At 34.9% G+C, this 144,179-nt stretch overlaps 1 long non-coding RNA gene across 1 annotated transcript; it reads right to left on the bottom strand.

Moving 5' to 3' along the window:
* Positions 1-52,402: 52,402 nt before the first annotated feature.
* On the bottom strand, positions 52,403-93,892 carry LOC125170998 (uncharacterized). Its single transcript, XR_007154161.1, has 4 exons — positions 93,655-93,892; positions 90,690-90,795; positions 55,320-55,398; positions 52,403-52,557 (listed from the first exon to the last, which is right to left on the bottom strand). It is a non-coding gene; the product is annotated as an uncharacterized LOC125170998 (long non-coding RNA).
* Positions 93,893-144,179: the final 50,287 nt, after the last annotated feature.

The following is a 144,179-nucleotide window of genomic DNA, read 5'->3' as shown; positions in this document are numbered from 1 at the left end:
TTTGTTATGTGCATTTTCCACTTTCAAGTTCTTGCAGTCAATATTTGTGTTAAATGTTCTGCTGCTACATCACATTGATTGACCTTTCTCTAGCCTCCAACAGGCCCTTTTGCCATTGTCCCTGTCTTTGCTTACAGATTTCTCACTCCTTTTCCAGGTTGTACCTGCTGTCTAGGCTCAAAGTCAATGACACAGTTATTTTAAAGTTATATTAGAGTAGCTCCCAACTTTCGGATACTAGTTTCTGTACCGGTTAACTATTGGTACAAAACAAACCACACCACAACTCAGTGGGTTAAATGGCCTACATCACAAATATTTATCATTTCTCTTCATCCTGTAGGTTGGCAGGTGATCCCTCTACTGTTTTACGTGTTTTACCTGTCTACCCTTAATGTCTGCTAGAGGACAGATTGGGCTATGTGGGAAGAAAAAATAAGTTTTCTTTTACCTCTGTGAATTCTTGCTGAGGACCCCATAATAAAAGATAAACAATAAATAAATAAATAAATAAATAAATAAATAAATAAATAAATAAATAAATTTTATTACCTGTGTGCCTCATATATAACATGGGAGATAACAGGGAAAAATCAGTAACTCAAAGAAGTGGCTTAGAGTACAGACTTAAATAGGGGGAAAAGAGATCTAGACTTCTTAGAGGAGAGTACATGACTTTTAGGAAATATGAATGGGCCCTTAAAAGAATAGATGAGAGCTATATCTAGTTTCTGACAGTTTGTCTGGGTGTGGCGTGGACTTAGTTTTCTTTCCCTATAATAAGATACCATCTTTCCTGATCGGTAAAACGCTTAGGGAAGGAAATTATGACAATTGATCTTTTGGAGGTTCTGTCTTTAAGCAAATAAAGGGAATCTGTAGAAAGCTTCTCCCTGTGTTTGCTGTTTTTCAAGTGCTTCTAGTTCAAAATAATCAATATGCCAAAGTGGCCTGTTTAGAGATGGCATGTTTTGCTACCCTTAGCTATATAATGTAAAACACGGCCTCACTCACCTATCTGAAAATTGATGCTATGTCCTTTTTGTGACAACACAGTTCTCCAAGTTGTCTCTTACCTTTCAGTGGGCTAGACCACCTTTCTTAGAGTAGCAATTTAATAGAGCAAAGGCAAATACTGGTAAGCCTCTTCAGGCCATAGCTTCTGAACTCACACAACAGAATTTCCAGTGCATTATTGTTTACAGGATGTTACAAAGCCAGCCAAGATTCAAGACATAAGGAATTAAACTTTAACTCTTCACACTAGTTGCTATGAAGAACTGGGGGCCTTATTTACTGTATCACAAAGATTAATACAGTGATAAAGGTGTTTGGAAACATTGTACTCTCAATGATACTAATTTAAAAACACAAATACTAAAGAGAAATAATAATCATTTTTCCTAGTTTTTATAGAAATTAAAATAAATAGTAAACTTCGGAAGAAGAAAACAGCTAGTCCCTCCACATAAGTAACAGTTTTCTTTATTTGTTTTTTCTGTGAATGGCTTGACTTAATATTTTGGTTTTAATCTTCTTGAACAACATAGGTGTTCCAATAATGGAAACCACCATAATAAAAATTTCCTGGCATGGAGAATCCTACTTTTCATAATAAAAGAGGGAGAACAAAAAACACGGATTCTTCATAAAGCAGCTTCCTTTGGTGTCACTGAAACACAGGATGTGACTTACAGGTGTCACAAAAAGTATTTGGTCTGTATGTCTGTAATTGAACTTACATAGAGAGACTTAAAATCAAATTAACATTCTACCATATACACTATTGGAAAGTAGTCTCATGTCTCTTCTGCACACAATCATCATTTTTACATATTCTACTTAGGGTAATCTTTTTTATAAAATTTGGCTTTGTTTATTCAATATTATTCTTGCCAAATTTATATACATTGACAGGATGACATTAGTTAATTTGTGTAACTGTTTTAATTAAAGTGTTTCATCTTACATGATATATTTGAAACGGTTTATCCATTTCTGTACTGATAGTATTTCAAAATGTGCTATTATAATCAACCCTGTTATAAATATTTTGTTTATATCTCCTTGTATACATTTGCAAAATTTTGTCAAGGAATGGAATGCTGAGTTGTGAGATAGGAACATCTTCAAGTACTCTAGATATGCCGGATTCTTCTCCCAGTGATTGTAACAAAATACATCACTACCCACCCAAAGCGTACAGCTGTTCCACGATGTCCACATCATCTCCCAACACTTGGAATTGCTGGATATTTTGATTTTTCATTTCAACATGTGGACTGTCTCATGGTTTTTAATGGGAATTTCCCTAATAACCAATGGTCTTGGGTTGTTTGGCTTTTTCTTATTGATTTATAATTCTTTATAAATTCTACTTGCCAAGTCACCATCAGTTACATATGTTACATTAGTCTCTCAGGCTGTGACTTGAATTTTAACATCAGCCTTCGGTAATGCTAAGTAGGTGTCCTATGGATCACACTTTGAGAAAAAATATTCATAGCTTAGAGTGAAAGATAATGTCCTCAAAGTATTAAGATTCACCAGGAAATTAAAAAATAGAGGAATGATATAAATCTCTCCTTTGTATTCCAATTATCCTCATAAAAGTATATTTATGACATAGTAACAATAAATGATTGATTGACTTGTTGGTAATGTTACACCTTAATGGGCATTATACTCTTATGCCAACTCAGTAATATATGTATAGACACTGTTTTCAGACTTTTTTTTCACTATTTTCAAAGTATTCCTAATGTAAATAAAGAATATTTATTTTAAACTCATTCACTTATTGAACAAACATCAATCCAGGCTTCTGCGTGTGTGACACTGTACTTACCACTCAGGATAAAGAGTGAAGAAAATACTGAACTTGCTCACTAGCAACTTTTTGTCTGGAAGAAATAAAAAACTAAAATATGAATACTTTGATTACAGTTTGTGGCATATAAATGCTGTTATTGAAAACATAATAGGATCATTTAAGGAAAATTATGAGGTCAACTAATGTTCATGGGAGATAGCCTTAAAGACGAAAGTGACTTTAATTGGTCAAGTGTTTCAAAATCAGCCTGATTATCTCAATCTCTTGGGGGTCTTTTGTAAATATAAGATTTACAGGTACCACGAGGGATCTTCTAAATCCAAATCCTTGAGGTTGGGTACTTGGAATATGTATTTTGAAACTCAGGTGATTTAAAAAATCAGCCCTTTTGTTGGAACCATTAAGCTAGACAAATGAGAGGGAAAAGCCATTCCTAGCATAGATACAGGACAGGGAAGGTATGAAAGTATGCTGAACCTGAGCATGTACTGGGGATTGCAGGTCGGTCAGGATGACTGTCATGAAGAGTGTCATGGTAGGAGAAAAGCCTACAAGCTAAGCAGAAACCAAATGGGCAATGCAACTAGTAAAGGACATGACATATAATAGATGTTCAATAAATATTTACTAGATAATGGATAAATCAATAAATGAATGAGTCATTCTGGCTTCATATACCTTAGTTAGAGTTATATGTTTATCTTGAAGTTTATGAGGGATCAATGGCAGGCTTCAAGGAGTGGGGTGGAAATAAAGATTAAATAAACACAAATGAAATATTGTAAAATGACAAAAAAGCCCCTATGTTGTTTTAGTTTCTTAAAGACTCTCTGGAGCTATGATCACCATTCATAAGTGATTGTTTTCTTAATTTCTATTAATCTTCTACTGAGAGTACTTAGTAGAACTGATAATCAAATTTCACTAAACCCATTGATATAAGAAACAATTGAAACCTGACACAGAAAGGACTGACTGTCCTATTTTTCACCAATATGAGAAATATGCCATGCATAATCATCTTAATTTCCTGTCATTGTAGTGAATAATTTATTTTTTTTAACGTTTATTTATTTTTGAGACAGAGAGAGACAGAGCATGAACAGGGGAGGGGCAGAGAGAGAGGGAGACACAGAATCTGAAACAGGCTCCAGGCTCTGAGCTGTCAGCACAGAACCCGACGCAGGGCTTCAACTCAGGAACTGCGAGATCATGACCTGAGCCGAAGTCGAAAGCTTAACCGACCGAGCCACCCAGGCGCCCCATGTAGTGAATAATTTAAACATATAAATGATACTCTGAATATTTTATTTATAATGGAGCATGTCATTTCTTTTGGTTTTGATAGCATGCCTCCTCCCAACCCACCCAATTCAATGTTTAAAATGCTGTACTTTGGAAGAGCACTTAGCTTATTAACAAAAGTAGGAAGAAAACATCCTCCTAGCCCTGCATAAATAGTAGGTAGAAGAAGAAAATAAGAACAAAACATAGAGGAAGGGAAAGAACAGATGACAACTGGAACCACAGTTGCCTTGAACTTTAAGTAATGTACTTTATAACACGTCTCCAGAGCTTTGGTATGAAGGAGCAGCTTAGAGGCCAAGGTATGTGATTTAGTCATTTGGAGTGACTCCCCTCCTTCGAGATGGATGCCACTTTAAGAATAAATCATTCTAAGTAGCCAGAGAAAGCAGCCCCAGAGAGCAGATGCCCAGGATGAGTGTGAAATTAACTCAGGACCCAAGTTAAGTAAGGACTAGGGGAATTTGGTCCTGCAAACCAAATAGGATTGGGCCCAGAAGAGTAGACACTTTTAAACATTTATCTTCAATTTAGATGTCACCTGGATAATATGAGTCACCATTAGTATTAACATTCTATTTTTAAGATGAATCTCAGACTTCTTGTTGAAGTATAGAAGGCCTTTATCTGGCTTCAGACTCTCTCCTTCAGACATCTCCTCATTTTTTGCCTCTATTCTCATAGAACTTTACTTGGTGCTCATCTATAACACATGATCTTGCTCTAGTTGCCATGTCTTCATATGTATTCTTTCTGTTGCCTGGGAAACTTTTTTTTTTTAATTCTCTTTTATACTGGGATAACGGTCACGAGTTTTTCAAATTTATGTCTTCATTTACACCAAGATGGGTTGTATGATTCTCTGCATTTTCCCACAGTGCCCAGTGCTCTTTGCAGATCAATTAATTGAATTTGTTTAATTAAAGAGCTCAAAAATAGGGGTGCCTGGGTGGCTCAGTTGGTTAAGCATCTGCCTTTGGCTCAGGTCATGATCTCACAGTTTGTGGGTTCGAGCCCCACATAGGGCTCTGTGCTGACAGCTCAGAGCCTGGAGCCTGCTTCAGATTGTGTGTCTCCCTCTCTGTCTGCCCCTACCCTACTCATGCTCTCTCTCTCTCTCTCTCTCTCTCTCTCTCTCAAAAATGAATAAATGTTAAAAAAAAAAGAGCTCAAAAATAAAGATGCTCCACTTTATTCTACACTCAGGATCATTGTTTCAACACCTTTAGGAGGCAGGTGGGGGATACAACTAGCAAAGGACCAGATATAATAAATAGAGAATGGCAGAGAGTTATGGGTTTAGATATGGCATGTCCTCCAGAAAAGAACAGCAATACTCAGTTTTTCGTATGGCTTTCTTTGACAAACAATATACAAGCATAAGTCAATGCAATTTGTTTTATAGCTGCTACTTTCTTGAAGTCACATACCATATTTTTGTGTGTGTGTTTTCATTTTACAATATAAAGTTGGCACAAAAGGATTCAAAATATGAATTGATAGAAAAAAAATAACTAAATGAATGGACGGGATTATGCCTGATCTCTAGGAGTCCCAACTTTCTTGGTTCTACTTATAGAGACTTCAGTTAGTTGACAAACTAGTAAGTGCTGCAGAAAAATGAAGAAAGTATGTGAGAATGACTTTCAAATATTTAGTACCAGATAGATACAAGGTTAGGAGCTTGAGTATGCAAGTTCAAATCTTGAGGTTCTTAACAAGAATTGGTCTTTAAAAAATACTCATTTCTAGCCTTTAAAAATAATATAATATAGTATTTCTAGCAATGAAATAATTAGTATTGGTTAAGATAGTTTCTTTTTTATCTTTACTTATTAAATTATAGTTTTTAAAAGTAATTCTAACAAAGTCAGGATACTATCTATATTTCATGTCTCATATCCTCAAAGTCAGCATTTTGGGAAGAGTCAATTTGGTTTTGACTTTTTAGCCAACTCATCTGTATCCAACTTTATTTTGAAGAAAATAACTAAAATTTTTAAAAGTATTAAATTCTAACTGGATACTGTTGCTGTTGATGATTCTGAGCTGAGCTCTGTTCTCATCATAAAGGACAATTAACAAATATTAAAGAGGTAATAACTATGTATTCCAAAAGTAATACAGACACATATACATGCAAAGACTATTTATGAGGTCAACAAAAGGATTAAGAGAGTAGAAAATTGAATATTCTTCACCATGTGAATCAATGTCATTTAATGCCATAACTTTTGTTACAACTCAAACAGTTTCAGATACAACCTGAGATATGTATTCCACATTTTGAAAATATAGGGGCTAGATGAAAACCATGGACCTGGCATGACTAAATTAAATTCTTGGACTCAAATCCAATGTGTGTGCATGAAGGTTTCCCCCCACTGACAAGGAAACTCTTGGACACTACCTGGGTGTCCTGAAATTCAACTCCATTCTGATACTATTTACCTAGACATAGCATCAGATTCTACAGGTTAAGGGTTCAGTCCTTCAAGACTGCATCCCCTGCCTCTTCACCTCCCTCCCCAAGACACCAATCTCAAGTTCAGGCTGCTATAATTCTGACTAACTGGCTATAAATCAAAGGTTCCCATGACACCCTGGTCGGGTTTTATTACTTTGCTAGAGTAGTTCACAGAACTAAGAGAAACATTTTATTTACTAGACCACCACTTTATTATAAAAGAATATGACTGGAACAGTGAGATGGAAGAAATGCACAAGGCAAGATATGGGGAAAGTGCACAAAATTTCCATGCCCTCTCCAGGTGTGCCACTCTCCCAGCACCTCCACATGTTTCCCAACCCAGAAGCTCTCTGGACCTGCTCTTCTTCGGTTTTTACAGGGACTTAATTGCATAATCATGATTAATTACATCTCTGGTCGTTGGCCATTGATAAAACTCTCTCCCCACCCTGGAGATAGTGGGTGGGACCAAAAGTTCCAAGCTTCCAGTCATGTGGTTTGTTCTCCTAGCCACCAGCCCCCATCCTCCAGCTTTCCAAAACTCACCTCATCAATATGACAAAAGACTTTTTTTTTTTAAATCACTTTCAACACTCAAGCTATTCCAAGGCTTTTGGGAGCTGTGAGTAAGGAACTGTGGTGAAGACCAAATACAAGTGAAAATATATTTTGGTCGTCTAAGTGACCATATATATATTTCTTATAAATCACAATATCTTAATGACATTTGCCATTTTGTAGTTTTATTATGTTGGTTCTTAGTTTCTTTTTCCTGAGAAAAGTGTTCCACTGGGCAGACAGATAGTAAGAGTGGTGTAACCAGAGCACAGTGCCCAAGAGCACCTGGCTCCGAGGGTCTCAACCAGACCAGATTTGACCACTCACCACTAGCAAAATCCAAAGGCAGTGGGACGAGTGGTGATGAAACCAGAAAGGCATTTATTTCAGTGAGGCCAGCATTGGAAAGACAGCAGACTAATGTCTCAAAGACTGTCCCTAAAGTGCTGAAAATACTAGGTTTGTATAGGGAAAATGTGGGACAAAAGTCAGTAGGGAACTGGAACTGGGTGGCAAAAGTCAGGTAGATCAGGTCTTGGAATCAACCATGTAGGGTGTGGGATGCTTTGTCCACTAGGTCTTTTGCCTGAGTTAAGAGATAAGCTGGAAAGAAGAACTTAATCAATTAAAAAGTACAGACTGAGGTCAAAATGGCAGTAGTTGAAGTCCTCTTTCATTGGGATGCTATCTCTTTCTACTGTGTATGTAGGCACCAGAAACAGACAGGCTTACGGACTTGTGTCACTGGTACTTAAGAAAGGAGAAGGGTTCTAGGAGAGAATTTATACTTCCCTTATCCTCACTTGATTACTTCATAATGTCGCTACAATTTAGTTTCTTTTTTTTTTTTTACTTAATTTTTTTTTGAAACTATAGAGGTGGTCTTCCATAAGCGAACATTTTGCTGGAAGCATATTATGCATTTGCCTGTCCATTAGTCCATGATCACCTTAGACATTTCCAGGGCCTGGAGACTGAATTAATTAAAGGACTCAGTGAAATAAACAAAGCAGATCTGTTGTTAGTTGTACTGATTAGCTCTACAAGAATGAATGGTTTATGAAGGTAATCAGTTCCAAGGGAATGAGGTTGATTTACCCAGAAATACTTCCATCAGACCACTTACTTCCTTTTGGTTGTTTGATGGAAACTGGCTATTCACGTCCATTTTAACCAGGTTTTAGAGGTAAGAAAACGTTGTGGGTAGAGGGAGACTGGGTTAAATAGGATTAAGCTTGAAAAAAAGCTGGATAGACACGCCTTATAAATCCCAACAGGGATAAATGCAGCCACCAAGATGTGGCATTAATTTATTTACACACAACAATTTGCCATTAGAGGACAACAAAACCACTACAGCAGAACATGACACGCTCCTTCATCTCTAGGTGTTTGATAGACACAGAAGGTTTGAGCATATTTGAGCTCTGTGATTTAGCCCTTATTCATACAGCCACCACATATGCATTGCTGTGATTGCAGCAAGCGCTTTACATCATAATTTTTTTCTTACAAATCTCTGTAAACAATAGTTTTTTAATGCTTATTTATTTTGAGAGACAGAGAGTATGGGTGTTTTGCACATGGTGGGGAGGAGCAGAGGCAGAAGGAGAGAGAGAATCCCAAGCAATCTCTGCATTCTCAGTGCAGAGCCCAACACAAGGGTCGATCTCACAAACACCTGATATCAAGACCTGAGCTGAGATCAAGAGTCTGATGCTTAACTGACTGGCCACATAGATGCCTCCAGAATAGATTTTAATAAAGATGTATCATTCATAATGCAGAGCAGACTTCTAGGCAAGAGTTGTGAGTTTAGCTTCTGAACAGAATACTTCAACTCTGTCATCCACTAATTCCCCCATTATTTTCATAAAATAAAATATTTAGGATTTCCATGTATATCATGAAATATTTCATTTGATGGCCACAGTTTATCATACCATTTTCAAAAGGATTTGTGATGTTTTCTGCTAAGTATTCCAATGACAAAATGATTAACCATTCTTGTAGTACTCATTATCATTACTTGAAAATTTGGGTAAAATTCAGGGAGAAGCTTCAAACTTGAATTATAGAATACAACCTAACCTTAAACAATTGAAGAGGAAATAAGAGGCAGAAAAGATTTTTTATAATTATCTCTTAAATATAAGCCCACATCACTATTTCCTTTAAAAAAGATGGTTTCATAATTTTCTTAGAATATCCTCTCACTTTCACTACATATGGGATAGTTCAGTCTAAAGCTATATTTTGGACAGAGTAATTTTCCACATGTAAAGCTAAAATAATTTTATAAATTATCTAAGAAATCATACCAAAGATGCAATTCATCAAGACAGCTGACTGATAAAACATAAAGCTGTTGCAAAAGTCTTTATCTTCAAGTCTACCTTCAAATTTAGGAGACTTTAGATCTCTCAACTTCACACAGAATTTCAAGAGGACTGAGATTCCACCGTGAATGCTAAAATGTTAAGACCAAGACCATAATTTACATTTCTATAATTTAAATAACATTAAATTTTTTTTTCAACGTTTATTTATTTTCGGGACAGAGAGAGACAGAGCATGAACGGGGGAGGGGCAGAGAGAGAGGGAGACACAGAATCGGAAACAGGCTCCAGGCTCTGAGCCATCAGCCCAGAGCCTGACGCGGGGCTCGAACTCACATACCGCGAGATCGTGACCTGGCTGAAGTCGGACACTTAACTGACTGCGCCACCCAGGCGCCCCATTAATTTAAATAACATTAAAAGAGCTCAAAACCTTATACCTACCCACAATAACTATTTTAGCAGTTTATCCTCAAATCTCTCAAAAGTTACCTATTCATTTTTTTTTAGGATGGTATGTCATGTATGGATGGTAGAAACAAACTAAAGTCAGAGACTGTGAATATTTTTTCAAAATATATCTTTATTCTCTCCTTATAGGCAAAAAGCATGGTCCAGTTATTTCTTGGATTGCAGTTAAAAGTGTGTGTGTGTGTGTGTGTGTGTGTGTGTGTGCATTTGAGTACATGTATGCAACTCTCTGTTTTGTTGTTCCCAAGGGGAAACATTTCCTCTCTGGGATTTTTGCTTGTAGCTGCATATAGTATTTTTAGGACATTTGCCTCCACTCATCTTTAAATCTTCTATCCTCAACTCTTGGGAAATGATATTTGATATGAATACTTTTAGCCAAACAGGACAATATGTCAAAGCATAATGATTTTTTGGCAGTAACTTATGTGAATGTAAGCTAATGTTATTTAGACTATTGGAAGTATTTTCAGATTTCTTTTCATGTTTTAATATATGCTGAATAAATTCTTGATAAATGTATGCTCAAAGACCTTCGGGAAGCTTTACCATTTTCACTATCAAAGGCACCGGTATAACAGTGTCAGTGAGCCTCTTTCCTAAATAGGTTGCTTCTCCTTCTCTGTATTATGCCACTGAAGAGATTCTTAAAAACAATGTATTCTAAAAAGCAATTTCTCCATATTTTTAACATTTATATTTCACGTTAGATTTCAGCAGTGAGAATAATTAGAAAATATCTACTAAAAAATTACCCACCTCGAAATTTATATTTTGAATTGAGTACAATGCCACAGATGTTGGCAGTGAGTTATTACCAAAGAAATTAATAAGGGTGAGTTTCTACCCAACATTTCAAGAAAGCTCAAATTATATAATGCCACAGACCTGATAGACAGAATGATTTGCTTTCAATATTCACAGATTCCATCCTTGAAGATTGATTTGTCACTATATTTACTGCTGATGTCAGTCCTCCTCTTTTAGATTTGGCTGGTCTACCTTGTATAGGGAATAGAGTGTGTTTCCATGAGGTGAGAGTCACTTTTGAACAAGGACTGATGGTCTCAAAATAATGAATATGTATAACGGAAGTAAGAAATGAAGTACTTCAGAGGAGAATAACACAACTAAGACTTGGATACTACGATATCTACCTATTTTACAGGTATTCAAGCATATAAATCCTTTGTTTTTATTAGTGAGATGAAAGGATCCATAAAAGTTACTGGACTCACTCAAAATCACAAAGCCAGCTGTGGTAGGCCGGATTAGAAGTGGGGTATCTTGGCTAACAGGAATCTTTTTTAAATTAAGTCAGTAAATGATCATTTGTTTATGATGGTCATCTACCAAAAATATAGCAACTTATCCACACAACCAATCATCCAATGACATTCTGAATCCTTTTTACACAAGGCTAAGTCAGATAAATAAAAATGTACAAGATATTTGGTTAGCCTCAGGGAGAGTTTACAGGATTAAGACATTCAGGTAGAACTCGTTATTCATGTAGAAGGAGGCCAAATTCACCCAGGAGTTTAAAAATAAATAAGTCTCCAAAGAAAAACACCAACTGTGAGTGATTTAATCAAAGACTGGTTTCTTCCATTTAAAACCAAATTTTAATAAACTTAGTTTTCTTTTAGGGTTTTCATAATAATGAATCAAAAGGTATATATTTTTCCATGTATTTTAATGTTATTTCAGCTATTTCTAATCAAACAGTAGAGATCTGTAGGGAATCATCTCAAAATAGGCATACACCCATTGTTTAGCTCACATGACCTTGTTCTAACTGACTTCTCTGCATTCATATTTTTTAAATGCCATGTGAGATAGAAACAGCATAAATGTCTTGTTTGTGGCATTTAAGATTTCTGTATCTTTCAGACTTTCCAAGTCTACAGTGAATAAATAGTACATGTTCTACTTACTTTCAGTGGACTATAAGATGTAAAAGGCGCTGGAGAGGAAAGCACTTTGCAATCTGCGAAGAGTTAAAAAGAAGTTAGTTGCCATTACGATAAAGGTCATGATGGTGAAGACGATGCTAGTTGCTTTAACACGTTTTCTTTCTGTTATCTTACACAGCCGAATATGCAATTAAAGTTATTAAAGCTGTGTTGCCGTTGATTGGTCCCTTATAGCAATGTAGTAAATCAGTGGAGTTCTGAATTTTGATCAGGACTTTCATAAATTATGTGAATGTTGGTAAGTTCCAAATCCACATCTGAATATTCTTTGCTACACCTAGACAAAAATTTAAAAAGAAAGAAAATCGCATTTTATTGGATCTCAGGATAGTGTGTGACTCATTTTAATTTTGATATTAAATATTTTTTAAAAATCCTAGAATATTTTTGGCTAATTGGGAGATTAGAGGCCCTTTATAAAAGATCATAATGTATATGAATTAAAAAAAATAACACTTCTACTACTTTTAATATGTATTTATATTTTAATTCTTATCCTCAGAGGCTCTGATATTATTTTTTAAGTTTATATATTTATTTTGAGAGAAAGTGAGAATGAGCAGGGGAAGGGCAGAGAGACAATGAGAGAGAGAATTTCAAGAAGCTCCACGCTGTCCGTACACAGCCGAGCATGGGGCTTGATCTCATGAATCATGAGATCATGACTTGAGCTGAAATCAGGAGTTAAACGCTTAACTGACTGAGCCACCCCAGTTGTCTTCTGCTACCAATTTCAGTTTTTTTTTCATACTTTAATTTATGGGAATATTCTAAGCTACCTAAAGTGTATTCTCAAGGAAAGAAGATGAAAGTTTTCTCTCCATCCATTTCATGCATTCCCCCATTTTCTTTCCAAATAACCATAATTCCTTTATGGATTCAAACTGTAATAAGAGCTATTCTACAATGATGCAGTGATACTATTGTGACAATCCACTTTCATCACCCTCAGTGCTACCCTACTTGATAGAATATAATATGAAGAAGAGCCCAAATATGTATATTTCACAGTGAAATCATTTATTTCTAAATTTAAAAGCAGTAAGAGGATTATTATTAAAATTCATATTTTTAATGCATGAATTTATACTAGGTAACAAATATAACTTAATTAATGGAGATGAAATGAAGTCAAAACAGTAAGACAGTATCAAAGTTAGATTGCTCAACCCACAATTAGCTCCCAGAAGTGAGTAGGATTTTTTTAAAGCCTAAATTAAATAACTGAGTGATTCAGTTCAGAATATAATAGTTACTCCCTACAAGTTTGAAAAAAAGTTAAAAGAACTTGTTCTTACTTTGCAATCCTATAATTCCTTTCTTTTAAGCACATTTTTTGAATCCACAACCATATGGTCAATTAATCTTCAACAAAGCAGGAAAGAATATATGATGGGAAAAAGAGTCTTTTCAACAAGTGATGTTGGGAAAACGGGACAGCAACATGCAAAAGAATGAAATTGAACCACTTTCTTTAACCATAAACAAAAATAAATTCAAAATGGATTAAAGACCTAAATGTGAGACTTGAAACCATAAAAATCCTAGCAGAGAACACAGGGAGTAACCTCTTTGACACTGGCTGTAAGAGCTTCTTTCTAGATAAGCCTCTGGAGGCAAGGGAAATAAAAGCAAACATAAACTATTGGGACTTCAAAATAAAAAGCTTCTGCACAGCAAAGGAAACAATCAACAAAACTAAAAGGCAACTGACAGAACGGGAGAAGATATTTGCAAATGACACATCTGATAGTATCCAACATACAAAAAGAACCTATAAAACTCAACATCCATAAAACAAATTGATCCAATTAAAAATGGACAGAAGACATAAACAGACATTTTTCCAAAGAAGACATACAGATGGCCAACAGACACATGAAAAGATGTTCAACATCACCTATCATCAGGGAAATAAACATCAAAACCACAATGAGATGTCACCTCAAACCTGTCGAAATGGCTAAAATCAACAACACAAGAAACATCAGGTGTTGGCATAAATGTGGAGAAAGGGGAATCCTCTTGCACTGTTGGTGGGAATGCAAACTGGTGCAGCTGCTGTGGAAAAAGTATGGAGGCTCTTCAAAAAGTTAAAAATAGAAGTACCCTGGGATGCTTGGATGGCTCAGTCCATTGAGCGTCCAACTCTTGATTTCTACTCAGGTCATAATCTCAGGGTCATGGGATCATGTCCCACATCAGGCTCCATGCTGTGTGTGTAACCTGCTTACAACTCTCTCTCTCTCTCTCCCTCTGCCCCCCGTCTCCAGGCCACGCTCTCTCCCTTTCTCTCTCTCAAAAAGAAATAAAAAACAAAACATTGAACTATCCTGTGATCCAGCAATTCCACTATTAGATATTTACCCAAAGAATACAAAACTACGAACTAATTCAAAGGGATACATGCACCCTGATGTTTACAGCAGCATTATCCACAATAGCCAACTTATGGAGACAGCCCAAATGTCCATCAACCAGTGAATGGATAAAGAAGATGTAGTGGATATATATATATATATATATATATATATATATATATATATATGGTGGCATATATATATATGTATGTACACACACATATGAAATATATATATGGAATATAACTCAGCCATTAAAAACAATGAAATCTTGCCATTTGCTATGACATGGATGAAGCTAGGGAGTATAATGTTAAGCAAAATAAGTCACTCAGAGAAAGACAAATACCATATGATTTTACCTATGTGTGGAATTTAAGAAACAAAACAAATAAACAAAGAAAAAAGAGAGACAGAGGCAAATCAAGAAACAGACTTTAACTATAGAGAACAAACTGATGGCTATCAGAGGGGAGGTGGGTAAGGCGGATGAATTACATTGGAGTGGGATTAAGGAGTACACTTGTGATGAGCACTGTGTGATGTATGGAAGTTCTGAATCACTGTATTGTACACTGAAACTAATATAACACTGTATGTCAACTAACTAGAATTAAAATACTTTTCAAAAAGTAATAAAATAAATATATTTTTAAATATCTTAATTAAAATATTTTAATGGACAAAAATTACAGATATAACATTTTTAAATATATTACTATATTTTTATATTTGCATCTCATCTTTAAAAACTAAATATAGCTAACAACAAAAGCCTTGGCCACCATGTCAGTGTTTTGCCTCCCCAGAACTATTGCCTAATATCAGCAATATATTTCTGTGAATGTTTTTACACCTTTACCACATATGTCTATACCATTGACAATCATGCTGTTTAGTGTGCTTTAAGGTTTACATTATGATTTTTATATCGTACATAGCACTCCATTGTCTTAGTTCCCCCAAATCATAAGTAAAATCACAATAAGGTCAAATAAAATTTTAACTGTTTCTATTCATTGAATGTGTCTTTTAATTTTTTGTAATGTTTATTTATTTTGGGGCGAGACAGAGTGTGAGGGGGGAAGGGGCAGAGACAGAGACAGAATCTGAAGTAGTCATCAGGCTCTGAGCGGTCAGCACAGAGCCGATGCGGGGCTGAACTCACAAATGGTGAGATCATGACCTGAGCTGAAGTCAGACCCTTAACCAACTGAGCCACTCAGGCACCCCAAATGTGTCTTTTAAAAAGCTCCCTTTCTGTCACCTTTTCATCAAAAGATATTTAAGAATGCAAAACAAGAAAGGTCAATAATAACATTCACCATTTGCAAGGGTGCCTGGGTGGTTCAGTTGGGTAAGTGTCCAACTCTTGATTTCGGCTCAGGTCATGATCTTGAGGTTTGTGAATTCCAGCTCCCGACAGGCTCTGCACTAACAGCATGGAGCCTGCTTGGGATTCCCTCCCTCCCTCTCTGCTCCTCCCCCCCCCTCAAAATAATAAATAAATAAACATTTTAAAAAATTCACCATTTGCAGTACCTACCTATAGCCAGATCTGTAGCTTTCACATTCTAGTAAGCAAATACTCCTTAGTTCTGTCTCCTCTTAACCAACATGATGTTGACACAGGAATGAATTAGTGTGAGACACTATTAGGAACTGATATAATACATTTAGCTAAGACAGTGACTTGGCATCATGAAATTCATTTCTTCATTTTCTGAACTGGTAAAATAAGTGTATAGAGAGATGTAGATCTGACACCTGCTTCATTCAACTTCATTATATAACTGAAAAAAAGAAAGCAGGGAAATGAGCTTACCAATTACAAATTGATGCAATGCAAATGTTCTTTGGAAGTCAATTATTTGGAATTTCACAGATATGTCTTCACAGATACAATGTTATACACAGTGATTATTATCCATTCAGCACAGGGAAGTCTAGTGATTTTGCACAATGAGTACAAGGTTTAGAACTCTATGCAAATTAAAAAGTGCTACCAATATTTATATGAAGAAATGCTATATGATAGAAAATGTGAGTTTCTAGGCATATTTACATTCCTACTGCAATGAGTCAGGAAGTTCTGTCCACAGCTCCCCATCTCTACCAAGCATCAGGAATAAGATATTTCCACAGACAAATACTGTCTCTATTTGACAGCACTTGAGGCCAAGGATCCAGTTGGTGTCTCAAGAGTTAGCAGTTGCAGTGGGCCACTCTTTAATGAAAGACAATCTGAGGAAAAACATCAAGGAAGGGGACTCCACAAGAAAAGGCCTAAGGACTTATGGGTGTCAGTGGTCCCTGATACCATCTGCCTCCATCTTGAAACAGTTTATCAGTCACCTCCTTTCTCTTATTCCACTTACTTTAGACATTGGCCTAATATTCCCTATTTCATTGCTTCACTCTTCCTTTTGACAAGTGTTTCCCATTATGTCCTCCATGGGAGGAAATCAGTCTGATTATGTGGCCTATTTTCAGAGTCAAATTCAATGGACCATTTGGCCAAATCTCCATGAATGAAAGACTTCAAAATTTTGACTTCTACTTTTTTTTTCAAGTGTATTTATTTGAGAGAGAGACAGAGAGAGAGAGAGAGAGAGAGAGAGAGAGAGAGTCTCAAGCAGGCTCCATACTGTCAGCACGGAGCCTGATGCGGGAAACTCATGAACCACGAGATCATGACCTGAGCCGAAACCAAGAGTCAAATGCTTAACTGACAGAGCCACGCAGGTGCCCCTTGACTTCTACTTTTATCACCAAATAAGCTTATGTATACAGTCATGAGAATATATCAAAAGGAATGAAAGATGATATTCATAAGTCTTTAATTATTAAATTTAAGGAATAAAATATTTTACCATATTTATAATATTGTCTTGTACTTCTTTGGTTTTTAATATAGTTAGATCTCAAAAGTATGTATGAAGACTGATCTCTTCTGAACTCTGAGAAGGCAAACCTACACCATTCCTAAAGACAAAAAAGACCTGCTCATTTGAACTTTCCTTTTGTAGTGAAAACTCTCATCATCCTCATTTTATTTTTTTGAAAGAGCACCAGGGTACAACCACCTGGCCTGAATGCCATTGCTTCTCCTCCTGCAACTGAGAAAGACGTCCCTAACTGATGAGGGTGTTCTTTCTTGCTGAGACAACACACCAGACGCAAGCCTTTCTAAACATAGCATTCCAAGAAATCACTAAAGATTTATCAGTTAGCAAGTGAGATGAACTATACGTATGACCTGTAACTTAGATGGTATAGGAAAAATCAAATTATAGTGATTTGCTAAAATGAGTCTCTGAGTATAAAAGGACTGAAGATTTAATTACCTCAGAAGAGGGAGAAAAAGAGACTCTGCCTCTCTAAGGCATCAGATTAGCTGAATGTGAAGGAATGAGGGATGTAGAATAATGTTGGGGCAATGTGAGTGACCTGAGAAAAATAGCATAAGGAACTGAAGATGCTACCCTGAAACCTTAGAGGTGGAAAGGAGAAGTTTGAAAAAAAAAATTAAGTTTATTTTTATTCTCCCATATACCCTCTCTTCCACATCATTCCTGTTCTTCCCAAAGTCCCTTCTGGACCAACCTTGTATAATATAATATTAGAGTTGATATGAAGGTAGGGGCTACTTAGAAGTAGTTGACAGAGGAGAAGGAAAAGAAAATCCCCAAAAGCAATAGTGAAGAGGGAAGCATAATCATTGCGCTCTTGGGAGAAATTTCTTGTAAATAATTTTTCATACATAATGACATGTAGATGATGATGTAGTGTGTTGGAGTATGGCACAAATTGTACAGTATCCTTTATTCCAATAAATTTCCTCGTAAAAAAGTTTATTTATTTATTTTGAGAGAGAGAGAGAGCACATGCGTGTGGTGGAGGGGGCAGAGAGAGAGAGAGAGAGAGAGAGAGAGAGAGAGAAAATCCCTAGCAGGCTCCCTACTGTCAATACAGAGCCTGAACGGAGCTTGAACCCACAAACAGTGAGATCATGACCTGAGCCGAAATCAAGAGTCGGATGCTCAACGGACTGAGCCACCCAGGCACCCCTATTCCAATCAATTTCCTAATTAAGTTCCACTATGTGTATGTGTCCTACTGTCCCTAAAAGGGGAAGGAGAGAAACACTGGGATCATGTAGCATGGTGCCTGGTGGCAGGTGATCTTCTTTAAAGGATTGGATACTCCCCCCAACACAGGTTTTTATTGTTGCCACAGGAATCTCCAAAATGCTCATGGTATCTTATGAACATTGAAATTCCCGGTGGTTTCCACAATTGATAAAATAGAATATGAAAACAGACAGATAAGCATAGAAAAAAATCTTTCAAATGTTACCAAATAAAAACTAATTGCACAACAAACAAACATAAGGTACTAGCTGCTGTAATAACTACACCCCAAATCATAGTTGCTTAACACAAATATTTGTGTTTATGGGTGGGTGGCATTCCATATTATCATTCAGGAACCCTGGTTTATTCTAGCTTGTGTAATTTTCATGTTCAACATATGGATCCCAAGGAGGCTTTGTAGGTCATCTCACTTAGCCTGCCAGAAGGGGAAACAATTGTATAGTTTGACTGTGGAGGTCTTTTCAATCCAAACCTAAAAGTGGTTCACATTCCTTCTGCTGCATTCCATTGGCCTGGTTTTAGTCACATCAACTCAACTGGCCACACGATGTACTGAGAAATGCATTCTAGCTGTGTGTCCAGAAATAAAAGAAAATGGATTTGGGTGAACATATAACCGTCTCTTCCTCACCCTACCATAGAGACACTGTTCTCTCTGAACTGTGCTAGACAGTCTCCTTGTGTTTTTCATGTAGTCCTCAGAACAAATTAATGTAGATATTCTCTTCATTTTATAGATGTGGGAAATTCAAGATTATTTGGACTGGATCAGGACTTGCTGTATAGACAGCATCAGAACTAGAAATTTACTTATTTCAAAATTTAGTAAATGGATTCCAAAGGCCAGTCCATGGGCAGCTGCAATACAATTCTTTAGAGAACATGTTTAAATATAGCTTGATGGGAAAAAGCCCTGGAGATTCTCATTCAGTAACTTTGGGTTAAAGCCAAGTAACATATATTTTTAAAAAGCTCCCTAGGTGGTTCTATGTATGTCCAGAATTGGGACCAGCTGCTCTGAGTTTTCTTGAAGTCAATCACCAAATGGACCCTACAGGGGCATGAAAATTAGCTGTAATCAATTGCTCTCACAGGACATAAACAACATCAGACCATTCCCTCATTCTATCAATCTTTCATTAAATATGAAGAGAGGACATTGAAGTATTCAGTAGCTTCTCAGGACAAACTGGTAACATGATGATGATATTTGAATGGTAGCATTTGTCCATATGGGAGTGAACTGAAGGATATAGTAATTCCAAGTGACATTAATCACCAAGCAGACATGAAATAATAAGTTTGGTAACAACAACCAGATCATTACTCAGCTGGGTGGCATTTGAATTGGTATCCTAAAAAGCTCCCACTGTTTTGTTTCCAAAGCTGAGTCTCTATCTTAAAACACTGTGAGAATTGGTGTTACTGGAAATGATAATGGTTAGACAAAATTTTCCTCATTTGTCCAAATTAAAAGTGTACACTATACTTTGCATCTTCCCCTAAATGACTGTCTGAAAATCTTGGAGACATGGAGAAACTTTGCTAAAGGACATTTCCTGTTTTGAGCTCTTTGATATTAGTGTAATCTCCCACTGTTAACCTTAAGAGTACATCTGAGTTTTTAATCTAACATTGTTCTGTGTCAATTCAGATAACAACACATCATTCTTTAGAACATATTCTGTTAGTCTTTGTGACACTTTTGCAGCTCTAGCTGGAAACATAAAAAGATGCATTCTACAGTTTGAAGTTAGGATGCAAACTACAGTTTGTAGTTATATATATGTATATATGTATGTATGTATATATATATGTATATATGTATATATACAATGATATATATTGTATACAATATATAATATACATATATATGTATTGTATACAATATATAATATACATTATAATATCAAATATATGATATATATTGTATATACAATATACAAATATATATATACACAATATATAGTATAATATATACATTCTCATTATACTAGTATATATATCCTTAGTGTACACATATACTAAATTACCAAACACATGAATACACTAGTGGAGAGCATACACATATTGAAATTACCAGCTATTACTTAAATCCAAATTTACAAGACTATAAAACACCAGATTAAAAATAACTTGCATAGTCCCCTCCACTTAATTTCAAAAGGGTTCAGGAAACTGATGTTTGCTAAAGCACTCAGTCACACAACATTTGCACATTTGGACAATATTTAATATAAGCCATTATTTGAAATTACATATAGCTCACTTAATAAAAAGGTAAAATCTGCTGTTCTCTTTGTCTTTTAAAAATTATTTCCATGTGTTGTAATTTAGCATGGTATAATTTGTTTCGAAAATTAAAGTAATAAAACCTTAGTTTGTTGTGTGTCTGAATGGTGGCAATGATTGTCTCAGTGGGTGGCTGCAAATGTGGGGAGAAGTCATTGTCAAGATATGCAGACAGAATAAATACTATTTACTAAGGGCTAATGTATAAGAACTAATAATAGACATATTGTTGCATGAAAAAATTACCTCCCTAGGACAACTAGAACAGTTAGCTTCACTGCAGTTAGCATGCATATGTTTTCCTTCTAAATCACTAAAATAACCTTCTGGGAAAAAAAATAAGGAATCTAGAGCAATCTTCTCTTTGTCATCTTTTTGTGTTGCATTTTCTGGGATTGTGTGGTAGCCTATGAAGTTAGTAGTAATTAATGATGATTATAATCATTGGATTATTAATATTTTAGAAGCATGTTAAAATGATTATTGTACTCATGTGAAGCACCATGAACACATGTAATTGTGATAATGCTGCCTATTACTTTAGTAATTCAAGCAATGAGTGCATAATAAGAGACCAATGAAGGACAATTTCAAAATGAGTGTATGTGTATTCATGTAAGAGGAAAATTATTAAAATGCAAAGCTAATCAGCTGGACAAGAAACTTTCTAGAACTGTTCATTCTCAGACCTTCTTCTGCAGAGAGTTTTGAATTTTCCCAAAGCAACACCCTCTACAAAGAGTGAAATTTTGAAAAGTTTTCTTGGATCTATAAAGTTCCAAGTGCCAAAGCACAGAAACTTTCTGTCAAGATCTAACGTGCTCAGATATGAAAATACCAACATAGATTAAAAACGAAGATGTGGCTCTCACATACTTTTTTTCTCTGATGAATTCTTTCAAAACTACAAATGAGTTTGTCTCTGCTTTACAAGAATTTGGTCATGGCTGGTAATTTTGAGCCTATTAAATGGAAAATAGAAGGAAATGTCAGACTCCTCTGTGAAGCACCTTTTGTTGAACTTCTAAATTAATTTCACAACAGCTGTATGGGATCAATAATATTATTAAACCCATTTTACTAAAAAGGAAAGACAGACATAGAGATATTAAGTTGCTAGTCTGAAGATGCACAGTTCTCTAGCAGCAAAGATATCAAACCCTGGCAGGCTGTCTCCAGAATTTAAGCCCAAGGCTACTTCTCTACACTACGGTACACAGAATTTAAAAACTACGTGGGCAGAAAAGCATTTCTACCCAAAGGCTTACAGCTTAGTTGAGGAGATAGAACATAAATACCAAAAACGCATTTTCCGAGTTGTAAGTAGACGTCAACTTGTTAAATTCAGACGCAAGAGTAGTTAGATCTCTTCCTTTGCATATACACTGACCGAGGTAGAATTCAGTGAAATACTTAGCTCATGCAACTGGATTTAAGAGGACTGAGTAGTACCTTTCTTCTGCTAAAATTCATTTGTCCACTATTTCAAAGGATATAGTGAAATCTGAGGTTCTATTTTTATAATTTTTATATAAATTCACAATTGTTCTCTTTGCACAATAAAACAAGCTATGTTCTTTTTAAATACATTAATCATCTGTAATTTGTTCATATGAATTTAATGAGTGGTTTCTATTCATTTGCTAATAGTTTGCCTGTGTAATATAATATTACAAATTTCAATGAGCGGAGTGAAAGTATTCCCTCTTTTTATAATATTTATTTTTTATATAGAAAAAGGAATTCGGGGTGCCAGGGTGGCTCAGTCGTTTAAATGTCCGACTCCGTCTCAGGTCATGATCTCGCGGCCGTGAGTTCAAGCCCCCTGTCGTGCTCTGTGCTAACACAGAGTCTGCAGCCTGTTTCGGATTCTGTGTCTCCCTCTCTCTCTGACCCTCCCCTGCTCATGCTCTGTCTCTCTCTGTCTCAAAAATAAATAAACGTTAAAAAATTTTTTTAAAAAAAGGAATTCAAGTTGAACAAAAGATGCAAATGCCCCTCAACAATAAAATAAATAAATATAATTTTACTAAAAAGATTCTTTTAAAAAATGACATGTAGGGGTGCCTGGGTGGCTCAGTTGGTTGAGCGTCCAGATTAGGCTCAGGTCATGATCTCACCGTTGGTGAGTTCGAACCCCACGTCGGGATCTGTGCTGACAGCTAGGAGCCTGGAGTCTGTTTTAGATTCTGTGTCCCCCTCTCTCTGCCCCACCCCTGCTTGTGCTCTTTCTCTGTCTTTCAAAAATGAATAAACATAAAAAAATGACATGTAAAATGCTTTAAGTTTCATTAAAATAGAAGGTTAAAATAATGGGAATATTCAATAAGTATTTTTCAGAGATTAGTAAAATGATTTGAGGAATATTAAAATCAAATTGAAGCTAAGATAGTATAGAAAATAATCCAATAGTCATCAGGTTAAATCCCACAGACAGGTTCACTTTACATCTTCAAAATGAGGGAAAAAAATCTATTTTAACATGTTTTCCTTTAAATTACAGTTAATTTGATTGAAGACAAAAATCAGAAACAGAACATACAGTAAATACTGGCAATGAGAATATTACACATTGACATTAAAGGAATTTGAATAAAGCCATATATTTGAAGTTATGGTCATAACTTGAAATTTTTCAATTATTTAGGAAGAATGAGAATAAAGAAACTAAGCCAAATGTGTTGTATGTGAGAATTATCTGTGGAGCTCTCTTCTGTAAAATGAAAAAATCCACAAAAGTTCTGATTATTCACATTTGATGTTGGGGAAGAAAATTCTCCTGAAATTCTTTTCTTTTTTTTAATGTTTACTTATTTTTTTGAGGGGGATGGGCACAGAGAGAGAGAGAGAGAGAGAGAGAGAGAGAGAGAGAGAGAATCCCAAGCAGGTTCCACGCTCAGTGCAAGCCCCACACAGGGCTCAATCTCATCACCACGAGATCACAACCTGACCCAATATTAAGAGTTAGAGGCTGGGGCACCTGGGTGGCTTGGTCGGTTAAGCGTCTGACTTCGGCTCGGGTCATGATCTCACAGTCCGTGAGTACGAGCCCCGCGTCGGGCTCTGTGCTGACAGCTCAGAGCCTGGAGCCTGTTCCAGATTCTGTGTCTCCCTCTCTCTCTGCCCCTCCCCTGTTCATGCTCTGTCTCTCTCTGTCTCAAAAATAAATAAATGTTAAAAAATAAAATTAAAAAAAAAGAGTTAGAGGCTTAACCAAGTGAGTCACCCAGGCACCCCATAAAGTCTCCTGAAATTCTAATGCAGGTGATTTTTGGCCCACTTTGAAAAACAGTAACTGAACATTAAACTCAAGATTCTGCTTTACAAATGGAAAAGGGAATATCTAGTTTTAGGCAAAGCTTTTTAAATACTCACTTGTCACAAGCATCCAACATAGCACAATTAAATCTTACTTATATTACTAGGAGGTAAAACAACAAAACTGTACAGGAGGAAGAATAAATCTTTTACTTTCTTCCCTACACATTCTTTGATCTTGATCTCTGCCTTAGAATTTAATTCACAGACATGGAGTCATTAAAGAAAATTGCTAATGCCAATGTTTCTGTTTTCTTTGAACTAAGACTCTCTGAAGGTGTGTGCCTCAATAGGGTGGCAAGTTAGAACCCCAGAAAATTAGAGTCCAGTACTGGATTCTCCTATAACAGAAATGCCCAAAGGTCTTTAAGAAAATGTTCCCTTATATTTGACTTTAAATTACTCAGTGCTTTCTGTAACTGTCTATTGTATCCAAAAAAATTGAGCTTTAGGAAGAGAAGGAGCTTATTCTCAAATTTTTGTTATCAAAAGAGAACCAAGAAATGGGAGAATTGTATGGCATATGAATTACATCATAATAAAGCTATTTGGAAAAAAAAAGATGAGAGAATCAAGATATCTGGAACAACTCACAAATCCAATTACAAGGCAGTCTGAATAATGAATGACTAAAGAGCAATATATGGGAGGAAATATCTCCCTAGTATCCATGGGAATACTGGAAAGGATGTTGGACTTGTCACAGTATTAAGTGAGAGACTTCACAAGTTATTTTAAATAATAAAAGGAAGGATAGCTCTAGAATGCTAGATATTTTGAAGACACAACAATTATGCTTGGATAACCACCAAAGAAGAAGAAGAAGAAGGAGAAGGAGAAGAAGGAGAAGGAGAAGGAGAAGGAGAAGAAGGGAAAAAGAAAGGAAGAAAAAGAAAAGAAAAAACTAAAACTAAAAAAGCTAAAACTTTTTATAATATTTAAATTTTGTAATACCGCTTGATTGATAAACTTTCCTTGGAACACAGTGCATATTGTGGCTCATGGGGTTCTAGAAGAGAAAACAGCTCATATAAAAGGGATCACATTTGTGCTAACATTAATATTGAGTAAATCAATAACCAAACGTATATTAATTAATTTCTGGCTTTTACTTTCTATATATTCACCTAAATACACGAGAAAAATATGAACTGACCAAATTGTCAAGCAATTATGTACCAAAATTCTTTTTACATTGAAGTTTTTTTCTTGAGTTTGAAGAAAAACTATCACAGGAATCAGAATATGAGTAAACATAATGAAACAATGGAGAACAGTCAGCAATCTTAAATCCTTTGCAGAACTCTATGGAGAATGAACAAATGGATGAACTAATAAGTTAAGGAAAGATTAGCAAATTTGAAATATATTTTTCCTTTTGTGGAATTTGTGTCCTACTTTATCATTTACAGCTTAGGATGTAAATAAATTCAGGATTTATATATAAATGAAAATTAAGAAGATATTCATAAGTCACTCTTTCAAAAAAGGGGGGGAAAGCCATGTAAGTTCTATATATGTGAACAGAATAGAAAACTGTCATCTTTCGTTAGAAAAACAAGTGTTTTTTAGTGGTCATGCCCTCTTTTTAGTATCAATTATGCTGGCCATTGTTATTCTCAGATAGAAAGAACAGATTTTCTGCTTATTTCCCTTCTATGCTTTAATTGTTTTGAATACTGCTACTTAGTTAAGGTTTCCACAGAGAAACTGTTGTTAACAGTCATTTTTTCTTATACGTTAGTTCCAGCTCTGCAAGTTCTATCTCTGAATATACTAAAACACGTCTAAGAAAATGAATAAGGACAAAAGAAATTTATATAAGACATTAAGCACATTGACCCATATCATGGTTGTCCAACAGACCTAGTACTCTGAGTTGTATTAATTTAAGGCTTTATTGTGAAATCAGTCTTTTCTAAGACATAAGCAGAAGAGAACATGGGCCAGAGAGAATTACTTTACTAAAGACTTAGTGATATTTAAAGATCATACTGGCAAGATTTTAATTAGGATAAATATTTGTTAATTTAAGTGTACCAAAAAATATATATCTTAATTTTAAAATTCTTTCATCTTAAAGCAAACAAAGCTTGTTATTCTTTCCATAAGATGTTAATAAGATGCTGACAAATTCTTGGTATTTTTAACATAATTAACAGTAGATTATTTAGGATCTTTCAAGCTACTTTGCAATGTGGTTTTTGTTTTTAACCTCCTTATAATTAGGCCAAAGATAACAGTTTAAAATTAAAATTAAAATCGCTAAATTTTGATGGATTTTTTGAGGTATCCTATTGCCCAATGTGATAACTCTCCCAGTAAATTTAGTATGTCATGATTGTAACAAAATGACAAAGAGTTTTGTGGTTGTAAACCTTAAAGACCTCTGAAGACAATGACTTTTATCAACTTAAGTTAGAGAGTATAATCAGAATGAGAAAAAAAAATCAAACTGGATCAAACTATTAAATAAGTGATTTTTTTTTTTTGCCTTGGAGGTAATTTATATACATAATTTGATCAGGTAGGATGGAAAGATCACTGATCACTGAGTCAGAATCCTTGGAGACTTGTCTTATTCAATACAGTTATGACCTGTTTCCACATCTATAGAAAGAAGGTATTGGACTGAGTTCTTAATGATCCTTTCCCGCCAGATTTCACACTTCATTATTACAACCAAAATATACATTTCCTCTAGAGATTTTCATTTCCCTACATTACAAAAATTACATAGTTATTGGGTATTCATGTTCTTGGAATCATGAAACATACTCTGTTTACTGTTAACTTGAAAACCTATGGAAAACATTGGAATTATTCTGTAGCTGTCTTCTAATCCGATTTGATAAATGTTTATCAAATATTTATACACTGAGAAGGAATTGTAATGGTAGAAATATGAAAACATAAAATTCCAGGCCAATGCTGGGAGATAAAGTATTACATGGTGAAGTGTCATCCATGTTGTTATGTGTTACATTAGCTTATAAAACAACTAAAAAAGGAGTGCTCTCTTTTGTCATGAAAGGAAAGTGTTGTGGAAGAAATAGCTTTGAGGCAATACTTAGATTGTTTGAATTTCAAAATGAAAGATTTTTGAGTGATATAAAGAGGAATGGAATAGAGGAAACAACAGACTTACACAGAAATAGTTGTAAAATCACAGAGTTCAGGTTATGGTGAATTGTAAATCATACTGATTAAACCAACTTGCTAGCTCTCCTAATCTAAGAGTCTGGCTTTCAGTGGAATGTGCTCTTCTCTTTTTTTCCTTTATGATTGATGGCCCTGGTCCAGCCACATTCTTCTTCTCAGGCCCCACTGTAACCAACAATACAATTTTCAGAAAAGAAAAAAAAATATGTATCTCCAATCATTAAAGAATTGTTCATACCAAAATTAATTAATTGCACTTAAAGGACCCTTGCTTGGTCCATCTGCCTTCTGTGACACTCTAGTGTGACTTGTTGGATTTTTCTAAGAAAGAACTAAAGTATTCTTCATCTTTGGTTCTCTTATTTGCTCATTCACCTAATAAAAAATCAAAGCGAACGAATTACATGTAATATTTGTTTTAGCCAATAGACATACAATTATGATAAAAAAGAAGGTACTCTTAACTACAGAGAATAAACCAATGGTTACTAGAGGGGAGGTAGATGGGGAAAGAGTTAAATAGGTGATGGGAATTAAAAAATACACCTGTGATGAGCACAGGGTGATGTGTGGAAGTGTTAAATTACTACATTCTACACCTGAAACTAACATAACATTATATGTTAACTGGAATTAAAATAAAAACAAACAAACAAAAAAAAGACAGGTGCTAGCTTATATTCTAGTTGGGGAAAATGGTAAATTACAAATAAAGAAATTAGTTTCACATAAGTTCTCTCAAATATATAAAAAGAGAAAAATGAATTGGAATGAATTAGGGGGAACAAATGTGAGAAGAGTTAAATTATGAGAAAGAGGAAGTCATAATAATATTGAAGGAAGGACTCCCTAGACCTGACTACATGACTACCTGACCTGTCTCACTCCCCTCTTTATCAGGCTTACTTCAACACCATTCAAGGCTCAGTTCAGATGTCATTTCACCAGGAAAATTTTTTTTGATGACAAGATTGGATTAAGTGCCCAATCTCTACTCCAAAGTTAGCACTTATCCTAGTGAATTGCAATTTCCTGTTTCCTTGTCCCTTACCCCACTGGATATATTGAACGTAGACTAATGTAAAAATGATAAACTCTGGCATTCTATAAAATTGCATCTTGACTTATCTCTTGAGGTACTGGTAATTCATGTCTGATCTCCTGAGATACAGGGCTTCATGTCTAGGCCAAACTTTTTGGCAAATTCTTGAGTGTGACCTTTCTTTAATATAAGCTTCATGTTTCCTTTTTAAAAATAAACTATCAACAAGGATTTTTTTTATCAGATGAGGTTCTAGAGACAGAAAAAAATTGTTTTAATTAATTTTTTTTTACATTTATTTATTTTTGAGAGACAGAGAGAGACAGAGCATGAGCAGGGGAGGGGCAGACAGAGAGGGAGACACAGAATCCAAAGCAGGCTCCAGGCTCCGAGCTCTCAGCACAGAGCCCAACACAGCGCTCAAACCCACAAACCACGAGATCATTACCTGAGCCAAAGTCAGATGCTCAACGGACTGAGCCTCCTAGGCACCCCTAGAGACAGAAAACTTTAACAGAACAAAAGAAAAAGTTAAGCTGCCATTACATTTAACTTAAAAGCTGCCAAAAGTGGCAAGTTTCCAGTTCCTTTCCAAAGATTTATAGTAAAAACAATGTCTTGATTCTGCAAAGCTAGAAAAGTGGCTCAAATCCTTAGATTTTTGAGCCCTTTACCATTCTTTACACATGACAAGCAGCCCCCCACTTCAGACTTTATGTACACTATTTTTTCTTCACGAAACATTTTTCTTTCAGATGTCCATATAGCCTTCTCTGTAAGGTGTAGAATGTAGGGAACTTAGAGTAGTTCCCTGCACTTAGGGAGGCTCCCCACATCTGTATTTAAAAAAAAAAATAGAAGTAATCTTAGAAATTATCACCCTGCTACCCTGCACAATAACATTTAATATAGATGAGAACGCATCCCTGTACTTTTACTTTGAAGTATAACCTTTTTGTGTATTAATTACGTCACCATTCACTTCTCAGAGCATTTTTGTTTTACAGAAAAAAAAATCACCAGAGTATACCTTTTCAAACAATGTCACATGACTGATTGATGTATGTAACTTTTCACAAGTATGTGTGTCTAAAAATGTATGTGAATGTGTATTATGCCTTTTGTTTTTCTGATTTGTCTTATTCCTAGCCCACTAAGACTTATTTCCATTAGTTCTTGTTGAATTGTCTTCTACAAAAATATCAAACCTCATAATTTCTTCCTTACTCATCCTCAGCGGCCTGGGTTCCATGATGCTCCCTAGAACTTACGGTAAGCACCTGCAATTCATGGATTTCCCAAGTATTAGTACATCCTCAATATGTGTTTATTTCAAAAACCTATTTCTTACATTTTCTGGAAATATAAATTTCAAACGTGGGACTATTCCTTATATACATTCTAATTTTTGTTAGTGAGGCAATTTGTTGTTGCCCTGCAAACTGCAATTCAAAATTATTCTCACCCCTGGTTGGAAAGGGTAGGAGCTTTTTGTTGTTTATTAGCCCCTTAGCAAAGTCTCTTCCTGGATAAAAAAGAAGGCTCAAACCTGACTTGCCAAAAACCAAAACTTTGATTTATTTTTCAAAAAACTATTTCTTTACAGTCCTCCGTCCATTCTCCTAGTTGTTATATTCAAAATCCTTGGACCCATCCTGTCTCTCTCTTTTGCTCATATCCCACATCCAATCCATCAATAAATGCTGATAGCTCTAATTTCAAAATGTATCCAGAATCTTTACCTTTACTACTGCCAGATAAAACTTTGACTATAATAATCTACTTAAACTGATCTACCTTTTTCCACCCTTGTCTTCCTACTCTTACCACCTAGACTGCACAAAGCAGTGGGAGTAGGCATTTAAAATCACGAGTCAGATCATGTCACTCAAAGCTCCCCAAGGTTCTCCCATCTCAGTCAGACTAAAAAAGAATTTTCCATGCGATGTAAGGCCCTGCATAAGCTGCTTCAATTCCTCTCTCTTTTCTCCTACCCTACCAATTCCTCTTTCTTTCTTCCTTTCTTCCTTCCTTTTGTACTCAATCCATCTCAAATTGAGCCCTTTACCATTCTTTACACATGACAAGCAGCCCCCCACTTCAGACTTTATGTACACTATTTTTTCTTCACGAAACATTTTTCTTTCAGATGTCCATATAGCCTTCTCTGTAATTTATTTAGATCTCTGCTCAGAGGTGTGTTTCTCAGGGACAGTTTTCCTAATCACCCTTTCTAACACAGCCATTCACTCTCTTCACCCAGTCCATGTCCATTCTCAATCTCCCTACACATTTTTTTTTAAACCTGACTTCATATCATATATGTGGTCATTTTTAATACTAGCCTCTACCACTGGAATATAAGCTCCATGAAATAAAACTTCATTTTGTTCAGGGCTGCCTGAGAATTGTTTCTTAATCAGAGTAATGAAGGTAGTGCTTCCCTCTGGAGCAAATCTTGAACAGTTTGGTAGCATCCCCCCTCATAAGAAGGGGGTTTCTTAAACTTGGGGTTCTTTGGCTGTGACCCACTCTGTGCACAGGATCAACCTGAGTTATTTCTCATTATCCCTGTGGGTTGAGAGAACATGGAGCTCTTGTTGCTTGTTGTGCTATAAGTTGTAAACTCCTCTCTCTCTGACTCAGGATTCTGCAAGCATCTATGTAACTGTGGAAGGCTACTTTATTTGTGGCAAGTAGGGCAAAAATCTCAGATCCTTTACAGACCTCACCACATAGGACCCGGCACTCTCTACTAATGCTGTGTACTCCATAATCCTCAATTTACACGGTCATAACTAATACAGTTTGGGACCCAGAAAAATGCTTCTCCATGCCTCTTGCCATATGCTCTTGAGAAGACAAAGACAACTGCCTCTCAGTTCTTGAAGATGTGTGGGTTTTGCTGCTCCCCTGGGTGATAGACATTGCTTTGGAATGCAGGGCAGTTTTGAGGGATGAAATCTTAAGGTAGAGAATGATTAACTCATAATTAATCAGAGTAATTAACTCAAAATTCTTCTCGGATTACATGAATGCAATATGTTTTTGCATAAAGTATCATTTCATAGTAGTATTGATGATTCTTGCTTCTTTCTCTTTTCGTTTGTAGATCTAGATGTACTCAAGAATTAATGTGATGCTATCAACAGTTGCACATGGTACTTGAAGACTAGTTTACAATATTTAAACAATTCACACTATTCTTTTCTTTAATGTTGATTTGTTTATTTTGAGGGGGGTGGGAAGGAGAGAGAGGGAGAAAAGAATCCCAAGTAGGCTGTGAGCTGTCAGCGCAGAGCCTGACTTGAAGCTCGATCCCACGAACTGTGTGTGAGATCATGGCCTGAACCGAAATCAAGAGTTGGACACTTAACCAAGGGAGCCATCCAGGTGCCCCCAATTCGGATGATTCTTAAAATAGAATGTACGTTATTCCAGATACAGCATGCGTGGGACATGATACCTATGCTTTGAACTGGTTTTTAGATCTAGATGCTGCTTTATGAGTCAGTAAAAATTGTTTCTATAAGTGATAATAGTTTATGCGATAAAATTAACATTTCTGTAACATATGCTCCAATAAAAATAATTTAAGCAACTTCATTTCAATGTTTAAAAATAGTATGTGAAATTCATGGTTTATGTCCAAGTTTTCTTTGAGAATTTTATTCACAATTTCAGTTGCCTCTACTTCAGTAGTCCAAAGTTTCTCTAAATTAAAAAATTATCAAGAACTACAAAGTTAGGAAAAGTTAATTTGGCATTATTATCAATAAAACACAGATTATATTAAAATTGGTAACAAGAATATACTTAATGATTCTGTTATAATACAAACAAGAAAATGAATGTCATAGAATAAATGTATAATAATTTATGAATTATGTAAGTCAAATGTCACTGACTCAAACACACAACACCAAAATATTGATAAGAATAATTAAGTTCCATTATATCTTATATTTTGCTGATTTTCAGTCATATAAAAATTTAATTTATCACATATTTTTGAATTTTAGTATGAAGGTATATTTTTCAAAGTAATTCACTTTATAAATTTTATAAGTTAGACATTTGGAGTCTAGGGCTCCAGTTTTACCCTGTCCCTTGTATACACGTTGCTAGGAATGAAACCAAATGCTTTATTTGGGGTATGCAGATCAGAGCAGGTTATTTGACATATTTCTTTTTTTATTTTTAATGATTTATTTATTTTTGAGAGAGACAGAGTGCAAGTGGGAGAGGGGCAGAGAGAGAGGGAGGCAGAGAATCAGAAGCAGGCTCCAGGCTCTGAGCTGTCAGCACAGAGCCTGGCGCAGGGCTCTAACTCATGGACCGCGAGATCATGACCTGAGCCCGAAGTTGGATGCTCACGAACTGAGACACCTAGGCACCCCAACATATTTCTATTGAATAAACAAGTGAAGGGTCACATCTGACTTTATCAATATCGGCAGTTTCTCACTTGTATATATACTTTCAGCAATTTGTCTTTTCATGTGTAATATTTTCCACATTCACTATCAGTCCTTTTTTTCTACAATTAGCCTAATCCAAGCTTTCTAATTTTTAAAGAAAGATAATGTGTAGCTATAGTTACTAGGTTACATTATTTTCTCCTTTAAAGCTCTATACACATCATTTCTCTGTCTTAGGAAATTTATTGTTTTACTGAAGTCTCTTACTAACCTGATTTTAGTTCTTTGGGGGATAATTTATTTTCTTTGCTTGGATACATTCAGAATTCTTTCCTTGTTTTTGAAATTTAAAATATTCAGACATGCTTCAAGGTAGATGCTCCTTTTATTCACTTGTCCTAAAAATATATTAAGGCTTTTAGTTTCCAGACCCAAAATCTTTTCCTTTTTATTTTTTCCCCCAATGCTCTGGAAAGCTTTCTTCTGAAAAATGTTTGATTGTTGGCTCTATTTACTTTTTTCTGTTTGCTTCTAAATATTTATCAATGTATAATAATTTATTTGTGATGAAAGAGGTAATGCAAGTTATTTGAGGAATTAATCAGTTTATATCCTCACTAAATTCCATACCAGTAATGTATTTGTAGGTTAAAAGATACTATTATAAGGGGCACCCAGGTGGCTCAGTTGGTTAGGTGACCAACTTCGGCTCAGGTCATGATCTCCCAGTTTGGGAGTTTGAGCCCCGTGTCAGGCTCTGTGCTGACAGCTCAGAGTCTGGAGCCTAGTTCAGATTCTGTGTCTCCATCTCCCTCTACCCATCCCCCATTCACTCGCTCACTCTCTCTCCCTCTCTCAAAAATAAATAAACATTAAAAAATAAAAATAAATAAAACAAAAGGAATATGAATCTGAGTTTTATTTCATAATACAACTTGGTTTTCTCCCTGAAATTTAGTATCAATCTTTAAAACCATGATGCACAGAAACAAAACAAATAGTAAACAGGCATGTTAGCTCATATTAAAAGTTTTGATGTCAAAAGAGGGAGATATATAAATTCAACTCTGGAGAAAGCTGTTCTCCTATGTTGTTAAAATCATCTTAATGTAGCTTTTAGTTATAAAGCTGCAAACATTTTGAAATGGCAGTGTTTGTAAAAATGTGGCACTGAGGAGTTAATGCATTCTTGGCAACATAAGGGAAGAAACAATTTTCTTTGCAGTCAGAGGTATGTCCCTGTAGATTATGTTCTCCCAGTTTCAAAAAAATGTTTTTAAATTTTATACTTAGATTTTATTTGTCTGAAAATTATGCTTTTACTTGTATAAAATCCTGTGTGTAGGCATGTCGGTTCTTAAGTAGTTACTTAGACTGTGAGGTAAAAATTGGAGACTGTAAAAAGGATGTTAGGCATGATCCTCACCTCACCTTGACAGAAGGATGATAAATGAGAGTGAACTATTGACTTGGCAAGTTCAACTCCACTGGCCTAGACATTTGATGTTCTCCACATGATGTTATTTTTTGCATACACTGTTGTCTTACTCAACACTCAATCCCAATACTCTTTTCTCTTTACTGTGATTTCCCATTTCCTGCAACAAGAGATGGTCATGTGGCCCATTTTGGGACAACAGGACACAAGTAGAGGTGTGCTGGGTAGGTCTTCTGGAGACGTGTTTGCTCTCCTAATAGAAGAAACAGAGGTCCCCATTCCCCACATCTTCCTGCTTTAAATGTAGGTATGTTTCTGCATCTGAGCCAGATATCAAGCTATTACAAAAAGCAACTAAAAAAAATTACAGAAATGATGAGCTTGACATTGTTGGGCCATTGGCACATTAACAACATCCTCTTACTTCCTGATTATATAAGAAATATCAAGCTCTACTCTCATTCATGGACACTGGGACATGATAACGACTATAACTCTGTCAAATATTCCAAGACACTGTATACTTTGCATAAAAGTTAAGGCAGGGGTGTTAGATTTTATTCTGGAAAAATATTCTGGAAAAGCTTTATTTTGCTTTTTTTTTTCTCAGTGTCTTGTGGCCCTTACATCTGGAAACAAAAGACCAAATATCTTTGATGCATCCTCAGTGGTAAAAGAGCTGGTCCCTGGTCCACAGGAGCATATGGAGAGATTCAGAAGAGTATTATCCTGTAAGGGATGCTGAGAATGAGCCCATATTCATTGAGCATAGCTTCAATATAGGTGGGAAATTTTCCTGAGTGCTCTTCTCTTCCCTTACCCATTACCCCTGAAAATTTAGTAAAGTATTACTGAATGTTGAGTCTGGAGTTAACTGGATCATGAAGAGATAAGTAAACCATTTCCATTTAGAATGATAAAGCAGGGGGAGTGGGGTGCAGTTGATTCCTTAGTCCACAGTGTTCACAAAGGATAATAGTGGTGTATACTTGAATGGTCTCATTAGTATTAGAGGAAATGACATGTGTGCTTAAAGGAGAATTCAGAGGAGAATGGTATATGGGACATATTCCTGAGTATCTGTGACACGACACTCAGGAACTCTCAGAAGCAACAGATGACACTGAGATATGCTCAGCACATCAAAGACCCTACATCATCATACATTGGATGCTGAAGAAAATGCAATTAAAACAACATCAGAAGTTAGTAAGTCTAAAAAATCATTAGTAAATCTAGGAAACAATTGAGTTAAATGAGTTTATATTAATATAAAATATTATATTTGCAAAACCAAACAACATACTCCTCTCTCTCTCTCTCTCTCTCTCTCTCTCTCTGTTTGCATTCAATGTGATGCTATGATTTCCAGTGTATTCATTCTGGGGAAAGAAAAAAATTCTGGAGAAAGAAAAAACTCATAGTCTTGAAGGTCGTTCCATGTATTCAACCATCCAACTTTATTTCATTGCCACATTTTTGTGAAGCACAATAAAAATATACACATTCTTTCTTGTAGTTGTTGATAAAGGATGATAACAAATTAAATAAATTAATTGCTCATGTAATTTAGATAAACAATGAACTAATTCTCATATCTAGTTCTTTACATTTGCTTTGAAGAAATGTTTTCTTCATTAAAGGAAAGTGACAATATATATAACACTAATTTTGAAAACTATGACCATGATCTTTTTCATGAGCATATTTGTGTATTGGAAAGTAAATCAAGTTTTAAAATTCCTGCTCTATGTCCTTACAAATATGCCTAGAAAAGATGTATATTCAAACAATTGCTTTTATGAAATCTATCATTTTATAATCTAATTGGCACTTTGAGATTCCAGGGAATGATGAAGTCACTTGCAATGCCTCTAAAGTTGGCCAGATGAAAGGCTGCACAGGCTAACATTTCCTCCATTTTGATTGTCATTTATTTGGTCCCTTGTGACCATTTATCCATATATTTTTCCTAATTTATTCAAGTTACTGATAAATTTAAGTGTTAAATTTTAACACTTTTATTTGCTAGGTACTATGCTTACAATTTCATCTGTTTTACCTCATTTAACACTGTCTCCCCAACATATATACAAAAACAAACAAACAAAAAAAACCACTTTACAATCTAATTAGATGTCAGGAAATTTATCATTTTCCACAAAATGGTTAAGTAATGTTTCCACCTTTCATTGGCTAATATATTGCAGAGCCAGAACTTGAACCCCATAAATCTAACTCCAGAGAACCTTTTTGAACCTCTCGTTTGTCCAGCAAGGGACTGAGTATAGGTTTATCTTCATAGAAAATATTCTTCTAAATACAGCAATCAATGATCAGTAATGCTGTCAAAGCTCTACAATCTTTTTCTAACTATTCCAAAGCCCTATTTTCTTCTTCTAACTGTTTGATGGAAACCTTGGGAGCTTCTTTGGGTGAAATCTGAAACTGGCCCCCAGACAAGAGGGCAAGGGGAGACTGAAGAAAGAGGCTGACCACTCCAGGTTAGTAGGTGGCTGGTTTAATTAGAGAACTTAAATATTCAAGGATTCTCTTGAATGTCTGCAGGATGACTAAATTTCCCCAGGTGCCCACTAGAATCTTAAAAGTTTATAAAGAATCCTTACCTGAGTTTAATCACATATGCCAAAAACAATACATTGCTCTCTCAAGGCTGCATCCTTAAAGATAGCTTCCACTGTGGGAATGGTGGGCAGAATCTACATTCCATGGACAGGAGAGGGGGTGAGGAGCCTCCCATTGACTGGGTCCAGTTCATGGGTCAACTGGAGGTCATATCTCCTCTATGACCTCCAACAAAAGGCATAGATCAAATTGTAACTATCAACATATTGTAAAATAGATTGCTTACATCATAAGTAGAACCTATTATTTAATTATGTCAGTTGAGAAAAGAATATTTTACACTGGCCTCATTTTTCAACCTAATATTTAATTGATCCTTTATCCTCACCTCCTCTAATTTTGAGTTTTATCTTCTAAGTTACTGTGTTTTTTTTAATTTTTTATGGCTTATTTATTTTTGAGAGAGAGAGACAGACACAGAGCATGAACGGGAGAGGGGCAGAGAGAGGGAGACAGAATCAGAATCTGAATCTTAGGCTCCAGCACTGTCAGCACAGAGTCCCACGCACGGCTTGAACCCACAAGCCTTGAGATCATGACCTGAGCTGAAGTTCGACGTTTACCCCATTGAGCCACCATGCGGCCTCTCTAAGGTACTTCTTAAACAGAATTTGGAGGAAACTTCTGGCAACATTCTTATGGTTTTATTTTGTTTTGTTTTGTTTTTGCCTGTTTGTTTTTTGTTCCTTGCCCAAAGTGTTGTGTAGTTTTCAACTGAACACAATCTAGTAGTTTTCCTTAATTATTTGCATAATTAATTTTTGAGCATATCATTCAATTGTCAAAAAAGAAAAAAAAAGTGTTTAGGTCCATTTTCTTTCCCACAATAATACAGACTATATTTTAAGGAAGCATCAAAAACTGTCTGTGCTTTCATAGACTGACTACTGCAGCTTACTTCTAATTGACTAGTTGTGGTATTATTTTCACTGTGAACAATGTCATTACTTTAATAACCACCAATGATTTGGGGTTATTACAAATATCCCTCATTATCTTGAGCATTTTTGTCAGATCGCAGACTAACAGTTCAAATTTTTGCTTTTAATAATTCATCCACTTTCTCAATTGAAAATGTAATTTTTAAAAGCTAACACTTGGAAAGCATATAAGTAGAATGTCATTTACTGGATGGTTGCTAATTATTAGCTGTCTACCATCAATTCCCTGCTCTTCAGTGAAGCCTAATTTCCTTAAGGGACAATCTAGACACCTACCTCCTACTAGCAAATTTGATGCTCATGATAACTGCCTCTTCTCTATTCATCGTCCTATGGAGTAAACCCATGAGCTGAGCTTGGAATCAGGCTGAAAAAGGACAAACATCTCAACAATTTAAACTGATAGCCTTAGCCAGCTTCTGAGGATCTCTACAAACTTCCCTCATAATTTCTCTATAAATATATCTCCAATAAAGCTTGACATAATCTTCATGTATGTTAACACAATCCATTCTTCTTTAAGCCTCCAAAATGTCTCCCTGATTTCTCACTCTCATGATACTCTCTTATGTCTTTGAACTTCTATAGCACTTATATTTGTAGCTTTGGGTATTAAATTATATACTATAGATTAATGCCCTTGGGCATTAGATAATATATTCTCTTTTGCAATGCTACAAAGGCATTTTCTGAAGCCACATTTGTCAATGAATTTATAGAGACAAAGGCCTCTTTCAGCAACCAGGAAATTGTAGCTGATATAAAATAACTGTTCAAATTGTTAACTTGAATATTACAATGTTTTTAGTCATTTCTGAAAATCTGTAGAGAGATATTTTAATTACTTAACTTGTATAGCTAATGACTTTTGGAAGTTCAATATACCCAGTTTTTCTGGCCCATAAGAAAGGTTATGAAACAAGTTTGAATCCTGTACATAATGCATTTAAATCAAAGTTTGTCTTAGTTTCTTAACCTGAAAATGTACAAATATCTAAGTCAATTCATGAACATCATTCATTTTATGTAACAAGAAGGTAATTCATTAGACTCAAAAGAAAAGTCAAGATTATTCCTTAGTCTTTCAATTCAATGAACCAGACTTTGAGTTTGTGTCATCTATGCCTATGCCACACACACACACACACACACACACACACACACACACACACTTATGCATAAGTGAAAGCAGTGTTAAAGCAGTGTTAAAAGTTATGGGGAAAAATTAGGAGTAAGTTGTTATTCTACTGCCTGTGACATGGTATAATCTTATTTGAAAGTGAACCTAGTTTAATTGTAACTGTATATCACAAAACCCACATAAAATGCCATAGATAATTTGAATAGGCCTATATCTGCTAGAGAAATTGAGGCAATAACTAACACAAAATAGAAAGCACTGAGCCCAGAAGATATGTTCACTGGTGAATTCTACCAAACATTTAAGAAAACACTGTACCAATTCTCTACAATTTCTTCCAGAAGATGAAATACTTGATAACTCATTTTATGAAACCCACATTAACATAATACCAAAACCAGAAAAAGATATAACAAGAAAAGAAAAGTATGGATCACCATTGCTCATGACATAGATACAAAAATTATCAACAAAATATTAGAAAATTGAATCTGACAATGTATAAAATACACTATAACCAAATGAGATCTATCTCATATATATAAGTGGTTCAACACTTGAAAATCAATTAATGTAATCCATCACATCAACATGTAAAGAAGAGAAATCACATGATCATATCAAAAGATGCAGAGAAAGCATCTGACAAAATCCAATAGCCATTCATGATAAAAATTCTGAGCAAACTAGGAATACAGGAGAACTACCTCAACTTAACAAAGAACATCTACAAAACACTTATAACTAACATCATATTTAATGATAAGAAACTCAAACTTTTCCTGCCAAGATCAAGAATAATGCAAAGATGTCCCCCTCTTACCACAGCTTTTCAATGTTGTACTGGAAGTTCTAGCTTATGCAGTAAAAAAATAAATATAAGATATACAGACTGGAAAGGAAAAAATAAAACTTTTTTTCACAGATGATATAATCTTCGATGTAGAAAATCTGAAAGAATTGACCAAAAAAACCCCTCCTGGAACTAAATAATTACAACAAGGCTGCAGAACGCAAGGTTAATATTCAAGAGTCAATTGCTTTCATATATACCAGCAAAAAACAAATGGAATTTAAAACTAAAAACACAATACCATTTACACATTAGCGCTGCCCAAAATTAAATACATAGATATAAATCTAGTAAAATATGCACACAATATATTTAAAAACTAAAAAACGCTGGCAAAAGAAATCAAAGAACTAAATAAAGAGACATCCTGGGGCACCTGGGTGGCTCAGTCAGTTAAAAGTCAGACTCTTGATTTCAGCTCAGTTCATGATCTCATGGTTTCGGGAGTTCGAGCCTGGCTTTTGGGCTTTGTGCTGACAGTGTGGAGCCTGCTTGGAATTCTCTCTCTCCCTCTCTGCCCCTCCCTTGCTTGTGTGCTTTCTCTCTCTCTCTCTCTCCCCCTCAAAATAAATAAATAAACTTAAAAAAGATAGACATCCCATGCTTATCAACAGGAAGGCTCGATATTGTAAAGATGCCAGTTTCTACAAACTTCATCTATAGATTCAATGCATCCCCAATAAAACCTCAGCAAGTAATTTTAGATATTGACAAACTGAATCTAAAGTTTACATAGAGAGGAAAAGACTCAGAATAGCCAACTTAATATTTGAGGAGAACAAAGGCAGTTGATTTATACTACACGACTTCAAGACTTTACTATAATTAATAATATAAGCTACAGTAATGAAGACAATATGGTATTGGTGAAAGAATAGACAAATAGATCAATAAAACCGAATGGAGAGCCCAGGAATAGATCTTTATATAGTCAACTGATCTTTGACAGAGGAACAAAGACAATACAATGGAGAAATAATAATTTCCTTAACAAATAGTGATTCAACAACTGGGTATCCACATGCAAAAAAATGAATCTAGATGCAGGCCTTACATTCCTCACAAAAATTAACTCAAAATGAGTCATAGTAGATAACACAGGAGAAAACCCAGTGATCTTGGGTATGATGATGCCTTTTTAGACACAATGCAAAAGGTAAGATCCATGAAAAAAACAATTTTAAAGCTGGACTTCATTGAAATTTAAAACACCTTCTCTGTGAAAGGCATTGTGAAGAGTCCAAGAAGAATACAATCCACAGACAGGCACAGAATATTTGCAAAGGACACATTATACAAAAGACTGTTATCCAAAATATACAAAGATATTTTAAAACTCAACAATAAGAAAGTTGAACAAACTGATTAGAAAATAGGCAAAATATCTGAACAGATATCTCACCAAAGAAGATATGCAGATGGCAAGATGGTCAATATCATAAGTCCTTAGGGAATTGCAAATTAAAACAACAATGAGATACCACTATACACTTATTAGAAAGGCCAAAATCCAGAACATGGACAACACCAAATGCTGGTTAGGATGTGGAGCAACAGGAACTCTCATTCACTGCTGATGGGACTGCAAATGGTACAGCCACTTTGGAAGACAGTTTGGTGGTTTCTTAAAAAACTAAATGTACCCTTACCATATGATCCAGCAATTGAATTCTTTGATATTTACCCAAAAGAGTTGAAAACTTATGTCCACATAAAACTTCCACATGAATGTTTATAGCAGCTTTATTCATAATCGCCAAAACTTAGAAGTAACCCAGATGGAATGGATAAACTGTGGTATGTCTAAATAATGTAGTAGTATTTAACACTAAAAAGAAATAAGCTATCAAGCTATGAAAAGATATAGAGGAAAATTAAATGCATATTACTACATGGAAGAATCTGAAAAGGCTATATTCTGCATAAGCTTAACTACGGTACATCTGAAAAAGACAGAACTACGGAGCCAGTAAAAAGATCAGTGGTTTATAGGGATTGAAGAGATGTATGACTAGGTAGAGTATACAAAAATTTAGGGCAGTGAAACTATTCTGTGTGATATCATACATATCATTATACATTTGTCAATATTTATGGAATGTACAACATCAAGAGTGAAGCCCATGTAAACTACGGACTTTAGGTGATAATAATATGTCAACATAGGTTCATCAACTGTTTTTTTCAGTTTATTTATTTATTTTGAGACAGGGAGCACAAGCGGAGGTGGAGAGAGAGAGGGGGAGAGAGAGGGAATCCCAATGTGGGGCTCAAACCCACAAACTGTGAGATCATGACCTCAGCCAAAGTTAGACGCTGAACTGACTGAGCCACCCAAGTGCCCCACATATGTTCATCAACTGCAACACAAGTACCACTCTGATAGTGGCGGTGGTTTTGGGACCGGTGGTATATAGGAACCCTCTGCACATTCTACCCAATTTTGCTGTGAACCTAAAACTGTCCTAAAAAATAAAGTCTATTAAAACGTTGTCAATTTCATAAAAACTACAATGATATATTAGCTCACACCTGTTACACTGGCTAAAATCAACAACACAAGAAACAACAGGTGTTGGCAAGGATGTGGAGAAAGGGGAACCCTCTTGCACTGTTGATGGGAATGCAAACTGGTACAGCCACTCTGGAAAACAGTATGGAGGTGCCTCAAAAAATTAAAAATAGAACCATCTTACAATCCAGCAATCACACTATTGGGTGTTTACTCAAAGAATACAACAACACTAATTCACAGGGATACATGAACCCCTATGTTTATAGCAGCATTATTTACAATAGCCAGGATATGGAAACAGCCCAACTATCTATCAATAGATGAATAATAAAGAAGATGTGGTATGTGTATATTCAGCCATAAGAAAGAATGAAATCTGGCCATTTGCAACAACATGGATAAAGCTAGAGAGGACAATGCTAAGCAAAACAAGTCAGAGAAAGACAAATACACATGATTTTACTCATACGTGGAGTTTAAGAAACAAAACAAATGAGCAAAGGGAAAAAAGAGAGAGAGAAATCAAGAAAGAGACTCTTAATTACACAGAACAAACTGATGGTTACCAGAAAGGAGGTGGACAGGGGACGGGTTAAATAGGTGACACGGATTAAGTAGTGTGCTTAGTGCGATGAGTACTGGGTGATGTATGCAAGTGTTGAACTACTATATTGTACACATGAAACTAATATAACACTACATGTTAACTAACTGAAATTTACATGAAAACTTGAAACACAAAAAAAGACAAAAAATTCAAAAAGAAAAAAATGGTGAATTTCAAATGTTCTTTTTATTTTGTCTTAAGTTTCTTTTCCTCAGGACTACCTTAGTAAGGAGTTTTTATTTGTAAATACATAATAAATAAACATATACTGTATATACTATGCTAATGTATTAGTAACAAATAAACTTTAGATGACTTCATGGTCTGAATTAGTCTTTTCCATTTATTTAATGTCATTTCTCAGTTAACAGAACCCGATAATAGGTGGTTACGAATATGGTCCCAAATATATTTCTTTTAGGTTTACAGGTTACTTGGGGATTTAAAATTTTCCTATGATATAAACTTTCCTTTTTTATTCTTTTTCTTTTCTCTTCTTTCTTTCTTTTTTAGAATTGGCTAATGTTTGTAAATAGATTGTTTCAGTGGTATAGCTGCAGGATGTTTAAAGGACATATATGTGGCAGTGGAAATGAAATGGAACTCAAAAGGCTTAGGTTCATTTCTTAGTTGTGATCTTCACAATTTGGGAAGTTGTGAAAACTTGGGAAAGCCCTTAATTTCCTTAGCTTCAATTTCCCCATCTCTATAATAGAAATAAGGAGGTTCATCGTACATCTTTAGGATGGTAATCACTGTAAAAGCAGGTGAGTGAGGGAGAGGGGAGCCAAGCCCAGTGACTGACAAACAGGAAGTGTTCCAAAATTGTTACCATACATTGAGCTCTTAATATATGGCAGGCACTGCTAAATATTTTGTGAATTTTAACCATAGCACCAACATGATAAATATATTTTATCCCCATTTTATGAATAAGAAAATGGAGGTTCAAAAAATTTAAACAGTTTTCCCAAGGTCACATGGCTAGAAATCAACATGGTGCTCAAAATCCTATCAGTCTGATTCACCAGCATCCAGACCTTCCTGGGATTCCTAGCATTGATTGATGGATGGGGATTCATTTATATTGACAAGAAGTAAAATATTATTATTTACTCTTCTCCATTAGAGTCTGACTGACATGACAGAAACACAGTAAAAATCAGAAACGAATGGCATGGGAGATGTGCTGTGAATACGAGGTGAATAGCAACATAAATAGCAAAAAACGAATTTTTCTAGTCAACGGAGAAGAAACGTGAATGGAAACCATGGAGGTTCTGCCCATAGCTTCATCTTTATCTTTCTATATTTTTTCCCTTAACATGCATTAAAGAATGAGAAAGAGCCAAAAAAACATTAACATTTCTAAGCAAAAATTACTGAGGAAAGTGGTTGCCTAGCAGCAAAAATATACTGTTTTGACATTATAGTGAGGGTTGGATGAAACCTTAAAATAGTTCATTTTAAAAGCTTAGGGTTGCTTTGGAAATGTAAGGACATCTGGTCTTTTTGTAGAAGTTTTTTGTAAGAAGCTTTGTATTAGTTTTATATGCTGTGTAACAAATTACCAAAAACTTAGTAGCTTAAAATAACACTTTACTATTTCACAGTGTCTGTAGATCAGAAGTCTGGGCCCAGCTTAATGTGCTCCTTGGCCCAGGGCCTCTCAAGGTCTCAGCTGGGCTGTGCTCATATCAGGGGGCTGGAGTAGGAAGGATCAGGTTCCAGGCCGCCTCAGGTTTGGGCAGAACTCATTACCTTGAGACTGGAAAATTCCTGACAGCTTACTTCTTCAAAACCACAAATAGAGAAAGTCTCTCCCGTTTGGAGTCTCTGCTTTCAAGGCAAGTCTGGGCCTGCTTTTATAGGACTCACCTGATTAGGTGAGGCCCACTTATGTTAATCTCTTTCATTACTCAAAGACAACTGGTTAAAGACCATAGTTATATTTGGAAAAATTCCTTCACCTACAGTGTAACTTAATTACAAGAGTGATATCCAATTAACTTGGCATATTCTATTGGTTAAAAACACATCACAGTTTCTACCAACATGCCAGGAGCAGGTACTAGGTTACAAAATCATGGGGACCACCCTATGGTGTGGCTACTATAGGCACAATCTGCTAGCTCCATTTTTATCTTCCTATAACCACTGAGATGAAGATATAAAAGAGCAGCATTAAAATTGTTTCCCATGGATCAGCATTCTTTTACTAGACAAACTGTCTTTATAGTAATTAAAAAAAACATTATTCACTAATTGCATAAAAATAATTCTTTCATTCTTTAAGTACAGCTGTCAGTGAATTATCCATGATACATGTAAGTAAGAAATAAGCAATGATTCTTAAAAAGGGGAAAAAATAGACGTAGGGAAGTTTCTAATACCAAACTAAAGTAAAGCTATTTTACTAATTTTAACATATTTTACCTCTAATCAGTCCGTGTTATTAAAAAGAGCTTATTGGGTTTTCTAGTATGTTTTATGTGTCAGGATGTGAAAAGAAAATTAATGCATAGGTATAAACTAAAAGTACGCTTATACAACAACAAATATATCAACTTTGACAGTGATCTAAAAATTATTTTCAAGTGACAAGATCAAGTGTTGATCTTAACAAAATAATTTTACGCTAATGTCCACATAAATGTTTTTCATATTGCATTAATTTTTGGACACAAACTATTTTAATGAGTTTGGCATACTGCATTATTTCTTGAGCAAAATCAATTTATAATTCTGTATATTTTTTTCCCTATAGATGAATCTTGAATACTTTGGTAAATGAGGTTCATCTGAACAGATACAAATGTCAAAAATAATTTTCCCTCTAGTTTTAAATGGGGTAAAATGAAATTAAGAAAAAAATCACAGAATCTGGTTGAATCAGTATAATTGCTTCACTTCAATTTGTTTTTGATTCACCATAGAGCTTCCTTCTGATTTCTAGATATCTTGGCTTCATTTGAAAAAAATGAACAATGGAAAGTTTAATTACACTTTGAATTTTTCACAAATCACTTCAATTGATTTTTTAAAAAGTCATCTAACTCAGATGACTTATATTTATTAAAATCATGTATGTTGATATAGAAATGTACCACCTATAGCTTTCTGAGATTACTGTTCTTTTATAAATAGATAAAGTGAGCTGAATTCTCATTCCCTATGGAATACCATTTTTCAACATTATGAGGTTAACCAAGGATAGGTCTTACTTTTTCTTGTTTTTTTTTACCTGTTACCTCTTGGGCTGATTTGCTACTTCACTCCTCAGGGCTCACCCTCTGGCTCTCTCACTTTTAAAATGTTTATTTGTATATTTAGCAAAGTTAGTTATGCACATAGTTCAATGAGGCCAAGTATTTTATAAGATATTTATGTTAAATATAGTAACTCTTATACACTCAAATCCAATGATCTCTCTCCCATGACAACTTTCAAAACTTCCTGCTTATACTTTAGGTATTTATCTGTGTATCAGTTGAAAGCATCAGCCCAATGCAGAAAGCACCACTGTAATTCCAGCAGGCAGGAATTCTAGAAGGCAGATTATAAACATAAATTAAGAAATGGTTGGTAAGGAAAGTGTAATTCTTTCATTTAAAATCCATCTCATTGTTTTTATATATGTTCTATTACCTACTGACCAGAACTCTATTAGAGAATCATTGCTTGCATTCTAGTCATTTTTATCACCTGCCTTCCCATTTAGAGTGCGGAGGTCCTTACATGCCCTTAATATTCATATTTAAAGCTACATTTTCTAAGAGAAAATCTGCTATATACTGGGTTCCTAAAATAGACTTACCAAATCAAATTTTAACTATTTTTGGATGTCTACGTGGCATATGTTGTATGCTGACTTGCTATTATATTAGATTCTTTGGGGACCTATACTTCTTTAGGTTTTAAGAGTTATGAAGCACCTTCTGGAGAGTCATCACCCTCAAGTACTTCCCTATCTTATCGCTAGAACCCTAGTGTGCTAAAGATACCTCTTCAACTTCATACACTGCAAAGGGAAATATATAAAATAAAACAATGATCATCCTTGTCTCACAAAATCCCTTAGCAGAAGCATAATACTGAGAGAAAGACCTATCACCCAAGATGAGAAGGGTAATCGAGGAAAACTGGCTATGTTGCCACACTTCCCTACAGGTATTTTAATGCCAATTTTAAGGTATCATAGAATCTCTGGCAAACGGTAGTCTGTTTTATCACTGGTAATTTTAGGGCAGACATCCAGACACAAGTCTAGTCTACCTTTAATGTTTTTCACAAAATAGTTTTAAAGTATCCTATTACACATTCTAAAATACAGACCATAACAGTTGTAAGAAAGAATATCTACCATGTGCAAAACACTGCTCTAACATTTTAATGATTTCTAATCCTTTTAAAAACCGACACAGAGAATATATTAGGACTGGCTACAAGAAACAGAAGGCAAGTTGATCTAGGTTAAGAAAAATGGGGGGACTATTATAAGGATACAGGGGTGGGTAATAGAACCCAGTGACAGACATAAGCAGAACTAGGAAAAATTGAAAGCAGAAACTTGACATTTGCCAGAAATGTTATGTTTCTTCTTTTATCTCGTTTTTTTTTTCCCCTTTACACTGCCTGGCTTTAATTCATAAGCCTAGCCGACACTAAGGACTTGAGGTGTTGGTGCAGGTCAGTTTAGGAATTCTCCAATGTAAGCTGACAATGGCATATATTAGAATAATATATGTTATAATTGACTATAAAACCTTATTGGCCTTGATATCCAAACAAAAGTCATAGAAAACAATTTATGGTATAGAAATATCAGTATAGGAGATCATCAGTATTGTAATTTAGAGCACTGTTCAATAATCAGTGCAACTTCAGTTCAGAGAGAAGCACTTATTACTGTTATTATTATAGCCAATATGGCTGTAGATGTTCAGCCAAACCCAATCATGTTTTTTTTTTCTTTTCCCCTGGCAGTAAAAATAATAGATTGTAGCCATTGTAAAATTAGTCTAGATCTTGCATTTAATTTGTTCCCTGAAGGCCTAAATAGAAAAAGAAATGGCCATTTTCAATACCATTTCTTGAGTTTGTGATATTTTTGCTCTTTCTAATTTGCAGAACAATCATAGTTATTGCATCTCTTATAATTCCATTTATGTTGGAGCACAGACAATCCTCTGGGCACTGTTGTTTGTAATTTGAAAACGATATTGTGTTACGTTAGAGACTATTTTAAACTGTATTAATTACAAAATCAAACAATATACCACTTCATGAAGTCAAATCAAAATATTGTAGCATTGGGGGACAATATGTGTTTGGAAAAAATAATATATGGATAAATTTAAGAATATACTTTTCATAAGTTTTGAGAGATTTTAGAGTTGATATTTGGGGAACAGGTAAACTTAATGTGAAAGCCATATTTTTACTGCCCTAAATGTTTGCAGGTTATAAAAAGTATTTGTAATTAATAGAAATATACATTCTAAAGTAATCCTAATATAAATGAATCTAGGACTTGTCAATAAAATATTTTGACTACTTTCATCATGGCATGTATCAATATGTATTGATATTTTTATTGGACAAATTAATTTTGTTCATTCTTTAACTGAATAATAATTTCTTAAATACCTGCTATGTGTCAAATAAAAAATTAAACAGATGTGAGATATAAATTTTCTTCACAATGTATCCAGTGAAGTCAGAAAAATAAATGTTTTTAAAATACATATGTAACAAGAACTTTAGGAGAGATTTTGAATAAAACTTTAGATACAGAAGAGAACAATTTTTTCTCACTGAAGCACATTTCCGAAAACTATGTTTTTGTTTTTAAGTATCCATTTTACATATAAGAAAACTGGATTTCAGATTGCATAAAGAATCCATCTTCCAAGAGTCAATCACATAGATACAGAGTCTGAAATTAAAACCCAAGTCATCTAATTTTTACTTCATTGTTCCTGTCATTTGCTGCCCTAAAACACTCTTCCATTAGGAAATACCATAAACATAACATTAAGGGGTGAGAAGTATTTGTCCAAGAGTCTCTTATGTCTTGCCCTCCCCTCTGTTTTTATATTTACTTTTGCTTCCCTTCCCTTATGTTCATCTGTTTTGTATCTTAAAGTCCTCATATGAGTGCAGTCATATATTTGTCTTTCTCTGACTAATTTCACTTAGTATAATACTCTCTAATCCCATCCACGTAGTTGCAAATGGCAAGATTTCATTCTTTTTGATTGCTGAGTAATACTTTATTGTGTGTGTGTGTGTGTGTATGTATATATATATATATATATATATATATATATATATATATATATACCACATCTTCTTTATCCATTCATCCAATGATGGACATTGGGCTTTTTCCATACTTTGGCTATTGTTGATAGTGCTACTATAAACATGGGGGTGCATGTGCCCACATCTTCTTTATCTGTTCATTGGTAGATGGACATTTGGGCTCTTTCCATACTTGGGCTATTGTTGATAGCACTGCTATAAACATTGGGGTGCATGTGCCCCTTCGAAACAGCACACCTGTATCCCTTGGATAAATACCTAGTAGTGCAATTGCTGGGTCGTAGGGTAGTTATATTTTTAATTTTTTGAGGAACCTCCATACAGTTTTCCAAAGTGGCTGTACCAGTTTGCATTCCCACCAGCAGTGCAAAAGAGATCCTTTTTCCCCACATCCTCGCCAACATCTGTTGTTGTCTGTGTTGTTAACGTTAGCCATTCTGACGGGTGTGAGGTGGTATCTCAATGTGGTTTTGAGTTGTATTTCCCAGATGATGAGTGATGTGGAGCATTTTTTCATGTGTCTGTTAGCCACTAGTGTCTTCTTTGGAAAAGTGTCTATTCATGTCTTTTGCCCAGTTCTTCACTGGAAGAAGAAATGTTGTTTCTTGGGTGTTGAGTTTGATAAGTTCTTTATAGATTTTGGATACTAACCCTTTACCTGATATGTCGTTTGCAAATTTCTTCTCCCATTTCATCGCTTGCCTTTTAGTTTTGCTGATTATTTCCTTTGCTGTGCAGAAGCTTCTTATTTTGGTGAAGTCCCAATAGTTCATTTTTGCTCTGGTTTCCCTTGCCTCTGGAGATGTGTTGAGTAAGAAGTTGTGCAGCCGAAGTCAAAGAAGTTTTTGCCTGCTTTCATCTCTAGGATTTTGATGGCTTCCTGTCTTATGTCTCCATCTTTTATCCATTTTGAGTCTAGTTTTGTGTATGGTGTAAGAAAGTGGTCCAGGTTCATTCTTCTGCATGTTGCTGTCCAGTTTTCCTAGCACTGCTTGCTGAAGAGACTGTCTTTATTCCATTGCATATTCTTTCCTGCTTTGTCAAAGATTAGTTGGCCATACACTTGTGGTTCCATTTCTGGGTTCTACATTCTGTTCCATTTATCTGAATGACTGTTTTTGTGCCAGTACCATACTGTCTTGACGATTACAGCTTTGTAATACATCTTGAAGTCCAGGATTGTGATGCCTCCGGCTTCAGTTTTCTTTTTCAAGATCGCTTTGGCTATTTGGGGTCTTTTCTGGTTCCATACAAATTTTAGGATTGTTTGTTCTAGCTCTGTGAAGAATGCTGGTGTTATTTTGATAGGTATTGCATTGATTATGTAGATTGCTTTGGGTAGTATTGACATATTTTAACAATATTTGTTCTTTCTATCCAGGAGCATGGAATATTTTTCCATTTTTTGTGTGTCATCTTCAATTTTTTTCATAAGCTTTCTATAGTTTATATAGTTTCTACAGTGTATAGATTTTTCACCCCTTTGGTTAGATTTATTCCTAGGTATTTTATGGTTTTTTGTGCAACTGTAAATGGGATCGATTCCTTGATTTCTCTTTCTGTTGCTTCATTATTGCTGTATAGGAATGTAACTGATTTTTTGTACATTGATTTTATATCCTGTGACTTTGCTGAATTCATGGATCAGTTCTAGCAGTTTTCTGGTGGAATCTTTTGGGTTTTCCCATGTCATCTGCAAAGAGTGAAAATTTGACCTCTTCTTGGCCGATTTGGGTGCCTTTTATTTCTTTGTGTTGTATGAAAAGTTGCTCTTGTTTTGAGTCCAGATTAGAAATAAAGTAATCTGGAAGGCAGGAGATGGGTGGGTTAAAGAGATAATGAAGATTAAATCAACCCAGTGAGTCAGTGAGGGAAGAGATAAAATGGAAGGTGAAAAGGAAAGGATGAAGTGAAGAACTAGTTTTATTTATCTGTAAACTATTAAGTTGATAGATTTATTTTATAATACATCCATCCAGCATTTATCTATGCCTGGTATTAAGGAAACAAGAAAATTATAATTTTAAATGTTAGAAAATTATTTACCATAGCTTTGTAAGGTAAAGAATACATCAATTACTTCAGATTGTTTTTGCACAAAAGATTGTTTTCATTTACTCTTTCACTGCTTCATGCACCCAAAATTTGGGGGGTATTTATTTTATATTAAGCTGTATGGTAGGCGGTGTGTGTTCAATACATAGTGGTTGTCTTCAGAAGCTTAGTTTAGTGAGTGAAACAATTTTCATTCAAGTAATTACATAAGCAACGAAGGAAATGCCAGGAAAAAGGAGGAGATCATTCTGTAAGACATTTTTTAGAGAAAGTTAAGCTAGTTGGGGAAGAGTAAACCTTCAGAACAGTTCATGATAAAAAATCTGAAGATGATAAAGGTTTATTTGGGTGAAGTGAGAGGAAGAGAGCACCTCAGGCAAAAATATTTCTTCTCTTAACTTTCTACTTTTTAAATTTGTTTTTAAGTTTATTAATTTTTGGGAGACAGAGAGAGCACGAGTGAGGGAGAGGCAGAGAGAGAGGGAGACCCAGAATCTGAAGCAGGCTCCAGGCTCTGAGCTGTAGGCGTGGAGACTGACGGAGGGCTCGAACTCACGAGCCGTGAGACCGTGACCAGAGTCAAAGTCATACACCAAATCGACTGAGCCATCCAGGCAACCCTCTTCTGTTCACTTTCAATGGTCGTACTATACCATTGCAGTGGTGAACTGAGACTCCTGTTGGTTGCTACATATTTCCTATGCTTAATTACATTTGGCATGTCCCTGAAAATATGTTAGGCATTTGACTTGAATTTACCATTAATTAACAGTGAAAAATAAAAGGAAGAAGTACAAAATAAATAAATAAAACTAAACAATTTATAGTTACTTTTTTAAAAGCCGTTTAAAATACAAACATGTGTGCATGCGTAAACACACACACACACACACACACACACACACACACACACACACAGAAACCATGCCAGAACAAAGAGGCTATAAATATGGATAGTAATTTTCACTTAATATACTTTATATTTTTCATTTTAAATTATAATAAAGGTTAATCACGTATTACACATGTGCTTTTTTATATGTCATTCTAAGTGTGGTTAATCAGATTTAGTTCTTCTGGAAACTGGGGCAAAATTATGAATTTGAAAATGGCAGTTATTTTTTCCCCCATTTCTTAAGTAGCTTTAATTCACTGAAACCAATTGGGCTAAAATCACTTTTTTAATGTAAAGCATGAATCATCCAGTAAAGTAAATTTCAAAATTGACTTGAAAAGCTTTTCCAGATAGAATAAAAGTGAGAAAGGGAAAATGCACAATATTCTTTCTTGCTTTTAAGCAGCTACTCAGATGGAATCATCAGATTTACACCTGAAAGAGAACAGTGATCATTTGATCAAATCTCCACATTTAAATTTTTTTTTTCAACGTTTATTTATTTTGGGGACAGAGAGAGACAGAGCATGAACGGGGGAGGGGCAGAGAGAGAGGGAGACACAGAATCAGAAACAGGCTCCAGGCTCTGAGCCATCAGCCCAGAGCCTGATGCGGGGCTAGAACTCACAGACCACGAGATCGTGACCTGGCTGAAGTCAAATGCTTAACCGACTGCGCCACCCAGGCGCCCCTGATCAAATCTCCACATTTTACAGATTAAGTAGTCTTTCCATGTTTAAAAATCTGCTCTCTTCCTGTCCCCCATTCTTTTATGGACTTTAGTGTTCATCAAAGGACTAATTAATAAGTGGAAGAAACTCATGTTTACCTTTTATTTTGAAGAAACATGTTATTATTGTTATGACATTAAAAATATCTAAAAACTCTAAAGGATAGGAAGAATGTCCCAGTAACCTGAAACCACCCTCTCATTTTATACTTTCAGTTTCCTTTTTAGCCAAGACAGTGAGAGAGGGAAAACAGAATCAGATTATTGTCCAAAAGTTCTCACTTCTTTCTTATCAGAAGATGAAAATCAACCATTGAAGCTAAAGACAGACTCAGATGGGTGGGACAGACAAGCTAAGGGTTATTCTATTGAAGAAAGTGGACAGAATCATCTTATTCTGATGTCTGGTTAATAAAATTCCCTATGTCACAACTCTGTACTCACTACAAATCAAGCTTAATAATGGTTCTTCAGTAAAATCTGAACTTCTGATATGGACTTCAGATGCCTTCACCAATTCTTTCTCAGTTTAGCCTCATTATTCTCTTTTCTCACATGAAACTGATTGCCCACAGCCCAGAAAACTTCCTGGAGGGTGCAGAAAAAAACAAGCATGGAGCTCATAATTTCCTTAACTTCTTTCAAAAAATAATAATAATTTCCTTAATGTAATGAGACGCATGGCATCTTACACAAAACAGTCTGTGTGTAGTTAGTATTAATTACTTGAATCCTTAATGATATTCACCCAAACTGAGATATTTATAAGGAATAAGTCTACAGGCATTCTATTTTTTGTGAATTTGTTTCCTTTGCCTACCCAGGATTAATTCTTACTATTCCTTCCCCCAAATCTCCACTGTTGTTCAGATTATCTACTCTTCATGAACTGACCATGAGCCTTAGAGAAAGCCTACTTCATTGGCAACCAAAATATTAAGTCTTATCTGTCTAAACGCAATAATCTTATTCCTCTTGCCAGCTCTTGGTTCACAAAAGAACACACTACCCAATTTTCACCAATGGGATTTGAGGAAAAATTTGCTGGGGTACAGGGAATATTTAGACCATGATCTCGCAGTTTGTGAGATCAAACACCACATTGGACTCTCTATCAGTGCAGCGCCTGCTTTGGATCCTCTGTTCCCTTCCTCTCTCTACCCATACCCCACTCACGCTTTCTTTCTCTCAAAAATAAATATTTAAAAAGAGAAAGAAACCACATATTTTACATCATTATCAAATTTCTCAGTTAAACAACCTATACCCCCACTTATCTTTGGGTTTCTATTATGTGAGATAATATATTCCCTATTCTTTAAGGAAGTGTCAGTAAAGTTTTCATTTCTTGAAGCAGAGATTATCCTAAGTGATGCAGATGGGATAATTATTTAGCTCGAGTTATTTTACTTCAGTTTTTCTATGTTGGTTTGGCCTTCTCAAATTATTCCTTTATATGAGGAAATAAATTTTCGTTAATATCACTTATATAGTGGTATAGCGATCTTAAGAAAAATATAGTGTAGCACTGTATCCTACTTGGTGCACTGATTCACCTGCCCATGCATTTGGTGTTTGGCAAAAACCATAACACAAAAAATAGGGTATTCAAAGCCTAGCTGCATTACTTAGGAGGGAAACAGCTGTTTTTAAAGTTATTTTGCAACAACATTTTAATGACCTATGAAGTAGAAACATGTAGATTAAATTTCCCACAAATCAGTGTTTAAAATAATGAAAATAATTAGAAAATATTTTCACCAAAAAAGAGATGCCCCCCAAAATCTCTGAAGATGTCCTCAACTTTTTTTCAAAGTTCAATCAATTCATTATAAAAATTTAAGGAGTTAGAAATAGCTAAATCAAGGTGACAAATGTGTATGAAAAATCTTGGCAAGTCATACCAAAATATAGAATGAAGCTGGGTAAAAAGTTAATACTTCTCCTCACACTCAGAATTAAAAGTAAGCAAACTTATGGTCACCTCTGACTCATAAATTGGGAATGCAGCTTTTTTGAAATGTTTATACAAAAAGAAAGACTAATTGTTTTAAGTTTTAAATGTTAAAGTACATGCCTTATTTCCCTCAGGACACATTCCATCAGAACAATAGCTAGAGATAATATGCTGCTCTCAGGATATCCTCCCAGTGTGAGTTGGCATTTTGTAGTTCATAACCCATACACAAAAGTATAAACAAGATGAAATATAGCCATCCTTAGGACTGCCAAAAAGACATGTTTCTCTCTTTTTTTTTTACTATAATTTTCAACCTTTTCATTAAAATTTTGTCATACCTCTTTCTTTTCTTGAAGATATACTTGAAATCACTTACCCCTAGGTTTCTTACTTAGGATTTAAAAAAATAATAATAATCTTGATTTTTTACAGTGTGAATAATTCAAAGAGATCAGGATTTTGCCTATCAATTTATTATCATTCAACTTTAATTTTTGAAGCACTTACATGGCAGGTACTGTACTCGGTGCAAAATGCATGATGTTGACCAGGATAGCACCGTGCTTGCCTTCTCTGTATGTTCTGTCTTTGGCAAAGGTAGAAAGTTAAACAAATATTAATCCCAAATGTGTCTAGTGCTATAATATGAGAGTACAGGATCTAAGGGAATCAGAACACGAGCATCAAGCTAGTTTAAAGGATCAAAGAAGACTTCCTAAAGTAAATGATCTTTAAGTCATATTTTTCAAATTGGAGCCTGTAAAAATCAATTTAGCAAATCAAGAAGAGAAGCGAACAGACACTATAGATGCACTGTACATAAAGCGTATGAGTATTGGGGCACCTGGTGGCTCAGTCAATTGAGCATCCAACTCTTGATTTTGACTCAGATCATGATTCCAGGTTTGTGGGATCAAGCTCCATGTCAGCCCCACATTGAGCATGGAGCCTGCTTGAGATCCTCTCTCTCTCTCTCTCTGTCCCTTGCCCCTCTTCCCTGCTTGGACTCTATCTAAATTTTTTTTAAAAAGTGTGAGTATTGTTACATGAAACATTTTTTTCTCAGTTGTGTTTGTGTGCGAGAGAGATCAGGGTTTTAAAGTAAAAAAAACATGTATATGTATATATATATGTATAAGATATATATATGTAATATATATACATATATATAAAGTGTATATAAAAGATACATATATATAAATATATATGTATATTATTTATATGTATTTATTATATATATTCACTATATATATATAGTGAATAAAAATTAGGTAAATTTATATATATGTGTATATATGTATATGCATATGTATATGTATAATATATATATGTACATATATAATATATATATGTATATGTATATATATAATATATATGTATATGTATATGTATATAATATATATATATTCACTATATATATAGTGAATAGAAATTAGGTAAATTTATATATATATGTATTTATATATATATACATATAAATTTACCTAATTTCTATTCAGTATATATATATATATATATATATATATATATATATATATATAGTGAATATATACTGAATAGAAATTAGGTAAATTTAGAAGACCCACTATATATATATAGTGAATATATACTGAATAGAAATTAGGTAAATTTATATATATATATTTATATAAATAAATAAATATATAAATAAATAAATATATATATATATATATATAGTGAATACAAATTAGGTAAATAGGAATTTCTGTGTCAGGACCATGAGTTTTTCTGGCAGAGAAAAGCATGTGCTAATGCTAATGCATATGTATATGTATAATATATATATGTACATATATAATATATATATGTATATGTATATATATAATATATATGTATATGTATATGTATATAATATATATATATTCACTATATATATAGTGAATAGAAATTAGGTAAATTTATATATATATGTATTTATATATATATACATATAAATTTACCTAATTTCTATTCAGTATATATATATATATATATATATATATATATATATATATATATAGTGAATATATACTGAATAGAAATTAGGTAAATTTAGAAGACCCACTATATATATATAGTGAATATATACTGAATAGAAATTAGGTAAATTTATATATATATATTTATATAAATAAATAAATATATAAATAAATAAATATATATATATATATATATATAGTGAATACAAATTAGGTAAATAGGAATTTCTGTGTCAGGACCATGAGTTTTTCTGGCAGAGAAAAGCATGTGCTAATGCCCATAGGTATAAAAGTTTGTGTAATTCTAGAAGATGCAAGAAGTTCAGAAACGCTGGAAGAGTTGAGTGGAACAGTAGTACATGAGGGAGGGAGGTTGGTGGCTGAATTCAGGGTGGAAAGGGGCTATAAAGCTTAGTCTCATAAGCCATGTCATGAAGTGTGGGGATTATTTTCAGGGTATTTAACTGCTAAATGGTTTTAAGCAGGAGAATACGATCATGGTTGCATGTTAGAGAATAGTTCTGACTATATTTTACAAATGGGAAAGGAAAATCAATATGGGAGACTTGAGGTTTGCAGTAATTCAGATGGCCTGTTCAAGCAAAGTGATTTGGAGGCTACAGAGAAGTGGATGGATGTGAATGCCTGGTGGAAAAGAATAGTACTAAGATTGATGTTTGGCTGTGGGAAGGAAGTATGGTAAGGGAAGTGCCTGTAATGCCTGTCAAATGGCAGGGGGTAACAACTGCTGCAGTAAGTAAACAGTGGAAAAGAAACACGTTTCGTGGATAAGGACAACAAACATGTTTGGGTTGCGACATGTTGATTGTTAAAATGCTCATCCTCCAAGAAAGATTAAAGAGACTTCAAAAGGTTTTTTGCTAAGTGTCAATTCCTGGTCCAACTTTCTGGAAGGTTTGCTAAGTGAGGAGCTCCATTTTCCAACTTATACACATTTCAATATAGGATTTGCTGCACCGATTTTCTCACCGTAGTTTAATTAATCATGATTAATAAGTGGTGTTTCAATATGCTATCCTTTTGAACTTTACATTTGCTTTTCTTTTCAAATTCAAATTCATTTTTCTATAGAAAAATCTAGAGTTAGTAATCATTATGCTAAAACAGTTTAACAAAAACAATCTTCAATATGACATATTGAACTATCCAACACATGGTAGAACTGAAGCTTAATTTTTTATATTTGGGTACATGGAATGAAGATCATTTACTGTTTAAGCTGATGCATATGTTTCAAAAAACAGAAACTAAATTGCATAGATATAAAATTTTCATTTTGAAAAAAAATAAGTGGAGATATATTTAGACACATGAGTAGTTTTATGGATATATACATTTAAAAAAAAACAATAAATTCACACTGATACCACATCATTGTAATGAAGAGGTTTTCCATCCTGACAATTATAATTTTCTGCTGGTTGAGCACTCACAATGTACCAGAATCATAAAGCACAAATACCAAGTCTGCTCCTGTGTCTAGCGACTCAAGAGGAAATGTCCATAGAATTTTGTATTAAGTTAATTCCTGTTTCTTCAATTTGGGGATGCATACATGTACAGCCTTGATATGAGTTTTTCATGTCAAAAAATGCTATTCAGTTCAATAACGTTACTGATCAATTATCAGATGATTGCCATGATCAAGGAGTTTTGCATCACATGTTTGCTACCTGAAAGTGCTTATGTTCCTTTTGTTGCAGGATTTTTTTACCTCAATACTCAGGTTTGTTGTCTTGCCGCTTGGAAGAATGGTGGACACAGAATAAAATGAGCAGCAGGCAAGTTTATTAGGGTATAGGTCAGAAAGTAAGAATTGTATGCAAGTTCTTTTCACAGAGAGGGGACATTCAAAAGTGATGCCCCCAACTATAGGCAAGGGACTTTCTTTTATAGGGTTTTGGTTGGTCCCCTTCCCTTCCCTTCTCCCTCGTTCCTTTTTGGGTCCTACCCTTATTGGCTCGATAACTCTAGGTGCTGAGTTGTCCATTCCTTTTTTTTTTTTAATCTTTATTTATCTTTGAGAGAGAGACAGAGTGGAAGCAGGGGAGGGGCAGAGAGAGGGAGACACAGAATCTGAAGCAGGCTCCAGGCTCTAAGCTGTCAGCACAGAGCCCAACGTGTGGCTTGAACTGATGAGTTGTGAGACCATGACCTGAGCTGAGGTGGGTCTTCTAACAAACTGAGCCACTCAGGCACCCCTGTGTTGTCCATTCCTGATTTGCTCGATTCCATTGTGTGAGGAGTTAGACTATGGTCCTTCTGTACTTCCTATAACATAAGTTTTATGGCTTATTTATTTTAATTAGGTTTTGCCCCCACTCAGGGACCTCAGGTCCTAACCTTTCCCTCTCCACCTATTTTCTCCTCTTTCCCTATTATACTGCTGGGAGGATAGAGCCTTCTCTGAAGAATAGATGGTCCAAGGAAAATGTTCCTATTAGCCTCTTCCATTCCCACTAGAGGTAAAGTTGGGTTAAGCCTGAAATTAAAACTGGACTACAATATGAGGTGCTTCGGTGGCTCAGTCGGTGGAGCATCCAACTTCAGCTCAAGTCATGCATGGTCTTGCAGTTCGTGAGCTAGAGCCCCGCATCAGGCTCTGTGCTAAAAAACAGCTCAGAGCCTGGAGCCTGCTTCAAGTGCTGTATCTCCCTCTTTCTCTCCCCCTCTCATGCTCATGCTTTGTCTCCCAAAAATAAATAAATGTTAAAAACAATTTTTTTTAATTGGACTAAAACCTATAGAATGTGAAAGTGGTAATGTAAAAGGGGCATAGAACTTGGAGGGTTATGGATGAAGTGGCATGCATTCCAGGCCCTGCTTGTATATACACTGTGCATTTTACACATGTAGGTGGAAGCTACATGTTATCGTTCCTGTGTTTGAGGTTTGGTTTTGTTGATTTGAATTTTTTTCTTCTCTGAAAAAGCATGACTCTTGAAAATTAAAAGTTTTGGCTTTCAATACTGGCTCACTGTTATCATTTCTTTCAGTTATTTTGAAAGGACAAGGCATGAACTCTCTTACTAGCCTATTTCTCCAGCAGTGGCCATTCCTGAGTATGTGTGAGGAGAGACCTCAGGAATGACCTGGAAAGCTGTCCTCAGTTTCATCCTGTCACACAAGCTAGGTCATAGTGTACATTTCCAGCGATTGTGGCAAATATGGTGGAAATCAATTTCCAAAAAAAGGCCTAGAGAAACCAAAGCAGAACCTCCAGATAGAAACCATAAACAAAAATATTTATGTTTACAAAAGAAATACTCGGTAGTTCACAAAAAGTTTATATTGACATGCAAATATTTATATCATAAAGGAAGGTATAATTAGCAAGGTTTATCATGGTAAACAGTTGTCCAAGAAACTCAAAATAATAAATATATAGACTTAAAGGAATTTTACACAAGATTCACAGCATTCATTTCTGAAACATAATATCACAAACAAGTTTTCCTTTTTTATGTGGTTTAAACATATTTTAAAGTGAAATGGATTACTTACTAATGCAAAATATAACCTGTTATAAACAATTGTTTCCTTCTGCAAACGTGTACTCCATGCTATTATCCAAAGTCCAACCGCAAAAGACAATTAAGCAGATAATCTGCCTAGATGCTGACAAACTTTAAACTATTTTGCCACAGGTTTGGTTTTACAAACTAAGAAAACTTCCAGTTAGGTGTATCTCCATTTATTTGCCACAATTCTAATTTCTTATTAATATCAAGACTCTTGTCATTATGGTGCTATCATCATCTTGTGTATTATGCTACAGTTTGATAGGAGAGAACTATCTTTGCAATAGTAAAATTTATTTCAATGATATAATCATAATCCATTTTCTTTCTGTACAAATTCACCTATAAAGAGATGGATATTTAATAGGTAGACTCTAAAAATCTAGCTCCAGGGGCACCTAAGTGGCTCAGTTGTTTAAGCATCTGACTTCAGTTTAGGTCATGATCTCAAGGTTCCTGAGTTTGAGCACTGCATAGGACCCTCTGCTGTCAGTGTGGAGCCTGCTTTGGATCCTCTGCCCCTTCTCTCTGCTTCTCCCCTACTCTCTTTCTCTCTCTTAATCTCAAAAATAAAAATCTAAAACATAAAAATATAAAAATCTAACTCCAAAAAATGCACAATAGTAAATATTTCCATATCTGAATCCAAAGGTTGGACATTCAACTCAATATATTAAGATGGCAGCTGAGATCAAAAGGTACAAAGTAGGGCTGAAAACCATTCACCCATGCATTTTACATCCTGATGTCACCTTTATACCACAGTAGAGGAATATATAATCTCTCTCGCTTGCTCACTCTTTCTCTATTAGCATGAAACCTGCTTTGCAGTTCTCAAAACTGCAATCCAATCAGACATATAGAGTAATTCCCTGTTTCAATGTTTTTCCCCCTTAGTCTAGTTCAGAATACAAATGCAGACAATATTGCTTTCCCAGAGGCAAGCTAGGAAAATCTTTTTCTTTCTATGATAGAGGCAGAGAATAAACATTTCAAGATTGAAACCCACTCATCTGTAAACAGAAATGACATAGCTGACATTTACTAGAAAAAAACATAAGCAGAGATTATCATTTCATAGCCTGCAGTAGATTGAAACTAGTTGAAAAGCAAATACTTCTTTTAGCATACCATTTTCCTCTCTCTGATAATGGGTGTTGATCTTTGTCTTGCAGTCCTTCTAATTGCTTTGCTTTTATTTTTAATGAACCCTCATTTCACATACTCATCAGCCACATATGTGAAAATGGATGGTGATGCACAATTATTTACAGGGGCACGTTCATTAAAGATAAAAAGCTTCTGGGACTGTGGTCTTCAGAGGCAGCTAAACGGTTTCATTCTTCCAATTCTTTTAGCTGTATCTTTCAAGTTCTGTAAATCCTCACAGCAAAGGAAAGGAGTTCAGAATGCACATAAAATAAGAAACCCCTGAGTTATTATTATTTAATTTGTATGTGTACTCCAGGGAACTGAGCATATTGATTTGTGTTTGTGTCTCCATGACCTAAAAATTGGGACTGGGATTCTAAAGAGACATGTAGAGTTTTTGACATGTTATCAAGTGCCTGAGTTATCTGAGATCAAACGTTATCTGCGATTATGTCCTTTCAGGAGGGAAGGTAGAACCATTCTGTCTAGAGCTTGATGCTATTTAAAAATCACACTGAGCCAAGAAATCACAAAAACAAACTGGATGTGACCTTAGAGTAAGGAATGGAGCATAGGATTTGGAGGTCAAACACTGGAATTTGAATGCTTACTCAGTTTCATCAGAGGTGTTTAGCTTTAAGCAAATAAATCAGAGCCTCGTTTTCTTCACACTGAAAAAGGAGGCAGCAATACTATCTAATGAGCTTACCTCACAGTACCACAGCGAGGATAAACGAGAGAACGTTGGTGAAAACCTTCAAAACCATGGCTGTGTCTGTGAAGATATAGCATCAAGAAAGGGGACATTTCACATCAGTTTTAAAGGATGTCTTGTTCAATTAACTTTGTTGAGAAAACTGCCTAGATGTTTGAAAGGGAAAAAAAGAATTTAGAGCCCTAGCTTACACCTTTTACAAAAACAAAGTATGAGTGTATCCAAACTTGAATGTATAAATCTTACCCACAACATACTAGAAGAAATATTTTAATATACGTTTATGAAGTTTAAGTAAGAAAAAGCTTTCTAAAGCAGACACAAAAAGTGAAACCCTGCATGAAAATATTTACAGTATGTAACAATTTTCATACATGCATATTTAGAAATAGAGAAATATATAGGGTATTGTGAGAAGTAAATGAGATGATTCATTTTCAGAAATACCAAGTAAAAGCTGTGCTGTCTAGTTAACAATAGGCTTACAACCTATTAGAAATATGTACAAACCCCTCCCCCCCGCCCAATGGAGTCCCAAACCCTTAGACACTTCACTTCCTGGTTCTTCTTCCACCTCACCATTTTAAGGGATTATTTTTCGCAGGCTTTGCAATGAGCATGTACCAACAACTGAAGTCTGCGTCATCTCAGGGAATGTACATTTGTTCCAGTCAGACTACTTTTTGGCCTTACATGGGCATAGGTGCCTCTGGGCAAGGCTATAACCTCTGTAGTACTCAGCCAATGAGGATTCAGAGAAGAGACTTCACATTAGGAGATAAATTGCCTGCTGTAACCACCCCAAGCGTGCCTGTCCATCAGACACACCTGTTCTTGCAAGAACGTTGATTAAAGCCTTGCTTTACTGTGCTCCAGTCTCTGCATTCCTCCTTTGATTGGGACAATGGGTTTATTTTTCCCAGATATATTCTTTTGAAAACAATAAGACAAATATCCTGATTAAAAATGGGCAAATAATGGGGCGCCTGGGTGGCGCAGTCGGTTAAGCGTCCGACTTCAGCCAGGTCACGATCTCACGGTCCGTGAGTTCGAGCCCCGCGTCAGGCTCTGGGCTGATGGCTCAGAGCCTGGAGCCTGTTTCCGATTCTGTGTCTCCCTCTCTCTGCCCCCTCCCCCATTCATGCTCTGTCTCTCTCTGTCCCAAAAATAAATAAACGTTGAAAAAAAATTAAAAAAAAATGGGCAAATAAGTGAACATATATTTCATTAGAGAGGAAACACACATGATATTTCATGCATAATTTTAATGAAGTTGTAATCTTTTATTATATTCATTGGGGGATATAATGAGCTGTGAAGAAATGTTACTTCTATATTTTGTTGGGAGAGTGTAAATGGTACAGCTACCAGAAAAGTAGTTTGACTCCATAAATTTTGAATTGCCACTCATTGATGTGAAGAACAAAGACAAAAGAAATACAGATAAAATTAAATCTTCTTACAATTTATAGCCTATTGACAAATACTTGAGACAGGTAGAAGAGAGTGCCTCCAGGAACTCCCAACTGTCTTAATGTTAATGTTTTGCTAGAGGCAAAAAACAACCTTAGCTTGACAATAGCCAGGCCTCCAGGATCCTGTAAGTCTTCTTTAACATACAAAAATCCTTTTGGAAACTTCCTTTGTCTCCACCCCTCAACTTTAAAGTATATAATCAATCCCTTCTCACAGTCCCATTGCAGCAATTTCTACCCACAAAACCAGTCCTCATGATTTAATAAAACCACGTTTTTTTGCATTAAAAAGTCCGAAGAATTCTTTCTTGACCATTTGCTTCCAGACCCCACATCAGATCACATCACTGATTATTACCTGTCCTAGAGAAATACCCACATCATTGCATAAGAAAGCATATACATGGGTAGTCATCACATCTTGCTTATAATAGCAAAATATTAAGAAAAATGCTCATCAAAAAGAATGGCAAAATATCCATATTATACTCAAATTATGTAATATGATGAAGTGACTTAAAAATTATGACTTAGTTCCACATATAACAAAATGGAAAGAACTGGTAATTACATTACTGAGTAAAAAAAAAAGCAAAAAACAATCACTAAATGACACAGATGATACCATGATATCAGAACATGCACAAGACAAGACAACTTAAGTGAGCCCTACAGTTGCTCCAGATGACCGACTTGAGAGTTTACAACAAATGGCTCAGAGAGAGGGAATTTGGCATCAGGCAGATTTGGCTGAGTTGAAAGAGACAGAGTAAAGGGTCCATGAAACCCAAGAGCTAGAGTTCACAAAACAGAGCAGTGGACATGAAAGAGCTTCACAGAGAGAATTCTGGAGATCAACAGAGAGAGTTCACTCTAGCAATCTGCAGAATAATGATCAGTGCATGCACTGATGCTATCTTAAGGAGATGAAAGCATCATCCAAATGAATTACAGGGAACAGTACACTGGGCTCATATAAAGAACAGAGCATGCTCCAAAAAGCCTTAAGGAAAAACTTTAAAACTCACAGCCATTGGTTAGAATACTCAGAAAGGTTTTTTACTTCAGAAATGAGGAATAATTAGCACTAGATTAAATGATGCTCTGCTCCTACCAAAAAAAAAAAAAAAAAACTAGTAAAAGACCTATAGGATCAAACAGTTAATATGTAACCTAACTGTGCCCCAGTATAAAGCTCCATAATGTATACTTGACCCTTGAACAGCATGAGCTTGGACTGTACAGGTCCACTTACACACTAATTCTTTTACAATGTGGTACTGTTAATGTATCTTCTCTTTCTTATGATTTTCTTAATAACATTCTCTCTCTCTCTCTCTCTTTCTATGTATATGTATATGTATATGTATATGTATATGTATATGTATATGTATATACATATATATACAAACACATACAAAAATGTGTTAATTGGCTGTTTATTTTATTGGTAAGGTTTTTGGTCAATAGTAAGCTATTAATAGTTAATTTTTCAGGGAGCTAAAAGTTATACACAGGTTTCTGACTGTGCAAGGGGTTGGTACCTATAACTCCAGTTTTATTCAAGGGTCACCTGTACATAGGAATGCAAAACCATGTGGCATCAACAAGGTAATCTTCACAATTCCTGGCATACAAGCAAAGTTTTTCAGACATGCAAAGAAGCAGGAAAATATAAACCATAACAGGGAAGAAAATCAGTGAATCAAAACTGAGCCAGAACTGACATAAATGAGAGACTTAACCAGGAATATTAGAGACACTTGGGTGGGTTAGTTGGTTAAGCATTCAGCTCTTGATTTTGGCTCAGGTCATGATCTCACAGTTATGAGATTGAGCCTCAGGTAGGGTTCCATGCTGGACGCTCTCTCTACCTCTCCCTCTGCCCCTCCCCTGCTTACATGCACTGTTTCTTTCAGGGGAAAAAAAGAATATTAAAATAGTTCTTGTCACTGCATTCCATATGTTAAAAAAAATGTGTCTGTGGAACCCTTCAGAGTATATTATAAGAAAGAATATAAAAACAATACTAATTTAAAATACTGTCCTTTCATTCTTTTTTTTTTATTTTTCATGCTCAAAATATTAACTAAGTAGTTATTTCATATAAAGCAGTAAGCTAGGCAAGAGATATTCAATAGAATATTCAATAGAAGCACAGTAGACAAGATGACTATCTTCAGAGGGCTTACAGTTTAAAAAAAATAATAACAATGTGGCGTGGAGTATATATTGTATATAAAGGTGAAAATCTATGAGGGAGGGAAATTATGAAAGTATACTACCTTAAGATTTCAAGAGTTTACATGGTATTATATCATATCACTTGCAGGTAGACTGTGATAAATTAAAGATGTAAAATATTAAAACAACCATTAGTGTAACAAAACAAAGAGTTATAAGTAATAAACCAACAAAGATTAAGTGGATTATAGTTATACTAAATCGAAAAGATGGTAGAAAAATTTGAAAAAAATCATCAGTGAAGAACAGATGAGATAAATGATGTGGGGAACAAAGGCAAAAGAAAAAAATTTAATTTCCTTGAGACAGTCAGAGTGACCTTCCTCTAGAAATTCAACGGCCTCAATGTTAACACTTTGTGAAGGACCAAAGGCAACCTTAACATTATCCTGACCTCCAGGATACTGCAAGTCTCCTTTAACATACAAACATTCCTTTGGAAACTTCCTTTATCTTTACCCCCCAAGATACATGTTAGCAATCATCCTCCAAGCATATGGCCCACTGATATGTATCTGCAAAGTCTCATGACTAATGCTTATTAGACAGTAATAAATGACATTTTCCTAGTAATAGCTAGCCCCCTCAAGATCCTGGAAACCTTGCTTCCAAAATGCCTTAGAGACTTACACTATCCCCAACCCCCTACCAACTTGAAAGTATATATAATCAGTCGCTCCTCACAATCCAGTGCAGCTCTTTCTGCCTATGGATATGTGCTATATTCTGCCCTGTGCTATAATAAAACCACCTATTTTCACCGAAGGTGTCTCAAGAACTCTTTCTTGCCATTCACTCTGAACCCCAACATTTCCACATCAGTAAACAGAAACAAGTAGCAAGATGATGATTTATACTAATCATACTAATAATCACATCAAATGTAAACACCCCCCCATTAAAAGGAAGAAACAGGCATACTGAATATAAACAAACAAAACCCAGTTATAAGTTATAGAAAACTTAATTTAAATATGAAGACAAACATGATAAAAGTAAAAGAATAAAGAAAAAACATGCCATGCTAAAGCTCATCAAAACAAAGCTGGTGAGGTCATATTAATAATATCAAAGTAGATTTCAAAGCAAAGAATATCACTCAGGAAAAAGAATCTCATTTCATCATGATAAAGGAAGTCAATTCATCAGGAAGAACCAACCAAAAACTCTAAACACTTATGCACTTATAACGGAACTTCAAATACTCAAAAGCAAAAACTGATACAACTTCAAGGAGAAATACACACATTCACAAATATAATTAGATATTTCAATACCTCTCCTTCAATTCTTAATAAAACAAACAGGCAGAAAATTAGCAAGGATATGGTAGACTGAAAAACACTATCACCCAAGCTTAACTTGATTAATTTTTAGAGAACACTTCATTCAACAATAACAGAAGGAGCACTTGGATGGTTCAGTCAGTTGTTGAGTTTGAGTCCCACATCAGGCTGTGCACTGACAGCACCTAGCCTCCTTGGGATTCTGTCTCCTTCTCTCTCTGTCCCTCCCCACTCACTTTCTCTTTCTCAAAAATAAATAAAAAGATGGGGCGCCTGGGTGGCTCAGTCGGTTAAGCGTCCGAGCTCACCTTGGGTCATGATCTCGTGGTTTGTGAGTTTGAGCCCCACATCGGGCTCTGTGCTGACAGCTCAGAGCTCGGAGCCTGCTTCAGATTCTGTGTCTCCCTCCCTCTGGCCCTTCCCCTCTTGAGCTCTGTCTCTGTCTCTGTCTCTCTCAAAAATAAAAAAAACATTAAAAAAATAAAAAATAAATAAATAAATAAATAAAAAGAAACTTAAAAAAAAAACCCAGTAACAGAATATGTTGGTTTGTTTTTTCAAATACATACAGAACATTCACCATATTTACGTAAGATGCCAGTTTAACAACAGCCAATAAAGGACACACACTTGTATTTGAATTTCAGATAAATATCAAATGATACTTATGTTTTATTACAGACTTTATTTTTTTAAGTCGTTTTAGGTTCACAACACAATTGAGAGAAAGGTAGAGATACCCCACGTGTTCCCTGCACCCACACATGCACACGCTCTCCTATTATCAACATTTGGCACCAGAGTGGTACGTATTTTTTTCAACTGATGAACCTACTTTGATACACCATATCACCCACATACATAGTTTACATTACTGTTCACTCTAGGTGGTGTACTTTCTATAGGTGTGGATAAGTGTATAATGACATGTAGCCACCATGATAATGTCATTCAGAATGTATTCACTGCCTTAAAAATTCTGTGTTCTACCTATTCATCTCTTCCTCACCACTAACCCCTGGGAACCACTGGTCTTTTACTATATCCACAGTTTTGCCTTTTTTAGAATGCCACGTAGTTGGAATCATATGGTACATAGGCTTTTCATATCAGATTCTTTTACTTACTAATACGCAGTTAAGGTTCCTCCATGTCTTTTCATGGCTTAATATTTCATTTCTTCCTAGCGTTGAATAACATTCCAATGTTTGGATGTACCACTGTTTCTTTGTCACCTACTGAAGGACATCTTGGTTGCTTCAAAGTTTGGCAACGATGAATAATGCTGCTATAAACCTCCTTCTACAAATTTTTGTGTGGACATAAATTTTTAATTCCTACGGGATACCAAGGAGTGAGATTGCTGGATTTTACGATAAGAATATGTATAGTTTTTTAAGAAACCACCAAACTGTCTCTCCTAGTGTGTGCACCATTTGGCATTCTCAAAATGGTGAACATGTCTGCTGCTCCACATCGTCACCAGCATCTGGTGGTGTGAGTGTTCTGAATTTTGGCCATTCTAATAGATACGTAGTGGTATGTCATTGTTGCTTTAATTTATAGTTCTCTAATGACATTGGGTATGGAATATCTTTTCATATGTTTATTTGATACCTGTATATCTTTCTTGGTGAAGTGTCTGTTAAAGTCTTTGGCCTATTTTTATTCAGATGATTTTTTTCATTACTATTGAGTTTTAAGATTTTTTTTTGTATATTTTAGATAACAGTTCTTTACCAAATATGTCTTTTTCAAATATTTTCTCCCAGTCTGTGACCTGTCTTTTCATTTGTTTTACCAAATAAGTTTTTAGTATAACTATGCCCCATGTTATACTTAAAATATACTTACACTCAAAAATTATTCAGTGTTTACCTAAAATTCAAATTGACTAAGCATCTTGCATTTTATATGGCAAATTTAATTCCAGGTCATAAAACAACACACAATTAAATTAGACATCAATAAAAAATATTTTAAAATTCCTAAATATTTGTAATCTAAGTAATGCAATATTATATAACCAATGGATCAAAGAGAAAAAAATGAAAACTGAAAACCATTTTGAATCAAATGAAAATAAAAACACAACATACCAATAACCAATACTTCTCATGAGTATAGATGCAACACTTTTATTTTTTTTTTATTTTTTTTTCAACGTTTTTATTTTATTTTTGGGACAGAGAGAGACAGAGCATGAACGGGGGAGGGGCAGAGAGAGAGGGAGACACAGAATCGGAAACAGGCTCCAGGCTCTGAGCCATCAGCCCAGAGCCTGACGCGGGGCTCGAACTCCTGGACCGCGAGATCGTGACCTGGCTGAAGTCGGACGCTTAAACCGACTGCGCCACCCAGGCGCCCCTAGATGCAACACTTTTAAACAACGTTTTTGCTAATCAAATCCAACTGACATACTGTGACTAAGTGGTATTCATCCCTGAAATATAAGATTGATTTTTAACATTCAATAATGAATCAACAGGGGTGCCTGGGTGGCTCAGTCAGTAAAGTGTCCAACTTCGGCACAGGTCATGATCTCACAGTCCAAGAGTTCAATCCCACATTTGGGCTGTCTATTGTCAGCATTGAGCCCACTTCATATCCTCTGTCCCTCTCTCTCTCTGCCCCCACCTCGCATTCACACGTGCTCACTCTCTCTCTCTCTCTCAAAAATAAACATTAAAAAAATGAATCAACATAATTTATTACATTAGTAGGGAAATATATTATCATCTGAATAGATGCAGAAAAATAGTTTAAAAAATCCAACATGTATTCTGAGTTTAAAAACTGTCAGAATATAAGAGAACTGCCTCAATCTCAATCTGATAATGGGCATCTATGAATAACTTACAGCTGGAATCATATAACAGTAAAAAAAATTGGATACTTTCCTCTTAAGATCAGAAACAAGACAAGAAAGTTTATTCTCATCACTTCTATTCAATATTGTATGGGAGATTCTAGTCTTTGCAATAAAGCAAGGAAAAGAAATACATGACATCCACATTAGAAAGGAAGAAATAAAACTTTCTTTATTCACATACAACATAATACTCTATGTATAACTCAACACCTACCCAAAACAAATAATCCAGTTAAAAAATGGGCACAAGATATGAACAGACATTTCTCCAAAGAAGATATACAGATGGGAAATAGACACATAAAAAGATGCTCAACATCACTCATTATCAGGGAAATGCAAATCCAAACTACAATGAGATATCACCTCACACCTGTTGGAATGGCTAACCTCAAAAACACAAGAAGCAACAAGGAACTCTCATGCACTGTTGATGAGATGTAAACTGGTGCAGCCACTGTGGAAAACAATATGAAGCTTCCTCAAAAAACTAAAAATAGAGCTACATATGATCCAGTAATGCCACTAGTGGGTACTTATCCAAACATTATAAGAACACTAGTTCCAAAGGATATACGCACTCCTATGTTTACTGCAGCATTGTTTATAATGGCCAAACTGTGGAAGCAGCCCAAATGTCAAATGTCCATTAGTAGATGAACAGATAAAGAATATATATATTATTCATCCATAAAAAGAATGAAATCTTGCCATTTTCAACAATATTGATGGAGCTAGACAGTAGTATGCTAAGCAAAATAAGTCAGTCAGAGAAAGACAAATACCACACAATTTCACTCATATGTGGAATTTAAGAAACAAACAAAAATGAACAAAGGCAAAAAGCAACACAGACAGACCAAGAAACAGACTCTTAACTATAGAGAACAAATTGATGGTTGCCAGAGGGGAGGTGGGTGGTGGGATGGAGAAATAGGTGATGGGGATTAAAGAGTACGCTTATCATCACGGGCACTGAACAATGTATATAGAATTGTTGAATCACTGTATTGTACACCTGAAACTAATATAACACTCTATATTAACTATACTAGAATTAAAATAAAAAACTTAATAAAATATAATCTCTACAAAATCTGATGTAATCTGTAAAGCTATTAGAACTAATAAGTGAGTTTGGCAAGTTTGCAGGTATATGATTAACATATAAAAATTTCTAGGCGTGCTTGAGTGGCTCAGTCAGTTAAGCATCTGACTCTTAATTTTGGTTCAGGTCATGATTTCATGGTTCCTGAGTTAGAGCCCCAGTGTGCTGACAGTGCAGAGCCTGCTTGGGATTCTCTGTCTCCCTCTCTCTCTGACCACCCCTCCCCCCAACCCTTTCTCTCTCCAAAATAAATAAACATTAAAAATATATATTGTATTTTTACTTACTAAAAATGAGCATTCAGAAATTTAAATTAAAGAAACCATACCATTCACAATAGTACCAAATGAATTAAGTATTTAGGGATAAATTCAACAACAGGCATGCAAGGCTTCTATACTTAAAAGCACAAAGCATTGTTGAGAGAAAGTAAAAAATATCTAAATAAGTAGAGATATATAGTGTTATTAATATATAGTCCTTCCTAAATTGATTAGTAGGTTTAACACAATTCCAGTAAAAGACCTATTAGGTTTTTTGTTTGCTTGTTTGTTTGTTTGTTTGTTTGTTTTAGGAATTGGAAAGCTGATCTAAAATTGATGTGGAAAAACAAAGGACCCAGAAAAGCAAAAACAATTTAAAAAGATAAATATTCAATATTTTCTCTGTGTTGTGTTTTTCAACAATATTTTAAATAGCGAAATCCTTAACAGTATAAATTATTTAAAAAGTGTTGCTTTGCTTTAAAGAGTTAAAACTATTTCCAGAAAAGAAAAAAAAAAAAAACAGGAGGAGACAGAAATTGTTGGTTATATTTTATACAGAGGAAACATTTCAGAAACAGAGGAGCAAAATGCTTAAAAAAAGCCATATGAAAAGTTGAAGAAAGTTAAAGCAAGCTCAGGTAGGATAGGATGCTAAAAATGCTAGTCTCAGTAAGGCATCCAATATGCAAAACAGTCCAAAGAGCTTCCTTCTGTCTTCTGTATATTCCTTCTTGTTCTATATTGTATACAAGTTTCTTTTTTTTTAATGCATACAAGTTTCTAAACACAGCATGGGGGGAGCACAGGTGAGATTTTCATTGTCTTAATGCTTCATTTTGGAACTGCTTCCATGCAGTTTTTTTCCCATTTTTGAAAACTATCAAGTGAATCACAGAATTCATTTAGATTTCTTCTTTTTTGTGTTGGCAAAGATAGTAATAATGACAATTAGTACTTTGGATAATTTAAATTTGATGAACTATGATGTCCCTAAAGTCCTAGCTGGTTTATAATAACCCACCTTCTCTTAGACAATCTTTCTCTTTCTTTCCCTTTCTCCATTTCTCCTACTCCATTTCAGGCTTTCTGTTTCTCTTTCTCTCTGTAGTCTTCAGCAGGTCAAGATAACAATTTCTGAAAACAGTCTTGGTCCCCAGCCTGCTTATGCTTTTAACAAGCTCCCTTCTTGCCATCACCCTGGAACTCTGTGTCCACTGCCATCGCCCGTTTATTTTATTGGACTGAAACACAGGTCCATTTGCACGTCAACTCTCCTAATAGTTCGTGAGTTCCTCGGTAACCGTGCCTTTTTTCATGCTTTTATTACCTGTGCCTAGAACATTGCTTGGCTCTTAATAGCCAATTCCTATCTATTGAACAGACGTACTTCCTTTAGTAATTTCTGTAAATACTGCACTTGTTTCTTGGTATACAATAAGACACTATGGAATTCACATTTGCATGTCATGGAATAAGAGATAGATGAAAGGAGTTTGTGATATTAAAAAAAATCCTACCTTAAGAAGCAATTTTTCTTCCATGGAAACATACTGCTGGCAAAGGAATTTTGGCAAAGATAACTCAGTAGTGGAAAATAAAGTGCTGATGGGGTGCCTGGGTGGCTCAGTCAGTTAAACGTCTGATGTTGGCTCAGGTCATGATCTTGCGGTTTGTGGGTTCAAGCCCTGCATTTGGGCTCTGTGCTGACAGAGCCTGGAACCTGTTTCAGATCCTGTGTGTGTGTGTCTCTCTCTCTCTGCCCCTCCCCCACTAGCACTCTGTCTCTGTCTCTCAAAAATGAATAAACATCAAAAAAATTAAAAAGAAAAGAAAGTACTGATAATTCTAGAGCATCAAGGTAGATCATCTTCCCTTCTAAATATATAGTACTGTGATCCTCTAAGTGGCCCAGGTTAAAAAATAACAAATACAATAATGACATGTTGAATCATCTTTAATTGTCTTTCTTTTCCTCACCTCCCTCCCCATGTTTAAGCCATCACCTTGTTCTCTTTTTATCTTTTTAGTATTTTTTTGGTTTTGTTTTAGATACCTTCTTAACGAGACAGGATATCATTAGGTTTTGATTTTTGACTCACTCTGAGACTAATTTTAGGAGGTGAGTTTGTCCCACTTACCATCTTGTTATGAAATGTGCTGCTTGACTGTTTTTAAAATTTGTTTTAATGTTTATTTATTTTTGAGAGAGAGAGAGCAGGGGAGGGGCAGAGAGAGAGGGAGACACAGAACCCGAAGCAGGCTCCAGGCTCTGAGCTGTCAGCACAGAGCCCAATGCGGGCTTGAACCCATGAACCGCAAGATCATGACCTGAGTCAAAGTTTGTCGCTTAACTGACTGAGCCAACCAGGCACCCCGGTTTCTTGACTTTTCATTTTAGCATGCCATTTTATCTTTTCTTACTTCAATAATCCAATTTCTATATCTTGCTAACTGAATTGACATGGTTTTGTCTTGTTTATAAATGCATTCATTAAATATTTATTAAGTGCCTACTATTTGTGGGTGACACTGATTTAAGTGCTCGAATAAGCATGAACCAAACAGACAAAAGTCTCTTCCTCTGGATCTGAGTGATTTTTCTAATGGTAGTTTGGATTATTTTATAATCTATTTTATATTAGTTACCTTTAAAACTATATTTCATATGTAAAACTGTTTCTTAATTCATTTTATTTTTAGATAATATGACTGCCATCACCCCCATGAGGAATGGAGTTTTCATTCACATATTTGGTTGATGGTTTTAAGTGGCAAACTTCACTTATATTTCTTGATTTTTCCACTTTGGGTAACAGTTATATTCTGCTAAGCCAGACTAGAAGTTTTTATCCTCACCCTTCCTCCCTCCACTAGCCCTTCATATAATGAGTTTTGGTTTTATTTTATTATTTTTAAATTGTCAACATTTATAATAATTATTTTCCGTAACCATACTTGCCTATATCTTGACTTAGTGCGCTGTTCAAATAGACCCAATGACCATCATTACATTAGAGCATGACTATGATCAGTCTGTAGTTTATTGTTTTCTTCTTTTGTTTGTTTTTTCAGGAAGAGCTCAAGGGTTTATTAGGCAACAGATTCTTGAATATTTGAGAATGTTTACCTGTTATCAATACATTTGAATAATGACTTCATTCATTCATCTCTGGGAACAGAATCTGCAACTAAAATTCCGGGTGCCCTTCTTCTCTTGGTCTTCCTTCCTGAGAATTTCTTCATGGGATCTGCCTTTGCAACTAGAGATTCTTCTGGGTAATTATGATGGTTTCTCCCTTCCTCTTCAGCTTACCTCCAATGAAAGTCGAAATTACTGAGTCTAACTTGTCTCATTTCAAGTGAAATAATGTTGATATTTTTTTCTACATCTTTTCCTTGGGATGCATAGGTATCTTCTCCATCCATTCGTTCCTAAATTGGGAGAATGTCTCATTTCTTGGACATTGAATCTGTTTGTTGTTGAAGTTTTTAATGAAGGCACAAAGCAAAGTGGTTGTTTGTCTCCTGAAAGTTCTCACAGGATGACATTTAACAAAGTTCAGCTCTTAACCTCAGCATTGTATGTTCTTAAGTCTCACTGACCCAAAGAAACAAACAAAAATTCCAGTTTTTAAAGTTATTAACATAAAACTTTTTCATTAGCAACAAAATATTCTTATTGATATTACACAGCTTTTCATTGGAAGCACATGTGCATTGGAAGATAATCATAATCAGAAATATAGCTTCTGAGTCTCTTGTCAAACCAAAGAAGTAATAAGTTAGATGATTTTTGGAAATTGTCTTCATTTAAAAAATTTAACGTTCAAAGTCTATGAATGACCAAACACATCTAGCTCGTCATATTCTCCATTTAGATATATTAACACTTTAAAGGGAGTCCAGCTTTTGTTCGTATAAGTTTTATCCTCTAGGGGTAATTATGTATTTGAACTTTGGTGCTACTTTCATAACGGAAGAATTGAGATTAATGATCCCAATTTTAGAGGGGAGAAAATCAAAACTTAGAGAAGTTAAGTCACTTGGTATAGGTTATATAGCTAGATGACATAATTAAACCTAGTCTGATACCAAATCTTTTTTTTTCTATTTTACCACCTAGGCATTAAAACTTATATATTTCCAAGGTTTTCATATTATTTCCTATGCTTGTTTACCTTGTCCCTTTTATTTTATTACAAGATCTTTGGAAACATTTCATTCATTCATTCATTCATTCATTCATTCATTCGACACTCTTCTATGGAACATAGCAGATAGGCCAATGTCCCTCTGATATCTCCTTGTGACTCACTTCCTAAAGGCTGCTTCCTGGAAATATCTCTTATGTTGTACCATGGGACTGAATTTCCATTTTCCAGATTGAAAACTTGTCTGATGTCACAGTCATTTAGGCTTTCTTCTGTTCCCTTTCTCACTTCTTCACTTCCCTATTAGTTTTTCTGGATCATTTTTCAAACTACAGGCATTCAAATCCTTGCCTCAAGATCTGCTTCTTGGAGAACCTAACCGAAGACCAAAAAATACTATTTTCTCATTATTGTTGAAAGATTTGATAATACACACAGCAAAAAAATTAAATTATCTGATTTATAGAAGACAAAAAAATATTTGCAACTTGGAAATAGGGAAAATTGATTACTGAGTGTCCTTTCAATACATTTCTGAGCTTGACTTACCATCAACTGAGCTATTTTACAACTCTGTTGGAGCAGAGGTTAATTTGTAAATTTTGTCCAGTAGAGATCAAATAATTTCTGTCCAATGGAATAGATGGTGCCAAAGGTTATATTTTATTTCCCTGTAAGATATTAATCAGTTCCGTATGTAACCCAGCAATCCTGTTCTGACATTTCTTTATTAAGTGCCTGGTTTCACCCAACACTTTTGAACAGATTTTAACAATATATTGGTTGTCTTATTAACAGCAACAATAACGAAAAGAAGATAACATTTTTGGTATGTGTTCTTTTTATATTTGTCTGAGAGTCATATTTTGTAAACTTTGGAAAATTATACTTTCACATAATGGAAACAACGAATAAATAACAATAACTCTACACACTCACTTATGTATATTCATATATATATAATATGTCACAGCTTGATAAATGTTAAAAAATAAAGCTGGGTAGAAGTTAGAGACTGATGGTTTGAGACAAAGTGGTTGAGAAGTCATCTGTGTGGAGACGTAAAGGAAGAGAGATAATGGGTTGTACCGATTATCTAAAGCACAAGCATTCCAAGCAAACAGACAAAAAAGTAGAAATGTGGAAACTCTGAAATAAGATTGTGCTTGACAACTTCAAGTAACACCAGGAAGACCACTGGGGAGAGATTGAGTGAGGTATAGCGTGGGAAAGGGGAGGGGAATGGAAGCAATGAGGACAAAGAAGTAATGTGGATCAGATCATGTGCGACCTTCTAGGAGGTGGGTTATATGCTAAGTGACATAGAAAGAAACAACTGGAGAATTTTGAGATAGCATGATGTGATCCCCTCTGTTTCTAAAGTAATATACAAGCTACATTATGGAGATTTAGGGACTAGAGCAGATTCAGAGAGAATAGGAGAATTGTCAATATTCTTTTTTTCTTTTCTTTTCTTTTTTTTTAATTTTGGCAAGATTTTTTGGTGGCCTGGACCCAGTGACAGACGTGATGAGACGTGATCTGATCCTGGATAAATTCTGAGATAGAACCAACATAATTCTCCCTGATAATTGGATGTTACTTATAAGAATGAGTATCAGTCTTCATTTATTCATTCTTCACTTCTTCAAATATTTAGTGCAAGGCACTGGGTTAAGTGTATGATAAAATAGCTTTTGAAATTCATGTGGACTTTGGTTGCAGGTCTAACAAATTTGAGATTAATATGGTCATGTCACTTCAGAGACATTTTAATATTTAAAACTGCCACTTTCACAAAATGGTGATAAATGCATCAGCAAGAAATCTCATCACAGTAATTTAAACATAGGTTATCCTGACAGTCAATACTGAGCCACACTCTACTTCTCAGGGAAGATATTCATATAAAGTAACAGCAGGTTTATTTTCCATTATTGGAACAAGAATATACAAAATGAAACTTGGAGTATGAAATCTATTTACAGCAACCCTAGAAATGTGAAACCGGCATCGTAAAATTTTAGCAATTTATTTTTAAAAATCATATTGGTTTCAGAAACTGGCAGGCCATCACTCAAAATACCCTGAATCACTAACTTCTGTAGTACTTTTGTTTGGTATTGTTTATGATAGTTTTGTTCCTAAATCACGTAAGTATCATGCATTTCATGCTAAGAATTGGCCTGTCATTTTTTCTGTCAACTAATCCTTTTTACCTTTAAAGAAATATTTGATTCATCTTCAGTAGTCAACAAATTGATCTTTAAAGCAAGATGTGCAAATCAGAGATGGTGTGAAAGATAATCCATTGACTAAAGGGAAAAAAATTAGATCTTCAGCTCATAATTAGTTCTATCTTTTTTTTCAATGTAAAATTTAGTATCTTTTAATAAAGTAATGCATGGATATAATTTCTAAATAGTAGATATACATGGGAGTATATTTATAATTTTTATCTAAGGAGGTACAGTCAAAAGGTTTGGACATATATCATAACATGCATTTATTCATTATGCTTATTTTTATAATCTGTGTCCCCCTATTACAATGTAATCTCTATGAGAGGTATGATTTGTTTTTATTGTTGGTCACTGAGGTCTCCCCCACACACAAAAAAACTGTGCCTCACATATAATACACACAAAATAAAGGATGTGCTTACTTAAAAAGATGGACGAGCATTCATAATCATATCTTACTATATTTCTTGGGGAAAAAAAATCCAAGAAAGAAAATTCTCTGACCTGGAATCTGGATACATATGTACATGGTGAAGAACACAAAGAACAACAAAAGAGAAAGACATAAGGTCCTCCAAGGTTTTACTTTGGTATTGCTAAAAAAGATCCTCTATTATTTGAGGGCAGGACCTAACAATAGGCTAGACAGTATAGTGAAATAAAAGTCATTTGGGGTAGTAGAAGATGATGTTAACAATAATATAGCTATCATTTATTGTTTACTTTGGGCCAGTCAAGTATTTTTATGGATACTGTGGTTTTATCCCCAGGGACTAGAATTCCTGCTATATAATAAATGCTCTATAAGCATTTATAAGACTTAAATTTTCTCTTTAATTTGCAAACAACCTCATGAAGAAGGACTATATTTTTATAATCCTTTTTTCAGATGATGATATGTGCAGCTAGAGAGGTTGAGACACTTTCCCCAAATCACACAAAGAACCAATAAAATAGTCCAGAGTTACATCAAATTCTGAGATGAGAAACGAGGCTCTAACCCAATATGGCTGTCTCTGTTTTTAATGGAAAATAAGATAATTTCACAGTAATGAGTAATATATATGCAGTATTTTATAGAAAGACTAATAGGTGAGATGTGCAGACCTAATAAATCAGTTATTTATGTAGAGCCTTACATATTTTTACCAGTCTGAAAGGTGAGGTGTGCAGTACTGAGTGAGGTATACAGTGGTAAAAAAAAAAAAAAGTAGATGTATAATCCACAAATCTAGTGTCCAACTCATGACTATTTAGAAGTTCAGACTGATAAGTGTGGAAAGGACACAAGATGGAGCTACTGGGGGCGTGACTGTGTACTGCAAAGGGGAGCTCTTACTCTTTCCCCACCTACAAGAGAGGACGTCACACCTAGAAAAATCAAAATAGAACCCACTATTCAAATGATAAGGAAGGGGCAATGGGAATAGGTCATACAGAAAAAAAAAGGCATGTAACAGTTAAAGTTGGAAGAAAGCAATGCTCTTGCCAGTTGATTCAGGAAGGATTGAAGTACTGAACATCGTAACCCCACCCCCCCACACACACATACCCTCCCAAGTTAGATGGAAAGAAAGAATCCCAATGATAAGCTTCTCTGCAAAATAAAAAATAAAAACTTATTCCAGAACGACATCAAGAGTGTCTTAGCTGGCTCCTTTAGAAAGCAAAGATGAAGATGAAGTTGATGCCAGTATATTTGAGAGGTACCAGCCCAGGGGGGTGAAGGTAAGATAAAAGAAATCAAAGTGAAACAAAGAAATATGCAAAGCAATGCAGTGTGATGTGTCATTGTTCCAGCCATGGCTTCATGACAAGCTGTGAAAAGACAGAAGGGATCTCTCAGCAGGTCTCTGCTCAGCATGTGGTTCTTCTTGAAAAGGGCTGCAAGGAAAAAGTGCCTCTCAGACTAGTCCATCAAGTACAGTAAGAAAGAGAACTGTATCTGTCCAATGTCCTTTTACCTTTCACTTCTCATTTGTCAAGATACAATTCCCAAACAACTGGGCTGCATCTAGTCCCTTTGTTGCTAAGAAGCCAGGAACTTTGAGGTGTTTTACCCAAGACGAAGAGAAGATTGATGACCCAGTATGAGTAGTATGCCAAGAAGACAGAAAAATTTTAAAAACTCAGAGTATTTGAGGAGACATATAGTTTTCGTGTCCCAATATGAAAGAAGATAGGTCAAAATAATACATTGCTTTGTGCTGTCTCTTTATCCTCATCTCATGCAATGCTTTAAGTAAAAGAGGGAAGACCTCAGAAAAGAAGGAGTTTGCCCTAACATTACTTTAGGACAAAACAGAAATGCTTGGGATAAAACAAAACTAAGAGTCCAACCCAAGCAAAGGTGTGGCAAATCCAGGTGAGACCGAGGTCAGTATCAATACCCTAAAAGTGGGACCTAAGGAAACATTGACAGGTAAACTTGAGAAACTAAGAAAAAAATCAGTGGGTGCTGTGGTAAAAGCTGAGATACATGAGGAATAGAATAATGTGTCAAAAAGGTGATTAAAAAAACAGGCTCCAAACCTAGGAAAAGAGCTAACTGGATGGAGAATGGGCATTGTTGAATCCAAGAATGGGAGCAGAAGGGAGGCAAATATACGACATGACTTCTCAATGAATTTTTTCTTTTAATAATATCTATGATAATAACATTGACTGACATGTATCCCATTCTTATTTTCCAAGCTTTATAGAATCTTTATCTCTATTTTGGTATTTATGAGGCAGGTACAGTTACCACCCCACTTTACAAATGAAAAAAAAAAGCCAAAGAAAAGACCATCAAAATGCCCAGATTACATAGCTGAATAAGAAACAAAGCCAAGATTTTGAACCCAGGTAGACAGGCTCCAGAGTACGTAAGGAAAAGGGGTGGTAGACGCCACCAGCAACATGGAAGGATATGACAACTCTAGCTTCCTGTTTTCCAAGGTGGACACTCTGTTATTCCCCGTGACACTCTTTAGAAAGCCCAGGAAGGCAGTCTTGGATCATGCTCTGTGCAGAGCTGACATGAGTCTAAAAATAGGAAATACATCTCTCCAACTCATTTAACATAAATTCAATACACAAATTCTCAAACTGATCAAATTAATTAAAAAAGGATTCCAACTTATTTTAATGACCATGAATTCTCAGGGGAATCTTCACATTGAACTATATCATATATGAAATGAAATCACTTATTGACAAAATGTCCAACACTCTTCACAATCACAAACACTGAGAAGAAAATGAAGAACTTGAGAAAACCTCCCCATGACTTAGAAATTCTTATTATTCAGATAAGTTGGAGTAATCAACAATTGAGAGAAAATATAAAATGTAGAGTTACACTAAGAAAATATTTCAACCAAGAGCACACTGTATACATGGTACATTAGCCAACTTAACAATAAATTACATTAAAAATAATAATAAAAAAGAAAATATTTCAGCATCACAGCGGTAAGGCTACCATTTTAATTCCTGCCCTCTCAAAGATTTCACTATTTTTAGGTTTTTGCCATGAGAAGGTAGCTTCTCTTTTATATAGAGTACATCAAGTGAAAATTGTAGTGCATTTTATATAAAAGATAAACCATTATAACTTTGCTGGAATGCCTGTATCCAGAATGTCCAGGCATCTTTATAGAAACAGAGTGTCTGCCATGTAAAAGGAAATGCCTCTGGGCTGCATTTAGGATTTTTGTTTCAAGATACTATACTGAGATATACTATCTTTTTCACATTAATTTATTTTTGAGAGACAGAGTGAGACAGAGCATGAGCTGAGGAGGGGCAGAGAGAGAAGGAGACACAGAATCTGAAGCAGGCTCCAGGTTCTGAGCAAGCATTCAGCATAGAGCCTGATGGGGGACTCGAACCCACAGTGAGATCATGACCTGAGCCAAAGTCGGACACCTAACCGACTGAGCCACCCAGGCGTCCCTGAGATCTACTATTTTAAATATTTCTTGAATATATTTAAAATAAGTTAGGAGTATGCTTTACAGAGACCTTGATTTTGAAACCAATTAAATATAAATTAGCTTTCTCACTTACATAGAATTATTAGAAGATTGCCTGCAATTTAAACTTCATCAGGTGTTGATCTGAATATTTTAACTTCAAAGCACTAATAATCACTTATAAAAATCTCTTTATGAAATTTTTCTCTTTTACACTTTGAACAAAAAGAGTGTTTCTCTTTTGAAGAAAATACTTTAAGAACAAATATGAATGTCTACTTCATGTTGAAAATAAAACCAATGCAAAAATCCAAAGCCCCCATGAAACTAAAGGTTTATTTGAAGAAAAAGTAAAAGTGGGTGGGAGAAACCCAACGTGTACTCATGTATTCCTGGCCTCTTTCCTTTAATCTTACAGAATGACAACTAACAGAGACACCTGTCTTCTCTGAAGGAAAAAACAAAAACAAAAAAAACTTTTAGTCCCAAATTTGAGATATCCACAGAGCTTTCACCAGCCATTAATGTTTGTGTAAATGCCTTTTGGAATGACTTGCCATCTAGGGTTACAAATGAGCAAAGCATTTAAAATATGGTACCTTTTACTTAAAGCAAATATCATGTTAATGACTAGATGAGAATTGATGAAAAGTTCTTATTACATTTTTGTAATAAATATCCACCGTACTGTGTACAGCTGGCACAAAGTCATACCCAATCTCTGATCGGTAGCTTATCTTTTTCCCTGTTAACACCTCTGCAAACTTTTCACTGGCTTCTCTCACTCACCTTCCCTTTTCTCTTTATTCTTCCATCCTCTGGACATTCCTAGCATCCAATCTCTCCGGCGATTTTGTAGTTAAACTATATGGCAAATATTAGCTATTTTTCCTCTAACATATTTCAGCAAATTCAAGAAATTGGTTAAGTATTTCCATTAATGAATCAAGAAGTATATTTAAGGTGGGTGGGAGTTTATGATATATCACTCCATTTCCTAGTTACTGCTTTTGTCCAAGGAAACCTTTGTAAATCATTTTTTTTATTTTCTAACAAAGTGAAATATCAGGCTCAAAATAATCAGAACTTGATTTCTTTTAATCCTGAAGAAAAAATCCAATTGAGATATCTACTGTATTGACTCTAATCTTCATTGAACATTTACTACGGGCCCCAAAAGTTTTAAGAGTTTATGTGTGTAAACACAGTTAATTCTCATAACAACCTTCTGAGGTAAGTACTATCATAATCTTACTTTACAAATAAGGATAATATAATACAGAAGGTAAAGTAAAATGCCTAAGTTTACATAGCTGGTAAATGCTGGAGGACTCAAACCCAGATCGTTTGCCTCAAACACCTCAGGTGTTGACTGCTATTCTATATTACCTTTTATTCCTGTGTTCTTAGCCACAATCCAGGCAGAAAAATTAATACTGAAAATAAATGTCACAAACACGGATGCCAAACAGTTCTGCAGACCTTGTAGAAATTATATACAGTTGTGTTGTTTACAGACATGAATAGAGCTCTTTACCTATTAAGATTGATGTTTAAATAAACATTTTTGGCACTTTATATTTTTATATTAATACGAAGTAGGCTCATCCTTGCCGGTATTTAAAATAAATACAGTTTTTTCTTTCTGTAAGTTTCTGCATTAAAAAAAAAAGATGATTTGTGTCTTGAAGAGCTACCCAGGTGCTTTTTATGGCTGGGTTTCACATTAAGAAAACATTTGCCATGGAAACATCTGGAAAACAGATCACGCAGACAACATTTTACTCAGGGGAATATACTTAATTCAGTTGCTCTTTTTTAAAATGGGCCACCCTGCTCATGCCAACTGTATGCATTTAACGCATATGAACCATAAAAATGCCTCATGCTTAAGCAATCAGCTTTTCATTTCTCTTAAATATTTTATCTGCTGGCTCGATTATATTCCACAGTCAAGGCCTTTCCTTTTCCTACTATCTTCCTATTCCTAACTCTGCTCTGAGATAAAGCATGGCTATGAGTCCCCTTCTCATTGGCCATGAAAGAAGTAGTTAATACCCAGGAGAACCTGATAAATCATAAGGAATAGGCCCAAGAAAGAAAATGTCCATGTGGCCATACTTTGGTGTATAACTCAATAGCAACATATGAAGAATAAGAAAGTTAGATCCAAAACAATGGTTCTTAACTGTGAATAGTAGAAGAAATGACTAGAGAGAAAGCACTCCTCCCTCTGATTCATAAATTTGGAAGGGACTCAATAAGTGTGTATTTGAACAAGTTTCCCAGGTGATTCTGATGTACTACTAGTGAAAAAGCATTTCTATAAGTCAGTGTTTCCAAAAATTGCTTAATGATAAGAGTGGTCTGAGTTGCTTGTTAAAAATACAGGCTGCCGGGATGCCTGGGTGGCTCAGTCGGTTAAGCGTCCAACTCTTGGTTTTGGCTCAGGTCATGATCTCATGGTTTTGTGACTTTGAGCTCTGTGTCAGGCTGTGTGCTGGCAGCATGGAGCCTGCTTGGGATTCGCTCTCTTCCTCTCTCTCTGCCCCTTCCCCACTTGTGCTGTCTCTGTCTCTCTCAAAATAAACAGGTACACTTTAAAAAAAAAATACAGGTTGCCAAGGCCTTCATCTGGAGAATCTGAATTAAATACATTTGGGGGTGTGGAAGAGGACTTTTCAGCCACACTTCAGAAACATTGCACCAAATCAGTATTTTACTACAGTGCCCTGAAAGATACATTACAAAGAAATGACTGTCTTGTGAATCATTGCATATAAGAATCCCCTCCTTGAATATTCCCAAACATGGATTAACATAATAAAGGTCCTTAAAAGTCTTGCTAGTAGCAATAAAGTTCTTAATATTGTTTGACTTACATTTTTACTATGAAACACATTTTCTCATCTGACAGTCTCAATATTTCTGAAGAATTAATGTTCTTAAACCCATACTTTGGAAAATCATGCTAGTTCCTAAGTATACATGCATAATCCCACCTAAGTAAAGTTGCAGCCAGCACATGTAGTCCAATTATACAAATTAGAAAAAGACAGTCCATTTGGGTGGAGAATTGAGGTAATAATTGTAATAAGATTGATTTTCTAAGCATCTGAAATACAAAACCTCTTTCCTTTGGGATTTTAGCCCCTTACTGTTTTTTGAACTGTGTGCACAACCTGCACCACTATCCACTGTGACCCTGTTTCTAAGAGCAGAGTAAAACTTGGTTTTTAATGAAATACGAATACTCTGAAAGAATGTTTGCCCTCAGTCCCACCTTTGTAAGAATGTGCTATAATATCACTGGCACAGAGTCAAAGTCTATAACGTGTTCAAGCAGGAGTCAAGTTGTAGTCACAGGTACACTAGGTGTAAGTCCATTATGGGAACAGGCCAGAGTAAAGCTGAAACATGAGTATATAAGATGTTGAGCCCATTGTGGGAATAGGCAGAAGTCAAGTTGTCAGTGAATATACTAACTATGCGGAAACTGCTGGTTGCCTCATAATGCTTTTTTCCCTCTCCCGTTCTATGTGACAGAGCTCTTGATTTTCAGTTGGGTAAGTGACCATCTGGAACAAATTTTATATTTCCCACACTCCTTTGCTTGGAGTTTTGGCTATAACACTAAGTGCTTGCCAATGACAAATAAATTAAAACTGTATGTACAAGTTCCAGGCAATGTTCTTAAAGGGAGACAGAACACCCTTACCCTTCTTTTCCTTCCTTTCTGTTAGATAAAATGCAAATGAAAGGCAACGGCATGGCCAAGAGTGGACCCCTTGGAAAATCAAATGAGCTTAGGAATGGAGGCTATACAGAACAGACTAACAAAAGGGCCTGGGTGCCTGACACCACGGACAGCCATACCACCTGTCTCTGGACCACCTACCTGCAGACTGTGTTGTGAGAGAGAAAATAACTTTTATTTTATTTAAGACACTGTTATTTGAGTTTTTCTGTTACTTGCAGTCAAATTCAATCTTAAAAAATTCAGTATGTGTGGCTTATGTGAATTCCCAAGCCAAGTTATTGTAATTGTTAAAGATTATCTATGCTGCTTCTTGCTTTCAATTAGCAACACTAATTAAAACTTGATTTTGTTTCTATAATGCTGTCTAAACTTAAAATACCTTTTCTATATTTTTATATGCACTGTTTCATGAAAAGACAAAGTGTTGATCTGAGCAGCCTCCTAAGATTCAAGAACCTTAAAGTCAGAAAAAGAAAAAAGAATCTGCAATATGTATTATTATTTCAACTTTGAAATTGGATATTTCTGATTGAAAAGGAAGATTAATATATTCTTACAGTAAGTATTTTTCTAGATTCTTAATTTATACATTGGTATATAGAAAGAAATATGACACAATTGTCACATTTAACAACCACACAGCCTCTAGGAAAACAGCAAGTAGAAAAATCACTTATAATACAGTATGATAAGTCCTAGCACAGACTGAATTAAATATATTTCAGTAAATAATAAACTAGCACAGATTGAGTTAAGCATATATGCTAATGTAATAGCAAGAAACATAGAACAAATTAATGTGTTTCATATGTCTTACAAATTGTACACATATTTTCAATGTTGCCTACTAATACATATCTCTAGTATAATTCATTTATCTTTAATTTTTGTTGCTTATTCTTTACTTGAAATATCATATTCCACTAAGAAATTTGACAATTTTATGTAGACTAAAGGAAGAATACTATAAAATCTTGCTGAACGAATTTGACTATATATATATATATATATATATTCAAATATATATTTATATATGTAATATGCTTTTCATATATACATATACATACATACCTATATATCCTACACTTTAACATTTATGAGGTACTAATCTGACATTCCTCTCTTTTCCTGGGAATACTTCCTCTTCTACTCCATTCACACAAATCTATGTCATGTTCTTCTATGACCTCATTTTCCTAAACATAAGTAATTAATGGTTACTCAGGGTGACCCAATCAGACACATTTCCAAAGAGTTTGGAATTTGAGACTAGAGAATGACAATCTCAGTCACTATTCCTGTACTCATGGAAGCTGTGAGTTGTAAAACTCAGATTGTCAAAGGTCGTATTTCTCTCCATGTGAAGAGCACAAGTTCTCAATGAGAGGAAGTGATGCTAAGTAGACCAAGAAAAGTATGATCAACAGAGAAAGAGAGAGTTCTGCAACATTCAGTTTTTGGTTCTAACTCTTCTTGAGGCCCAGATGAAATCACTGTCCTGCCAGTGGCTAGAACACTCAGTTTCTTTGGAATCGATGGACTAATCCATATCCCCTTGTGCTGAAGTTCCCTTTATTGGGTTTGGATGATTCCAAATAGGTTATATCATGGTCCAGTAACAAACAACCCCCAACTGTAATGGCTTAAAAAAAAAGATTTATTTATCTCTCACATTTCATAACAATCATGGATTGGCAGGGAGAGCTTTGCTCATCAGAACCAATTGGGAGCTCAAGTAAATGATATAGCCAGTTGTCATGCCAGAGAGAAGTGAGAGAGCTTTAGAGGGTCTCACAGTAGCAATTAAATGCTTTAAACCCAAGTCAGAAAGTGAAACACATCATTTCCATTACCAACTCCTTGTCCAGAAGTGGTAATATGACCCCAACCAACCGTAAGAGGCTAGGGAGTATAGTCTGGCCACATGTGCAGAAAGGAGGAGAGTGGGAAATAACACATTAGCAACTGGAGTCCTAATTAATATAGCAGTGAAGTTTTTCTTTTGCCAAGGGAAACCAAGAAAAGGGCAAAGGTGTCTGAAATCTGTTGCAGTAGACATGTGTATTTGAGGGTTTTCTTTGTTGTGCAGCCAGAATTCTCCATGTTTTATAGGTCTTGATAGCCACTTGGAATTCCAGAAAAGTAGGAAAAGGTTCTACAGGTGAAGTAGCAACATGAGATGCGGGAGAAGGATTCCTCAGATTGGAGCTTCTGAAGAAACCCAGGCTCTGTCTAAGCACTGATGATATTATCCCTGTCCAGTTCTAACTATAGTATGGAAAGAGACATGCAAAATAAAATCTTGAGATAGCAGTGAGTGACTGGAATGATGGTTTTCCAGTGTCACCAGGAATGAGACCCTGTGTCTTTCTGCTTGCTCATATTTAGCTCTAGGCATTGCACCATATGACAGGCAGGAGTATGGGTCAAAGAGGCTAGATTAGCTGTTTTCTTTCTTAAAAAATCTTTTATCAAAGCTCCTTCTGGCAAATGTCACATACATTTCATTGGCCAAAACTTTGCCCTAAGGGTACATGGGGAAGAAAATTTTAGCCTTCCAGCCTCTATAAGTTTAAAACACTGTATCTTGCACAAGTGTTTGTATGTAAATGTTAGAAATTTATGTTCTCATTGGGAACAAAGGAGGGCAAGGACATTTTGCTTAAAATTACTACCTATCTGTGGGGGAAGAAGGACCTGAATGTCCTTGAAGAAAACATATTTGTAGTATTGACCTTACAGATGATTCAATGATGTATTTTTGACATCTGGTAATTTATGGATTTTACTAAATTGATTCCATTATTGGGACACAGGTGCATTACAAGATAAATAAAGTATGAGATAGAAAATAAAATGCAAAGATGATTTCTTGGTTTAGCTAATTTTATTATTTTGTAGAAAACTGAATTGACAACAATTTATTGGCTTCTGGATAATATCAAAGAGATTTTAGTGAAAGGTTCTTAATAGTTAAATTGCTTATGGTAGATTGTATTATTTCTTCATGGTTCTTCCTTCCTTTCCCAACCTTGCTCTGATTCACTGTTGTGATATAGAACACTCTACCCCACTGCCTTTGGGCTTGGACATGTGAGAAGTGACAATATGCTGGTTCCATACAGAACCAATGATAGGTATCATGTGTTCCTACTGGTCACTCTTTCGCTTCCACTATCTAACTAAAGAAAGCATGCCCAAATGGTGGCTGTTCCTTTAGCTGGGATCCCAGGACGTAAGATATGTGGACCAAAACTAAACAAAGCCCAACCATGTTCAGCCAAGTCCTGTTGAACTACCTTTGATGAGCAGTCCCATATTTATTGTTGCACTCCACTAAGATCTGGGAGTTGTTCAATGCCACAGAAGTAACTAATAGACCTCCCACTTCACATTTTCAGGTAGAGTCACAGAAGCTGTTGATAGGACTGGAAAAGTGATCCAAAAATATGTATGTGGTGCCTTTCTGGTATGCAACTGATCTCTTAAAAAAGGACAAAATCATCTCTGAATAACTATAAACTTAAATGACAGATGTACTGCCTTACAACAAGATTAGAACAACCTATATGGGGGAGCCTGGGTAGCTCAATCATTTAAGCACGGGACTTTTGGTTTTGGCTCAGGTCATGATTTCATGGTTCATGGGTTCAAGCCCCACGTCGGGCTCTGTGCTCTGTGGAGCCTGCTTGGGATCCTTTCTTTTTGCCCCTCCCCTGCTCATACTCTTTTAAAAATAAAAAATTAAAACTATGTTTAAAAAAAAAAGCCTATATGGAAGTATGGGCCTCATAACCTGACATCAAGAGAAGTCAAGGCTTCCTCTTTACCCACTCAAAGAAAAAAAAATTGACATAAGGACAAAATGGAGATTCACTTAGAAAGTGATCAGACAAGTATTTAGACCCAAAGCCTTACCTCGTAGTTACGATAAGCATACATTTGCCTTTACTAGAGTATTTCGTGCATGCCAATTAAGGGCATATCAGAAATGGCAAGTATTTGGGACGCCTGGGTGGCGCAGTCGGTTAAGCGTCCGACTTCAACCAGGTCACGATCTCGCGGTCCTTGAGTTCGAGCCCCACGTCAGGCTCTGGGTTGATGGCTCAGAGCCTGGAGCCTGTTTCCGATTCTATGTCTCCCTCTCTCTCTGCCCCTCCCCTGTTCATGCTGTGTCTCTCTCTGTCCCAAAAATAAATAAACGTTGAAAAAAAATTTTTTTAAATAAAAAAATTAAAAAAAATAAAAAGAAATGGCAAGTATTTTAGGATCCTGGCTATAGTTTGCTTTATGTACAACCAAAACAACTTTATAAGCTGGTGTTAGTGTTGTAATTACTACCAAGTAAATTACTACCAAATGATAGTCATCTCAATACTCAGAGTTAAAACACAGACAATGCTGTGAGACAAACCTGGCTAGACTCCTGGCTATACACGTGCTGTGTATGCTCTATTAAGTGCCCATCACAGTGACTGTCTCCTCATAGGTTCTCAATAAAACATTTTGTGGGAATGAGCGAGGAAACTTTGTAAGTTATTTAAAGTCTCTAAGTTTCAGTTCTCTCTTTGTAAAATGGATACTGACTGTCCAGAATTGAGAGGAATTAGTGAGGTGTAACATCTTACTGTAGTGCCATGCACACTGAAAGGACTCAATACATTACAATGTTGATTTTGTTGTTTTGCACCATTATTATAAAGTTAATGGTATGTAGGTCAATGCTACATATAGTATGCTTCCATTCACCTACTGACCTGGGGGAAACTTGAATCTTCGAAATTTCTTCTTTGAGTCAACATAATCGTTACTGTTACAGAAGATCTGGTCGTTACGAAGCACAGACAATTAAGCTGACACGTAGGATTAACTATAACCCATATTATAGTAAGTTTAAATGCAGACTATGTGAGCTGGTAAAGTATAATTTATTAAAGAAAAATGTGATTTTATGTACTTTCTTCCACCTTTTGTTTAACGTAAGCCATCATGACCATTCTCAGATCCTACAGGCAAAGTTTAAAATACTTCATTAAGGGTTTTGCTTTATCTAAAACCAAAACATTTTGGTAAGAGGTCATAATTTAGTATGAAGCTTAAACTTAAATAATTTGACCTTTGGTACCTTTCCTTTCCTTTGGTCAAGCATCCCATCATGTAAGGACATTGCAGTTGCTGGTAAGTATCAGGCAATGGAGAATAGGGACATAGATTCCACACTTCTTATTTCTCTGTGAACACAGAAGCAAGCGCCCTATTTTTCATGACTTGCTACATTTGAAAGAACATAATGTTGTTTATTTAAACTTAATTCTAAAGATGTAAACATTATCATACTTCAATAAATATAAATCTAAAGTGTCATTTTTTTTTAAAAATAACACTGTCCCATGTACCACTAAGAGATTTAAAATTATTCCTAATCAAACTATGACATACAATTACTTGTCAAGTCAGATCATAATTTATGTTAAAATGTGAAGAACTATGTGTATCTCAGAACTGAATATTATATTTTGCTAATTTGGAAAATGCAATTTAACCTGAAGACAGTAAAAATATCTCCCTTATTACAAAAGTTATTGAGTGGGAGGAAAATAAGTTTAGAGATCTGACAAACTGGGATTCAAATTCTTAACCATTTTTTAAGTTAGTAGTATGACCTTCCCCATGTTCCTTACATTTTTAGTTGAGCCTCAGATTTTCTATTCTATAAAACAGAAATAACTTCAACCTGTTTTCTACGGTTGGTCTGAACACTAGATGAAATTATACATATGAAAGCATAAGCACAATTCATGGCACACAGGAACAATTAAAAACAGTTTCTTTCTTTCTGTCACGTGAAAGAAGGAATATAGACCAAGACCCAGCTGACCTGCCTGCTCCTTGTTCCCAGGCTAGTATTTCATCAACACATTTGTCATTATCTTGTAATACTTATGTGATGCTTCCTATGCCATGGACATATTCTCCATTAGTTTTCCTTAACGTTATTACTCTAGGTAGTTTCTCTCCTTTTCCTTTTTTTTTTTTTCAGTTTTGGACTATACAGCTTTGTTTGCTTCACAGGTTTTCTCTGTTTTATCCCTTCAGAGCTTGATGATATTTATACAGCATCTGTTCAAATTTGCTTTCTTGCCCAGCCACTATCTGCATTTTACCTGTGCTGTTATAAATTTCCTCCAAAGCAATGGTAAGGTTAAATTCTAAGGGAATTGTCATTTTTTGCTACATATGTTTTGGTTAGCATACAACATCGGTATCTTCAGCGATGAGTAAGAAGTTTCAACATCTTTTAATTCTCATAGAATCATATCATTTTAGAGGTATGCCAGACCTTATTAGGGAATCCATTTCACAAACAATTTTTGGCAGCCAAATCCTTTCATTCAATTGAAAAGGAAACAAATCCAAAAAGATTATGTGACATGTCAAACATTATAAAAGAAGGTGGCCTATCTCTCATGTCTTTAAGACCAAATAAGAAAATTGTCAAAATATGGAAGAATGGAGAACAACTAATTCTAATATGCCTGGTTTGGACCAGTAATAGAAACCCAAGATCTTGTAGAAAAGGCTAGTGCATCTTAAAGCATTTGTACATGGGTTTTTAGAAGGTAACTTCCTTGGAGAATACAAAGTACTTCATTTTTAAAAGAGATAGTGTGGGCAAAAAACATGTATTGGAAAACATAAAGTCTGGATCCTTTTTATAATGCAATTTCAATCTGTTCCTAGGCAGCAACAGTTCTTTACTGCCTAAAACAATTTCTGCCAACAGAATCCACCAGACAGAGCATGCACACTTTCATTTGCATTTTCTTTTCCCAATTCCAAAGAACGCTCTCTGAGCCTATAACAAACCAATTGATGGTGAGGACAAGTAGGCAGTTCAAAATTTTAAATTAATTCAGATACTTTTCACGTAATGTTTTAAAGTAATAAATTAGATTAAAAAAGAGAAAATCACTTTTTTTGCAATATCAGGCTGAGTCCAGAACTTGTAGAAATAATTCAACAAACCCTAGATAGAAATAAAGAAAACAACCGCAAAAGAATCCGAAAGAATGAATGACTAAAAGGAGCCAAGTCCATAGAATTACTGGATTAGAACGTTGTATTGCTCCAAACCAATTACTAAACATTTGTTTAAATTCAGTGAGTTAATTTTAATTATGTTTGTATATGGAAAGACATTTCAATGCAATCTTTGGAACAAATTTTTTGCTGAATTTTGCTTCAATGTCTTTATATAGTAGTGCTCTTGAAATGGCAGAGCATATATATTTTTGGTGACTGTTGTTACAGAGAAATTACATTTTAAATTTGTAGTTCCTACTATGTTAAAAGGTCAAGAGAACAAGTAAATTCAGAGCACTTTCTTTTGTTTGGGGAGAAATCACTCCATTCTTTTCAGCACATAAAATTAGCATCCTGTCCCAGGGAAAGAGTATAATAATAAAGCAGTATTCGGACTGAACAGTGGGAATCCCACCTTTTACCAAATACTATGCAATACTATTCTAAAGCTGCTGAAAAGATGAAACTGCAAAAGGGATGAAGAAGGATCTTAAACAAAAAAGATAAAAATCCTCTACTTTGGGGATTTAGGGTTATTAGAATATTTCTGATGGATTGACATTGGTCTGGAATAAGTTTACCTGAAAGAAAACAAAACCAAGACTCTCCCCAAAAGACAAGTTGACCAAGAAAATGCTGAGCCTAGGTTTATGACCATCAAAGACTAAACTCCTATAAGGGCAGATAAACAGTGGACAAGTACATGGATAAATCTGCACCCCTTCCCTGACATGGCCATCATAGAGTCGTGAGTTTGCTTAGAAGGAAAAGACTGTGTGTGACTGTAAATAAAGAGCCAAGACCTGTGAATTAAGGCATGTATTGGTCAGAATGAGATGGAGGACAGGCCCTCTTTTCCTTCACTGTCCATAGTTTAAATATAAGGTCAGACACTTTGTGTCAAATAAGTGTTTTAGATAGAAATGCTGTGCCATAGAGCTCAGTAGAAGAGTCCTCACCATTAGGAGATTGATCTAGTTAAGGGGAAGAGGTAAAATGTGACTTACACTTAGGGATAATTCTCAGGTTATTTCCATTGGCTTCACATTCCAATGGCAATTATGATGACAGCAGTGAGCACAGAATCACTTTGGATTGGCCAGATAATTGCTGCATATATCATTTTGGTAACATGCCAAGGTAGTGGATGATTCTGAAGCAATGGTGCTTTCCAGACAGCATGTATGCAAACTTCTACCTTCCCTGTGAGTTCTAGCTCCATTCATGATGCTGACTGATGAGGACATAATGGTGTGAGTAAACAATCTGGAGATTTGAGGTTATTAATAGGAGTGCCAACCCACTGGAGGAGAGAGGGATAAAGGAGGCTCAAATTAGTTTTGATTTAAATAATAATAATAATCTATGAGCTAGAAAATTGGGTCATATTAATTGCATATAAAATAAAAATGAAAGCACTACCTTATGGATGGAAAGATATGTGGAAAGGAAAACATGAGTGCAGGTAGTTTAAATTAATGGGAGAGAAAACCTACGAAGATACAGAATCCTTTATCTTCTAATGGTGATTAACTTTCCAGGAGTGGATCTTGATTTCCCATAATTACTATTTTCTAGCAAGTTCCAAGCTTCTAAAATGAAAAAAAATCTGGTATTAATAAAACCTTTATAATCATAGATCTGTGGAGGCAACCTTTCCCTGTAATAGGCAAGATAATAATTTTTTTAGGCTTTGTGGGCCATACAAATCTTTGTTGCTACTAAATTAAGCCATTTTAGCTTGAAAGCCACCATGGACAATACTTAAGTGAATGGAATGTGGCTTTGTTTCAGTGAAACTTGATTTACAAAAATAGCAGGTAGCTGGACTTGGCCCATGTGAAGGCCATAGTTTGCAGACTCTTATGCTAGGATTGATGATGCACATATATAAAGACATATATAAAAACTTGCTAAAGTTTTGAACACTGCTTAGATTACACTAGCCTTTTAAAAAAACAACAAACATTTATTAAATTTCTATATTTAAGTTATTATGCTTCCAGCTAGAGATAAAAAGTAAAATAAGATATTGTTGCTTCTAGGAGGGCCAAAAGCAGGAAGACAAGTACTGATACGGAAAAGTATAGGGAAGACTGGCCAAATCAACCTTATGTGTGCATATGTTACCCCAATGCGCTTGGACTGTTTTCTGTAGTTAATAATGATAATGATCGTAATAAAAATGATGATCATGGTAAACATTTATTCAAGACTAACTAGGTCAATTCACAAAAATTGATTTCTTAAAACTTACTGCATAATTGATTTTCTGAAATTCTGATGACTGATTTACTGGAAAGGGTTTTAAGTGCTTTAACAGGAATATTCAACTTCTGATACTGAATATATTCAACATCCATAATTGCATAAGGGATAGTGTAAAGCATGCTAATTTTTTTCAAAGCATTTTGGGACTTCTTTGCCAATGTCTTAATATTTACCTTTTAGCACTTATAGAATAATTAACTAGTTTTTTTTATATCTTGTCAATTTCATACTTAGGACATAATATTTGAGATGCATTCTTCATACTGGGTGCAAATTATTTATCTGTTGACTCTCATCTCTAAACCAACCATCCTATACTCTGCTTTGTGACATAGACACTAAGGCTCTTAACATTCCTTCCTCTCCCTAAACTGGCTCCCCATTAGGGTGCAATAGAGAAAGAAAGCAAGGTAAGAGGAGAAAATTGAAGCTTGCTACTTCCTGCTTTCTCCCTGCTTTCTTCCTATTCCTCTCATGCTTCTTCAGCCCCACAGGATTAATTCTTTCCCGTAGCAGCACTTGAATCCAGTTTGCTGTTTTCCAGGCACCAACCAGAAGTAAATAGTTCAGTATTACAATTTTCCTCAAGAAGTGGTATTTTAGCAATGGTTTCTAGACTTATTTGGTTATGGAACCCTCTAGGGGAACATCTTATTCAAAACATATTCCACAAAATACACTTACTCTTGACAACATGATCAACGTACGTTCAATAATAATGTTCACTGTGTTCACTGAGGGCCTACTATTGGGAGAAACTGTTCTAATCCAGAAACTGCTTAAATACTCTATTAGGTAGGTACTATTCATACCAAGTTCACACATTAAAAAAACTGAGGCAGGAGGGCTTATGTAATGCTCCTAATCAAAGAGCTATCAAGTGGCAGAGCTGGGATGCAAGTCCAGAATATGAAAACATAATGGATGTGGAGCATAAAAAAGAGAGGAGGGCAAAATGGCTGTGTTATTTATCCACCGCTGCATTGTAAATACCCTCATCCTAGTGGTTTCCAACAACAGCACTTATTTGGCTGTTAGATCTGCAAGCCCATTGGGAGATGGCTGATGTAGGATGGCTTTGCTCACGTGTCTGCATTCACCTGATGGGCAGCTGTGAGTTAGTTTTACTGTTCTTAGCGGGGCTTTCTCATGGGTCAGGGGCCTTAGCATGAATCCAGGGATGCTACCACAGTGATAACTGAATATTTTGCTTGAATGGTCCGTAAGATGGTAACCATTAAGTAAGATATCTAAAACCATTAAATAAGGTATCTGAAACTATTTGAGGGGTGAAATGAATGGAAATATTAGTGTTGATTGAGACATACATAAATTTGAAGTAAGATAGGTGGAGATACCTCACAAGAAGCTAAATATAGGTCTAGAGGTTGACAGAAATAAAATAGTTAGAAATGGTAACACGGAAGTTAATTTAAAAAGTCATGGGTTTATATGGTATCATTCATGGAGATCATGTAGAGAAGTCAGGACCATTCTGAGACTGTCAATAATTCTATTTTATTTTGCTTCTTATACTTAGGTAACCTAAGTAATGACTGTCAACAAAAAGACCATTTCATATCATTGAGGTTGAGAGGTAATATTGGTGTCATATAGTTCTTCTGCAATATTAGATGCACTTTACTCTTAATTTTTAAGGAAAAAAAACTAATGTCTTCTACAGAGAAAGAAAATAGAGAGAAGAAGCAGAGATGAAGTGATCGTCAATTGCCAATGTCTATATTATAAGAGAAATACAAATGACAGGAAAGAGCAAGCTTTCATTTGCCTAGGAATAGCTTCCTAACATTGAGAGGATGACAGTGATGTCTCTAGACTCGAGGGCAATATTTTTAAGCAGGATTGTAAGTGATACTTTGGGGATTCAAGGGAATGTATGAAGTGATTTCTTACGGTCTGCACTAGCACCATCATTTCACAAATACAATGTATTCAAGGACCCTAAGAAATGTATCTATCACCAGTTTTATGTAATACACAGCACACTTAGAATCCAAGTGTTAATAAGCATTCTTGCCATTTCCTAATTCAAACCTGAAGCATGCAATTTAATTTAAATGAAGATTAATAACAATCACAATAATCAATATACATTTTAAGTATATGAGAACATTTTAACTAACAGGCCTCACCATTATTTCTCACAGTTATATAATCCTTTTTTTAAATGATTAACATATATAATACCAAAAAATCCAACATTTTTCGGTGTGGCAAGAATAATATTCAATGGTTTTTCTCTTTTAACATTCTTGAATTTGGCTGTCCTTATCAATAATATTCTAGATGCATGGCCTTGCCTCTTTGAAGGATCAAAATTATGCAACATATATACAAAGTGAAAGAGGGAGTAAAATTCTGGTTTTGCAATCTAGAGTCAAATTTCTTGCCCATAAGAAAACAATACGTTAGAAAATCAGACTAGGTTGAGAAAAAGAGAATGTAAGTTATTTTAACTGCCTTTTACATAACATTCAAGCTTGCCCACTACAGCATGGATTTTACTATCTATAAACTAGAGACAGAAGGAATGCAGAACATGACAAAAAGAAAGGTTGGTGAGGGAAGCACATTTCTTGTAGCTCTGAGCATTGTGAGAATGAGAAACAAGAGAGAAGAGAGTGATTTGGGAAGTGGACGGTTACAACTCTGTGCCTGACCCTCCTCAGCACGTCAGATAGAGTGATTGGAAAACTAGAACAAAAAGACCTTTTGGTCAGTTTTCCCTTAAAACTGTGGGGCAAACCACCATGTTGGGTGGCACAACTCAAACCTGGGGGGTGATGCCCCAGCACAGCCAAGAGAGGTGTGTAGATAGATGAGCATGAAGCATCACACCTGAATCTCCACGGTCTGCACGTAGTCTAGACATGTCATGCTTCAGTAAGACAAAGCAGAGTTCTTGAGATGGCCAGGAGATCAGGACACAGAGACAAAGTGCAGGGACTTTGTGTCAGAGACAAACAGTGGAGACCACAGACGTTTGTGATAAGAACCAGCGGGAAAAGCCAGACAGAACTAGTTGTGTACCTCAGCGGCCATCAGTCAGACTAGATTTGGCATAAGGAGTCGCAAAGATCCAGAAAATATGCCACAGACCTTGTATGAGTTTCCTACTGCTTCTATAATGAATGGCCACAAACTTAATGGTTTAAACATCACAAGTTTGTTATCTTAAATTTGGGGAGAACAGATGTCTGAAGTGGGTCTCACTGGGATAGAACCAAGGTATTGGCAGGGCTATATTACTCTGGAAGTTTTAGATGAGAATCCATTTCCTTGCCTATTCCAGCTTCTAGAGACTGCTTGCACGCTTTGGCTCATGGTTCCTTTCCATTTTTAGCCTTTTTTCACCCTGCATTACTCTGGCTTTGACTCTTCCGCATCTGTTTTACTTGCAAGGACACTTGTAATTACATTGGGCCCACCCAGATATTCCTGAATAATCTCCCTATTTCAAGGTCAGCTGATTAGCAAGCTTCTTTCCATCTGCAACTTTAATCCCCCTTTGCATTGTAACTTAACCTATTCATAGGTTCTGGGTAGCAGGGTATGAGTATTCTGGGGGGCTCATTATTTTGCCTACCACGGAGCTGATGCATTTTTTAAATCTTTAAACCAACCTACATACCTGGACACCATCTTGGAACAAAGCAGAATACAGAGAGGTAATATAAAAGACAGGCTTTCTCAAAAGAAGAATGAGTCATGCTCAAGAGACTATTTAAAGCTGAAGAGAAATGCCATTGATGCATCTCCCCTTTGCTCTTCACTGCAGCGGCTTCCACTTTCCAGTTGCTTTCCAAGGATAGAGAGAGACTCTTGAGGAAGCTTAGATCAATTACAGAAACAAAGAAGCTAATCTTCCAATGCATATCTGAGGAGTGAGTTAAATTTCTGAATCTGCCACATGATTGCGAATCACAATAATAACCCCTAATGACGAGCTTTAAAAACATAACGGATTTACTTGATCCTACAGAAATGCTTTAAGAAGAAACTTGCACATCATTATTTGACAGATGAGACTGTTACCTGTTAAGAGACTTGTCCATAAAACTGAGTAGCAGAGGAATCTGGAGGACCCTCAAGTGGAAAAAAAACTTTTTCCACTGAGTTTGTGTCCTCTACCTCTGTGTCATTGTCCCTGAGCAGAGGATTTAAGTAAATTAATTTTCCTAAGAACTTGCTCTATTTATTTATGACACGTGTCCCTCCTAAACTTTCAGGGAACCCGTCACTTTAGTTACCAGAACTAAAATAGTAGAGATGGAAAGTGAAAAGTCACTAATTGCACACTCTCTAGGTCCTCCGCAGAGTCTTCCTCAAACACGTATGAAACCATTAAGCAGAGAAAAAGAATTTAAGAGCTAAGTACTTCGTAAGACCATGTCATAAGTGTGTTTAAGGGAGAAAGATTGATTTTAGAGGTGTTGGCAGTTTTATGAAGTTATTGTGGATGGAAAGTAAGAAAGCATTTCAGAAAATAAACTGGAAGAGAAAATTTCAAAGTCCTAAATCCAAAGAGTGGCACTGAACTGTGAAATTCAGGAGAAACATTTCCAGCAGCACATAAAAGTGTCAAAGTGGCAGTAATGGGGCTTATCATTACCCAGGTGTGTACCTGAGTCCATTAAGGTGATGGAAAGGTGGCTGCAGAATATCTGTGACGCCGGAGCACAAGAAAAGATAGAGTGCCTTTTTCTTTAATTGGCAAATCAAGAGCAAGTAAGAGAACTGCGATCCATTTTTAACCACTTCTCTTCATTGCACAAGGACTTTTACTCAAGAGTGGCAATATATCACGGGATAGAAAACAGGACCCAGATTCTTTAAGACCACCAAGGTAAATAACAGCCAGGAAGAAAGACATCAAAAATTATGTTAAAATTAATGATTCCAAAATTCAAATAGAAGCATCCTGAACTGTGATGAAAGAAGAAACTATATTTTAGTACCTATGAGGCAATATATATAATATATATATTATATATATAATATATATCAACATATATTATTGTACATATATCATATACCATATATATCAATAATATGATATATATTATACATATATAATTATATATACACACACATAGATATATATATGTATGTGTGTGTGTGTGTATATATATATATATATATATATATACATATATCAATGAAGAGGTTTTACTAAGTAAGTCTCATTTGTTCATAATACTCTGAAGTGACTTGGGAGATATTCAGTTTCTGGGGTTTTCCTTTTCTCCAAAATTTAACTAACCTATGCATACAGTAGAAGTCAGCTGATTTGCACAAGACCTCATATGGAAGTCACTGCAGAAAATGCCTCTTACTCTTTGAGCACATATGGTTTGTGAGCACTGCAGAATTTTCCATAGATGAGTCCTTATACAGGACCATTTTTTTACATACACATAGTTTAGGCTTAGTGGTTTTATTCATATATCACTATACGCATTTTTTTTCTATTTTTTGCGTTTTTTGTTTTAGTAACAATTCTAGTTGATATGTGGACAGATACCCTTCGATCCTTTTATTTATAATTTGACCACTTGAATAAAATATATTCTAGGGGCTATTTTTTTTCTTAGAAAGGATAAAGTTATATAAAATGGTTGGAGATTTTTTTCTTTATGCAGAGAATTATTACATATAAAGGATTTTCAAATTGAAAACCATCCTAATGAATATAGTAATACCATTCATTTTTAAAGCTTAACATCTTTTGTTATGAAGATATTTGCAATTATACATTGATAGCTAATATTTATATAAAAGCATTAAATACACTGTCAAGTGCAAACACACACACACACACACACACACACACACACACACACACACACACATGAACACATGGTACTAGTGTTGTCAGGGAAGAGTCATAAGAAAAGAAAAGAACATATAAGCAAAGATTTGAAGGAATCAAGTGATTGACCCAGGTGCCCATCTGGGACCAGTGGCTTCCAGGCAAAAAGATAAATTTAGTTTTAGTCATCACTAATGCTCAAGAAATGAAGAATTTCTTAGCTGGCCAACTAGCTAAACTTTTGTCAAGTTTCTCAACATTGAAGTTTCTTAGCTGTACGCAATAAATATAGTAATGTCATTTAGTTTTAAAACTTAGCATCTTTTGTTCTGAAGATATTTGCAATTATACATTGACAGCTAGTATTTATATAAAAGCATTAAATATATTGTCAAGTGCACACACACACGTACACAATGTGAATGCTATGAGAATCAACTCTATTATATATATAAAGAATATATAGTAGGAAAATCAGAAACAACACTACCTACTCCCTATATGCTTACTATTAAAAGGATTCTTTAAATCCCATGTATTTAATCAAGATGAGTGTCTTTTTCCTCAAACACAGAATATCCATTAATGTAATTATGATAGATTCTAAATCCAGGAGCAATCCATGCATTGCATAACTTGAAACCCTCTTGCTACACACCTAGAAATATTATGTTACATATAACAGTAATGATAGTAAGACAGTCGTTTACACCAATTTGGTAAAAATAACAATAATAAAATGTAAGTACCAAATGTTGGTAAGAATGTGAGTAACAGAGACTCATACACTGCTGGTCTGAGTATAAATTGGAACAACTACTTTGAAGAGCAATTTGGCATAATCTAGTAAATTAGAAGATGTGCTTATTCTTTAACTCAGCAGTAACAATCTAGAGATACAAACTCTGAATACACACACACACACACACACACACACACACATATAGACAGAGAGACAGAGAAACAGAGAGACTGTTTTTGCAAATTTTTAAATAATAAAATGGAAAAATAAAATCCCATAAACTAAAAGGGAATAGATAAAAAAATTTATGTCACTTTTACAAAATGTGATAAATCATATCGAGTAGAATGAATAATCAAAACCATATTTTGTGAATAACAAAGTTGAGGATATATGTGTATAGTTTAATATCATTTATATAAAGGTATAAAAATTGGCAAGCAATATATCATGTTTACATATATGCACATGTATAGCAATGGCATAAATTATGCATAATAATGAACATTAAAATAAGAACAGCTCCCTCTGTATAAATGTGGCCAAATACTAACATTCAACAAAATTGCATAATACGTATATTTATGAGTCTTTGCCACATTCAGTTTTACAATGTTCTGTAAGCTTGAAATTTTTCTAAAATAAAGTCAGTATTGCACTTCTATACAGATGAAAGTCCCTGTGGTAGAATAGGTTAAACATACACAAAAATGGGAACACACTGATTTCAAAGGGCAGGAGAAATGTCCTGCTACTTGAAAATGGTATCTTACCTCAATATTGTTGAGTCAGTATTGTGACAGGCATTGTTCTAAGTGCTTTACACCTCTGATCTCATTTACTCCTTGTAACAATTCTCTGTAGAAAACACTATTATTTCCCCCTTTTAGAGCTAGGGAATTGAAACACAGAAAGGTCAGTAACTTGGCCAGTGTCATATAACTAATAAGTTGGAGCACTAGAATTTAAACCAGAGAGTCTGAGCTCACTACGTAATACACAAACTGCCCTTGGTAGATATGCTTACATTAAAGAAGCAGTTCTCAAAGTATGTTCCAGGGCCCAGCAGCACCCGAAGCACCTAGGACCTAGCCAGAAATGCAAGCTTTTGCATCTTACTCTAGACCTACTGAATCAGAAACTCTGGGACTGAGCTTAGCAAAATGTATTTACAAGTCCTCACTGTGACTCTTATCCATGCTAAAGTTTAAGAACTCTTAGGTTGAGGTAATCTACAGGCCTGTAGATCTCACTCACGAATGGGAAAACTAAAAACGGGAGTTACAATATATGTTTTTACATCAGGTGAAACCTGATACTACTTGGCTCATACTTTAAAATGCTGTGTGAGTTGCAGACAGGTTGCAAAAATCAGTGTATTTACTTGGGAATGAGGCAAAATTTTTGTGGTGGAAGGGCAGAATTTTCAAAGAGAATAACTTGAGGAAGAGGAGACTTGGAGAGTCTATGTCAAGCTGGAGGTACATGATCAAGTTAACATAAATGGAAGATTTCATATGGGATACCCTTCTCCCTTCCATGAATTCCAATTTCTTATAGGAGACTTAAGAAAATCCAAATTAGCTCAAACTGATACTTTTGTCCTTTGAGCCACATGTATTCTGAAATTGAACAGTCTTTTTCAATTAAAAAAATTTACATTTACTAGTTGAATCTGAACTGGTAATACTATAGATTTTGTAGGGGTAATGCTGCAAAGGGGAAGAGGAATTGGAGCTTTTGCAATCCATTTTCCCTCCTCAGCAAAGTCCCAAAAAGCATTGTCCCATTGAGTGTCCTGAGGCATGGAGTCCTACAGTGTGAAGTGTGGTACTGAAAGCGAAGTCAAGCATAGAGAAGCCCATGACCTGGTAAAGCATTCCAGAAGGGACATACACCAGGGAATAAGCCCAATTGTTATATTGCCCCCACGGGCTAGAGAATGGTAGGATGGATTTCACATATGTGCTTTGTTTTATCACATTAACAGAATCTGGTTCAGATGATTCACCATAAGCATGTACTGTGAGGAATAAAGAAAAAAGAGACTTTCTTCATGGGAGACTTTCGTTATTCAACAAAAAAATCCAAAGCTTTTGTTCTGAGGGTTCACAAATTATTTCTCTGCTTCCAGCCCTATGACTAGTTTGTTTGTGTGTTTGTTTTGTTGTTGTTTTTAATGGCTAGGATATGAAAAAGAGAGAGAGAGACTTTCCATCACCTTGACCCCACTTTGTACCCACTTAGAGAAATGCATTTTAAATAGATTTACAGTGGAAATATTCAGCAGATAATTCTCTCCAGTATAAGCATCTTTCCCTCTCTCCAATATACTTTGCAAATGCTTAAGTATATTAACAGGGAATGGACAAGACTCTCTTCAAATAGATAGTGATTTGACAAAAAAAGCTGTCTTCCTCTTGGAATTAGTCCACTTTGCCTTGGACGCCCATCAGCTCTCATCTGTGCCCCCTGCAAGCCTTTGCCTAGCACAAGTTCTAGGCAAAGTTCTAGTTATTTAAATGTGAGTGAAAGTCATCTTACCTCTTTTTTTTAATGCCATGACTTATATATAATGTGTACAAAACCTTTGGGTTAGTTTTGATTTGGCAATGCTACCTATCCTCTCCTGACGAACCATGCTAATGTAGGCAAGAGAAGCATTTGTACCTTACCCTTTATTTGCTATTTTAAAATTATCCTCTGCCCCTATAAATTTGTTTTATTTCTTTGCCTTCTGAATTTTTACTGTCAGGAATTTTACAAATGTGTCTCTCACGTTACTAAGATGGTAGATATTATGATTTCCTAAATTAAAGATTTAAAAAAAAATCATGGTTCTGCAAGTCTCGATGATTTGCTGAAGACAAAGCAGGTCGTAAACACTGAAGCTGGATTTTGCAGCCAAGATCAGGATGGTACATTCTGCAGCCCTCTCTACTCTGTCTTGTCACCTCTTAGAAGAAAGAACCTAATATAGATAGTCAAGCACATTTTTAGGTCCTCAAGGACCAAGAATAGTGTATATTGGCTTTTGTGCCATGGAGGTGAACTACAACTTTCCCATTTTTGACCACTTTTATGATGAACCAGTTATCAACATGTGCCCTAAGGACGGCTACATGTTTTCTCACTGAAAAGAATTTTAAACACACACACACACACACACACACACACACACACACACACACACAGTTATAGCCTCCTGCATGTCTCTCTTCATCTAATCCCTTTCTGTCACTCTCCAAAGAAAACCATTGTCCTGAAGTTGGGGGATGTCATTCCCGTACATGTTTTCAAACCCTTATTAAATATGTGTAATTCTAATTTCTTACTCTTATAATTAATATCGCAATAACCTTTCTTATACAACTCCCATTGTCCACCCAGCAAGAGAGCCTCTAAATGTTGTTCATTCGTGCAATAGCAGCAGCAGCATCATCAACTGGGAGCCTGTTAGAAATACAGACTCTGAGGCCCCACTTCAGACCTTATAAATAGAGGCTGTATTTCTGCTTTGGAACGGTATACTCAGGTAATCCAGGAGCACATTCGACTTGGACAAGCACTGTTTTAGGGTATATAAAAAGGAGTGGAATTGCTGAGAAGAACACACATTGCTTCAACTTTATTAGATATTCCCAAATTGCTCTCCAAGTGATGATGTCAACATGCAGTCCCACCAGAAATCAGTCTTTTCAAAATTTTTCCGATCAGCTGAATGTGAAAAGCTGTGTCTTTATTGTCTTGACTTGCGTTTCCCTCATTTTAATGAGGTTGAGCATCTTTCCATAAATCCACTGCCCATTGGTGCCGTCTCCTGGTCATATCTCGTGCCAGATTTTCTGTTGGTTTCTTTGGTTTGTGTTCTGTTCCTTTATGCCAAGTCAAAGTAACCTAAAGAGGTCTCTTTACCTTTATTTTCTCCTTTTTCTCCCTTTTATCTTTCCTTCTCTCCCTATTTGCTAAATTAAAAGAGGTTGCAGGGTGTCGAGGTTATTCAGATATTCTAGTTGTTGAGATATTAGATGTGAACAATTACCAGAGTCCTTTATTGTTGTCTCCTTGACTAGGACAAAATACTAACAATAACAATAATAGCTAGTCCATAGTGAATTGAACCGAATTTGAACCCAGTCCTGCCTGATTTCAAGGCCTATTCTCAAAAGGTGTTTTACTCTCCAATTGTTTCTTGTGATCAAAACATTAATTTTACATTAAAGCTGAAAGTTACCACTGTTTCTTTTCTCCCTTTAATATATAATGTCTTAATATATAATAGTATAGAAGATGTATATTATATGCATGTGTAAGAGATGACACCTATAATTTATGGCATGGATTGCATATACATACATCTGTAATGATAGAATCTTTTTATAGCATTGGGGTATAGCAAAGCTAACCTCTGAATTACAGTCTTTAATAATGAGTAGGTATAAGAGATGAAGTAGTTCCAAAGCCATTCATGAGATTTGTTATACAGTTCTACTTCCATTAATATTTTTGAAAAATTCTTGTAAGGATCATCTACGAAACCCTGAATAAATAAGACTGTTTATTTGCGTGTAATTGTTTTGCTAAGCCTCTCCTCTGGAAATTCTGATTCTGTAGGTCTGGGTTGGAACCCAGGTATCTGTATTTTTACAGAAACACAAGTGAATCTCTTTATAAGCATATTTTGGTGGAGGGGGGCTTCTATTTCATAAGTAATAGATATATCTGCTGCTTCTCATCTGAATAGTGACCCAGCATAATTCAAAACATGTGGTAGGATCAGCACAATGAGGCATGCATTTTGGAAGGAACATTATGATCAGTTTTGCTTAGGGAGGAAATATCCTCCCACATCCCAAGGGGGTATCTACTAGGCAAATGTCAAGGCAATTACAATTAGGACCCATTTAAACACTGCACAGCTACTGCCTTGTCTCAAAACACCAATAAAGCATCGAGTCAAAGTGCTGACTTCGTTTACAAGCCACCCACTCTCCTAGCACAGCTGCTGTCCCTTATCTCCTTGTGACCTCTACACAGACTACAGATAAGGGAGGCTTCGAGGCAGCAGAAGCTCTGGCCTCAACTGGGTCTCCAGGCAATGGTCAGAGCTCAGTCCGGTCCTCTTGCTCCAACTTCAGTCTCAGTCTGTGCAGCTCTTCCAGTTCTAGACTCTTGGCTACATTCTCTGCACACCTATAAACTGTGCCTTAGTCCTCATTTCAAAGTTCTGAGCTGCCTATTTTGGAAGATGCAAATAATTGCAAGAGAAGTGAATCTGATTTGATGTGACAGAAGAAAGCAATTGAAGAGGATATTATCACTACTCAAGTTTGCAGGAACTCTTTCATTGCCAATGAAGAACTTTCTCAGTTTGGACAAAACACAAGCATGAGGTGTTCCTGATGAAAGCTTTTGTTTCTAAAAACCTAAAAATGATTTACAAGTCGCTATCATACATTTACAAGGGTGCTGTCAAATGCTACCACTCCTTCAGGAAAGGGGGAAGGGTGGTAAGAAATTTTTTAAACACACACATGCACACACATTCACATCAAGGAATAGCAGATTTACAGGTACAGAACCTTTCTTTTTCCATCCATCAATCAAGCAATAAATATCCATTAAGTAGCAAATAAAATACTGTGCTATGAAAAAAGAATGAAGGATAGGAAATATAAGGTAGTAAGCATTTGATCCCATAAATTACAAGAGTTATATGCATTAATACATTGGAAAAGCACTTACAGGTGAGCTGGAGATACAGGAGAAGTTCAGTAAATGTTTGTTGTCTTCCTTAATTACTGTCCTCTAAGAAGCTTAAGGTACACACATCTAATAATCTAGTTCATTATCGGGAAGATGTTTTGCTTATTTTTAATTTTGCATCCTCAGCAGCTAATTCATAAAATGATTAATAAGTATCTATAGAATTCAGCTGAAGTCAGCAAATATTAAATTATAAATCAATGCTAGACGCAATAAATTAGAACAGTGGTTCTCAATCAGGATGATTTGCCCCAAAACCACTAGAAGTATTTTGCAATGTTTGGAGATATTTTTTTGGTTGCCACAGCTTGTGGGGAGGGGGTTACAACTGGTTTCTAGTAGGTAGAGACCATGGGTGTTGTTAAATATCTGACAATGCACAGGGCAGCCCCACAACAAAGAATTGTTAGGACCAAGGGAATAGTGAAGGCTTTGCATTTCAAGAATGGAAGATATGTATTTCAGACACAAGAGAAAAGCAGGGGCAGGGAAAATGTTAATATGAAGAACAATAAGAGAAGAATGAAAAGTCTGGAAGGGGTGTTTAGGAACAGTGAGGATATCAGTTTGGGTTTTCCTTTCCATTCCTGCAATTACCCTGTGTTTCTTCTATCCTTTTCATTCCTTGTGTTGTTTATTAGAACATTTAGTCATGTGACTCTGCCACACGAATCCACCCTACCCTCACCTCACCTCCATTTCCCTCACACTTCCTCTCTTTGGTCTGCCTGTCTGTACAAATCCTAGAGCTCTAGAATCCGTAGAGACAATTCCATTCTCCTATCTTTTTTTTTTTATTTTTTTTTCAACGTTTATTTATTTTTGGGACAGAGAGAGACAGAACATGAACAGGGGAGGGGCAGAGAGAGAGGGAGACACAGAATCGGAAACAGGCTCCAGGCTCTGAGCCATCAGCCCAGAGCCTGACGCGGGGCTCGAACTCACGGACCACAAGATCGTGACCTGGCTGAAGTCGGACGCTTAACCGACTGCGCCACCCAGGCGCCCCCCATTCTCCTATCTTGATGCTTTGCTTAATGTAGACACGTGAAGTATCATCTTTTTCTTTAAACGCCTGTTTCACCAGACATGGGGATAGTGACTGTACATTTCTCTGGAATGTCCAACTTTCCATTAAACCCATTTCAATAAATTACCTGCAACTAAGTGTTGAAAAGAGAATGATTACCAGGTTTCAGGAAACCTCCATCTTCAGCCATATATATAACAGAATAGTACTAGATGCACACATACCATCCCAAGCCATTAGTAACTACACATTTCTCCTTCAATCAATCATTTCTTCAATTATGTCTATTTTCCCTATGCAAATGGTAAAAACTGTGAGAATTCATTCCCATATTTGGAGCTTCTTACTTGTAAGGATTTCATCCAAAGGAAATTAAGTGGTTGAACACATTTCTTCCATTACTAGAATCTTATTTTATTTTCCTACTTATGTCCCAATATTAAAGAACATTTAACTTAAAGACACTCAGCAAGGATAGTGCTTGGGGAAAATATCCTTTATGAGTTTATAAAATGTAAACAATAAGGATTGGAGGGTAATTTCATAATTGACATTTGGTTTGTTTTGCTTGTTTGATTTTATTTCTACTGAAAGTAAAACAATGACATTTTCTCTATGTCTTGTTATTTTAAACATCCTAGTAATTTTGTGCACATCTGATAAAGAAGGCGGGATGAAGGAACCGAAAGAATATGAAAAAATATCTAGCAGCTGCCCAATTATAAGAACCTCAAGGCAAAGAAGTTGGTCAGAAGTGCAATTCTTTTGTTTACTTTTAATTTCCTTCTGGCTTTTAAAAATATAACTTGTGTTCATGTAAATGCTACATCAAAGCAGTCATAATAAATAATTAGAGTGTTATCAAAGACCGTTTTGTTCTTCCAGCTGCTAGAACTGTTTTATTTACATAGTATTGTGAAATGAGTCAAAAACAGCTGCTATTTTATGTAAGTAATTCTATGATTTGATTTGAAATGCATTCCTCCAGTAGATCTAATGGCATTTTAAGAGCAATGGCAGACTCATGACAAAACATTTCTGGACTGTCATGCATCTCAGAAGGAAAATAACTTTGATCGGTGGATGAGTGTTATGAATGGAAATACATTCTTTCAAAAGGGAAACGTTAGCTTGAAATTGTGTGCTCTCGGGCTGAGCGTGTAAATGGCACAGCTGCAGAATATGGTGCACAGGTCAGACATCTAGAGGTCCTTCCGGGGAATGCATCCTCCCTCAGAAGGAGACAGACAATTCACTTGCTAATTTGATTTACCGCACCTCTGGAGTCCTCCATTCTCAGACGCCATTTAAAGACAGAAATAGTGTTAAGTTCTCTGGGGTAGAAGTAAGCATAAGCAGGGCAAAACAAAATCAGGATGAGAGATAGAAAAAAATTAAAGTGTTGCAGAGGATGAAAATGGGTAAAGGAGTCAAAAAAGAACAGAAAGAGATAAAGAGAGGAGAGGAAAGAAAAGAATACCCCAATCTGTCTTATTTTTTGTCTATTCCTTTTTTTTAATTTTTAAATTTTATTTAAATCCAAGTCAGATAACATCTAGCGTAATAATGATTTCAGGAGTAGAATTTAGTGATTCATCACTTACACAAAACATCCAGTGCTCATCCCAACAAGTGTCCTCATTATTCCTTATCACCCATTCAGCCCATCTCCCTACCCAATACCCCTCTAGAAACCCTCAATTTGTTCCTGTATTTAAGAGTCTCTTATGGTTTACCTCTCTCAGCAAAGCCCCTTTCAATTATCCTGATTAACTAATGTTAATCAGGGTTGTTGTACAATTCTCTATCCCACACCATTTATACAAAGAAGTAGAAATGCCTCCTTGTTTTTCTCAGAGAAAGGTGTACAACTTGGAGAGTAATTTCAGTAATATTTGACCACAGCTAAAACGTGCTGTGAGCTAATGCAACAGGAATGAACAAGATACCTCAGGATAAGTCACTTTCTAATCAGATTGTTTATGTACTTACTGACACCCCAACTCAAATGCATTATGCATTTAGTAATGGGAAATCCAAGCATATGTTCCCAATCAACTTGTCTCAAACTTATTATTGATACCATTTAGAAAATTACAGGCTTTTCTATGTCAACAACTTTTGCCAATAATTTATTTCTTCAGACTCAAGACATTTTATCTTTGGGAGATAACAGTACACAGAATATATAAACTGGTAATATTCTTTTCATGTCATAAAATTGTATTATATTGAATGTCTTATTTAATGTAACCTAAGGGTATCAGTCTGTAAGAAATAAATTAACTGTATTGTTTTTATTTTATGTTTATGACTAAATGTCTGTGTATTTGGCCTTTACACTTACTTTTGATACTATTTTTTATATAATCCATTTTCTTTAAGATACTTATATGGAATGTCTATGAATATACAGTTAGCTAAATTATGAAGCAAACACAGAATGAAACATTATACAGCAATTTAAAAGAATGAGCTAAATTCTTACATTGACCTAGAGTGAAAAAATAGAGAGTAACATATACAACATGCCCTTATTATTTAAAAACTAAACAAGTAAAAAAACAAGTGTATATTTATATTTATATTTGCCTAAATAAGAAGGAAGCTAAATTAACTATAGTTAGTTCAGGAGTACTGAAGGAGATAGAGAAAGAAATTTAAGTTTCTCTTTACTGAACTCTGTATTTTTAGTCATCATGATCATGCATTATAGTACAATTTTTGCCATTCATAAAAAACAGTACAGTTTAAATAAGCAAATACAATGTTTTAATAATTTTCTTACTGCCTCTTCAATACACTTCAATAGTATAAATGGCAAAATATACAATATATTTAGACTGTAAATATTTACTTTTATCTAACATAACAGACTAATTTGGTTAATACTTAGCAGTGTTAGCATTTATTACTTACAACATTTATGAGTAGTAAGCCCTACTATGTGCAAAGAAACTCCAGTTTTTTATATACTATTTCACTTACTATTTGTAACAAGTCTAAAAGTAACAACTCATAAAAGTTTTTGCAACAATTCATAAAACTAAGATGATTAATTCTATTACATGTATAAGTTAACTAAGACTTAGAGGGGTAAATTAACTTGTCAAAGCTAGTAAGTAGCAAAACAGAAATTAAAACTGAGGTCTGTTTGATTCAAAGCCCATGCCCTGCAGCACTGAACATCACTGCCTTAATGATCTGTTTTTTGGTGCATAAATATGTATGGGCACATACACTCAAATAGGAAAAAAAAAAAAAAAATATATATATATATATATATATATATATATAACAATAATACAATCGTAAATTACTTTATTTGGCTGGTACATATGCCCCTGTCCCACAAACACCTAGAAGAATAAAGCTTGTTGCAGATAAGAAGGAATATAAAAGTGCCAGTAGTATATGCCTCAGGCATAAATGATTCATTTATAAATGTATATTAATGTCACATACTATCTAATCTAACCATCCAAAACAACTTAGAATTTTCTTGGATTAAGTTTGCCTGAATTTTAAAGTTATAGCTTGACATTTTGTAGCCTTTGAACCACTAAGGATTTTCATACTATTCTTTGTATTTTTTCCCTTTGATTTTCTGTATTGTAAGTACTTGGGCTGACACATATACCCAGATTTTAACTTAATTAGATTTTTAATACTTTTTCTAATTCCCAATAGAAAGTCTGATGTTTTAATCAAGAGCTCTGCTTTGTTTCAGCTATTTGGTAGATTTAATTAGTCTATTCAGACGTATGTTTATAAATATGCATTCTATTAAAATATTAATGATTTTCTACTTGAAGTTTACACCATTATTTTTTTTAAGTTTATTTATTTTTGAGTGAGAGAGTGCATGGGCACAGGAGCATGAGCAGGGGAGGATCAGAGAGAGAGAGGGAGACAGGAGACAGAGAATACCAAGCACAAAGCACAAGGCCTGATGCAGGGCTTGAACTCATGAACCAGGAGATCATGGCCTGAGTTGAAATCAAGAGTTGGACACTTAACCAACTGAGCCACCCAGGTGCCCCTCACTCCATTATTATTATTACTATTACTATTATTATTATTATTATTATTATTATTATTTTATTTTTAGTGAGTTAAGGCAAAGACTAATTTCTGAGTTAAAAAATCAGATCTTTAAATTATCATTATATTGTTTGTTAAGATAAAGAAGGAGTTTAATCAGATATTACCCAAGGTCCAAATATAGATCCTATGAGTTTCAATGTAATAATTTCATTCTTCCTCAACTATTTCCAAAAGTCTAACACTTATGTGATTACTTGATGTTTTTATACGCTTTCTCAAATAACTAACCAATGTGCAAAATTTAAACTCCTTATTTTATATATAACAATGCCATTAGTTAGCATTTTCAAGTCTTGACAAAAAATAATGAAAATTTTAAAATCAGTTGGAATGGGGGTAATTTTGAAACTCAAATTTGCAGAAGTCACTGATATTTGTAGTATATTATGATATAAACACATATATGAATGCATACTAAATATCCATTTACTAAATTATTTTCCTATAGTACTATACACTATTTAATATGTGATTCTTAAAAGAAGACATACAAATGGCCAATAGGTACGTGAAAAGATGCTCAAAGTCACTAACCACCAGTGAAATGCAAATCAGACCACATCAAGATATTATCTGTCATCTGTTAGAATGGTCATTGTAAAACAGAAATCAAAACAAAACAAAGCCCAGAAAATAACAAGTGCTAGCAAGGATGTGGGGAAATTGGAATACTTATGCTCTGTTGTGAAGTAATGCAGCCACACTGGGAAATAATATGGAGGTTTCTAAAAAAAAAAATTGAAATAAAACCTACCAAAAGATCTAGAAAACCTATTTCTGGGTATTTATCCAAAAGAACAGAAATCAGTATTTCAAAGAGATATTTGTACTTCCTTGTTCATTGTAGCATTATTTTATAGTTGCTAATAGGAGGAAGCAAACCAGGTGTCTATTGACAAATGAATGGATAAAGAAACACAGTACATACATACAATGAAATATTATATAGCAATTCAAGAAGGAAATCCTGTCATATGCTAAAACATGAATGAACCTTGAGAACATCATACTAAGTGAAATATTCCAATCATAGAAAGACAATTCCTGTATGCTTCCACTGACATGGGGTATCTAAAATTTACTGGGACTCATAGAAGCAGAAAGTAGACTGGTGATTGCAGGAGTTTGAGGGTAGGGGAAATGGAGAGTTACTGTTCAATGTCAATGAAGTTTCAATTATGCAAGATGAAAAGTTCTAGAAATCTGCTGTGCATTTCACTTATACTTAACAATACTGCACTGCATCCTTAGAAATTTGTTAGGAAGGTAGATCTCATATTCCGTATTTTTTATCACACACAAAAAAGAAATTTGATTCAGTATAAAAGTTTATATTCATGCAAGCTTATGTTGTTCTTTGGCAGAATAAATACATTTTGCAGCAACTGCATCTCCTCATTTGTCTGTTAAAGCTTCCTGTATAAGCTGGCTGGTGGTGATGAAGGAAAATGTCTCTCACCATGCAACTCATCATGGGATGCATCAGGACATAGTGACAATTGTCACACACAGGATTTAGAATTTTATGGACCTAGATCTGGGCTCATACTCCCTAACCTATGGTATTGTGTAAACTTGATACGTTGCTATCCCCTCTGAATTTTACTTTTCTCATCATAAAAAGTGAGAATAAAGATAAATAGATCATAAGTTTGCTGTAAGGGTTAATAATACATTTCATACAAAATGGAGTACCATGGGGCGCTCAGTCAGTTGAGTGTCCAACTTTGGCTCAAGTCAGAATCTCGTGGTCCATGAGTTCAAGCCCCGTGTCGGGCTCTGTGCTGAGAGCTCAGAGCCTGGAGCCTGCTTCACATTCTGTGTCTCCCTCTCTCTCTTCTCCTCCCTGACTTGTGCTCTCTTTCTCTCTCTGTCTCAAAAATAAATAGACATTAAAACTTTTTTAAAAAAATGGAGTATCTTGCATTCAGTACATACATAATAAGAGCTCAGCAAGCACTGGTAATAATAGTAATAATAATAATAGTAGTAGCAATAGTAGCAGTAGCAGGGGAAGTAGTAGAAGCAGCAATAGTAATGATTGTAAAAGGAGTAATAAGGGCAGTAGTAGTGATAATAAAGTAGTAGTTGCAATAGTAGAAGTGATAATGGCAATAGAAGGAGCAAGGATGGTGGTATTAACACTAATAATAGTAATGGTAGTAGTAATAAAATTATTTCGGTAGCATACTTCAATCTCTAAAAACATCTCTCATCAAACTTAAGGCTTCAGTCTTCATCCTGTGATGCTACTACACATACATTTGTTTCTGGTGAGTAAGGACAGTCCCCATGTACCTACTCTTTGTGTTTAGAACCTTCTGGCATCTAAGAGTTTAGTGGCTTCTGCCAATCACGTTTTCATTCTATTCAGTTGTTATGATCAGCATTTAATAGGAGTAGAGAACTTATTGCATTTAGGTATTTCTACAAACTTTGCATGTAGTGCCATTGATTCGGCCTAAATAATTTGTCTTAAAAATAAATGAAAATTAAAACATAAAAGAGAAAGGAGTGAGAACAATGTAATTACTAGAGAGTTGGGGAAATAACAGAGATTCAGAAGTTGGGTGGGCCTGCTATTCCAAATTTTCTGTTCAGAACATGAGAGGGTCTTGACTCAGATGTGGAAGGCATACAGCAGAAAGATGGGCCTGTCCAGGCACGGTTCAGCCTGTGGATTCACTAATTAGATGTCGGGGCCACAAGGTGGCTACAAATAGAGATTTGGACCTTCCTGATTCAAGGTGCTTCTTCTTAAAAGTACGAAGGAATTCTTTTAACTCAAAAAACTAATTCGTTGTGAGGAACTAAACGAGTACTTCAAAATAAATTACATAGAATTTACTATCTTAACCCAAACTATGCGAAACCAATTTATATATTTATAATATGGTGAATTAAGTCAAAGACGAATTTCTGTATTAAAGAAAATGTATTATTTAAATCTTGTTTAATAATTTCCATGATTATTTAAAAACAAAAACAAACCGCAGCATTTCCTGTCCTATTTCAGATTGGCTTAGTGGCTTAGTTGCTTAATTGTGTCTCCAATTACAGTTCGTTCCCAAATTGTTCTGCAACTGAAACTAGTCCAGATACTATTGGTCTCAGAGGCATATTAACAAATATTTATCATAGAGAGTTACCAGTGTTTCTGTTTTGAGACAGTTCCACACTCAGCATCCAAATATGGAAACTTTCTATGATGTAAATATCATCATCTAAAACTCTCTCTGTGCCATTCTAGAAACGCATGAAGTGCAGCATGAGCTGGATGGATTACTTTTCCTGTGTTTGAGTGGGATCTGCTAAGGCTTCAGGGACAAGCCTTAAGTGGTTACAGTGTGAAGAGTTTTCATAAGCTTTCCTAGATATTTTGCTGCAAGCGAGTAAGTGCCATTAGGCAGGGACTGAAGAGAGGGGTGCAGACTAGTGATGGGAGAGATAGACGCCAAAGTTAGATAAAAGAATTGAAGAGCCATATGAATTTGATGATTATGAATGCATAGTCCTGATATTAAAGAAACAATGCATTGAAGTTAACAATAAAAATAAATAGCCAAAAGTATAAATTAATAAAAACCAATGTGGGGGAAAAAAGTAGAGACTGTATCATACCATTTTGCTTTTTAAAATTTTTTTAATATTTATTTTTGAGAGAGAGAGGGAGAAAGAGAGAAACAGAGTACGAGTGGGAGAGGGGCAGAGACAGAGAGAGGCACAGAATCTGAAGCAGGCTCCAGGTTCTGAGCCGTCAGCACAGCTGACAGGGCTCTGGTGCACAAACCACAAGATCATGACCTGAGCTGAAGTCGGACACTCAACCAACTGACCCACTCGGGTGCCCCTACCATTTTGTTTCTTAAACTTTACCTGGTGTTACTCATAACCCAGACACAGTGCATCTTTCCAATTGAAATAATATTTTAATAAGGATTAAGTAGAACCCAGACATTTTTTCCCTTAAACTTTGCTTAGATAATGTCAACTCTTTGAATCCCAAACATAAGACTTGCTTCATACTTTGCAACATCATTCAGATCCTCATTATCAAGGACAACTTTATTAAGTACAGAATATATGTGACACAACAGGCAAAAGAGAAATTAGAATAGGATGTAGTTCTATCATAAAAATATATTTTCCTAGGTCTACTATAATTTCTTTTTGCAAGCATCTAATCAAAGTCATGATTGCTTTTCTCTGAAGCTCCTTTATTTGGAGTTTAGTTTTGCAACAAATATTGTTTAGTGTTTTCTTCAAGTATCTTTCTATAATTATCTTCCGTGAATTAGCAAAACCAGAGAAAACTATTTTGTTTGGTCTTCTCATTTACTGGAACTTTTTTAGCTTTACTAGGTGCTAAATAAAAATTTGTGAGACTCTAATGATTTTGTCATTCTGAAGATATTATAGGAAAATGCCTGGGGTTCCCTTTAATCTTCCTCTCATCCCTCTTGCTGAACATCCTTAATCAATCTGAGGTTTATCTTTTGGATAATGCTACTCAGATTTATTTTTTGCTTCTCTTCAATTTCCAATTTCTCTCCTGACTTTGAATCCATATGATTCAGATTTTGGCAATCACTAAGTGGATAATATGCCAGGAAATCATCTATTGAAACCAATATCATTTTTACAATTTTTTAATACATAGACTACAAATCCTTTCCTCATTAGGAGATTCTGAGCAATCAACATTGTAGCTAGTGTTACTAAATGAACTGGTATCTATTGATGATTCATGAAATAATATGTTATGCTCACACTGATACTTTCCTATTACCTAAGGGTTGTTTTGTTTTATATAACTTATCTTTACATGCTTTTGAACATCAACATGTTGCTAAAAATAATAGGACTTGAGGCTAAAATTCTAGTAAGCAAAAGCCTAGACGTCAGCTAAGTAAACAGAATATTAGATTCAAAATAAAAATAATGATATTGGAATAGCTCACTCATTTACTAATTAGAGCACAATCATATATGTGTGGTGAGCACAATAAATTATATACATACAGGCTTATAAAGATAGTGTCAGTAATATATCGATCATTTCACTTAATCTAGTATATGGCTGTCAAGTTCTACGTCTAGCATTGTTCACTAAGGAAAATACCCAGTTGACATATATTATTAAAGATATTTGACTATTTTTAACTCTATATTATCTTCTCAACTCTCATATTTTGTAGCATAACAGTATTATTATTCTAGGTTATAATTACCAGAGGTATTGGCCTACATTCAAAATTTTAGAGAAATGTTACAAAAATTTTTAAAAACTCTTAGGGAAAAGAATGTCATCAAACTTTAATGCATATTGAGCTATCTCTGGTTGGAACAATCTAGGGCATAGCCATGCCTTAATTGTGTTAATCACTTATATTCTATGAAACCACAATGTTTTATGTAGCACTTTAATGTATATCATCTCATTTTATATCCCTGACACCTGCAAATAGGCTGGTAATACTAGTCGTTTTTCAAGATGAAAAAAATGGTCTCAAGAAAAGTCAAGTAACTTGCCCAAAGTTAAACAATAAGTGAATATATAGAAGCTAAAGCTCCTGGAAAGATCATGCACCAAATCATAAAAGATATCAAGTGAGAATGGAGGTCTCCTCACCCCAGGTATAAGGCATGATTTAAAATAACAGATTACAGTTTCAGTATTCACCGAGCCTGTCAGTATAGTTCACAATGTGTGCTCAATTCTGGAGATAAAATAGTGATGAAAACAGTATTTTTATTTTCATTGAACTTGCCCTAAAAGAGACAGACATTAATTAAATAATTGCATTAACAAATATCAATTTACAACCAAATCAAAGTGTTTAGAAGGAAAGGAATAGGATTGTTTGAGAAATGAAAAAAAGGCTTCTGACCCTAAGATGGGGAAATGACTTATCTTAATGTCTATACAACAGATCTTCCAGATAAAGGCAAGATAGATGGTAAGTAGAAGAAATTTATTCTGGAGGGGAAACAGCATGTGCAAATGGCTTGGGGTAGGAAAGCACATGTAAAATTTGAGGAATTGAAAGTCCAGGATGTCTGGAGTACAGGAAAAAGAAGAAGAGAGGTTTGAAATGAAACTGAAATAGGGACTACCGATGCAGGACCTCAAAGACAGTGTCAGAGATTTAGATATTTATCCTTGGGGTAATAGGAACCCATTGCACAGTAATAAAAGGTGGCCAGGAGGTATAAGATGATTTTCATTTTGAAAAAGTAATTCTGCCTGCAGTGTAGACAATAAATATGACAAGACAAATTGTAGTTTCTGGGAGATCACTTAACATGCTAGTCCAGATATCATGGTAAGATATGATAGTGTCTGGGACAGGAATGGTTTTGATGGTGATAAAGAGAAGTGGACATATTTAAGAGTTTGCTAATAAAAAAAATACTATTGATAGGACTTGGTGATACCCTGGTGATACTCACTCACATCACATCACTGGGTATGTGAGTGAGAAATAAGGCAGTACCATCAGTGAGTCAGAGGTTTTTTTTTGTTACCCAATAGATAGCAGATAAACGTGATTAGGTGAACACAACTCGTCAACTGCATAGATGCGCTTGTGAGAGGAAGCAAACCAGCTGAACAAACCATAATAGTGGCTAATATTCATATAATGTTTACTATGTGCAAGCACTGATCCAAAGACTTTATTGTTCTTTTAGTCCTACCAACTCTATGAACTGGTACTATTATTCCCAGATTACAAATGAGGAAACTGAGGCATGGAGATTTGAATAACATGCTGAAAGATACACTGTTGATAAGAGATGGGGCTGGAGGGGTGCCTCGGTGGCTCAGTCAGGTGATTATCTCTCGGTTTCGGCTCCAGTCATGATCTCACGGTTCGTGAGTTTGAGCCCCTTGTCGGGCTCTGAGCTGATAGTGCTAGAGACTACTTGGGATTCTCCCTCTCTCTTGCTCTCTGCCCCTCCCCCACTTGTGCTTTCTCTCTCTTAAGAACAAATAAACATTAAAAAAAAGAGAGAGAGAGAGACGGAGCTGGAATTTGAAATCAGGCAGTCAGCTCCAATTCAGTTCTCTGGACTACTACATGCAGTGCCTTTGTATAGTAACCTCATTGTCAGAATAATTTATTTCCATTGTCAATTCCTGATATCAGCTGCAGAAACAGATCAGCACAGTAAAATGGTCTCCTATGCTAAAAGACTGTATTGATGTCAAAGTAGAACGCAGATTCACCCTAGCCCTATTTTAGGCTTGATGAACCTGCCAAACTAAACAGCCACATAATTCATAGTATAGATAAACTTCTTACATATTGAATTTACTGTTGTCATTATTCTACATCAAGCAATTCAAATCACTTTGGTCCTCCTAGTTCCTTTGACAAATTAAAAAAAAAAATTACAATGAGCTCAAATCTTCAGTGACAGCCGCATGTTATAGTTACAGTTTCAAAGTGTATTTGCTGAGTAACACCCTAAATTCTTCTCTGCGTGTATTTTCAGTCTAGTTGGTACATATCAATCAGTGACTTCTCTGTACATTCAATACTTCTCTGTACATTCAATGTACATTCTCTGTACATTCAATGTATTTTCAGTCTAGTTGGTACACATCAATCAGTGACTTCCCTGTACATTCGATGCATGGTATTTTACCAATAACCAACAAGCAACGGACTCCTTATTTGCTCTTTGATAAACTCTGGAGATAACTATAAATAAAACCTGTAAAATCTATGATGAAAAAAAATTGATACCATAATTTATTATTTTAATTATAATACTATTTTGGGGGAATTCTCTTTCTCTTCTTTCTCTCTCCCTCTCAGCATAATCCCACACATTTATCCTCCTGGAAGTGGCAAGGTCCTGTTTTTGTCTTTGCCAGAAATAAACACTGTGACTCCAGGAGAAAAACCCATATGGGACAAAAAGCCAAAATGTGACTAAAGATCATGATTCAGAGAGCAATGGATTTATCTTTGCAAATGAAAAATTAGCCATTTATCTGATACCTCTTCCATTGCAAATTCTAAATCTCAATAGGAAATTGTTAAAACTTTATAATCATCAAACCAAAATTGTTAAAAGTTGTCTTAAAATTTATTTTGAAAAATATAATAACAGCTCTTGTTGGTTTGTAACCTACTATGGGTCAAATGCTTTTAGTATAAAATACTTAAATATAAGTGATTTAAGCATATTGTTACAGTTAATATTCATAATACATTATTACTCTTTCATTTAAAAAAAAATAAAATAAAGCTCAAGAAAAGCCAAACATCTAGTGCACAGAAAGTGAGAAATGGAGCCAGAAATCAAAACTAGTGTTCCAGCTGTCTATACAACCGTTACGTGTGACAAATATACTATGAGAGAGTCAAAATCTCCCCACATGTATTCATTTGTAAGACTGATGTCTTTCTAACCCTTAACAGTTTTAAAATTATTGAAGAATTTTAAAATTAAGATGCCTTTCATTATTGATTTCAATAGAAATTTAGCAATCACCAAGTTTAAGAGTAACTTATGACTTTTAGGTGTGCCTGTGTATGAAATTGGCCATGTGCCATCTATTAATGCAGTTAAATTATTTGCACTATGGAATCACATAAGATTGTAATGTAACTTAAAATTGTAATTTAACTACCAATTTAAATGTCTTTTAAAAGATTACATTGAAATGCAGCTCTAAAATGAGAAGTTAGTAGGTTCATAGTCACTGTCTGCTACATTCCAGGCAAAACAATTAAAGGCTGTAGAAATGTCAAAAACTCTGAACAGATTACACAACTTCAAATTAAAGAAGTGACTGGCTTACACATTCTAAAAAGCTACTACTTTTGCATTGGAAATTTATCTTCCTTAAGCCTACTTCAAATACAGCTATTGTTTTTTAGGGTACCTAGTCCAACTGAAGAAAATGAAAGTATGAATTTATCAAAAAAGACAAAAAGATGATCTTAGGGTCTTTAAATTGACTTGAACATATAGCTACTCCTATGAATTTGGAAGATTAGGATATATGCATATAATTAAGGTCTCAAACATATGGAATCAATCTTTCAATATGGGAAGTTGAGCAAACAGAATAAACGAATGTATAAACAAACAACGTGACAGCCAAGAATCCCTTCTGATAGTGTGCTTCCAGCGATCTCCTAAAGACTTGTCATTGGTTTTCTATGAGACAATTTGAACTTTCAAACAGAAACCTGGTTTTTAATAACTTTTTTATGTACAGGAGATTGTCTCTTACATGATTGACATTAAGAACTCAGTAACTTCCATAAAGTTTCATAATTCAATAACCTTTACTGAATTTGAAATTCACAAATAAGCCCAACAGACATATGTTAGACAAGAGGGACTAATGGACACTATATTGAACTACACCATGTACAGGGAAGTGGTGCTACTAGCCTGAGACAATTGTTGGTAAGTCCAAAATTGGGACCCAGTGAGAACCTGCCATTTGCTTATTTGTTTTTTCCTCAGTACCCCAAAGAATTCTGAAAACATTTTATGTTAAATATTTTGATATTTAAATGTTGGTTCAGCTAAAAAAAAATAATAGAAAGAGAAAGAAAGAAAGAAAGAAAGAAAGAAAGAAAGAGAAGGAAAGAAAATAAAAGAAAGAATAAGAAAAAGAAAGAAAGAAAGAAAGAAAGAGAAGGAAAGAAAATAAAAGAAAGAATAAGAAAAAGAAAGAAAGAAAGAAAGAAAGAAAGAAAGAAAGAAAGACAGCACTCTTCATGCAAAAAAAAAAAAAAAAAAACCAAAAAACCCAAACACACCTGCCAGCCAAGTATGGAGCCTTCTTCTGCCATTTAGTGACATATGACATTTAGGAATAAAATTCAACAGTTAATGAGTTTGGGTAAGCAAAGGAAAGATGACCCTTCTAAGATGTTCTTTGGGGAGATGGGACACTAAAGAGAAATTCTGCTTATCTCACACTTTGGAATAGCATGTAGGTTGTCCTGGGACTTAGAGGAGGATCATGTCAATATTGTCAGGAAAAGGAGTGAGGGCTTCAAAAGCAGAGCTTAGAGCAGACTTAGAAGTGTAGGGTCAGGTATTTGGGGAGAAAGCCTGTATAGTCTTTGAGAAAGCCTGCAAAAGCGATGAGTGAAAATGCTATCCTATCTAGAACAAAGTGAAAAACATTAATCATTTTCAACATTAAGCTTCTATACTCTTCTAGAAACACAGAGCTTAGAAAAGTCTTCTGGACTATAGGTAAAATTATGTGAGGCAGAACTGCTAAGTAAAGAAAGGCATCAACTCATTCATTGATTGGGATCCCCCATACGCATTTATGAAAATGTATCATTGTGTTGGGTACTTTGCCAATTAAATTAAGAGGGTCTGGCACGCTGCCTTGGAGGAGAGAGTAAATCCTGAAGTTTACTTAATCCTAACTCTCCTTCATAATTCCCTCAGAGAAAACCATACTTGATTCTTTTCTGTTGAAATTTAACCTCTTCACAAAGAGTTCCCTATCTCCACTGTCTTAGTGCTCCCCTGATACACCTTTGAAAACAGGCAATAAATATATAAAATTCATGTGGCTCTGATTCCTCTTACTACTTCATATTGCATTCAGAATAACTTATTGTTTCATATTATTTATAACAGTAAAAAAGCATCCCAATCTTTTCCAGATGTATCATTTAAAAACAGAGTTGATTCAGACATCAGGATTACAGACACTAGAAATGAAGCTAATTCTCACAAAGCTCCAACAAATACCCTCTATTCTGTTTTCTTTTTTAAAATAAAAAAATTCTGATTATGAAAGGAATGCTTGCTAATCATAAAGTATTCAAATTGTCATAAAGTATATGAAGTAGAAAATGAAAGTCTCTTTAAGCTTTTTTTCCTGCACAGACTCCTACAACCCAACCCCTTACCTGTGGATAATTGCTGTTATCACATTGGTGTTTTTCCTTCAGGGATGTAGGGGTTTTTTTTGTGTGTGTGTGTCACACATTACATATAGGTAGATGATAAATAAGTCAATAGGTTTACTGAAAAATAGGGAGATGTTTGTAAACTGAAATTGCATCACCTTCCACATTCTGTTTTGCTCTTACTACCTTAATAACCTTGCCTTTCCAATTATTAAAGATTTCATGCTATTCTATTATATAGAGATGTTCCATAACTGATTTAATCAATCCACTATTGACAGATAAATATTTGATTTTTCTCAAAAAAAAAAACAGGAAATGAAAGAAAAAAAATTTAAAATCCAATTGAGTTTGAAATCTCATTTTAAAAAAATCTATGGATTGTGATTATGGAGATTTATTTTTATAAGCACCTCTCTGTCTTTGAGACTGTTTTGTACTTTCCATTGAATGGTTCCAGTAGGTGGGTGTCTTAAAATGTCTCAGTGTTCACCAGGGAAGATTTATTTGTCATTAGAGGTTTATTTCCATGGTAAAAATGAAAGAGCATATTTTCATTTCTTCAATTTTTCTGAAGTATTTGTTACCACATTCAACTAGAATCTATATAAAATATTAACAAATAAATAATTTGATCACAGATCAAAGAAAGAAATTAATATTTATACTGATTTGCATGGCTGAGAAATAATTTATGAAATAATAATGGCTTGTCTGGGAAACCAGAAGAGAAAGCAATAATTATAATCTTAAAATTAACCTTATTTTGTTAATTTGCTATTGGAATTTAAGAATATTTAGGGGAGGAAAAAAAGCACAATGTTCCACTTTTTTTAATTAGTTATTGTCAGAGCTTGACAATCCAAAAACATTCAATCAGAGATTGAAATCCAAAAACATTTTTTTTTAATTTTTTTTTTCAATGTTTATTTATTTTTGGGACAGAGAGAGACAGAGCACGAACGGGCGAGGGGCAGAGAGAGAGGGAGACACAGAATCGGAAACAGGCTCCAGGCTCTGAGCCATCAGCCCAGAGCCTGATGCGGGGCTCGAACTCACGGACTGCGAGATCGTGACCTGGCTGAAGTCGGACGCTTAACCGACTGCGCCACCCAGGCGCCCCCAAAAACATTTTTAAAAAGAACTTCTTTTCTAAAATTATTACCAGGGTTTACAATATTACACTATATGTTAAATAACTAAAATTTAAATAAAAATTTGAAAAAAAATATTATCAGGGTTTAGATCACGTGGCTTTGTTCTTTTCATTTGAACGTGTTCCATTAATTTGGCTTGATTTATAATATTTATAATTGGCCATCATATGGGGAAAGAAAAAAAAACTTTCACAAAGCTTGGTGAATTTAGCATTCAATGTCTATTGAACTGTTTTTTTTAACTACCTTAAAATTTAATTAACCAATGAACAACACTTTTGAGTTTATTCAGAAAAAAAAATTCTATCAGTCAAGTTGTAAAGCCATTTAACTATAGAAACTTTGTTATTCAAGTGCACATTTAAATTGTAGAGAATTAGCTATATTACAAAAATATATATGGCCTCTTCATGAGAGCAAATGATTACAAATATTAAAAATTTCCCTGAGGGTCACCTGGGTGGCTCAGTTGGTTGAGCATCCAACTTCAGCTCAGATCATGATCTTGCAGTTCATGGGTTCAAGCCCTGCCATTGGGTTCTGTGCTGACAGCTTAGAGCCTGGAGCCTATTTCAGATTCTGTGTCTCCCTCTCTCTCTCTGTCCCTCCCCTGCTGCTCATGCTCTGTCTCTTTCTCTCTCAAAAATAAATAAACATTAAAAAATTAAAAAAAGAAATTTCCCTGAAAAGCAATTATATTTACATAAGACTTTTCAATTATGTATTTAATGAGCCATAGCCATATACGTGTTTCATTGCTATTATCCTTAAGCTAAAATTGGAGTAACTGAGGAATCAAAAACAAATAAATAATAAAATATATACAGAGAATGGAGCATCTGCATTCTGTGAGAATTTGGATGGTATAAGGACAAGAAGCTATACTTTTACTCGTTAATTTTGGTGGCTTCTGTAGAGTTCCAGTCTTCCTCCACTATAGAGACTGTTGTGGCCCAATGGAATGAGTTTTAGACCTGGAATAAAAAGTTCACTTTCCTATTGGTTGAAAAGTAGGTAAAATTCATCCATCATCTCTGAGCCTCTGTTTCTTCTTTAATAAAATTTAAGTGAACTTAAAAGAAATACTTTAACAAGCATTTTGAAAAGTAGTTTTGAAAATACTTGGTAAATTTTGAACTGCTATGCAATTTGTTGAAAATATATAACCATTAAAACTATCTTATGATCTTGGTACTCATATTTTTGTTCCCTAAGTATACTTCCAATCTTAATTATTTGTCACTATCCTAAAATAATTATGAAATTAATATCAGTTTATGTCTGATTTCTTCCATTCCTTATAAATCAGCCACCAGGTTTAGATTCAGCATTCATAAGACAAAAAGAACCAGTGAGAATATAAACATGTTTTACTACCTAACCCAAATTCTCTGTGTATTGACGTTCATTGTCAAAAGCTATGACAGATCTCATATTGGTTTGGTAATTTTTTCCAAAGTGCACATTTATTCAATACCAAGTTTGTATTTAAAACCTTTCTCGATCATCTGCAGTTCTCTCTTGAGAAGCACTTTGGAACTAATTACTGTATTTCTTATTGTTCTGTATGTTGAAATGGCACACACTTCATCGACAACATAGAAAAAGCAGATTGAGCTGGAGCAAGGAGGAAGAGAGCACAAATGCTTTCACTAGGTCAAGCCAAGAGAATAAATTACAGAAAAGGATATAATTTTATTCCATATACAGATGGAAAGAGAAAAAAGTGAAATTGTGTATTTGCAGGTACCATGATTTTCTACACTGAAAATCCCAAAGAATCAAGTAAATACTCTTTGAACTGTTAAGTAAGTTCAGCAAGGTCACAGGATTTAATATAAACATAAAAAAATTGTATTTATATTATTAGAAAAGAATATGTGGGCAATGAAATTAAAATTACAAATACAAATTTGTATTTGTATTGTAAGCTGCAGAGGAGAAAGTATTTGTAAAACACATACCTAACAATGAATTGTATCCAGACTATATAAGAACTCTAAAACTGAGCAGTTAAAAAAAAATCAAACAATCCAACTAAAAAATAGGCCAAAGACATAAAAAGATATTTTACCAAAAGAAATGTTCATACGGTAAAGCAGCACATGAAAAGCATCATTAGTCATTAGGGAAATGCAAATTAAAAATGCAATGAGTAAACACTACTCACATATGACAATGACTGCTAAAACAAAAAATAATGAAAATGCCAAATGCTGGCCAGAATGCAGAGAAACTGACTCGTTTGTTCATTGCTGGTGGGAGTGTAAAATGATAGCCACTATGGAAAACTGTTTCTTGGTTTCTTAAAAAAACAAAACCTGCAACTGCCATATGACCTGAAATTGCACTTCTGGGCATCTCTCTCAGAGAAATAAAAACCTATGTTCACACAAAAACATGTACACAAATGTTTATAGCAGCTTTTTTTCCCCATAAGAGTCCAAACCCAAAAACAATCCAAATGTCCTTCAATGAAGGAATAATTAAATGAACCAGGATACTCCCATAGCGTGGAGTACCATTCAGCAATAAAAAGGAATGAACTGCTGATACAAGCAACAACCTGGACAATTCTCCAGAGAATTACGCTGACTTCAAAATGCCAATTTCTACAGGTCACATACTGTATAATTCTATTTATGTAAAGTTCTCAAAATGAAAAAAATATATATATAAAAACAGGGAACAGATTATGGGTTGCCAGAGAATAACGAGGGTCTCTCCACACTGGAGAGAAGTGTGGCTCTAAAAAAGCAACATGAGAAATCCTCATGCTAGTGAAAATGTTCTGTATCATGACTGTATCACTGTCAGTGTACTGGTTCTGAAACTGAACTATAGTTTTGCACGATATCAGCAATGGGGAAAATCGGTAAAGAGTATGTGAGATCCCTCTATTATTCCTTTCCACCGTACTACAATTATCTCAAAGTAAAAAGGTTAATATACAACAAATGATTCTCCTTGAAAACCTGCCGGAGCTGACACATGTTCTGGCTTACTATTGCATTCGTTTAAGGGAGCTACTCTAAACAGCTTCAAACTACAAATTTAACTGACTGTTAAAACTTAGAAAAGCAATATATGGTTGCTATTCTTGGTCCTATTGGTTGAAGTTGAAAGTGTGATTATTTCTGTCATTAGAAATAATGGTAGTTTATCATTTTTGCAGGACAGTCCTCCATTAATTAAGATTGATATGGGGGAAATTTCCGCTTGTTACCATTTAAAGAGAATTCTTGTCATTTGAAAAAGTATTCCTTTTTTTTCACATTCTATCTCAGTGACTCTGCTGCTAAAAGGAACACAACTTTGATGTGACTTTTGTGCTTCTTGGGCTAGTGTGGACTCATGCAGTGGTTCAAAAAAGACTTCTGATGCATTGAAACTACAGAACAACTCCAACTGGCTTACCCCCTTGATCTTTAAATAAGATTGCTATTTATTATCAGTTTTCTCACCAGGATGAAAAATCAATACATTTTAGTAAAGTTCATTTTTCAATTGCACCTCTAAGAAAACAAGGAATGGTATGTTTCTGGGGACAACTGTTACATACACAGGCACACAGAGGCATATTCACATACTGTGAAACTCCATACTGTGCTCCACGATGGCTGTCCATTCACATATTCTCACCAACAGTGCACAAGGGTTTCCCTTTCTCTACAGCATCAGCAACACTTTCTGTCTCTTGTCTTTTTGATAGTAACCATTTTAACAGGTGCAAGGTGATATGTCATTGCATTTTGATTTGCATTTCCCTGATGATTAATGACATTGAGCACCTTTTTATGTACCTTTTGGCCACCTGCATATCTTTTCTGGAAAAATGTCTGTTCAGTTTCTCTATTCTTAAATTGGATTGTCTTTTTGCTATTGAGTTCCATGAGTTCCTTATTTTTTTGGATGTTATCCCTTATCTGGTAAATGATTTGTAAATATTTTCTTCCATCCTATAGGTTGCCTTTTCATTTGCTGATGGTATCTTTTGCTGTGAAGAAGCTTTTTAGTCTAATGTAGCCCCACTTATTTATATTACATTTTTAAAAAATGTTTGCTTATCTATTTATTTTGAGGAAGAGAGTGTGTGCCCATGCAGACAGGGGAGGGGCAGAGAGAGAGAGGGAGAGAGAATCCCAAGTAGGCTCCACACTGCCAGTTCAGAGCTTGACATGTGGCTTGATTCCATGTGAGATCATGACTTGAGCTGAAATCAAGAGTCAGACACTTAACTGACTGAGCCACCCAGAAGCCCCATATTACCTTTTGATACCTATGCTTTTGGCATCATACTCAAAAATTCATTGTCAAGACCAATGTCAAGGAGATTTATCCCTAAATTTTCCTCTAGAAGTTTTGTAGTTTCAGGCCTTAGATTTAGGTATTTAAATTAATTTTGAGTTAATTTTTGTTAGTTGTATAAGACAGGGGTCCAGTTTCATTCTTTACCTTTTGGATATCTAGCTTTCCCAACACCGTTTATTGAAGTGACTATTTTTCCCCATGGTGTCAGTGGTTAGTTCACCATGTATATGTGGGTTTATTTCTCGGCTCTCTCTTCTGTTTCACTGGTCAGAAACAACTTAATTATCCACTGAATGGGCAAAGAAAATATAGTATATATGGAATGTTATTATGGGATATTACTCATAAATAAAAAAGAACAAAATTCTGCTATTTGACATAACATGGATGAAACTGGAAATTTAATATTTCATTAAATGAAATATGCCAGACAGAGAAAGACAAATACTGTATGGTATCACTTATATGTGGAGTCTTAAAAACGAAAGCCAATATGATAGAAAAGAAGGTTACAGGATCTGGGAAGTGAGAGAAATAGGCAGATACAGGTCAAGGATATAAACTTTTAGTTATAAGATAAATTCTGAGGATTTAATCTACAGCAGGGTGCCTGTAGTTAATAATAAGGTATTATATATTTCAAATTTGTTGAGAGTAGATCTTGGGCATTCTCATTATGAGACAGAGAGAGGAGAGAGAGAAAGAGAGACCTAGAGAAAGAGATAACTATATGAGGTGATGGATGCATTAATTAGTTTGGTCATGACAATCATCCTACAACATATATGAACACCAAATTATCTTGCACACTTTGGTTATATACAGTTTTATTTGTCAATTATTCCTCAATAAATCTGAGAAGAAAAGCAGTTATAAATGATAAAGTTAGCTGTGGTAGTCACATAGACTGTGATGGATATATACTAGTCTCAATGTAAATAGCACCAACAGGACTTTGTGGAGTATAACTTCCTCAAAGAATAATAAATATTATGTTACGTGACTTTTCTCCTTTTAAATTTCCCTCTCCTTTCTACTTGCTGTCTTGCCTTCCTACCAGGTGCCTATACGAAACTTCAACACTGACCATACCCCTCAGGGTCGTTCTGTTCGGACAGTGTCACTAAGTCTCCTCCACTGACGTCTTAACACTATTCTGTTTTCTCTTTGCCAAACTGCGTTTTGTAATATCAAAATACAATCAATCACACAAGAAACTGTTTTCTTACCTAATCACTTATTGCCTTGAGATCATGAAAATCCACATTTGACATCAGGAATTTCACTGTATTTACTGCTAATGCCATCAAATACTGTATATTTCTTTTAAGTATATGTAGCAAAGAACTTGGTGTTAGTAACTGATAATGCTTGGATAAAACATTATACAAGAGATTTCACTTTACCTCTCTAAGTAATGGACCTGGTATCTATCTATAAAAAGATTTCAAAATTATCCACTCTCTTTTGCTACTAGGCAACATAGTATGTGTAAAGGATGCAGCTGGTGAGGGTAAAACTAGGTACCAAACAATGTTAAATTCCAACACCCAGTCAGGAAAGCCTCCACAACTCTGGGTCTTCAACTGTAAAGTAATGTTTGTAAAATCATGTTTTATGCTCCAGTGCCTCAAATTATTCTGTACGATTTTGTTGTATTATACGCTTTATTCTTCTAGCCTACAAAAGGAAAGAAATGATGATAGATTTCTTTAAGCAGAACAAAAGAGTGTGTTGTTCATTGTGAAAAATAATATTTAAGAAGCTATAGGGTAAAGAAAAAAATCATGTACTTTGCATTGTATGTATATATATGCTCTTTTACAGGATTTCTAAGTTAGTTACTAATGTTTAATGTAGTTTCATAAAGCCAACATTAAGATAGTTCAACTGTATGTAAAATAGAGGTAAATTTTCAGCAAATTAAGATTGGACACACAGAATAATAGTCCTATATAAATATGTAGCTAGTTTAGAGAAATATGTTAATAGTATTATCTATTGTTCTATATTACTTGGGTGTAGGTACTCTAATAATGTGAACTCTAGAGTTACAAATTTTTAATATATACATATTTACATTTTTTTAGTCTCTGACGACAATAGGATGGTTAACTATTCATGGATAATGATTGTTGAATCTTCTCATCTTGAACTGGTCTAATCCTCACTTTGCATATTTATTTTTATTTTTATTTTTTAAGTTTTAATTTAAATTCCAGTTAGTTAACATATACGTAACATTAGTTTCAGTAGTAGAATTTTGTGATTTATCACTTACATAAAACACACAGTGCTTATCTCAAGTGCCCTCCTTAATACCCATCACCCGTTTAACCTATTTCCCCACCCACTTCCTCTCCAGTAACCCAGTTTACTCTCTGTAAGTAGGAGTCTGTTTTACCATTTGCCTTTCTCTTCTTTCCCCCATGTTCATCTGTTTTATTTCTTAACTTCTACATACGAGTGAAATTATATGGGATTTGCCTTTCTCTGACTTATTTTGATTAGCATAATAAGCTAAGCTCCATCCACATCGTTGCAAATGGCAAAATTTCACTCTTTTTGATAACTGAGTAATATTCCATTGTATACATATACAATCCATTTATCGGTCAATGGACCTTTGGGCTCTTTCCATAATTTGGCTATTGCTGTTAATACTGCTATAAACATCGGGGTGCATTTGTCCCTTCAAATCAGTATTTTTGTATCCTTTAGGTAAAAACCTACTAGTGCAATTGCTGGATTGTAGGATAGTTCTATTTTTAACTTTTTGAGGAACCTCCAAACTCTTTTTCAGAGTGGCTGCGCCAGTTTTTCATTCCCACCAATAGTGTAAGAGTATTCATTCCCTTTTATCTGCATCCTTGCCGAAACTTGTTTCCTGTGTTTTAATTTTAGCCATTTTGACAGGTATGAGGCAGTATCTTCATCATGGCTTTGACTTTCATTTCCCTGATGATGAGTTAAGTTGAGCATCTTTTCATGTGTCTGTCAGGCAACTGTATGTCTTCTTTGGAAAAATGTCTATTCATGTCTTCTGTCCCTTTCTTAACTGGATTATTTGTTTGATGGGTGTTGAGTTTGAAGAGTTTTTATAGATAGATTTTGGATACTAACCCTTTATTAGATATGTCATTTGCAAATATCACTTTGCATATTAAAGAATTTATATCACCATAAATACCCTGCATATATATAAAGTTTTTTGTTGTTGTTATTATTCATTGAAGGGATGACAAAGGTCCACATTGCTAGACTATGCTTATGTCTAAAAGAACCAAAACATCTTTTAATTTACCATAGCTGTTAGTTTCATTAATTTTATTTTATTATATTTATTTTAGTATAATTTATTGTCAAGTTGGCTAACATACAGTGTATACAGTGTGCTCTTGGTTTTGGGGGTAGATCTCATGATTCATCACTTACATACAACACCCAGTGCTCATCCCAATAGTGCCCCCCTCAATGCCCATCACACATTTTCCCCTCTCCCCCTCCCCCCATCAACCCTCAGTCTGCTCTCTGTATTTAAGAGTCTCTTATAGTTTGCCTCTCTCCCCAGAAGATGTGGTTCGTATATACAATGGAATACTACTTGGCAATGAGAAAGAATGAAATCTTGCCATTTGCAGCATGGATGGAACTGGAGGGTATTATGCTAAGTGAAATAAATCAGTCAGAGAAAGACAGATATCATATGTTTTCATTCATTCTCATATGGAACTTGAGAAACTTAACAGAAGACAATGGGGGAAGGGAAGGGGAAAAATAGTTTCATACATTTTAAAAATATTTATTTTTGATAAGAAAATACTTGATGCTACAGAAAATTCAGAAAGCACAGAGTAGTGCAAAAAAGCTAAAGAAAAACACAAAATAATTTGCAATTTAAAAATTCAGAAAAAAATACTGTTAACATCTTTCTGTACTTCTTCTACCCTTACACACACACACACACACACACACACACACACACACACACCATAAAGGATGAAGGACACTAATCCACAAACTCATTGTGCCATACACTGGGAAGAATGGCTCTAACAATGTAAAGGAGTTCAGAAAACTAGAGGTATGAGGATATGGTGTGTATAAATGAGATGAACTTGGCTTTGTATGATATTCTAGTATCTGGTAGGATTAGTAACTCCACTTTCTTGCTGTTCTCTTTCTCCCTCTCTCTTTTTTTCCTTACCCCATATATATATATATATATATATATATATATATATATATATATATAATTTTTCTCTACCATTTAAATGATAAGATCTTTTTTTCTATCCAAACTTCTATCACCAACCTGGCTAATGTTAATCCCATTACCCACTCGATGCTCTGCTCTCTCCATAACAGTGGGGAAATAGTAATGTTTATATATAGAAGTCCATAAATAAATTAGTTAGTATAAAAGTAAACACAAAGCTTTCCAAAAACATCAGTGAATTAACAGGACATTTGCTATTAAAAGAATTCACACCACTGTCCAACCAGAAAAACGGTTTGGCTGAACAAGAAGCAGATGTCTCCCACTGGTGTGGGGGTAGCTGATAGAAATGCCTAATTACTGAAATGCCCTGTATGTGGCAACTCTATCTCTCATGATGCCATCTTACTTCCTCTTTCATATCTTTAAGAAAACAAAAACTGTACTGAAGACTTGCATACTCAATTCTAGCACTTATCATTCCCCATATAATCAGCAAACATACTCATTATTGTTTCTTATATTAAACAGTGTACTGGAGATCCTAGCTATCAAAGGTAAGAACATATAAATAGAAAATATAAGGAATTCAAAGATAGCAACAACATTATAATTGTTCTCAGCCAAAATGTTACCTATTCAGAAAAGTCAAGTGAATCTAAAACCAAATTATTAAAAATAATGACAATACAGAGAAATTAATGAACATAAGATAAATTATTTTTAAAATCATATTTTTCATTTTGTCAACTGGAAAGTCTGAATATAATTTTAAAAATATAACCTTCCTGATAGCAGCAAAGTAAAGAGAACAAAAAAACAGGCCATTTGATAAAATGATTAAATATCATAAATATGATAGTTCTCCCCTCATAAATATACAAATTTATGAAATTCCAAGCAAAATCCAAAGGTTTTTCATAAAACTTCAAAGAAGGCTTTTAAGAGGTATATGGTAATGAAAATTTCCTAGCATTAAAGATATTACTGCAGAATAAGAAGAAAACGAAGAATAAGATGCAGGGACTTACTCAACTGGGTATCAAGATGATTATAATGCTGCATTGATGAATGCAATGTAGTATTTCACAGAATTAGAGAAAAGGACTAATGGAACAAAATAGAGAGCTCAGAGACAACCCCACATATGTATAAAAACTTGATTTAGAATGGTCACTATAGATGAGTGGGAAAAGATAAACCCTTGAATAATAGCTTTCCATATAATGATGATGATGGTGATTAAGACAATGATGATGATGATAATAATAATAATATAAAAACCATACATAAAAATCAATTCTGGTGAATTATCATCTCACATATGAAGAGCAATATTTTAAAAGTTTAGAAGAAATGTTTCCCTCAGGAATACGATACAACTGTTTTATAAAAACACACAACTCATAAAAGAAAATATTAATTCCAATACATTAAAATAAAATACTTTTGATTATCACAAGAGCCATTCAAAAATGAGAAAAGCCAAGCCACAAGGCAGAGACATTTGGAAGATACTGAGTAGAAAATAATTGGTATTTAGAATATATAAGCGTTACCTATAAATCAGTAAGAAAATCAAAAATGACCCAATAGAAGATAGCAAATATGAAAATAATTGATTCACTGAAATCATATTGCCCCCCCAAAAAAGGTTAAAGATATTGTATCTCACTTGAAATAAAGAAAATACAAATAAAAATCAGGGTGATAAGTAATTTAATGCTTCAATTATTTTATAATTTTCAATATTTTATAAAAATTAAGAAGTCAGCATTGGTTTATAAACTTTGGAGATTCCTGGATGAAATCTGAAACTGGTCTGCATATGGGGGAGAAGGAGAGACAGAAGAAAGAAGTAGACAAACCCAGATTGGTAGGGGGCGGGTTTAATAAGGGAAGGAACTCATACACAAGGCTTATCTTGGGTGGTCAAAAGACTAGTAAACCTCTGCACCTGCCCTCCAGAATCTTAAAAGTTTATATAGCATCTTTAATGGGGTTAGTCACATATACTGTCCAGATGATCTCAACAACACATTGTCTAAGACTATTCTTGAAAATGGCTCCCAATGAACCTGGCTGGCTCAGTCAGTACAGCATGTGACTCTTACTCTCAGGGTTGTGAGTTTGAGCCCCATGTTGGGTGTAGAGATTATTTAAATAAATAAATAAATAAATCTTATTAAAAAAAAAAAAAGGAAATAGCTCCCAATGTGGAAACAGTGGGCAGAGTTTGCATTCCAAGGACAAGGGAGGGGGTAAGGAGCCTCTGATTGCCTTAGTCTAGCTTTCAAGTCTCACATACATGGGCACACATGGACAGGCATACATATGAAGAGTATGAAAGCATACATGAAACTGATAGACCTCCAATTCAAGACAGAAGTTCCTGTGTAAGGCTTGAGGCAGCAGGAGAATGTAGTCAAGGAGTAGCATTATATAGGCTACTTCAACTGTACAGTTATCATTTTATTTCTTAAACTAAGTACTATTTGCTATTTACTTATATTATCTGTTATGTGTCTAAGGTTTTATGGCTTCTAGAAGAGTATGCAGCACTAGCACAGATGAAAGATGCCTAGGGTTTAAATTGTGGCATAGACCTTTGAGTAATGCCTCTTATACAGAATACTTAAGAGATCACATCATTACAACTTTGTCATTGACTTGGGAAGAAAGAAGAGGTTTCTGGCTGAGAATCTCAAGCTGATAGTTTACCAAGATAGGGACTGTGTGGGGAAGCGTATGAGGTAGGCAAACCCTCTGTGTCTCAATGTGTGTGCAGATTATTTTTGGCTGTTACTCCTGAGCCAGGTTTCACTTTCAGGTTCTTGAGTCAGATTAACACAGTTTCTGGTAAATTTATCTACAAGCCCTAGTTTCCACATGTATTTATATTTCTGCAGAGTAAAAAGCCTTCCATCAGTTTGTAGTGGAGTGCAAAAGGTCAAATGTGTAAAATGCAGGGTTGGGTTATTGCAAGGTTAAAGAAATGACCATAGTGAGTCTGCTATGGGGAGAGGTGCCAATCTCAAATCAAATTATAATGGGATTCTGGTTATTGCAGTTTCACTCAATCTCATGTTCCAACATGGATTTAGAAAATCATTGCCCATCTGAGCTGCAAAAGACCTCATGAAACACTTTGGCCCAGACCCACTCTGTCGGCATGTGGATAGCTAAGCCATTCCAGACAGATGCTTTTTTTAATGGCTGGCCTCTGACTCTTCTCCAAGTTCTCCATGTTCCATTCAGCCTTATATTGCTTTTCAGCTTTTCAGTTGGATAGTTGTGTGTGGTTTTTTTTTTACATGGAGTATCATATAAGTTAAAAAAAATCATTTCCTTCTATGAACTATCTAGTCTTTATATAGACTTATATAGACTAGATAGTCTTTATATAGAATTGTGATTGAGTTAAAATGAGTTGATTGATATAAACTAGGAAATAATACAATTTGTTTTTTAAATAAATTACAATACTTTAGAAGTTGAATAACTTAAAATTAGGTTGAACAAAGCATTTGATTGTGGTTGGTAATCATGTAGCGGCAGGGGGCTAGTCAGGATAATAATGAGGAAGGAAGAAATAATGTTTCTCTATGTTTAGAACCAACCCAAATCTTGTGGATTCTTAGTTTCAGACCAAATTTAAATTGCCTGGTGGAGTTTGTTTACTCTCAGGCAGACATGACTTCCTGTTTCTCCAGGGGGAAAAACAAGCTTTGCACAGTCCTAAAATAATCTCATAAGACTTTTGGGGATTTTCTTCTGCTCTTATGAAACATTTTGGTAAGTTAAAGGAATCATAATCATAAAAATGCTAAATTTTGTGTTCCACAACATGAACTTCAAGAGACTCCACAAAATTTATTCAAAATTTACACCATCTCAAAAACTGATAAAAGAATCCTGAAATGAGTATTAAATATGCATATGTTGCAGTGTTAACATATTTGAATTCTAAATTTCAGTATATATTTTTAAAATATTCAGTAATAATAAATAGCACCCCTTTGTAGAACTATACCATGAGCTCCATGAGGAAAGTGACATGTCTGTCTTCTTCATCAATCTGTTACAAGGTTTAACAGTCCTTGACACATTGTAGGAACTCATTGATTTTCTCGCTATTCTGAAAACCATGGGCTATTTTTACCTGTAACAATATAGTATTGATTCTTAATATTCATGTTCTTTTTAACGAATGGCCCTAGGACAGATGGATATCCACACACAAAAGAGGGAAGTTTGCCCCTGACCTCACAAGTACAAAAATTAATTCAAAAAACAAAAAAGACCTAACAGTACGAGCTAAAACCATACAGCCCCTAGAAGAAAACATAGGTATAGATCTTCATGATCTTTGGGAAATGTCTTCTTCAATATGACATCAAAATTGCAAGCAACCAAAACAACAAAAACAAAAACAAAAACCAATAGATAAATTAGACTTCACTAGTAGCAAAACTTTTATGCTTCAAAGAACACCATCAATGAAATTCAACCCACAGAACTGGGCACTTTAAGGAAGGACTTGTATGGTATACACATTGTATCCTAATAAAGCTGTTAAAATATGAAATATGGATCAATTTAGAAAAAATATGGAAGGCCTGAATAATGAATACTAAGACTGCAGGAAGAATGAGAGGTTCTAAACAAATGAAGAGAGAGACTAGGTCTATGAAAAATTAAATATTGGTAGGAGGGGAGATGTTCTCTGCTAACCGACATGTGGATTCAAGGAGATCCCAAATAAAACGTGAGGAAGTTTGCTTATTTTAATAGAAACTGTTTCAGGCTTTATTTGTTGTTCTTTTTTCCAGCTCTTTTGGATATAGGTCTTTGAGACCTTTCTTCCTTCTTTAGAAGGCCAGAATTGCTATATGGGACTTCCCTCTTATGACTGACTTTGTTACATCCCAGAGATTTTGGACTGTTGTGTTTTCATTTTCATTGGCTTCCATGTACTTTTTAATTTCCTCTTTAATTTCTTGATTAAACCATTCATTCCTTAGTAGGATATTCTTTAATCTCCAAGTATTGATGGTCTTTCCAAATTTTTTCTTGTGGTTGATTTCGAGTTTCATAGCATTATGGTCTGAAAATATGCGAGGTATGATCTTGATCTTTTTGTACTTGTTGAGGGCTGACTTGTGACCCAGTATGTGATCTATTCTGGAGAATGTTCCATGTGCACTTGAGAAGAATGTGTATTCTTCAGCTTTAGGATGAAATGTTCTGAATATATCTGTTATGTCCCTCCTGTCCAGTGTGTCATTCAAAGCCATCGTTTCCTAGTTAATTTTCTGCTTACATGATCTGTCCATTGCTGTAAGTGGGGTGTTGAAGTATTTTAGTAGAAACAGTTAAGCTTCTTCTAAAATTCATGGGGATAGGGCATCTGGGTGGATCAGTTGGTTAAGCTTCCAACTTTGGCTCAGTCATGATCTCATGGGTTCATGAGTTTGAGCCCAACATCAAGCTCTGTGTTGACAGCTCAGAGCCTGGAGACTGCTTCAGATTCTGTGTTTCCCTCTCGCTCTGCCCCTCTCCCTCTTGCACTCTGTTGCTCTCTCTCAAAAATAAATACACATTAAAAAAATTAAAATTCATGGGGAAATTCACAGGAACTAAAATAGCCAAATAACTTCTTTTAAACCCATGAACCTTGAGATCATGACCCAAGCTGGAATTGGACACCCAACTGACTGAGCCACCCAGGAGCCCCTAGCCAAATGACTTTTTAAGAAAAATAAAATTGAAGAACTAAAATGACCTAACTTTAAGAGTTATTATAAAGATAGAGTAGCTAAAATAGTATGTCATACTCACATAAAGATAGATAAATGTTTCTAGATAGAATACAGTCCAGAAAAGTGTGTAGATAAAATTTACCAGGGAAAGTATTGTCTTTTCGACAAGTATTGGAACAATTGGATATTAGTATGAAAAAAAAAAAGAACTTTAACCTATACCTTCCATGTTAAATGCAAATGAACTTAAAATGGGTAATTATCCCAATGTGGAACCTAAAATTATATGGCATAAGATGAAAACAAGATACCACATCAAATGCATGACCTTTAAAAGAAAAACTTGATGAATTGGAATTCATCAAAATTAAGACCTTCTGCTCTTTGAAAAGCAGAATTGATAAAATATTTAGAAATCACATAAATGATAAAATACTTATATCCAGAATATATAAAGAAAACTCAAAACATGATAATAAAAAAAATTTAATGGGCAAATATTCTTCACTGAAAGAAAATATATAAATCAAAACTAAGCACATGAAAAGATCTTCAATGTCATTATACATCAGGGAAATGATATTTAAAATCATTATTTACCATCAATGTTGGTAATGTTTAAAAGTAATTTAAAAGACTATCTATTGTTGATAAGGACAGGAAGCAATTAGAATCCTCATTCATTGTTGATGCGTGTAGACAATAGCACATGCAACTTGCCAAACTATTATATAGTTTTTAATTCAGATAACACATGCCTACTCCATGTGTCCAGTTCTACTTCTGTGGGAGAATGGGAAAAAAGTGGTTGTATATGCTTATTCAATAAAATTCATAGAATCTTCATCTGTCATCTAAACTAAAAAAATAATTAAAAATATACCAATATGAGAATCCATAAAAAAAGTGGTACTATAGTTAGCCAAATGAGCTCTAAACATGAAAATAAATGTATACATAAGCTACTACTATATACAATGCCTAGGATGAATCTCATAGATACAAGAGTGCAACAAAAGTACATAAAAGAGTAGACACTAATTTCTGTTTATAGGGAGTTTAAATACTAGAAAAACTCATTGAGTTTCTAGAAATATAATGGTAGCCTTTGCAGTTGATGATTGAAAGGGAATAGGTTACAAAGGAACTTTCTCAGTTCAAGGGAAGAGTTTTACAATAGCCATCATGGCTACAATCTAAATGTCATATGGCTAAAAGACTCAAAGCCTTTCAAGTATTCTTTTAAAAATCTAAGAATACACAGAAAAATAATAAAAATTTGCAATGCCAACTGTCAAGATTATTAAATAATGAATAATAAGAACTGGAGGAAATGTTTATCAGCTCTCAGCTACTGATATGGGATTTAAAAAAATTTTTTTTAACATTTATTTATTTTTGAGACAGAGAGAGACAGAGCATGAACAGGGGAGGGGCAGAGAGAGAGGGAGACACAGAATCTGAAACAGGCTTCAGGCTCTGAGCTGTCAGCACAGAGTCCGACACGGGGCTCGAAATCACGGACTGTGAGATCATGACCTGAGCTGAAGTCGGACGCTTAACCGACCGAGCCACCCAGGTGCCCCCTGGGTTTATAGGAAGGTTTATCAGACCTTCCTATCCTGAAATAGTGTAGTCATCACCACCTTAAAAAAATACTATTTTCACCCCTAACACCTGTCCTTTTGATAAAACAAAAATCAAGGATTATTGCTAATAAGGATACTGGATACTCATAAAGGAACAATTAATCCACTTGTATCAGACTTTTTCTACTATTAATTTTTGAGGTGAAAGCCTATACCTAAATTTTAATGTCAACCAATATAGAATGGCAATAGAAATATAATCTAAACTATATAAATCCTCATAAATTATAAAATCCACGTTTATCTTGAAAAAATTACTATATGAGACACACCAACAATTTAATAAGTGTGCCACATTGCAAATTCAAAAAGAAGAAAATTTTAGTAAGAAAGACTGGTGGTGTACGAATTTAATATTGGTAATAAAGTATTTATGAATATTGTTACAAAGTTAAAGGCTATCCAAAATATTTTTAACTATAAGAGTTTTAGGGTAAAGTCATAATTTTCAAATAAGCATTTAATTTGTAAACACTACAATATAGTGAAAATGAAGTATTTATTCAAGTGTGTACACTTAATATTTATGTGTGTGTGTGTGTGTGTGTGTGTGTGTGTGTGTGTGTGTGCCACAAGTAGCGGGAAAGAAAAAGGTGCATTTCAAGAAGTGAGAAAGTTAAGGAACATCAACTTTATCAACTTAAATGGGAGTAATCTAATATGGTTGGATGTGAAAATTCAATAAATATGTTCAGAAAAGTAAAATTTTCTCCTCAGAAGAAGAAATGAAATCAAATACATGAGAAATGTTTTCCTTTAAGAAGAAAGCTTGTAATTAAAGAGAAATTATAAAGCAATCCATGGACCTGTATTTTTTTCAGATGAAGTATAATTACAGGGCCTCATCTCTCAGAAGGTTAAGGTAGACATTAAGGGCTCAATTCAGAATACATTTTGCCATGCTTGTTTTTTTTCTTCACGGATTATACCTTCTCTATGTTTCTTGAAACACAAGATGCAGAAAAATAAGAGCTTTCTCATATTTACTGTCTTAATCATTTTAAAAGATAAAGATATAGATAGGCTTTATGTTTATGTAAAGTTTTGTGAAGTATGTTTTTGATAATACATGAAGTCATATGATATGGGTAATGTGAAATAAAATTAAAGTTTATAAATTACTCCTATGTATTTCCATAATTTATAATAAATTCATAGAAATTTGTATTTCTTTTTCCCCTGACTTCCCCTGGATATTTGTTCTCTGACCATATATAGCCCAAATATAAATTCTAACATTGATGAAGAGGGGAGCCTGAGTGGCTCAGTCAGTTAAGCATCTGACTCTTGATTTTTGGCTCAGGTCATGATATCACAGCTATGAGATCAAGCCCCATGTCAGGGTCTCTCCTGAAAGCATAGAGCCTGCTTGGAATTCTCTCTCTCTCTCTCTCTCTCTCTCTCTCTCTCTCTCTTTCTTCCTCTCTCTTTCTCTCTCCCTCTCTGGTCCTCTCCTGCTCACTTGCTCCCTCTCATGCTCTCTCTAAAAATAAATAAATAAACATTTAAAAAATAATAAAGTTGGTGAAGCAGTTTATCCTGCTAAGTCATTCCCTTGAAGCTGAAATAATTAAATGTCTAGGTGCCTCTGGCTCCGTTAATGGCTATGAGGTAGTAACTACTAATGGACTATTAGTCTTCCTTCTGCACACAATTCTAAACATGACTGAAGTATAAGGTCATTGTTTATAGTCATTGAACAATGGGCAATGTTCTGAATTGCCTGAATCCCTGACAGAGAGGACATTCAACATGATTAGTTAGTAATCACCTTAAGTTTTACATAGAGACAATTTTCTAAAGATTGCATCGGAAGCTAGAGACCAAGCGAAGGACAATGAACTACTGAAATGAGGAGGAATACCTTGGTGTTTAGTACTGCTTAAGCTGCTGGAATCTTTGGGAAAGAGCACCAGAGAAAAAGGGAGCAATATGCAAGTAGGAAAATACATCAAGATAAAATGGAATTTAGCCAAGAATGCAAGGTTGGTTTAATATTCTATCAAACATTCTAACATCAAAATAAAAGAAAATAAAAGAGTAATATAATTTTATTATCTCAGTAGGTGCAGAAAAGTAATTTTAAAAAATTAGTATCTACCTATGATAAAAACTTTTGGGAAATGAGAAATAAATGGGAACTTTTGCAAACTGATAACAGGCCCGCAATAAAAATCTACAAACTAACATGATACTTAATGGTGAATAATTAAATGCATTCCCTTTAAGACAGGAAACAAGACAACCACACTCAATATTTACTCAAAATAAATTAAAAGTCCCACAAAAGCCATGAGCATCAATGTGTATAGCAATTTTATTTACATTGGCCCCAAACTAGAAACAACTCAAATGTCCATCAACAGAAACATGTATAAAGAAATTGTAGTATACTCACAAAGTGCCATACTATCCATTAATAAAAAGCAATTTACTGATGACAACATGGGTTGATCTCAAAAACATTATCTTAAGTGAAAGAAGATGGATACAAAAAAATATTTTTGCATGATTTCCTTTAGATGATATTCTGAAATAGTTAAAGCTAACCCATAGTGAAAGAAAGTAGTTTAATGGCTGCCTAGTGATGAGGATGAGGATGAGATTGATTGCAAAATGTCCAGTGGGAATTTTTGTTTGATGGAAACATATATTTTTGACTTGGGTAGAGACTATATGGAGTTATACGTTTTTCAAAACTAATTGAGCCCTACAGTAAAAATGTATGCCCTATGTTGTAAGTAAATAATACCTAAGTAAAGCTAATGAACAAAAATAAATATAAAACTTGTGCTCTTGAATTTTTCTGAATTCAAAAATAATAGCTTGTTTTGTTTTTACTTTGATACAATGATCATCACAAGAAACAAAAGCAGCAATACTTCATGACCTAGTAGTCCACAGACATCTTTCAGCTAGCCAAAAGCAGGCTCTATTCAATTCTACAAGTAATTATGAGGTGTCTGCAATCTTCCTGGAACTATGCAAGAACTAAAGAACATAGAGATGTATAGGATACTGTGTCCTCAGAAGTTTAAAGTCTAATAGAGAACAAAGACACCAGGATGTTTGGTAATTTAACCTCATTAAATTGCAGTTTCCACAAATGAAAATGAGGGATATTAGTACCTATTCCACAGTGATTCTCTGATGATAAAACTAAAGTACATAAATCAATACTCCTAGAAAATAAAACAGGCTCAATTAATTGTAGTTTGAAAAATTACTAGAAAAATGAAAGCAAATAAAAATCCACATGGCAAAAAGGAGAACAGAATTTTAGTTTTAAATGATAGAATAGTGTGAAAACAATAATAGAAAATATGTCACAAAAACACTGGCCCAAATAGATGGGCATACTCTTTATAATTTCCAAACAACAGATTATTATCATGTTACATAAACTGTAGAGAACATAAAATGGTAGAAATTCCTATTTTATTTAGCTGGTGTGACTTTGATATTAAAACACGATTAAAACAGCTTACAAAAGAATAAACTGTAGTCTACTTTGACTTATGAATATAAATGTATTTATTCTAAATAAATTATTAGTAATTCAATCCCAATAGTATATGCAAATAATATAGCATGATGAGTGATTATTCCAGGAATACAAGGACAGTTCAACATTAAGAAATCCATTAGTGTTTTTGACATTAATAATTTAAATAAGGAAAAAAAATGTATGTTCATCTCTAAGGATTCCAGAAAAGCAAATGATAAAATTAAACGTCCATTTTGATTTTTAAAAGCTTTTAGTAAATTAGAA

Source organism: Prionailurus viverrinus, chromosome B4, assembly GCF_022837055.1.
Source record: "Prionailurus viverrinus isolate Anna chromosome B4, UM_Priviv_1.0, whole genome shotgun sequence".
NCBI lineage: Eukaryota > Metazoa > Chordata > Mammalia > Carnivora > Felidae > Prionailurus > Prionailurus viverrinus.
The sequence above is the reverse complement of the archived record's forward strand: the minus strand, read 5'-3'. Positions and strand labels throughout refer to the sequence as shown.